Source organism: Ursus americanus, chromosome 34, assembly GCF_024610735.1.
Source record: "Ursus americanus isolate L20-20 chromosome 34, mUrsAme1.1.p, whole genome shotgun sequence".
In the NCBI taxonomy this organism is placed as follows: Eukaryota; Metazoa; Chordata; class Mammalia; order Carnivora; family Ursidae; genus Ursus; species Ursus americanus.
The window spans coordinates 15,879,941-16,024,119 of record NC_142160.1 but is presented as its reverse complement, the minus strand read 5'-3'; the positions used below and the strand labels follow the sequence as shown (position 1 = coordinate 16,024,119).

The 144,179-nt window shown below is 42.3% G+C and overlaps 2 protein-coding genes and 1 non-coding gene across 5 annotated transcripts; 2 read left to right on the top strand and 1 right to left on the bottom strand.

Annotated features, from left to right (window-relative positions):
* Positions 1–63,830: 63,830 nt before the first annotated feature.
* Positions 63,831–114,689, bottom strand: OSTF1 (osteoclast stimulating factor 1). 2 transcript variants are annotated; one of them, XM_087858929.1, is made up of 11 exons: positions 114,401–114,689; positions 92,254–92,300; positions 83,644–83,694; positions 80,958–81,021; positions 79,234–79,287; positions 77,053–77,160; positions 76,071–76,120; positions 73,257–73,335; positions 70,133–70,231; positions 64,852–64,882; positions 63,831–64,422 (listed from the first exon to the last, which is right to left on the bottom strand). In XM_087858929.1, exons 1-11 carry the CDS (start codon positions 114,432–114,434, stop codon positions 64,383–64,385), a joined length of 657 nt encoding a protein of 218 aa, XP_087715055.1. In that variant the 5' UTR covers positions 114,435–114,689; the 3' UTR covers positions 63,831–64,382. The 2 variants fall into 2 exon arrangements, with proteins under 2 accessions (XP_087715055.1, XP_045636952.1); XM_045780996.2 differs by lacking the exon at positions 64,852–64,882 and having other exon boundaries at positions 114,401–114,684.
* A 230-nt stretch (positions 114,690–114,919) lies between these two features.
* Positions 114,920–136,387, top strand: NMRK1 (nicotinamide riboside kinase 1). 2 transcript variants are annotated; one of them, XM_087858930.1, is made up of 10 exons: positions 114,920–115,150; positions 118,509–118,571; positions 123,169–123,259; positions 123,553–123,601; positions 123,926–124,024; positions 128,240–128,387; positions 128,465–128,536; positions 129,157–129,263; positions 131,209–131,292; positions 135,423–136,387. In XM_087858930.1, the coding sequence occupies exons 2-10, from the start codon at positions 118,543–118,545 to the stop codon at positions 135,440–135,442; spliced, it is 699 nt and encodes a 232-aa protein (XP_087715056.1). In that variant the 5' UTR covers positions 114,920–115,150; positions 118,509–118,542; the 3' UTR covers positions 135,443–136,387. The 2 variants fall into 2 exon arrangements, with proteins under 2 accessions (XP_087715056.1, XP_045637019.2); XM_045781063.2 differs by lacking the exon at positions 123,926–124,024 and having other exon boundaries at positions 114,923–115,150.
* LOC123781528 (small nucleolar RNA SNORA12) lies at positions 134,059–134,172 on the top strand. The gene has a single exon (XR_006776761.2). It is a non-coding gene; the product is annotated as a small nucleolar RNA SNORA12 (small nucleolar RNA).
* Positions 136,388–144,179: the final 7,792 nt, after the last annotated feature.

The window sequence follows — 144,179 nt, the reverse complement described above, 5'->3', positions numbered from 1 at the left end:
AGAAAACAGGGGCAGCATTGGTCAGGACAGACTGGCCCTCAGTGTGAGGACTCCCTGACAGCTTGAAGGAGTTTCAGACACTTGCCTAGCTTCATGCAGCCAGTTAGGGCTGGCGTGCGGCTGAAAGCCCATGTCCTTCTAAACCTCAGCTTCCTGGGATTTCTAAGATCTTGAGCATTTTTTTTTTCCACCTCTTTTCAGAGGTTGTTTTGCGTTGGTTTGGTCTGGAGAAGAAGTACAGTGTTCTCATTATAGCAGCATCTTTAAGCTACGATCCTCGGCCTTCAGGATGCACAAAAATCAGTTCAAGAGATTTATAAAAATGCAAGTATGATTCCCAAACTTTACTCCCTGTAGTTCACTGTATTGGAAGTGGAACCTAGAAATCTGCATTTTTTTCTCCCACTTTCAGGGGGCTTGGATGTAAATGGCTTGGAACTATAGCTGAATAAATTACCTTCTGGAATGTTCACTTGGGTTTCATTACAGGTAAGGAGAGTCATTCTGATAGAGAAATCTAATGAGAATGCTTTGGAGCACTTGCCCCAAAAAAGAGTTTAGGTATTAATCTTCAGAGAATGAAGGGACCCTTCAATGCATGAAGCCCTTAGAAGCACTAATGGAATCTGGGCTATGTTATTTATTGAATAGTATATGTATCTACTTTCCTCCCAGTATCTATTTATTCTTGATAGTATTGTTCTGCTTAGGGTGTTGCTTTTCTAAATCCAAACATTAAAATCCATATATTCCTTCCTTACAGTCATTTGGGTAGGAGATTTTATATAAAGGTTTAAATCTCACTGTGAGCTTCAAGAAGGGGTTCTCAAATAGGAGCATATATAGAAGTCAACCGAGGAAAAAGAGAGATGCTTCCAGGTGCCATGTCTCCTCTATTAAGGCTACAAAAATAACTGGCCTAAGGGAGCCAGGAGTGCACTCCATGCCCCGGGACAGGAAGAACAAACTTCATATGGGGTCATGCAGTCCCCAAGCCCTGCGTTCCACCCAACGAGCCATTAAATGACGCCTGGTAGCGGAGTGTCCTCTTGCATGATAAGCACCAGAAACTGTGGACAGAAATGCAGATTCCCGGGACACCCCGTAGATCTACTGAATCACAACCCCCAGAAAACAGGCCCCAAATATGTATTTTAACAAACATTGCTCACGACTTTTTTATTGCTACTAAAGATAGACTACAACCCCCGAGGGCAATTTTTGTAATTAGATTCATGCCATGCACAAAAATCTCTCGCCTGAGTGCCTGCCATTGTACCTGGTGTCTTTTTAAAAGAGAGTCTTGGTACAGCCAAGTGACATTCGAGCAGAAAGAAACAAGAGTACAAAGATGGGGTGTTGGGGAGAAATGCAAACATACTCCAGGAGGCTGAGTCAGGAAGATGTAAAGTAAACAAGTGATTAGTATCTACCCTAAGGGGCTGTGGAAAAAGCCCTGTTTTAAAAAAAGATAATTATGGTGTCAAAAGGTGCCAAATGGGTTTCATTTTATGTATTCTCATACCATATATGTTTAAAGATATAAATGATGCCATTAAAATATAGATTCATGACAAGCAGAAGGAGTCGACGTGCTGTCTGGCGTGCGGAACCTAACCACGGGCTATTTAACAGGAACACGATTGCTAATCACCACGTATAAAAAAGCAGAAGGATAAATAAATGGTTTGCTCTGCTGAGGGCCACGAACCAGAGCACGGAAATCCTCTTTTGAACCAGGCAAGATTTCCCACGAGGGAGGAGTTTGCAAAGCACAATTTAGGCTGCTATGACTGGAAAGAAAGTCTAGTGATCAGAGCGGAGAGGGCGGAAACAGGAATCGCAGGTTGGTCTCTCCGGTGGAGCGCCCCCGTGTGTATTGTAAGCAGTAGCACCATTGACAACTGCACAGATCATGGATGCTTGTAGAATGCTCCAGTTGAAAGGGAAATTTTTATTTTATTTTTTTATTTGAGAGACAGAGAGAACACAAGCAGCGGGAGCAGCAGAGGGAGAGGGAGAAGCAAGCTCCCCACTGGGTGGAGAGCCCCATGCAGGACTCGATCCCAGAACCCTGGGATCATGACCTGAGCCGAAGGCACTCAACTGACTGAGCCACCCAGGCACCCCTGAAATGGAACTTAGATCATCAGGTTGAACTACCTAATTTTATAGGTGAGACACCAAGGCAAATAATTTAGTCTCCCTGGGCTTTGATATCATAACAACTCATTTGTGCCAAGGCAAGACGGCAGCCCACGCGAGGCTTCTCATTCAGTGACCTTTCTTCTACACGAGTTCCCAAAATGTGACTGCTCTAAGTCGTGACAGAATAGAATTTTCTGTAACATCAGCCTCCAAATCTTAAAATCAGATTATAGAAGTCATTCTCAATTTAAACCTCAATTATTTATTGAATAACTCCTATGTGTAAAATATTTCTTAGATGTTGGAATTAATCCTTTCCTCTAAAAAAAAAAAAAACAAAAAACAAAACAAAACCAACCTAGCAAAGAGGTTTCATGGGAGCATGGTTATTGGGTGTCTTCTATTCTGTATGGGCTGAACGGTTATCGTGGGTTAGGGTAGTAATGGATTCTGATACCAGTACACTGACACTCGTGCTTGTTGTCCACCGAGATTTTCCCAAGAACTGGAAAATACATTTCTCAAGGATCTCCCTTAGCAACAATCCCAAAGAGTTAACAAACGGCACGTTTTAAGGTGGAGTGGCTCTGTCAGCCATTACCAGTAGTACTGAATAAAGACAGTTCAGAGACAGAGGAGGCACACATTTACCTAGATGTGCCTTCAGAGAGGAAAAGGGGTCCATTTTCGCTCCAGAGAATTCTTCTCCAAAGTCCACCCAACAGGATAATAGTTTTCAAGCTGTATAGAGCCCAAGAGTTCCCAGAAAAGTGCTTCTGAATGGATGGCGGGGGGGGGGGGGGGGGGGGGCGAGCAGGACCTACAGACATGGGGTGTGGGAAAGGCAAACCTTGGATCAACTGAAATAGTACCTCATAAACTGGGGTCCCCTATAAGCTCTCATTTCCCCCTCCCCCCACCACCACCACCACAAGTCTCTGCTGCTACTAAAAACATCTGAAAACCTCACACTAAGTCAGCACATACATCCAAAATCCTAATTTCATAGAATGGCATATAGAACACTCTGGAACAACCAAAAACCTTGGTTTACAACTATATTTATTTCAAAGAGATTGGCCTGCCTTCTCGGTATCGGAATCCGTCTTAGATCAGAAGCATTTCTAGAACTCTCTCAAGGAGATCAAAACAAAAGAAACATTTTAAATAATTGGTTTCCGTGGGGTATATACATAAACGTGAAAGCCCTTGATAGCTCTCAGACGTCTTTTATTTCTCTTCTTAAAAAACTCAATAACTTCCTGAATTCTGGTCTCTTGAAACCTGTCTTAATTATACCCTCACTAGTGAGTTGGCTACACAATGGTAATCACAGATGTCTGTAATCCTTGTCTAGTGAAAATGTCAAAGAAAACTCGGCATGATCTCTATTAGCACCACGTAGTTAAAGGTCCTGATAGACTCTGGGAGGGTCTCTAGGGGGATTTTAACCAGGGCCTCTTTGGACACGCAGCTAGCTGAATAGATTGGCTCTGGCTCAAACTGAACACAACTTCATCACCATCGAATGGATTAACGGAACAGTCATCAGGAATAAAATGCTATGGGGATCTGAGAAGTTAAATGCATGGTAATAGTCATTCCAGTAAAACTGTTCTGGCAACGACTAATGCATCACCTCGACTTAATAATGCCTCCGTCATGCTAGGAAAGCAACAGAAATGGGGCCAAGACACATATGAGAAGCTACTCGAAGCCTCTGTGAACCACAGCCTTCTTGGGTCGTATCTGACAAGTTCGTCCAGCAAGTATTTACTGCACATGTACCAAGTGCAGGGTGCGAGGGAGGTGAGGGCCCCTCTCTGGCTGTTCATGAAGCGGTAAGAGGCTTTATTTCTCTGCCTTGCTTCTATCCGCCCCCCACCCCCCACAGAGCCCGGATGTTTAGATCGCTCGGGGGTCACTGAGGTCAGGAAAGGGATGGAGCCCGGTGCCCCAGCTCTGCTGACCGCTTGGACTTCAACTTCAGAGAAAGCACCCTCTCCTGTCACAGCCCGTCACAAAGGTCTCACTTAAACTGTAAGAACCCAGGGAGCAAATGCTTTCAACAACCAAATCGGGAAGACAGGAGAGAAACAGAAGGTATTTTTCAATCACTACCTTAATAAAAACACAAACCAACCAACCCTCTGTGCGCAGCTGTGTAGACATGGTGTGTGAGGTACCGGGAAAAAAAAAAAAGTGACCAAGGTTCCTGCTGGAGAGAATTTAACCGTTTGAGCGGGGAGAAAAAAGTGCTATGACATTGCCTTGAAGAGGCAACAAAGCACTTCGGAAAGAGAAAAACAATGCTTAACCCAGCTGCAGGGAAGAGCAGGGATTCACGCTGAGGAAGCACGAGGTACAGAGGGGATGGCTGGCCCCTAACCCCCATTTGTATACTAAACAGACAGAAAGGCAGAGGAAGCTTCCATGGGATTCTTCCCCCTCTCTGTTTGGCTTCGTATTTTTTCCAAAATACCTTCTAATTGGGAATCCTAAGCACCACGAGATCACATTTCCGTTTTTTCTTTTTTCCAGATCCAGGGAGAGAAGGACGGACCTGGGCCTTTTCAGTCCCCTTTACAAAAGGTAGAAAAGCCACTTGGAGAAGGCTGAGCTCAGGAGACTGCAAGGACAAGGTCAGATTCCTACCACAGAGTCAAAATCAAAGCACAGAGCCTCTAATCTCCAAAGATCCTTCCTGTCCCACTATGACCTCTTATTCCCTCAACTAAAAGGGTTTTTGGTTTCTTCCATAACTGCAGCATGATGATTTTTGTGGAAACCCAAAGCGCCTGATGGTCAAAGGCCCAGGAGGCCCGTGTAGATGATGGCGAACTCCCATGTCATCCTCCAAGTCCTGCACAAACGCCAACCCCTCCGCCCAGGACTTGCTGTCTTACCTGACTGAATTCCTGATGTGGAAACAGGGACCACAGAGACCTTTATTTCCAGGCTTAACTGAAGGAGCCCAAGAGCAATGAGCAGAAGGACGACGTGGCCACCTGCTGATGAAACACTGCATAACTTCGCTCTGGTCGCAGGCTGGGGTGCAGCAAAGGCTTCTCTCCACGCTGGGCGAGTGCACGAGAGCAAAACCACTCAAGCCCTGCGCGTGCAAACGAGCTGCTTAGCACTTAGTAGTCCTCAATGCTCTTCCAACTCCTGACGGCACCCGGGACCTTTTAAAACAACCAATGCCCCAGCCACACCTCTGACCAATTAATCAGAGTATTTGAAGGATGGTGCCAAGGTGTCGTTGTTGTTCAAAAGCTTTCCAGGTTATTCTAATTGGACCGCCATGAGCAGTGATCCCACGGGATCTTCACACACGGAGCAAGACTTCTTGACTTCAGCTGCAAATGCTCTCTTCCTGGCTTTCATGTCAGTGATGTTATTACTTTGAGGGGCTGTTAGAAGCTAATAAGAGAGGTGGGTAGAGAATGCAAGCCTGAGAACCCTCTCAGATGCTGATGTTGGTTTCTGAAATCAACAAGTCTTGCTCCTTGTTAAGAGCCCACAGTATCCAACCTTGTCAGTGTTAATGCAACACAGCGCACACAAGTTTGGAAGCCGAGACTTCCCGACCAAAAGACACAGTGAAAGAAGACAGATCCCATCAAAAGATACTCCCTCCTTGATTCTGCTTTAATATTATTTCCAGAGACTCTGAGTTGATTGTGTTGGGGTAGGGCTTCGGGCATACGTCCTTTTTTGCAAACTCCCGTGGTGACTGTAATGTGTACCGGGGTGGGGAAGCAGCAGCCCAAGGTTCTCCAACGTTGCTGCATATGAGAATCACCTGGGCAGCTTTTAAAACTCCTGATGCCCCAGGCTGCACTTCACACAGACTAAATCTGAACCACTGGGTGGGGGACCCGCGCATGAGCATTGTTCAATGCCCGGCATGTCTCCACTGTGCAAGTCTAAGTTGAAACCAGTGCTTAAAAGTCCACTACAGAGGAAGGAGCACCAAAGAAGGGAAAATAACTAGATTCTGAGCTCCACTTGGCCACTAATTTGCATGTGACCTTGGACTTATCACTTTGCTGTGCTGCGTCTCAGTTTTCCCACGTGTGAAATGGTATCCAAGATTTACTCAGGCCTTAAGGCACAATCCTCTGTGCATCTGAAAAGGTTTTCCTGCAAACCCCCTCCTACCACCTGTGTTGCCCCAGGGCTCTGACTGTATCTACAGCTCTCCCTGCTGTTGAAGGACGGTCAGCTGCCTCAAGGATGAACAATCCTGAGCATTGGCCCCAAGGAAGGAGGGTAGGAGCCTTCTCAATTCTTCCCTACTCTCCACTTAGACCCAAGGTGGAATGTAACCGTGCTCTGAGTAGAATACCTGTCGCTAGCCAGTGTAACCAAGAGTCACGGTCAGCATGTGGACTGAGATGGTTCATGTGTCATACACACAGAAAGAGCTGTACTTTATTGAATTGTAGCTTCACTTGTTTCCCTGCGGCCCAGTGCATCAGGCACAAGTTCCCTGTTCATCTAGACATACATTACCAGCCATGAGTCGCTGGGAGCAAGGGTCCTCTGGACTTGAAACGCTCTGCCCACATTGCTTATTTCTTTCTAATTTCAGTACACAGGCAACAGCATTAAAACGAAAGCCAGAGAGAGAGAATCATCGCAACCCAAGAATCCAGCCCCTTCTTGATAACCCAGTGTCCTGGCACAGGCATTACTGAGGTTGTCAGAGACCAGGATTCAAGCCCAGCTCGCCTGTGTGCTGGCTGTGTGACTCTGGATAAACGAATCTCGGCTCACGAAGCTCCCTCTCTTCCCCTCTCTAAAGTAGGGATCAGACCTGCTAGTTCTCAGAAGGGCGAGCACCGAATGAAGCAATATAGGGAGAATGTATTTTGTAAAACGTTATTTCTCTCCCCTTTTCCCCTTGGACTCCCTCATCTCTACAACACATAAACATTCATTTTTAAAGAGTAAAATGACTCCCTGCTGTGATAGAATTTCCCCCACAGATGGGGCCCGGGAGATAACCCAGACACCACGTTGCTGTCATCTAACCCATACAAAGGAAGCAGGGCGCATGGAGGCGCTACCCATCAACACAGGACTTAGGAGAAGGCACTGGTGCAATTAACAAGGAAACAATCACCATTCTCATTGCCAATTCCTTACGAATGTTAGATTTTATCACCAGGGAATGTGAAATCACGCACCCAGGCAGAATCTAAATATAAGACAGAAACACAAGAGTCCTGGTTGTCAAAAAAAAAAAAAAAAAGGTGAGACTATTTTGTGAAGCGAAGGCAACAACAGGATGATAGCAAAGTATTGTCCAGTGAGAAACAGAATGGTCTTTATCTGCGTACAAGGAGAGGCACAGCCTGCTGCTGTCTCTTTGTTCCAGTCCTTCCAAGACCAGGGAGCACAAACACATTGAGCTGTTGAATGAATTCAGCTGCAGTCCTATAAGCCCCCAGATTGACAGGGAAGGAATCTTCTCCATATTACAAAAGAGACCCATTTCTACCTGATAGATGCAGGTTATTGGAACGTGATGCAGAGGATAAGAAGGAAGACAATGGTGGTCGGCAGGGAGCTTTCTCCCCAGTAATAGATGAAGAAACTGGGATTCGGACACTCATCCTACACAAGACAGGACTTCTCACCCCAGACTCAGCACTCCTCTCTGCACCAAAAAGACGCTATGGAAGATGTACTTTCAAGTGAATAAAAATACTTGCGCCACTCCTCTGAAATCAGACTACCGTCAACCTCCACAAGGTCCAAAAATAGAAGTCCTGATAGTAATCGTTAATCATGGCTGACTGCGTCCTATATCCCAGGCACTTCTTAAAATAACGGTCATAGATCAACTCATTGAACTTCCAACAGCCCTCTGAGTAGATGCTACGATTTCCCCATTTTACAGATGAGGGGAAAGATGCACTGAGATGCCCACTTAGCTGCCTGAGAACACACAGCAAAGCTCTGATCCCATCAGAGCCACGATTCAAGCCCAGACCATTGGCTCTGGCTCCCACATGCACGACCACTACTCAATAACCACTATTGGATCATGTACAGGAACCAAAGACTCTGAGCATTAGCAGTAACTGCCCCGAAACGCTGTTCGGCACGTAAGCCGTGATTTCTTCAGCTTCACCTGGAGCCTCACTGACCCTCACTGAACAGCTAATTCCTTACAGCTCTACGAAGCAGTCTTACACACGAGGACAGCAAAATCTGGCACCTGCCGACAGCTCCGCCTCTGTCTCCCCATGCTTCCCTAGTCTCACTAGCTTCCCTACTGCTCACCTCTGGGCCTTTGCACCTGCCATTCCCTTTACCTAGAATGCTCTTCCCACCATCCTCTGCCTGATGACTTCCTACTCACCTTTCAGACGTCAGTTCAAACATCAACTTCTCTGGGCGCCTGGGTGGCTCAGTCGGTTGAGCATCCGACTCCTGATTTTGGTTCAGGTCATGATCTCAGGGTCCTGGGATCAGGTCCCGAGTCCGGCTCTGTGCTCAGTGAGGAGTCTGAGGATTTCTCTGCCTCTACCCCTCCTCTCTCTTTCTCTCTCTCAAATAAATAGTTTTAAAAATAGAAGTAAATGTCACTTTCTCCAAAAGGCTTGCCACCATTCTACTTTTCCATAGAATTTTTCTACCAGAACACTTGGCACAATTAGTAATGATAGATTCGTTTGTGTGATTGTTGGCTTTACAAGGGCAAGAGAAGAGACAATTCGGCTCACCCCTGGGCCAGCTATGCTCAGCAGCTTCAGAACACAACAGATGTTGTTGGAAACATCGGTTAATTAATGGCACTCTTTCACATACAGGCATACTTTGTAGACGTCGCGCGTTCAGTTCCAGACCACCACAATAAAGCAAAAATCACAATAAAGTGAGTCAAGTGAATTTTTTTGGTTTCCCAGTACATTGTAAAATTTATGTTTACACTACACTGCAGTCTATGAAGTGTGCAATAGCATTAGGTCTAAAAAAACACAATGTACATTCCTTAATTTAAAAAGTACTTAGTTGCTAAAAAAAATGAAAAATAGAATACATAAAAAATAGTTGATTGCTAAAATATGCTAACCATCACCTGAGCTTTCAGCGAATTGTCATCTTTTTGCTGGTAGAGGGTCTCACCTCGAGGTTGATGGCTGCTGACTGATAGGGAGGTAGCTGTGGAAATTTCTTTCTCTCTCTTTTTTTTTTTAGATTGAGAGTGTGAGCAGAGGGAGGGGCTTAGGGAGAGGAAGACAGAGACTCTTAAGCAGGCTCCACGCTCAGCAGCGTGAGCCCGATGCAGGGCTGGACCCCATGACCCTGAGACCATGACCTGAGCTGAAATCAAGAGTCCCTTGCTCAACTGACTGAGCCACTCACGTGCCTGGAAAATGTATTAATACAAGGGAACAATGAGCAACAGTGTTGTATGGTGGCAGATGGTAGCTACACTTGCGGTGAGCACAGCATAACCTGTAAACTTGTAGGATCACTGTGTTGTACGCCTGAAACTAACGTAACGTTGTGTGTCAGCTGTACTCCAATTTTAAAAATTAAAAAAAGAAAAAGAAAAGAAAGAAGGGTGATTACCAGGGGATGGAGTGGGGGAGGGAGAAATGGGGAGATGTTTGTCAAAGAGAACAAACTTGCGGTTATAAGATGAGTAAGTTCTAGAGATCTAATGTACAGCATGGTGACTATAGTTAATAACGTATTAGAGGGGCGCCTCTGTGGCTCAGTCGGTTAAACGTCTGCCTTCAGCTCAGGTCATGATCTTGGGGTCCTGGAATCGAGCCCCACATCAGGCTCCCTGCTCAGTGGGGAGTCTGCTTCTCCCTCTCCCTCTGCTGCTCCCCCTGCTTGTGCATCTTCACCAGGAGTAGATTCCATCTCAAGAAACCACTTTCCGGGCACCTGGGTGGCTCAGTCAATTAAGCATCTGCCTTCGGCTCAGGTCATGATCTCGGGGTCCTAGGATCGATCGAGTCCCGCATCGGGCTGCTTCTCCCTCTGCCTGCTGCTCCCCCTGCTTGTGCGTGCTCTCTGCCCCCCCAATCTCTGTGTCAAATAAATACATGAACTCTTTAAAAAAAAAAAAGAAATTATAAACAAAAAGGGAAAAAATCTTTAAAAAAAAAGTAGGGGCGCCTGGGTGGCACAGCGGTTAAGCATCTGCCTTTGCCTCAGGGCATGATCCCGGCATTGTGGGATCGAGCCCCACATCAGGCTCCTCTGCTATGAGCCTGCTTCTTCCTCTCCCACTCCCCCTGCTTGTGTTCCCTCTCTCGCTGGCTGTCTCTATCTCTGTCAAATAAATAAATAAAATCTTTAAAAAAATATATAAAATAAAAAATAAAGAAACCACTTTCTTTGCTCATCCATAGGAAGCCACTCCTCATCCATTAAAGTTTTATCATGAGATTGTGGCCATCCAGTCACACCTTCAGGCCCCACTTCCAAGTCTGGTTTGCTTACTATTTCCACAAGCCTTCAACGTGTAACGCACGCAGTATCTGTGAAGTGCAATAAAGAGAAGCGTAATAAAACAAAGTATGCCTGTGATTTCCATAACTCTGGGAGGTGGGGATGCAAAGGTGTATTAAACTCAGGTAATAGATGAGACTTTTTAGGACCAGAGAAGTTTAGGGTGATTTCCATAATCACCCGATGCTGCCTTCCATCTGCCCCATGAGAAGAGTTAATAATGAAGCCGTCCTTTGTTTTCAACAGCAAATAAGCTGCGTGCTCATAGGGTCAGACAAGGATGCTGCCCAAACCAGCTCTGTGCGCATCCACCTTTCTCATTTCCCCAGCATTTGAAAAACGTGCTGCTGTCATTTGAGAGCCATTGAAAGTCCACCGTGTTCCATGCACCATACACAGCAAACCCTTGGTTCCAAACATGACCTAACAACACAAAAAGGCAAAACCAAGCAATTTTGAGTTGTCCCTAGAGTTTAGCCCAAAAGCCTGGAAGAGACTAATTCAGCATTTGTTTGGAGTCAGCGGAAACAGTAACCAAATGCATAGAAAGGGTTGTCCACGTGACCTTCATTGGGTCATCAGCGTCTTGGGCCCTTGGATTTGTCCCATAAAAAATAAAAAACCTGGATCCAGTGATCTCTAAGGTCTCTTCTTCTCTGGACGCATATATCTCCCAAACACACTTGTAGATTTGACTGCTCACAATTTGGCAGAATAAGGTCTTGACATACTAATGATTTTCTTATATTTTCCTCTTTCCCATTTAAGAAGGTAGAAGTCAATGCATCCACTCTTTAGAGGAAGCCTGGGGCAGGCTAGAAATCAAAAGTCACCCACGTGCAATTTCTTCCCTAGCTTTTATTTCCAAAAGAACCAAGACCATATTGGAGAAAAGAATTCGAAAGATGGAAGTTGAGGAGAAAGAGGTCCGCAAATACCGGAAGCAGACGACTTGTAGACTGTTCCCTGGAAATGCCCAGAAGGGGACAAATGCCAAGAAAGAACATCATGGGACATGATAAAGGCTAATCTCCTAGGCTGGGGGTTCCCAGACTCGCCAAAGCTCACCAGGAACCAAGCACAACCTGAAAGCACCAGGGAAGCTGCATCTGGAGAGACCATGTGGTCTGGGACAATGGCATTCGCACAGGTAACCACCATGTACAGAAGACAGGTGACCAAACAAGGCTTGCCAGGGTGTTGGCCCTTGCCTAAGATTGCAGAAATGGGGTAGGAGTGGAGGTTGTATTTTGTTCATGGTTTTTTTTTTTTTTTTTTTTTTTTAATTCTTTTAAAAAGAGAGTCATCCTTTAGGGAATTTCTGAACATTCTGGAAGACCTTTGAAGCTATGTTTGGAAGACCTACCGGAATGTATACTTTATTTACATCAATGTAAGGTAGTTATCCAGTCATTGCTTTTAGAGGAAAATGGGAGGCCACATTACATATGAATGCAAAAAAGTACTGAGTAAGATGTCAACTATTGAGTTGAATCATGTAAAGTAAGTGTTGGTTTAAGGACAAGATGTCCCAGGAGAGATGATGACTATTATATACAAGGTTCTCCATGTTCCTCCCCTCCCCTGTAGGAGACATATATACAATCATATTGGGTGATTTAAGGCAGGGTGACCCACACTTTGAAAACTGTGCTGTGGACTATTGTGATGCCAGACCAGAAAATCTACACTGGACCATGATTTGAAGCAGTTAAGAAAGATAGCTGTGTTTACATTTGGAGCAAACTGGGAGAAAAAGGACAATTCTGGACATAAAAAACAGATGCTAGGATGCTTTTTGATCTAGCATTCTGAAGAATGCTCATTCTGATTGAGCAGAGTTATGATAGATAGGTCCTCAACCACCATGATGATTTCTGCCAAGGACCAAGTCTTGTTCACACCCTGGATTATCTGATCCTGGAGGTAACACTACTTCCCAGCTGAAGCAAAACTAGCAGCAAAAATACTGGACTCTTCGGCGGCCTGAACTTTTACTGATGGTGTCCATCCCTGACCCCTTTGGACTTAATAAGTAAACCCAGGGGTCCCTGGAAATATCAGAGAAGAGAACCTCTGAATAAAAATGAACGTTTCTGGGGCACCTGGGTGGCACAGGAGGCTAAGCCTCTGACTCTTGATTTCAGCTCAGGTCATGATCTCAGGGTTATGAGATCGAGCCTCACATCAGGCTCTGCGCTCAGCGTGGAATCTACTGGAGATTCTCCCTCTGCCTCTGCCCCTCCCCTGCTCGCTCGCTAGCTCTCTCTCATAAATAAATAAGTCTTTTTTAAAAATGAACATTTCTATATTAGGATGGGACACAAAGCCATGATCTTTGGATATTAAATACGTTGTGATCTTATTATGTCCTGAGCTGATGAGATGGATGTATACGGCAGTATGTTTTGTATTCATATTGTTATGGGTTAGAAGAGAAGGGAGTATTTTTTTAAAGAACACCTTTAACCCAACCACTCAGAATCAAATACTGTTAGTATTTGGGGACATATACTTTCAGAAATATTTCCTGAGTAAATGTACAAATGCAGATATGAGACAGAGTTAGTCCCCTAAAAAATTAGATAATATTATACAAACTGTTTTATAGTCTGTTTCCTCACTGTAAAAACAATGTGAATAACTGGGGCATCTGGGTGGTTCAGTCAGCTGGGTATCTGACTCTTGATTTGGGCTTGGTCGTGGTTTCAGGGTTGAGCTCCCACACACTGGGCTCTGCACTCAGCACAGAGTCTGCTTGTCCCTCTCCCTCTCCTCTTCCTCCTGCTCATGCTCACTCTCTCTCGCTCAGATAAATAAATAATCTTTTAAAAAATGTGAATAACTTCCCATATCAAATACAGATCTCCATCACTTATAATTCAGTTATTCTCCATTGAATGAATATATCGTAACTTTTTAATCAGTTCATGTTAATGAATAATTTGGGCATCAATTTTAATATATAATAAATAGCATTATAGGGAAAATCCATTATGTCCATTCCTTGTACAACGACACTCATTATCTCTTCCAGAACTGTTGCAATACTTCATAAATAGTATCGTTTTGTCTGGTCTCGGCACTTTCAAAATGATTCTCTACTAATTGTCTCTCTACACCAGTTTTCTGAATTCTGAAAGAATACGGAATTCTTCATCAGCTACACTCTGCTGACATTACTTATAATTTGACTGGAGTGAGGTATTCTTTTTACAACCTGATACGAAGAGCGATCTCTGTTTGAAAAGGACTGCCCTCTTCATCATTAGAGAAACTGTAGTCTTGAGTTATAGAAAGCAACCATTTGTTATACAAGCCCACAGTACTGTTCAGTAGGGCATGCGGGGCCCTGGACGTTATTTGATTTTAAAATGTGTTGCAAAATTCATGGATCCATATGAAGCATAGTGATTACTAATCACAAAGAATGGATAGAGAGAGATACTTAGAATTAAATTATTGTTCAATCAGTAAAGATTCTTCAGAGCATCTGGGCACCATTTCTTCCTTTTCGGGTCCATCCTTTCTTCTTTTTTTTTAACTGTCAAATGTGTCATGAGTATAAAATGTCCGATGAGAAGAAGTAGCCACACACTTGTTCACAATACTTAAGATCTTCAGAAGCTCTTTGTATTGAAACAACATAGATCTTCTTGCCTTTGCAGTTCCCAAATACCATTTATTTTGTGCTGGTTACTTCATTACTCATAATGCTGCACCATCCATTGCACTGCCTGCGAAGCTGGCTTCAAATGATTCTCTCAAAGGTTGTTACTGTGCTTCATTGGTGAAGATGACAAACACAAGATTTACCCAGAGTAATAAAGGAAAATGTGGACAATAATTTGTTTTCTGGCTATGTTAAATTTATCATCCAAAATTTGATAGGATAAACAAAAAAATGTATCTTCCAACCATGTCTTCCCTGTAATCACTGCATTATTAAAATGTGAATTCTTTCCATGTTAACCATACACCAGCCCTCCACATCCTGCCACGTTTAAGGAGGATAGCAGGGCCCTGTGGTCACTGTAAGAGATGTAGACCCATTCACGCAAGGAAACTTCATCCCTTATGAACAACCTGAGAGACCACAGTATCCCCATATTGATTAGAGGCAAGAGAGGCCATGGATTGGAAAAGTCCACTGGTGTCACCAAACAAAAGTCTTGAAAGTTCATGGAGAACATCAGCACGTCACAACTGGAAGACTGACCAGTGATGTGGAGCCTGCCAAAAGGTGGAATGACCACCATGAGGGCTAGAAGGGGACACCCCAGGTAAAGGACACCTGGCCTCACCCCTGCCATGACCATGTAGTGTGGACTAGAGGTGGCAATGAAGTCAAGTCAGGCAGGTGAGAAGAGAAGACACATAAGCTCACACACGTGGCTCAAGACCAAGGTGGACTATCAGAAGCTCAGACCATCCTGAGTCTGACATGATGAGAATCATCCAAAGTCAGCTGGCCTCAGCATTACTCTGGTGGCCCAATCTCACATGACCTGCAGCAGGAACAATCGGCTGCCCTCCTGGAACCAGTCCAGCCACAGGGCCCCAGGACAACCCCACAGGCATGAGTTCACTGGCGCATCTGGTCAATCCCATGTGCACTGCGACCCTGGGCAAGCCCAGGTCCCAGAGAGTCTTACAAAGTTCTGATGATGGCGCTCCATAGCATGGGGCCCTCTGAGGCCCAGGACCCAGGCAGGTGCCCTAAGGTGAATACTGTTGTTCACATTCTGTTATACATCTCATTCATTTCACACACTTCAGTTGAGCAGCTTTTTTTTTTAAGTTTGCCTAGTGAGTCATCAGAGGACTCAAGCACACCTAGTGATCTAACTAGCATTACTGATATAAATATTTGCCCAAAATTTGAAATAAAAAATCCTGTTCCTCAAAAATTAAACATAGAATTACCATATAACCCAGAAATTCCATTCCAAGATATATACCTGAAAGAATCAAAGAGAGGGGGTGCCTGGGTGGCTCAGTCGGTTAAGTAGTCTGCCTTTGGCTCCAGTCATGATCTCAGGGTCCGGGGATCAAGTCCCACATCAGCTCCCTGCTCAGTGGGGAGTCTGCCTCTCCCTTTCCCTCTGCCTGCTGCTCCCCCTGCTTCTGCACACGCACTCTCTCTGACAAATAAATAAAATCTTAAAAAAAAAAAAAGAATCAAAGAGAGCTACTCAAAGAAGTACACACACGTGCACGTTCATAACAGCATTATTCATATTCACCATATGGTGGAAACAATCCAAATGCGCATCAAGGGATAGATGGGTAAACAAATGTGGTATATCCATACAACGGAATATTATTCAGCCATAAAAAGGAATGACGTACTGACACATGCAAATAAATCTCAAAAACATCATGTTCAATGAAGGAAGATGCAAAAAGATAAATATTATGATTCCATTGGCAGAAAATACCCAGAATAGGGAAATCCACAGAGACAGAAGGCAGAATGGTCAGTGACAGGGGCAGAGAGGAGAAGGCAGTGGAATGTAACGGCTTAACAGGTGGGGGTTTCCTTTTGGGGTGATTAAAATGTTCTGGAAGTAGACAGAGGTGGTGGTTGGACAACATTGTCAATGTACTAAATGCCACCAAATTGCTCGCTTTAAAATGGCTAATCTCACGTTATGTAAATTTCACCTCAATTTTCTTTTTAATCCCAGCTTTGAAGATATTTATTCAAAATATAGCTGACTGTGAGTAGTTACACTCAAACATAAAATCAAGTCAACCGTGATAATTTGGGGTCATGTTCATGATTATTATTTCCCACAGAACAAAATATCACTGAGAATGCACCTCAAAATACATCCAGCTGGGCTAGTTTTCGCAGAAAGGAAATAATGTTGAAGGGAAAGGATGCTGAAAGGAAAAAAAAAAAAATCTATAGGAACAAAAGACCTGAAAAGAAAGACATTGTATTTGTTTTTTACTTAAGAAAGTGATCTTTTAATCAAGAATTTTTATATACCAAGGAAAAGAAACATGCATCAGCGTTTGGCCTTGCAAACTATAATCAGAAATCCATTTTATAATGAGAACCTTAAAAATAGTACCTTCCATGGTGGTCCTCAATAAAGATAATTGTTGTCTGTTCAACCAACAGATACATTACAAGCAAAGATATAAAAGCAAGGAACAAATATATTACACATGAAGATATAAAAGCGAGCACAGCCTACAATTGTGCTGTGTTGTTTTGTATGTTGTTCAAGCGAATTTTGCTGGAAAGACTAAGCGGCAATATGATTAATTCACATAGGAGTTTAATCTCATTACAACCATTACCTTCTAAGTGGAGATATAATGCAAACAATGCTGTATTTCTTTTTAGACTGCTCTTATCAATTCCAGATATTAAAATAATTATTTTAAGCTGTTATAGCCCACAGGCAAAACGAAATAGCATAGAAACTATAAAGCTTTGCAAAACAGAACCTGTAAATCGACAAACTGGGCTTATCACCCCCCTGCCAGATAAAGAAGCTGATCATCAGTCAAGAAAGAAGCCCATTAATCCTGGAGGAAGGAACATTTGCATTTCTATAATGCGAAATTACTCCGGCACTAAAAGATCCGTGTTGTTGAAGGAACTTAATGTATTTCTCCCCAAAACAATTTTTAAAGTACTTCAATCCTGGGATTTCTTTTGCAGAAAAATGAAACAAAAATCATCTACTTTCACAGTATAATAAATTTTTAGGAGTAATTGTTCTTCCATAGAGATAAAAAGCTCCACTATTAATGTGCCTGATTTTTCTAGATAATATTAAAAGCAATGCAATTACAGTTATGGTAATTGATATGGTTCTTACCTGATAATGATCAGGGGTCAAGAGTTTAAAACTCAGAACATGCTTTGCACTTTTTAAAGTCAAGGTTGGCTTTGCTACTGCAGACCCTGGACTCTCGGCCCTAACAGAGAGGTAGGTAGGAATGGGAGAGAGTATGGCTCTGAAATTCCTCGTCCCTTCTCCTTTCATTAAGGCTGTTATCTCCCCCACACCAGAACTGCTCTTTCCTTAGGAAGAGAGTGTAATTCTCAGTTATCTGGCCAAATAAGAGTCGTGCGTAATAAGGCTAAATTAATTTCACGGTTAATCTCAAACCCCAGTTTCAAACCCCCTTTTATTAGTGTCCTAGGCTTCCTTCCTAGACGAAACAGAATCCAAATAAACAAATAATCTTTTAATTCATTCAGATTGAGGACACCTTATAAAATTGGGGAGCCCTCTCAAGGTCTAATGGTGCGGTTTTGAGCCCACCGTTTTGTCCCTCCTGCTAACGGCCCCCCTGACGTGGAGCCCCATGCTATGCTTTCTGACAGGGGAAGCTGAATGCATCACAATTTAATTGGACCGTTTGGATTTGCATTTACTTGGGCATTTAGGAACCAAATTCAATGGAACCAGAGAATTTACCCAGGTGTAAGAAATGAATAGAAAGATCATCACCTTTGATGTGACAGACCTTTGATGTGACAGATAACAGGAAACTTAGGGGAAAAAAAATCAACTCAAAGAAAAGTCCATTTTTCCATAACTCAGAGATCACAGTTTAATGCACTTACGACTGCACATCAGATTGCTTTTGAGCCTTTAATGATGTGATGTGGTTCTTGCCATGAGTCAGAAACAAAAATCTATGGCGTTATTGCCTTAACACCCCGGCATATTTAAAAATCAGTAAGTATACAGTGTCGCTAGTCAAGGTTATCTCTGGGGTGCTGAGATTATGCTATTTTCTATAGTGACCTACATTTCTTAACTTTTCCCCAAATAAACATACGTTGCTTTCATAATAAAAGAAAAATCAATGATAATTTGTTTCCTAATTTTAAAAATTAGTAGTGTGTGTTCCAACTGAGCCGGCATTTCTTTTTTTTTTTTTTAAAGATTTTATTTATTTATTGGACAGAGATAGAGACAGCCAGCGAGAGAGGGAACACAAGCAGGGGGAGTGGGAGAGGAAGAAGCAGGCTCATAGCGGAGGAGCCTGATGTGGGGCTCGATCCCATAACGCCAGGATCACGCCCTGAGCCGAAGGCAGACGCTTAACTGCTGTGCCACCCAGGCGCCCCTGAGCTGGCATTTCTAACTGGATTTCAAACAGTCTTCTCCAGGAGAGAGGCAGAGGGTACAGATATCCAGGATCCTTGTCCAAACTTCAGTTTTATTTTGTATAATAAAGTGTCCCTGAAGATTTTTTAAAAAATGATTCCACTGACTTTAAAAAAAAAAATAGTGGGTAGCCATTTATCTACTTCTGATAGTCGCTCTAAATTTACCATCTACAAAGTTCTGTGTTGAGAAAACCGAGTCACATAAAGCCTGTGATTTCCTGTTGTGCTCTCACTACCCCCTACACACCGCTATGCATCCACATTTTTTTAATTCACTCTTCATTTTTCTCCCAATTTTTTCTCCCTTTTTTGGGGCCATTTTTCTCTTTTTTCCTCCTAGAGCTAAGCCTCCCTCCACCCTGGTTTTTCCAGTTCTTACCTTGATTGGGCATCATAAAAGCCAAGAAACAGAATAAGGCAAAAACAGAACTTTCCCTAGAGGATGGGAGAGGTGGGAACACTATATATGTTTACATATTAATCAACTACTTGTCTCCCTTGTGTCCTTGGTGTTTGGACTAGAGGCAGAAAACAGTTAATGTCCACTGAAAGGTTTTTCAGGTGGTTAAAAGCAGGAAGAAAGGTTTTTAAAAAGTTTAACTTCAGGTTGTAAAGGGATTCCTTTCGATGTTTTCTTGAGAAACTCTAAGATTTGATTGTTACCATTACACCTGCTATTTCTTCCAATCCATACTTAATAATGACTAGGCCTCACGGTGCTCTGGTTATATACAGGTGCCAACTATGGGTGGTGGGAGCAAGACCCAGAGCACACTTAATACATATGGACTCCAAAAATAAAGAAAATACAGATGGACCTGGACATCAAGCTATCTTGGTCCTTGGCGTAGATCTGAATGGCAATGACAACTGGTGAGGTTTGCATCTAAGGAGAGTTAGTGTGCCTCTGAGTCTATTATGGTGACACCAATATATACTGTATTCTTGATTCTTCTGTTGTCAAATTTGAGTTGTACTACTTCTATTTGGGATAACCTCCATTGTTCCTCTGAGAACATGGACTCTCTCATACACACACACACTTGTTCTCCCATGTGGATCGGGAGATGTTTATGTCTAGCTAGTTTCAAGGAGACAGGTGACCTATTTATTCGTGAGACAAAGCATGGAAAGTTGGAAAGCCTGCATTTGGCATTGTCAGCAGGTTCAGGCCGAGGGGAAAGGTCTGGCCTCGTCCCAGGTGAATGAAAGAGTCATCCATGAGTCTGATAGAGGTCATGAGAAAGAGTCAGCGAGCATTACCTAAATCATATGGAGTGTGGTTCTTTGCGGCAAACTTTCTCAGAAGACAAAAGGGTATGGGGATAGCTTAACTGCTGGTGTTTCAGGGCTCAGATGAAATTCAGCGTCATCAGCCTCAATGAACTTCTGAGGGGAAAAAATAACTGGGTACCTGAGACTCTCATAGGAACAACACAACTTCGTGATGTCACTGGTTACTGAGGCTGGTGTGACTAGTTAATCTCTGTAAGTAAAACTCAGATGAGTCATACTTGACCATTTTACCACTCACTGAGGTTGAAAAAACTTTAGATGACTTTCTTTCCACTGCTTGGTGATAACAGCAAACGTGATGAAATCTGAAGGTATCTAACGGGCAAAAGGGCGTTTTGGTGACCAAACTGCATTATAATGTCACGTAGTCAAAAAGCAATAACAACAACAACAAAAAACAAAACAAAACCAACAACAACAAAAACTTTCTACCAAAGCACCATGGTGCCGAGGAAAGAGCACAGATGGATTTGGGGGTCAAATCCAAGGTCTACCTTGAATAAACACACTTTCCAGCAGTGTGACTCTGGGTAATTTAACCTCTTTAAGTCTGATCTGGAAAAGAGAAATGAATAATAAGACTTCCCTTACAAGTCCCATGATTGGAGATGATGTAGGTATATCCCCAGGTAGGGCCTGCCTGGCACCTGGTGGGTACTCAGAGGTGGAAGCCCACCCCCGGCCAAGGGCTCCCACGCTAAATCAATGAGTGCCTTCCCCCAATTTGGGGAGGGCTATGTGTCTATGTTCCGTAACTCCTTGAGTCCATGCACGTTAAGCCAAACTCTCTCCAGCAAGTGAAATTAAAGATGAAAATCTTGGAAACTCTCAATGGTCCTGTCTCCTGCCTCGTGGACAGTAGCTATGCTCAGAAAGAATGAGGCCGACACCTAGTGAGGAGTTGAATTTCAGGGTAAGACAATCTTGCCATTGTTCATGTCCCCGGTTCTACTTATGCCTCTTCCCAGCTTCCCCCTCCTACAAGCTTGGCTATGCTCTCACTTCCTAGAGTTTTGACTGATACAGGCAGCAACTGTTATTGGTCGAATAATAGGCAAGGGGTCATGAGGAAAAGAGGGAGAGCTGAAAACAAACCTTCTCCCCCCAGTTTCATCTCTTACTTAATAATTTATTCCATCACTAATCCTCTGCTTTCGATCACCCAATGGAAATCCAAGAATATTAAATACGATTGGTGTTTTTTTCAAAAGATGCTTTTTCCCACATATTTGGCTTTACCTTGTTGGGAGTCTTCTTCAAAGAGTAAGTTTCATCCTGACTCTAGTTCTTATCTTCCCAGTGGAGCTTTTAAAGAAGCTAATGGGTTTTGATATAGGCTCTTCCATCTGGGAAACACTTAGAGATAAAGGGAATAATCTGATTAGTGGCTTCATACAAATGGCTGCTCTGGAAATTAGGTTTTTAATGTAGAAAATAAGATCATATTTAATGCCTCTTTTCTGGCTTAGCCCTTTTTGATGCTCAAGGCACTCCAACGGAATATTGACATGTAACAAAACACTGAAGTATACGTAATAAAAAAAATAATTCATACTATGCAAACAAGAATACATTTATTTTACTATCCTGCATCCAGAGTTATTCTTAAGAGTCGTTTTCAGGGACTTAACCAAAAGAGTCAGAGATAAGAATGAGGTGCCTTAGTACTTTTGGGGAAATACTAAATTCATTCTATATTCATCGGAGAAGGGCCAGATATGCCTTCAACCGCAATATTCTCAGTGACAGAATGTACTATGAACTAAACCACCATAAAAAAATTGTAGCCTACATACAGAATCCCAAAAAGAACAAAAACAAAAACACAGATTTGTACCACTGTATACCCCAGTCATTCATAATAAAACACCCCTGAAATGAGAACCCTGCTGTCATTGGTGGTAGTGGGTTTTAAGAGCTTAACGTTGTCTGGGCTTATATTTTTGGCTACCTTCAGAAAATATTTAAGCAAAATGTTTCCCAACTTCAGAAAACTTATTAGAACGTCAATCTGTTCCAGAATTAAAATAAAATCCGTAACCCCAGTAGAACTTGGCCTTTCTTCAAAAAGTCGTTTCAAAAGTAGTTACTGCCGTGATCCCTAGCCAGGAGAAATCAAGCATATGCATCCACACGTCATCTCAAAGCCCTCCCCCCCACCCCCCCGGCACAGGGGTCACTTGCAGGCAGGTCCCATGTATCACTGTGGCTTCCTACAGCCTCTCCGTAGTTGAGGGCATCCTCGGACCACACAAGGGAGGAAAAGCACAGACTGGAGGTACCAGGAAGGGAATGCTCCAGAGCAACCCTTAACTAATGAGGGTGGAACCTGGTGGATAATCTCAAAGTCCTCATCACTCATGGTGACATTGGGAGGCTCGTCCATCCTGCGGGTGAAACTGATCTTTTCTCCCGGCTCTGGCTCATTTCCTCCACTCCCTCCCAGGACTTCCCGGGGTCCCCTCCCAAAGAAACTACTTGCACCCAGATCCTTGTCTCAGCACATGCTTTGGGGAAAACCTAGACGAAGATCGCCTCCGAGCAGGTTGTTTTTAACCCCACATGGCTTCCTTCCCTCGCTCCTACCTCCTTCCTACTTCCAGCCCCCATGGATGTAAAGGGTTTGTCTCTGTAATTCACACACACACAAAGAAAATGGTTGATCTCTATTACATGGGGAAGAGAGAACCCGGAACAATGGACCACCCCCTTTGCTATTCAAGGACTTTGCTTCTAGTGGTGCACCCACACGAACACAGCCGCAGACCCCTGGAAGTCATGTAATAAAATAGCAAGTAGGAGTAGATTTTTCCCATAAATATAAAGACTGCCCAGGGCACCTGGGTGGCCCAGTTGGTTAAGCGTCTGCCTTTGTTCAGGTCATGATTTCAGGGTCCTGGGATCGAGTTCCACATCGGGCTCCCTACTCAGCAGAAAGTCTGCTTCTCCCTCTCTCTCTGCCCCTCCCCCCTGCTTATGCTCGTGCTCTCTCTTGCTCTCTCACAAAAATAAATGAAATCTTAAAAAAAAGACTGCCCAGTTTTATCTGTGAAGCTGAATTAATGTTAAAGGCACTCCTAGACAGAGATGCTCAAACAAGACTTATTCATGGATGAAAACATACAAGGATGAATGGCTACCTTCCAGTTGCAGAACTGAGCACATGGGTCACGAAAGCAAGATAAATACCGGAAAGGCCATTGTACCGGATGTGAGGATCCAAGAAGAGCCGAGCTCCAGCTCTGTCCCTGACAATGCAACACACACAGCCTGTGTCACATTACCTCCATGCTTCAGCCTGAATCCAGACTGTCAGACGTGCCAGCGTTAAGCCTTTGGCCCGCAAGCCCGGACAGCTGGACTGGAAATCCAATTCACCGGCACCTGACACTTGACATTTGGCAAATCACAGTCTCTACCGGACTAATGCTGGGGTGATACTTGTGCTTTACAGATTATTATTAGAATGAAACGGAAACTTGGCCTTGAAAATGTAGTTAATTAGGTTCTTTGCTCTGTGTAATTACCTCGGGGCCTTCAGCTATATTTGTTTTCCCTAAAGAAAGAGAATAATCCAAACTCCTGGTCTGGGAACTTTTGAGGTTTTTTTTTTGACAGCAGAAACTTTTATTCAAAATGGACTTTTAGGTAGAAACCGCATTTGTATTTCTTCATTTACTCCATCCACAAATGTCTATCGTGCACCAGGCATTGTTTGAAGTACTAGAGATAGAGTAGGGAACACAATAGAGGTAAAACTTCAGACCTCATGGAACTTACAACTCAGAAGCTGCGCTCTGGTTCAAGGGCATGTAGGAGCTGGGAGGGGCAAGGGGAACAGTTCCCTGGGGTTCTTCACTGTGCTAAGAATCATCTGGAACATTAGTATAACCGCAGGTCCCCCGCCTCCAGTCCTCCAACAGCTGATTCTCTCAGTCTCAAGAAGGGAAAGCAGAATTTTCAACAAGTACGGCAAAGCACTTGATATGCATGTGATATGGACAACACTGTAAAAACACTGCCCCAGAATTTCCTAGAGCCCAGCCTACACACCACGTGCCTAGATGATTTCTCGAAGCCTTTCTGTCCGGATTCGCAGATGGTCATCAAAAAACACATTTGAGGGGTGACTGGGGGGCTTAGTCGGTTAAGCATTCAACTCTTGATTTCACCTCAGGTCATGATCTCAGGGTTGTGAGATGGAGCCCCACGTCAGGCTCTGAGCTTAGTGGGGAGTCTGCTTGAGATTCTCTCTCTCCCTCTTCTTCTGCCCTTCTCCCCCTCTAGCACTCTCTCTCTAAATTAATTAATTAACTAATTAAATCTTAAAAAAAAAAAAACATCTGGTGGATGCCCCCATTGGACTAGAACCTGGGAAATTTATGAAGCTTAATTAGAAATATGCTTTGTGCCAAAGACACAGCTACATAAAAACAAAGTACTAAACCTCATAACTTAGACCCTAAACACATTCATAACAGTAAACTGGACAAATGAATACTTGTTATTACTTCTCCACCAGGTTCCCAGAGCGCTTGGCACACATGTCCACACACCCACTTACCCAAAGTCTCCTAAATATCTATTTCTGCCAGTGTTTCCTTCTCTGGAAGCTTTCCTCGAAGATGAGAATGATGAGTTATGTCAGTCTTTGTGTCCCTGGTGACACCACAGTGCTTGTCATATGGTAGACAATAAATATTTGTAAACCCTTGAATAAATGGGACAATGAATTGATGAACAAATGAAGTTAAGAAGTAAATAAACCAGCTGCTCTTGCTTTAGTTTTCTCACCTGGCAGACAATTCCCTCCTACATGATGTTCAATTTCCCTTCCAAATCCCTAATTCCTAATATTGCAAGAAGAAAAAGCAGGAGCAAAGAAAACCTGCCAAATATTAACTGCTGCTTCCTAATATTTGCCCCGCAAAATACAGACTGCTCTTTACCACGTGGCTTCTAGGTCGTGATTCGGCCACCTTTCAAATCAAACCTGCAACAACATATCCATCAAAAAGAAAGCTTGATGTAATGCAGTTGGTAAGAGTCCGCTGGTCTTTCAACACCACAGTTAGACAAACTTTCCACAGCACATCTTTCCACCCCAAAAAAGTTTCACCTTTAAAGTAACTCCAAGAATTTGATAATAATGATGATGATGACGACAACGACGGAGGAGATGGCAAGTGCCGGTTTACTTAGGTATCACTGCCCTCTGCTGGACAGAATTAGAAGTTTCCATGTGAACAGACTTCATTTTCCAGATTCTCTGGGTAAGAAGAAACTTTTCAGGTTATTTTTATTTGTTCAAACCCAGGGCTAAGACCAAGGTGCAGTATTTGATTTTTCCTTTTGCTTAAGGCTCCACTATGGCTCAGAGCAGTATTATTACCGATCCCTGATCCTCTCTTTATTCAAAATTGTGATGTTTTGTTCACCAGTATTATGCATTAATTTTTTGTGCATTTTTAAAATATTGCATTAAAATATTGTTTTCCTTGATTATTGAGTCTTCTCTGTCCCCTTAAGTTTTGCACCTGAAATGAATGCCTCTCTCACCTCATCTCTACCCCAACCCTGATCAAACTACCCCCAACACCCTTCCCCCAGGTGCTTGGCTCTTGTGGGGACATCTTCCCTCACTAAACCAGGCTGCTTGAACCAGCTTCCCAAGGGGACACGCACCTGCCCTTTCATAACTGCTGGATGAATACCACTTCCCACCCTGGACTCTGAGCTCTATGAAGGCAAGAACCATACCCGGCATTTGTTCTAAGCATGGGATTTTCAGCCCCTAGCCCCGACCTGGCACATCATAAGCTTCTATAAATATAAGGTGAATGAAAGAATAAGTACCTAACCCCAGGGAAAAAAGGAAGAATTGTAGAGCAGATCTTTCCATCCTTGGACAGATCTTCATCTACTAGGGAGCTCTTACTATGGACCACGGTAATAAGAAGGGCATCGGTTTACTGATCACTTCCCACATAGACTAGACTTTGTGCCACGTCAGGTAGGATCTCAATCCACACAACAACCTTACGAGGCATGTATCATTACCGCCCCGTTTCAGTAGAGGAGGCATCTAAGACTTAGAGAAATAAACAAACCAGAAACATATCTTCAGTAGCTTTCACATTGGTTCTAAAATGTTTCCTCGATCACACTTTCACATACCACAGAAAAATAAGTCCAACCCCCATCAAATAAAAGGGTTATGTATCAGCTCTGTGGCAGGCACTATAGTAAGACCCTACATGGATAAAAAGGAAAAATAGAACACATTTCTAAGAGCTTTAGTCTAACAAAAATGAAGAGGATTGGGAAAAAAAAAGAGTAGGCAAATGATAATTTAAAATATAAGATTCAGTAGGGCCAAGGTCATATGAGGACTAAATGGAAGTTCAAATGAGAGAAAGATTATAAGCCGGTTGGCGGGATCAAGAATCCCTTCATAGGAGGTGACAGCACGTCAAATATGCCTTGAAGGAAGAATAAAATATTAATAAGCAGAATTAAGGGGGAGGAGAGAGGGAGAAAAATTCAGAAAGAGGCAACTGTCCAAATGCAGTCAGAGGCAAGAGCCTGGGTGGGTGGGCGTGTGTGTGTGTGTGAAAAGGAGTGCTTCAGTTTGTCTGCAATACAGGGCACATTTAGAAAACAAAATGACATAGAGCAGTGAGACAGACTGGAACGTTCTATAGTGGGCTCCCTAGGCCAGCGTGAGGGATCCATATTTACGTATTTCCTACCAGAAAGAAAGAAGGTTCTTTAGCAGAACATCCCTCTGCTACTGAAAGCTGGAATCCTCCTCCCGCACTAAAAGCCATCCATTCATACAGTCAGATAGCTGGGAGCTCGTCAGGCCAACAGACATACTTCATCCCCCCAAGGCATTCCCACGTCTATCTAGGCTTTTACCTGCTGGGGCCACAGAGGCAAGTAAAAGGGTCTGGTGGGGCGCCTGGGTGGCTCAGATGGTTAAAAGTCTGCCTTTGGCTCAGGTCATGATCTCAGTGTGCTGGGATCTGCACCCTGTCTCGGGCTCCCCGCTGAGCTGGGAGTCTGCTTCTCCCTCTTCCTCTGCAGCTCCCCGCACCCCACCCCACCGCTTGTGCTCACTCTCTTCTCTCTCAAATAAATAAATAAAAGCTTAAAAAAAAAAAAAAGAGTCTGGAAGCATTGATGGGGCAGGGAAGGGTGGCCACTCAGCTGCCCAACACAATGGTAAGGGCAGAAAGGTCCCTTTCTCCCCACAGCTCCACATGCACCTGGGTTGGGACACCGGCGGTGGTGGGCATGTACTTTGTGGGTGTGGCCGGTACAAGGGCTCTCCAGGTCCCACATGGTGGGACTAGGCACTGCCGGCTGCAATGAGGGGAATGAGAAAATCCTTGAAAGCCATGATGTATTTCCCCGTGTGATATCATAGCTCTAAGAGAAATAGGAGTTACTCAGGGACAGCCAAAAACTATTTTTTTTTCTAAAACCAACAAATACTTTAGAAATTATTAAAATAACTAGATAAACGATTTACACTAGAATGTATAGCTTTTCTTTTATGACATAAATTTTAGTTTAGGCAGAGAGAGAGAGAGAGAAATATAAGAAATACATTTCTTATATTTAGTCTAACAGAGACTAAGAAACTAAGAACAGAGACTCTCTAAAGAGAAAGAAATCTCTTTCTTATATTCATTTATTTATGTATATAAGCATTGTAATTATTAAATGTTTTGACTATCATTCAGGTTTGCAGCCAGGGCCTGGGAGTGGTGAGAGAGGAGGCGAGGGTGGCAAGCAAGGCCCAGTTCACAAAGGTCCTTGTGAGCAGGACTCAGGGATCAGGGCTTTTGCATGAGAGTAACGGAGGGGCATAGAAGCCATGTAAGAGAAGAGTGATATGACCAGATTTGCACCCTACCTGCAGCCCAGGGACTAGAGGACACAGGGGTAGACAGGAAGCTGGGAGAGGAGTCAGGATACGTGCTGTGGTAAATGGGGTGAGAGAAAATGGCGTTCAGAATTAAACTCATGACGGCAGGAGGTGGGAGAGGCAGGTGTTTCAAACACTATTTATCAGGAAGAATTGAAAGACCTTGGTGATTGAGGGTCACAGACCAAATGTTTGTGTCCCCCTCAAAATTCCTACACTGAAAGCCCTAGCCTCCAGTGCAGCTGGATTTGGAGATGGAGCCTCTCAGGAAGTAATTAAGGCCAGATGAGGTCCTGATCTGATGCGATTAATATCTTTATAAGAAGAGACCCCAAAGCACTCACACTCTCTGTCTCTCTCTCAGTCTCCACCCTGTGAGGACACAGTGAGAATGCGGCATCTGCAAGCCAGGAGGAAAGTCTTCACCAGAAACCAGGTTTGCCGACACCGTGATCTTGGACTTCCTGGCCTGAGAAATGTGAGGGAAAAAATTCCTATCGTTTAAACGGCCCCGATGATGGTATTTGGTTGTAGCCGTGCAAGCAAGCTACCACTGATGGGGATTCGGGGAGGGGAAGGAATACAATGGAACATTCAGGGCTCTAGCTGCTCACTGGGTCTCCTAGAGTACCAGTCCCTGGTAGAGAAGCAGAAGAGAAACAGGCTCGGGGGGAGGGAGAGTTCAGTTCTAGGCAGGTAGAGTTTGAGAGACGATGGGGATCCCTGTGAAGATGTCCAGGAAGCAGTCCAATATATAAGTCTGCAGCTCAGGAGAAAAAGCTATATTAGAGATGTATGTTTGCGAATAATCAGCATAGAAGTGATCACTAAAGCCTTGAAAATAAATGACATTTCTCAGGAAAAGTGTGAGGATACATGAAAAGAAAAAACACTGAAGACAGAAGTCGGAGGAGGGCCAATTTTTAAGGAATGGGAAAAGGAAAAAGAAGAGCTCTTAAGAAAGATAAAGAGCAATGGGGGGGGTCCAAGAAAGCATAGTAGACAAAGCAGAGGGGATGGAATATCAAGAAGGAGGGCATGATGGGGCATCTGGGTGGCTCAGTCAGTTGGGTGTCCAACTCTTGGTTTCAGCTCAGGTCATGATCTCATGCTTGTGGGATCGAGCCCTGAGTCGGGCTCTGTGCTCAGAGCAGAGTCGGCTTCAGATTCTCTCTCCCTCTCCCTGTCATTCACTCACTCTCTCTCTCTCTCAAATAAATAAATAAAATCGAGGAGGAAGAGGAAGAAGAAGAATAAGGGCATGAGCCATAAGGTCAGATGTCAATGGGAGATGAAGTTAAATAAGGACCAAGCGGGGATCCAAGGGCGGAGCAGCCAGAAGGATGCTGATGACCAGAAAGGAGGACTTCCCGCAGTAGAGTGGAGGGGGCGGCAGCCGGGGAGCAGAGAGTTAAGGGCTGCAGCAGCGGAATGAACTGGGAAAGAAATGAAGGCAGAACAAGACAAGAAATAAGGTCAATGCATATTTGCAAATTTTTTACCCTGGAGTTGTAATTTTTTTAAATAGATGTAAATAGTAAGACAGAATTCATTACTAAAAGGCATAAAGAGATACTTTATTTGCGCAACGCTATTTTTTAAATTAGGCTATTTGGCAGGTTAGAAATGAAGTCACATTTCAACCTCATGTGGAACTAGATTGGTATATTTTGTTCAGATTAGGTTTTAATAGAAACAAAGCCTCGTGAATCACTGAGCTTTCAAAACTGGTACTTTTGTTTATTTGTAAAGTGGCTTGAGAGCAACCACACCCACCTTCCAAAGCCAGGCCAATTCCAGGAAAGTTATCTTTGTGTACGGCAATGTTGGTTGCCATTATTTGCTATTTGAAGAGAATATTCTGTACATTACTATAATCAAATGATCTGTATTTTTTAGAACTTTACTAATCCATTGTCAAGATTGAAATCTCTGGATTGAGTCTAGGATGAAACTGGCCTGTCCCTTTCCGTCACCTTCTCCCTCATTCTGTCCCTCAATAATCATCCAAATGTGAAAAGCTATACACCAACAGCTCACAAGAGCATAGCTGGTATTATTTTAAGATATCTCCGTTTACCTGTGAGGTGGTTGTTGTTGTTGTTGTTGTTGTTTTAAGATTTCATTTATTTGACAGAGAGAGAGACAGCCAGCGAGGGAGGGAACACAAGCAGGGGGAGTGGGAGAGGAAGAAGCAGGCTCCCAGCAGAGGAGCCTGATGTGGGGCTCGATCCCAGAGCGCCAGGATCACGCCCTGAGCCAAAGGCAGACGCTTAACGACTGAGCCACCCAGGCGCCCCTACGTGAGTTTTAATTCCTCTGCACGAAGTTGTCTTCCTGCTCTCAAACCCCCAAATGTGTTGGAGGATTCTACCACTCTCCTCCCCCAGATTCTAGAACTTGGCCCATCTAGCACCCATTACCTTCATGCTTTCCCTGATTGTCTTCTGCCCCGCCCAAGTCAAGGCAGACATCCAATCTTTATGCAGCAGAAACTGGCTCTAACTGCTCATATAGTCTTCTAAACCATGTAGTTTTGCTGGTCTTAACTTCAAAAATACCAAAGTTAAAAATGGACGGCATGTCAGCCCACCCTGTGGCATGAAGGTAACTCCCTTAATGCACTGGAGGAATCAAATCTGTGGGCAGTGGTGGAGGGCAGCGTGGGTAGTTTAGATCTCAAAATATCATCTTGCCACTTAAGCAAATAAAAGAAGACAGAAACCAGTACAAAAAAATTAAAGCGCCCATAACCAACACCATAATCACTGGGAACAATTTGGGTATATATCTTGTCAACTCATTATCCACTTATATGTATATGCATATATTTCTACTATGTCTATCTTGTGCTACCGATAGGTTGCAACCTGCTTTAATCATTCACCTATCCCTTGTGTGTGTTATTTAGTTCTAGAAAACCTTGCTAAGCGAGAAAAACAGTAATTTCTAAATTTTCATTGATTTCAATGGGAAAAATTATGATACATTTCATCCCTACCTATGATACCCAAACAATGTTCACCTTGCTAACTGAAAAATGAAAATAAATTATAAAAGCTGTGCAACAATATTTGAAGGGATATGAATTTGGTTGTACATTGATTAAAATAAAATAAAGATTTATTATTCTCACAAAATGAGGAAGAAGGGTATTGATAGTGGGTGTCGGTGAGGGATAGCTGGGAAGGAATCATTCTTTTAGAAGATAAATTCTCCAGGTGCCATTTTCTTTACCAACTTTTTAAAATTTGGGGGGATTCGTGGGTATTGTTTTGCACTGAAATTGGACTTAGATAAGTTGTAACACCGAAAACCACTTTTAGTGCAAAATAAAGGCTAAAGCTACTAGTCCTTAGTGACGCATGGGAAGAGCATACAGAGACGCTGTCTCTTCATCGTACTTGACTAGCGAACATACACAAAGCAATCATTTTGGAATCAACAAATATGGTGCCTATTTCACTGTTTCATATGGTATTATTTGATTAGAAACTACTGTGCTGAGAAAAATTGGTGAGTGCTCATTAGCCTAAAACCATAATGTTTAGTATGGCATATTTATTTAGTGTTCTTTGGGTGAAAAATAATTATTTTTTTTAAAAAGCCTTTCCTGGAAAGTGGTAAAGCTGTTAAACAGCTATTTGGCCAAAAAAAAAAAAAAAAAAAAAAAAAAAAAAAAATCCTTCAATGAACAGTCATTATATGAAGTAATTCTACATATGAAAACATTATCTCATGGTAGTAAATATGGTTCTACAGCAATATTTTAAATGGCTGCATAAATTCCATTATGTAAATATACCAAACTTTATTGAAAGAATTCCCAGTTGTTGGAAATTTAATGATTTTTTTTTTTCAAATTTCATTACTATAAACAATACTGTGGCTGAACATTTCTGTGGGTAAGTCTCCTAGGAAGTTGTTCATGTGCAAGAATTAGCTTTGACCTGGAGCTAGATTCCTAATTCTCATTCCAAGTAATATATTTTCCTCTGCGGCAAATTGGGGAAACTCCGATCACTTTAGATCTGCTAGAGATAGATTCTGCACAAACACAGAAATGAACACATAAAGATTCACATAAACACACACGGAAAAGTTTACGTTGATTGCCCAATTCAAGCGAATAAAGTCTCACTCCAGAGTAATTGACTGACAGTTTATTAAATAATATGCCTTTCAAGACACAGAGTCAAGAAAAAAAATGTAGTTCTGGTTCAACTTACATTGTCCTAATGGCTTGGAATGGGAATCCCTTCCGAATGACCTAATTCTTGTGGACCAGAGCCTTTGTAAGAGTTTTCCAGCTTTCCTTACTTAGCCAATTTAGGGAAAAACTGTGTTGTACTGAAAAAAACAAAAAAAACATGAGGCTTGGCTCTAATTCTTCAGCCTTTATCTTTGTTTCTTTATTAATGTGTAAAGTAATTAATATGGAAAAACTCCAGGGAACCACATGGGCACAGCGCTCAGCACTATTCATGTTACATAGCGCGCGCGCGCGCACACGCACACACACACACACACACACACACACACGCTACCTGGGTAACAGAAGGAGAAATGAACCTGGTGACGAATGTCATTGAAGCAAGACTCCATGGCTTTTGAAAGGTATAATCAAGTATGGATAGAAAAGTAAAACTAATATGTTTTCATACACAGAGTAATAAATGGCCTCAAATCCCTATTTCCAATTCAGATGTGACATTTTCCTGCTGCAGCACGCGTCCTGGCCAGGCAAAATATTGTGTTATTAAACAAGGTTTCTGTAGATGTTACTGATCATTTCAAATCCAACAAGTTCCCTTAGCTTTTCTCTCCAGTAGTTCATGTAAAAAATACAGTATATAAATGTAATCTATCATCTTATTCAAGAATGATAAAGTTTAGATAAATTCTGTCAACACAGTCCAGAATTGGTGAGGTGAACTGATTTTCCCTCTACTCCCTCTGGAGCTGATTTCCTTGAAAAAGCGTTGTGCTTGGATGTAACCTTCCTAAACAGCCAATCAATGAGCCTTTCGCTTCCTTTATTCTCTTTACAAGATGGCAGCCTAGGGCCACAGAAGGCTCCCCAGACAACACAGAAGTGGAAATGCCAAAGAGGTGTTACTGCTGCTTACTGGACCATTGGTGTTCGATTGCCACAACCCCAAAACCCCCACAGTAATCACCAGCAACCCCCAGCAGTCACTACTGTGGAAGCCAGAGGCAGAAAAGTATACCTTTTCTGCCCACTTCTGAACTCTCACAAATGGCTCTTAACGACAGCACCTAAGAGGGAGCCAGTTGGCAAAGGAAGCTGGGAAATGTAGTTTGCGGACTCCTAGAAGCAGCAGCACCCAACCAAGTATGGAAGAGAAGTGTTCAGCTTGGAGGCAACAGGTAAATAACTGACACATGTCTAAAATGAAAAACAGAAGCAGAAAAAGAAAATGGAATTAACGAATTCAGAGGAAACTCTGATAATACAGGGAACATTAACCAAAACAACTTAAGTCATAATTAACAGCTTCAAAAAAATAAGAGGAAGTATAACATTCATACAACAGAACAAGATACTTTTAAAATAAGAAAACTTAAAAGAAAAAAAAAAAAGGAAGAGTTCTTGAAAATTAAAGTTGTCATAACCAAAACCAAAAATAAAAGTTCAAAAGAAGACAGGGAAGATTATATCAACAAACCTCCCACTAAGTTTTCCCTCAAAATGCTGATAGGAAGTAGAGAAAAGACCAATAAATTAGAGAATCTACTGAGAAATGTTGTCATCTAAGTAACAGAAATTCCGTGAAAAGAGAACAAACAAAAACTAGTGGAGAAGAAACTATTAAACATATAATGCAATATCTTAGAGCTGCAGAGAATAAAACTATAGTGTGGAAGGCCCCAAGGCATGGTAGGTCCTAAAAGGACCAAGGCATGTAGTTAAAAAATTTTAGTGTGCCAGGGAGGAAAAAAGAAGATCATAAGTGTTTTAAAGAGGAAAAAAAGGAAGAAGACCACAAAGATTCAAGAATGTCACCAGACATCTAAAAAGCAAAAATAAGGGTAGAGGGGGAGGGGAAGGGGATAGAAAATGTCATCAAAATTCTGAGGAAATAATTATTTCCAACTGAAACATTTTTCCCACCCACATTATCTAACAAGAGACAAAATAAAGACATTTTTAGAAAACAAGGTACTCCCCAAACAATGTATGTCCCAAGCATTGTTTCCCAGAAAGCTATTATAGTATAAATCCCAGCAAAAGGAGGAAGCAAGCCAAGAAGTCACAAGATCCAAGAAACAAGGAGTTAAACACTGGAGAATGGTGAGGGGAATCTGGAAGAGTGGTCCCTGGATGGTCCCTGGACGGTCCCTGGATGGCCACAGCCTAGAAATGAACCAGCCCAGATTGGAGCAGAATGAGCTCTACGAGAGCTCTATGTTTCCATGTGGGAAGAAAAGTTAATAGATTATCTGATAAGTGTGGCTATACAGAGAGGACATTAACCATTCTGTCAGGATGTTTGAGAAAGAACTAATGATAGGCACACAGAAAATGAAGAATATGAAAAAAAAAAACAGCAATGATAAACCCCTGGGGTGGACAAAAATTATAAAAGAAAGTGTAATTATATTACATTTTATATGATAATGCTGTGAACGATAGTTACAGAATCAAAATAGTGTAAATCATGAGTACTGATTTCAGAAAAATATGTGCTATTAGGAGGCTGGGAGCAGAAGCTTGGATGGGCGTGGTGGGGACATGGGTGTTGAGGGAGTCCAAGACAGATAAAACTTCACCTTCTCTAATAGAAAATCAATAGAACATGCTTAAAACTAAATCACTAAGGAATATCATTAAAGCATGAGGATCTACTTTACATATAATAAAACAAATAATTTAAATTGTAACTTGCTGCGGTTATACCCATAGTACTGGTCACGCTAGGATTCCAGTTCAGGTCGGCTATGCAGAAACTGTGATTTAACTCCTTCCGCCTTGCAGGCAATGTCTTTTTTTATGTCTCGGGTGCTTAAGCCATAAATCCTACTCCACAAAGTGTGCATTTCTAACACCACAGAGCCCCGCACAGCATCATGTTAGAGATACTACCCAGAACTTACTGCAGAGAAGAATTATACCAAACCATTTCTCTGTACCATATGGTAACAAATAGCAGCACATCCTCTGACCTGGATCCTCTGAGAATGAACTATGATGCCAAGATCTTTTTACACTTTTAGGAAATCATTTTTAAAATAGATTATTCTCATTCCTGATTTCTTAGAAATAAAGCAATACTCATCGCTAACTTTTTATTAATGACTCAATGCCATTGCTTTTATGGTCTCACAGAAATGCCCTTTTTTCTGTATCACAGGCTACTCTGGAGAATTTTTTAAGGTAAATGGCATGGTCTAAAAGTAGTTCTTTGTCAGTCATGAATTAGAATCACCGGGGGAGCTTTTAAACGTCCTGCTCCCTAGGTCCCACTACAGACCAATTAAAAATCAGAATATCTGGGTATTTTGAAAGCATCCCATGTGAGTTTGTAACGCAAAGCCAGGGCGGAAAACCGTAGGTTGAGAACAGCGCTTCTCAAAGTGTTGTTCCCAGGCCAGCAGCACCACGGCATCCCCTGAGAACTTGGTAGAAATGCAAAATCTTGGCCCCAGCTCAGACCTACTGAATCTGATACTCTGGGAGCTGGCGGCCAGCAAGCTCCAGGTGGGGGTGACGCACACTTCGATTCGTTTCTAGGGCTGTCCTAGCAGATTACCAGAACCCAGGCGGCTTAAAAAAAAAAAGAAAAGAAGAGAGAAAATTTATGTTCTCACTGTTTTGGAAGTGTGGGCACGACAGCACTCCCTTGGAAAGCTCCTTCTGTTCCTCACCTCTTCCAGCTTCTGGCAGCTGCCGGCTCTCCTCATGGCTGCCCCTCTCCAGCCTCCGCCTGGTCTTCACAACGTCTTCCCCTCCGTGCGTCCGCGTCCGCGCCTGTTTCTCATCGCTCATCACTGGCTATAGCGCCCACCTGGAGACGCTTACGTTATTACACCTGTGAAAACAGCCTTTCCCCCGAAGGGAGGGCACCATTCAACCCATTACAACACTCAAGTTTAGAAACACTGGTTAAGGACGAATGAATGAGGAAATTCCACGTCAAAAGATGCACTTTTGGGGGCGTCTGATTCTTGATTTCAGCTCAGGTCATGATCTCAGGGTCGTGAGATGGAGCCCTGCGTGGGGCTCCATATTGAGTAGAGACTGCTTTGGATTCTCTCTCTCTCTCAAATAAATAAACAAAATCTTTTTTTAAAAGATGCACTTTTTTCATTTTCTCCTCCTCATAGTTGTGCTCTTTTGATTGTTATGTTTTTGTACTCCTTTTCCACTATCTAAACTTTTTCTCTCTCTCCACATTCCCTGAGAGAGAATTTTCCATTATTCCCTGACTCTTCTTACAGTCTTATTCACACTAGGAACAGCAATTCTGTTAGCAGAAAATTCTGAGTAGTCCTCAAAAAAAGCTACCTTTCTGAGATGAAATATAAGAAGTCATATTGCACATAAAGTGTGATGAAATTGATTTTAGAATTAATACTACAGAGAACAGTTAAATGCTATAAATTTTTAGTTCTAATTTTTTATCATTGCAACTGGTGCCCTCTAGCGGCCAATAGAGGAACTGATAGTAAAAAAAAAAACCCGAATCCTTTTTCTTGCTCACTGATTAAATAAAAATATATCGAGAATCTAATGTGTGTCAGACACTGTAGATATCTAAATGAGATACCTAGACAAGTGAACTGAATACCCTGTCCTTCAGTTGTTCAACTTGTCCCCACATTATTTCAGAAATGCTAGAGGGGCGCCTGGGTGGCACAGCGGTTAAGCGTCTGCCTTCAGCTCAGGGCGTGATCCCGGCGTTCCGGGATCGAGTCCCACATCGGGCTCCTCCGCTATGAGCCTGCTTCTTCCTCTCCCACTCCCCCTGCTTGTGTTCCCTCTCTCGCTGGCTGTCTCTATCTCTGTCAAATAAATAAATAAAATCTTTAAAAAAAAAAAAAAAGAAATGCTAGAATAACATACGATTGAAATATTTATTTCACTAGTCTATAAAAACTATTTCAAGTTCATCAGGGTAACTATGCAGACTTTCTAGAGAAGGAAGATTTTTCTTTCTGAAAGGATAACTCCAGTAACTTCATAATGTATGAAAATGAATGAAATTTATAACTGTAACTTAAATCAGAAACCCTGTGTGGTGTAGTGAATCATACATATTGATAAGGAAATTTTAACTCTTTGAAATTCCTTTACTTATAATGGGATCATTATATATCTTTTTGCCTTTGAAAACTAGCAGTTAGTTCAAGATAACTAACCAGGAGTACACATTTCCCTCTTCTTCCTCCCCAAATCCCATTAAAATAATTAAAGAAATATAAACAGGAGAATAAATCCATACAGAGTTGATGAGTGGGAAAGGTGGCACCACCAGACCAAAAGAGAGTTCAATTTTGACAAAATGTAATGAGTATATGTGTAGAGAATTCATGTCAAGCATGCAAACTTGTGGTTAGTATTGGGCTTTCTAAATGTCATGTTGGTATTTATAAAAAGAAGAGGTCCTCAGGGAAGAAGAGGTCACAGCTGGAAAGGAACGAGGGGGAATTCAGAAGCAGCAGGAAATTAGAGTGGGCTGTGACCCGAAGAAATATAAGTTTCTAGAGATCTCTGGAGGTACTGCGGAGAACACTGGATTTCCAACAGCATATGGGACTAATGTTGGAGCAATTCTACTAGCTATTAAAGGATCAGGCAATCTCCAAAGTCTGCAGGATGTGAGGACAGGCAGACCAACAACTTGCTGGGGTTCAAATAGCTAAAGTTTGCAAATTAGTTGTTTTTTGTCTTAAATGAAGCACAATGGTCTCGGTAGCCCTATAATATCACCCCCATTTACTTGCCTTTAATACACTTCATTTGAGTGAGAAAAGGGCAGATGAGGTAGCCTGAGGGTGACAGGGACTGACTGCAGGGTGTGCTGGACTTGGGAACATTAGGCCTCATTTGAATCACATTGGGGGGGAAATATTTGGATGGTGAATTTCGCAGACTTGCTCAGGGAACCTGTCCAGGAGTCATAGGATGTGTTGTTTACAACCCTCAAGCTGAGGGAGGTTCAATCAAGGTCTAGCCCACACTCACCTGAATGATGAGAGCTTGTCATCAGGTGGTTTAAGGCGAAGAAAATGAGCAGGTCCGCACAGGGATGGGTCAGAATTTGTAAACTAGGTGAGTTCCTGGAACCACCAGTGGTTTTTATCTCTGGAAGATACAAGTCCTTACACAGTTACTATTAGATCAAGTTGATGACTTCACTTGAACACAGGGGTCTGAATGGGCTGACTTGAAGGGATCTCTTGCATGCCGTGGTTTGGTACAGTTTGTCTCTTTTGCAAGTTATGGTGTCGTTTTGCAAGTTGTGGTATCTGTCTCATTTCTCACTGGTCAGAACCTCTTTGTGTTTACCTCAGTGATCTCAGATATGATCCAGAGAACTGATAGGAATAAGTGAACACTTTATCAGTGAAAAGTGACTGCTTACTTTCTGGGTGATTCCAAAAGTCCTTATCTCTTTAAGAACAACCTTGATCCTAATATTACAAAGAGGCAACTTGGTGTCTGAAAAACTAAAATTCCCACACACTCAATTAACACCAATTTACTTTTTCATGATAACTGAGATCCAAACAGTGAAATTACATTAGCAGTTTGGTTCAAAAATTTGAAGTGGGTCTGTGGGGTCAGACAGTCCTTGATTCAATTCCCATCTTCCCAGCTTGTTAATTGTAGGATCTCCGGCAAATTATTTAACACCTCTGGGTCAATTTCATCACCAGTAAAATAGCAAAAATAATAGTACTTCGCTCAAAGGGTAAATGTGAGAATAAAGTAAGTTAATACCTGCAAGTCTAGTTATCTGGTGCTACATAAAAAAAAAAAAGCAACTCAAACTTAGCAGCTTAAAACAGCAATTTTATTTTGCAGATCAGGAATTTGGTCAGGGTTTGGCTAGGCATTCATCTCCACAGGCATCAGATGAGGGGATGCCATGGAAGCGGGAAGACACACTTCCAAGATGGCCGTCAGGTGGGAAGATCACCCAGGGCTGTTGGCCAAAAGTCGTGGCTCTTCTCCAGTGGGCCTCTCCACAGGGTTATTTGGGGTTTCTGACAGTCTGGCAACTAGGTTCCAAGAGTTCATGTTCCAAGAGGCCTGAACAGAAGCTGGAAACCTTTTTTTTAACATAGTCTCAAGTCCCAGAGTATCACTTCTATTTCCATCTACTGGTGAAGTATGTTGCAAAAGCCAGCATAGATTTGAGGGGACAAGAATTAACCCCTCCCTACCTATTGCTGAGTGAAATGGTAAAGAATTTATGGTCATCTTGAACCTACCACACACAAAGTGTTTTATACGTAACCACCACATTCTGTGAGCTATTGCAATCTTTAGAGTCATTACTGGACACAACATGGGATACAAGATAGCTTTAGGATCCTAAAATCAGCACCGAAACACAAAGTAAATATATATTTTGATTTTCTGATACAAATTTTGTCATTTTTATTAACCCCATATTGCCTCAGGGAATGTTTTCCCAGGTTTCTTCAATGATCATAGCCACTACAGGGTTGCTGGAGGGGAGATGGGTGGGGGATGGGGTAACTGGGTCATGGGCATTAAGGAGGTCATGTGATGCAATGAGCACTGGGTGTTATATGCAACTGATGAATCACTAAATTCTACCCCTGAAACTCATTATACAGTATATGTTAAATAAATTGAATTTAAATAAAATTTAAAAAAATAATCACAGCCACTCTAGATGCTAATGTTAGTTTTTCAGAGATGTTGAAACATTTTTCCAATAATCGTTTGTCTCCAGATTTCTCAAGAGGCATGTTATAAAGCATTCCCTACACTAGCTATCTCTTGTAATGGCATCAGGCAGAAGCAGGGAAGGGCTTCCCCAAAGATTAAGTTAAAGACTTTCCTCTCATCCCAGCCCCTACCTAGCATATTCTACTTCTATGGGATAAAGACAAATAGCTGATGATCTAAGGGCCTGAGAGAGGAGGGATAACCTACTAAATTACTTTCCAGTTCCATTTTTTGAAAGGGGAGAAGAGAAGATTCAGGGTGACAATAAAAACTGTCCTCAAATATCTCAAGGGCTGTCCTATAAGAAAAGCAAACTGAATCCCAAACTAAAAGCAATTTTTAAAAAATTTTTAAACTTGAGTCACATTACATGGAAGTCATAGGGCAGTAGACTTTGGTTTAATAAAAACAAACATTCCTTTCTGTTAGAATTCTCAATGAATGGAACAAGATGCCTCTGGAAGTAGCATCCTTTCACTCCCTTGAGGAATGGTAGCAGGGCCTGGATAACTGTTTCGTGGGGATGTTACAGAGAGGATTCCTGCAACCATGAGTTGTAAACAGCTTGTTCATATGGTATCAAGTACCCTCTCACTCTGGGATCACATAAAGTCTGAACAAAATTCAGTGCCTGTTTTTCGGACTACTTTTATACTCTACAATTCCACAATCTACATAGAAGAACCGTATTCATATATAATCTACTAACCATTCCTTCCCAGGTGGCCAACAGCTTGTCAGTTCGACAGACCCATCCAGCAGAATTTGGGAGAGAAGCAAGTCTTGCAGTGTATTTTAATGAGGAGTAATTGGTGAAAGAACCATCCCACAGAACCTCCATGTTTGTACCAAGGTGAAAAGTCTAAAGGTTCCATACAAAGAAATGCAGATGGAGATAAATAACAATTGGACACCAAAAAAAATGAGACATCTATTGGTTTGGGGGCATAGGAAAGTTAATGCACAAGCTATAATATTTTAAAGCAGAAAAAAGTTAGTGAGTGGTAGGAACCTTGAACATGGTAGCGTTTACGTCATACCTACAAAACTCTGCATTGGGTGAGGCAGGACGAGGTAAGAGCTGGTATTGGCATGTGGATGGGAGTACTTGGGCCATCAGGCTGGGAAAGAACTTTGGTAACTAAGGGAGAGGTTACCACAAGAAAGAAGGTCACCATCTCCACACAGATCATTCTTACAGGATGTGTCTTATCTTTACAGGAAAAATATTTAGAATCATAGCCACAAGGTCACCAATTACCTCTCTGTTTCCAAAGCCAGTCACCACCCTCTGTCCTAATTTTAGTGTATCTTTCTGCAGCTTTTCACACATTTAACCATTCTTCTCACTTTCTTTAAACACTTTTCTCATTTGGTTTCAGTAACTCCACACTCTTCCAGTTTCCTCCTCTCTCCTTCTCTCTCTCTACTCCTTCCAAGTTAGTTTCCTTTTCTGGCCCTTCTCCTTGACGTCACCTCTAAAGGTTGGAGGTCCCCAAGCTCCAGTAATGGCAACCACTTTCTTTCCATATCATTAAATATCATCTATACCACCGATATACTTACACCACCAAATGTATGTCTTGTGACAAGAACCTCTCCTCAGAGCACCATCATATATCTATCCAACTGTCTACTTGACATCTCTATTTGTGTTCTTCATACATCTTAACTTCAACATGTGCAGAACACAGTCTTTGATTCTGCCCCTACCAACACTGCTCCTTGTGTAGCCATTGCCCCACCCCCAAATCTGTGGCAAAGTCTTCCCTACCTTAGAAAATGATGAATCGCCATATAACCAGTTATTTTGTCAGACATACAAGAATCATCCTCAACTCCTACTACTCCCTCGTTCCATCATATCTGATCTTTATCGACAAGTTCTGTTGTTGAGTCCACATACAAAATATATCTAGAACCCACCCACTCTATCTTTTCACTGCCAGAACCCTAAGGCAAACTACACTAGACATTGCAATGGTCTTCCTAACCATTCTCCCCATGGTCACCTTGGTAATTCTCAACCCATTCTCCACACAGAAACAACTGTAACTCCTTAAGAAAACAATTTGCTTTTCTTTCACATGTATTTCTGTTTTTTCTCCCCCAAAGAAGAAAAAGGTTACAGAATCTTTATGCGACAATAACAACTGTTTGGGTTTCAATCGTTATTACTTCTAAGAGGCAATGTTTCCATTGTCATTAATCTTCTTTTCTATTGTTCTTTTCCCTTTCGCAAGTCAATGAAATGCCTAAGGAATATATCCCTCATCTGTCAAGGGAGTCCACTTTTTGACTTAATGTGCTAGACAAACTAGCTCCATTGTGGTCACAATTCATGTGACTCTTCTGCTTAAAATTTTTCAATGACTTCCCTCTGCAGTGAAAAGAAAACCTAACTCTTCATTGGAGTCTTTGTAAGGCCCCCCCACATACTTCTCAAACTATCCATGGTAAAGAGCCAGTTTTCTTTTCCTTTTTTTAATTTTCAATTCCTTGCTGGTGGATACTTTTATAAGATATAATAAAAATGAATTACTAGAAAAGATAAAACCAGAAAAAAACCCATCAAAATATAAGTTCAATTTTTTATTAGATTGAAAAGATATAAAACCACTCTGTCAATCGTTGGAAAGGTTTACAGGATTAGTTTCAATTTCTGTATTTATCCCATCCTGGACCAGTTGAAGGACTGGCACTGACCTAGATGATCTGGCTCCTGCCTCGCTCCCCCAGCCCTATTTACTATATCTTAAACAGAACAACCTCTTTCCAGCTTCAAGGTGCATCCCTTTCCCTGGGTCTGGAAACTTCGCCATCCGCCCTCCTCTGCCTAGAGTTCCTTCTCCTCCAGTCTCATTTTAAGTCCATCTTCTCAAATGACTCTTTCAATCTACGTAAGTTGTCCTGTTTTTCTCTGACAGGGCACCTTGTCCATTCTTGCATACCACCTACCATAATTCATATTCTTTACTTGTTTACTGTTTGTCTAAGTTAGGCAAGAACCATGTCACCTGGATTCACCACCAACATCTGGCATACACTAGGCACTCCATAAATATTTGTTGAGTGATTAAATGAATGAATAAATAAATGAGTGAATTTTTCTGAAGGAGCACACTAGCCATGCTATCCATCCTTGAATATTCAGCATTTGGGCCAGGCCAACTCAGTCAAAACACAATACAAAAGCATACCACTATTCTATGGCTGTGTTCAACTATCTATTTAAATTCTAAATTCCCTGAAGGATAGTACTAAATCCAAAATTATATAATGATGGAATTGTCCGCTATTAACTGACCTTAATGGTGCTTCGTGCAAAAGAAAAATCATTCTGAGTCTCTCTCATCCTTGTAAATAACTTCACAAATATTCTCTTACTCACTCAGTGTAAACGTGTGGCATTTACACTCCATTTAGATAATACCATCAAGCCGTAGGAGTCAACATTTTTTTTAAAAGATTTTATTTATTTGTCAGAGAGAGCAAAAACAGGGGGAGAGGGAGGCAGAGGGAGAAGCAGGCTCCCCGCTGAGCAAGGAGCCGATGCAGGACTCCATCCCAGGACCCTGGGACCATGACCTGAGCTGAAGGCAGATGCTTAACTGACTGAGCTGCCCAGGCATCCCAGGGGTCAACATTTTAAAGTAAAGATTTTTTTTATAATCATATTTTTAAATTATATTATGTTAGTCACCATACAGTACATCCTGGTTTTTGATGTAAAGTTTGATGATTCATTAGTTGCATATAACACCCAGTGCACCATGCAACACGTGCCCTCCTTACTACCCATCACCAGTCTATCCCATTCCCCCACCCCCCTCCCCTCTGAAGCCCTCAGTTTGTTTCTCAGAGTCCACAGTTTCTCATGCTTCATTCCCCCTTCTGATTACCCCCCCTTTCTTTATCCCTTTCTTCCCCTACCAATCTTCCTAGTTCTTATGTTCCATAGATGAGAGAAATCATATGACAATTGTCTTTCTCTGCTTGATTTATTTCACTTAGCATTATCTCCTCCAGTGCCGTCCATGTTGCAGCAAATGTTGAGAACTCATTCTTTCTGATAGCTGAGTAATATTCCATTGTATATATGGACCACATCTTCTTAATCCAGTCATCTGTTGAAGGGCATCTCGGTTCCTTCCACGATTTAGCTATTGTGGACGATGCTGCTATGAACGTTGGGGTGCATATGGCCCTCCTCTTCACTACGTCTGTATCTTTGGGGTAAATACCCAGTAGTGCAATTGCTGGATCATAGGGTAGCTCAATTTTTAACTTTTTAAGGGACCTCCACACTGTTTTCCAGAGTGGCTGTACCAACTAGCATTAGTTAAGATTTAAATTAGCACGACTAGGGGAGGAGGGGAGACCAGCACTGTACTTTTTATTGTTGTTTCATGGCAGTTTTATGATTTTTATTTTGTTTTTTATTTGTAGGTTGTTGTACAATAATCTGAATATGAGAGACAAGTCAATCAGAAACAAAAATCTCTAAGCATATACAATTTCTCGAAACCTTTGTTGAAAAAAAGTCTTGATGAGCAGGTGGTGCCCTACCCAATGACTCTGAAAAAAATGAAATGTAATTTAATTTCTCTACTGTTATCTTGAAGAAATTCAACTAATCATTACGCATGCAGGCAGTATTTTTTTAGGATATAGCAATCCACATTTGAAATATTAAATAAGAGATTAGGAGATCCTCAATTTAGAGCGTGGGGGTTAGAGAGGAAGTGTGGAGATAAATTACAGAAGCATCGAAGCCAAAGCTCAACATTGGGTGTGAGCCAAGAATTAGATTTCAGAATCTCCAGCCAAATAACAAAGGATCTGGAGAATGAAGAGAAGGTCCCTCTTCAGTACTTCCTTGAGTGTCTGAATATCCTTCTCCCCGGTCAATGACTCCAGGCAGGAATGAGAGAGAAGAAAGGAGTTACCTCCAGATTCTTCCCCAGAGCCTAGTCTCAGACTTCCATTATTTGAGAGGCCACCACCAACAGAAACTCCTCCCCAAACAAACACTCAGGATGTATTGTCTGTTTCCCTCCTTTTGGCTGTAATCGCCTTTAGAAAAGAGATTTTGTGTCTCGGATTGAGATTTATAACTCAGCTAGAACATTGCCTCAAATATAAGAGGAGGTCAATGAATATTGTTGCATGAATGAATAAGCCACTTAATGCTTGAGTGTTCAGCAAGTGATGTATACAGCTTTGTTCGTGTGGAATACGCACTGAATCCAATTTCATACCCAACAGTACACCCACTGCTGAAAAGGAGATAACTATAAAAATTCACCACAGATCTAAGCAACAAGAGCAACAAAAGTACCTGAGGTGGGGAGGTGGGGGTGGGGGAATTGGATGAAGTGGTCAAAAGGGTCAAACTTCCAGTTAGAAGATAAATAAGGAGTGGAAAAGTAATATCCAATATGATGACTAGCGTTAACCCTGCTATATGACCTATATACCATTTTACTCTTTTTTTTATATTTATGTGAGATGACAGATATTAACTAAACTGACTGTGGCAATCATTAAACAATATACGTGAGTCATCTCATTATGCTATACACTTTAAACTTATCCAGTGCTGTATGTCAATTATATCTCAATAAAAGTAGGGGCAGGAATGCCTGGGTGGCTTCAGTCAGTTAAGCATCTGCCCTCGGCTCAGGTCATGATCTCAGGGTCCTGGGATCAAGTCCCACGTCGGGCTCCCAGCTCAGCAGGGAGCCTGCTTCTCCTTCGCCTCCCCACTCATGCTCTCTGTCACTATCTCTGTCTCTTTCTCTCAAATAAATAAATAAAATCTTAAAAAAAAATAAAAATAAAAATAAATAAAACTGGAGGCAAAAAAGATGAACCACAGCTCCTGCCCTCTAGGAACATACACTCTGACTGAAGAGTCAAACACGTGCATTAAGTGGCATCAGCAAAAAAGTAGAGTTGGCAGCTCCAAGCTTTCATTTACCACAGAAACACTGAAAAGTAAGCAGAAACTATCAGAACTTTGTCAGAACTTTACCAACATATACTGAATCATGAAAAAAAGACACTTTGAAATGTTAAGTAAATTTTGTGGCAATTCTACTTGCCCTTGCTTCATCTCCTCCCTGACATGGCAGCCATTTTAGTCTTGAAGGAGTGGCTGCCTGTGCTCCCACCCTTTTCTCTAGATCAGGAGACAGCAGTGCAGACCTTATTCACGAATTGTGTATATCTGTTCTAAGCAGTCTGGGGACTACCTGAAGGACTGACGCAAGGCAATCATCTGTTTTGCTTAACTCAGGAATGAAGCCAGAAAAGTGGTATGCATTGCTCAAAAACACTGCAAGCCAAACTAACAATTTCCCAACACCTGGGACAAAAGATTACAGTCTAAATATACAACTGGCTGCCTAAAGCAAAAGTTTGGGAAAGTTTTGGGGGGTAATTAGGACATTCAAAAGCAGCCATGTACACTGGAATTTAGAAAGCCACATGCATGCCCAGGGCAGGACACAGGCAGAGCAAAAACCTGAGAAGATTGTAAACCTTCACCTTGGGCTGGTCCCTAGGTTAAGAGCCAGCCTGGACAAAGTGTTGAAAGGAGGGCCCCAGGACAGAGCACATTATCCCTCTTAATCTCTCTCTTTTTCTCTCTCTCCCTCTGCCCCTCCCCCCGTGCTCCCACTCTCTCTCCCTCTTTCTCAAATAAATAAAATCTTTTAAAAAAATGAAGAAAAAAGAAACAAGGAAGGACTTTATATTTTAATAAAAGCACTAATTCATCAAGAAGATATAACAACTATAGACATATATGTAACAGACAACAAAACGCCAAATATACGAAGCAAACACTGACACAGAACTGAAGGGGAAAGGACAGTTCTGCAGTAACAGTTGGAGACTTTAATATACTTTCAGTAATGGACAGAACGTGTAGACACAAGATCAGTAAGGAAATAGAGGACTTGAATAACTCTATCATCAACTGGATCTGACATATATACAACACTCTACCCAACAACAGTAGAGTACACATTTTTTTGAAGAGCTCATGGAACAGTCTCCAGGATAGAGCGTATGTAAAACCACAAAATGTCTCAATAGATTTTAAAAGACAGAAATCATACAAAATATCTTTTCTGATCATGATATGGGGATGAAACTACACCAACAAAGAAAAACAGAAAATTTCACAAACATGTGGGACTTAAACAGCACATTCTTGGGTTTTTTGTTTTTTGTTTTTTTTAAGATTAAAGATTAAGCAAGCAAGAGAGAGAGCATGAACGGGGTGGGGGGAGTGGAGGACTGGGCAGAGGGAGAGGAAGAAGCAGGCTCCCCGCTGAGCAGGAAAACTGCCCCTGGGATCATGACCTGAGCCAAAGGCAGACGCTTGACTGACTGAGTCACCAGGCACCCCTAAAGAGCACATTCTTAAACTATCAATGAACCAAAAAAGGAAATCACAAAGGAAATTATAAGAAAATGCTTATAAACAAATGAAAACACAACATACCAAATGTATAGATGCAATGAAGGCAGTGCTCAGAGGGAAATTTATAGTTGCAACCAATTACATTAGAACAGAAAAAATATCTCAAGTCATCACCTACTTTTATGCCTTGAGGAACTAGAAACAGAAGAACATACTAAACCCAAAGCTAGCAGGTGGAAGGACACAATAAAGATTTGAGTGGAGAAAAAATAAAATAGAGAACAGAAAAATAACAGAAAATAAACAAAACCAAAAGTTAGTTCTCTGAAATAATCAACCAAATTCACAAAATTTTAATTAGATTGACAAAGAAAAAAGATAAGGCACAAATAACTGAAATTGCAATGAAAGTGGGAAGGAACATTACTACTCAGAAACATTCAGAAAGAAAAACATTCAGAAAACTAGGAATAGAAGGAAACTTCCTTAACATCATGAAAAAGATTTATAGAAAACCCACAGCTAACATCACACTAAATGATGAAAGCCTGAAAGCTTTCATCCTAAGATAAGGAAAACAATAAAAGCATACTATCACTTCCATCACTGCTACTCAACATCATACTGCAATTTCTAGAAAGAACAATTAGAAAAGAAAAAGAAATAAAAGTAATCCAAATTAGAAAGAAAGAAAGAAAACTCTATTCACAGATGACATGATCCTAATTACAGAGAATTCCAATCCATAAGAAAGCTGCTAGAGCTAATAAATCAGCAAAACTGCAGGATACAAGATCAACACAAAAAAATCAGTTTTGTTTCTATACATTTGCAATGAACAGTCCAAAAAAGAAATTAAGCAAGCAATTTCATTTACAATAGCATCCAAAAGACTAAAATACTTATGGGTTGAAATAAATTTAATCAAGGAGGTAAAAGACTTGCACACCAAAAATTACAAAACATTGCTGAAAAAAATCAAAGACCTTAAATAAATGGGTAGATATCCCAGGTTTGTGAGTAGGAAGACTTAAAATTAAGATGTCAATACTATCCAAAGCCAACTGTAGATTAATGTAATCCCTATCAGAATTCCTATGGCCTCTTTTTGCAGAAGTGGAAAAGCGAATCCTTAAATTCATATGGAATTTCAAATAGCCAAAACCATCTTGAAAAAGAATAACAAGGTCAGAGAACTCACATGTCCCAATTTCAAAACTTACTACAGAAGTATAGTAATCAAAACAGGGTGATACTGACATAAAGGTAGAATATAGAACAACGGAGTAACATTGAAAATCCAGAAATAAGCCCAAGAATGTATGGCCAATTCATTTCTGATAAGGGTGTCAAGTTCATTCAATGGGGAAAGAACAGGCTCTTCACTAAATGGTACTGGGACAACTGGTTTCCCACATGCAAAAGAACATGGATCAATGATCTAAACAGAAGAGCGAAAACTATAAAATTCTTAAAAGAAAACGGGGGTAAGTCTTCATGACTTTGGATTTAGTGATAGAGCTTAAGACATGACACCAGCAACAAAAGAAAAATAGATAAATTTGATTTCATCAGTATTAAGAACTTTAGTGCATCAAAGGACATTATCCAGAAAGTGAAAAAGACAACCTACGGAATGGGAGAAAATATTTGTTAATCGTATATATGTAAGGTTTAAATAACCAGAATATATAAAGAATTCCCAGAACTCAATCTTAAAAAGACAAGCAACCCAATTTTTAAATGGGAAAATACTTAAATAAACATTTCTACAACAAAGATATACAAATGGCCAAATAGCACATGAAAATATGTTCAATAATATCCTTCATCACTAGGGAAATGCAAATTAAAACAACGTCCTAACACTTCAAACGTACTAGGATGTCTACAAAAAATGGAAAATGACAAGTCTTGGCAAGAATGTGGAGAAATTGAAACTCTTATACTCTACTGATGGGAATGTGAAATGGTACAGCCACTGTGGAAAACAGGTTGGTGGTTCCTTACAAAACAGAATTACCATATGATCCAGCAATTCTGCTCTTAGGTAAAATACCCAAAAGAATTTAAAAGAGGGACTCAGATCCATGTATGACAACGTTCATTGCAGCACTACTCACAACAGTCAAACGGTGGAAATGACTCAGGTGTCCATCCATCACCAGATGAATGGAAAAATAAAATATGGTACGTACATAATGGAATATTATTCATTCATAAAATGAAGTTCTCACACATGCTACAACATGGATGAACCTTGAAAACAGTATGCCAAGAGAAAAGCCAGACAGAGGATAACTATTCTATGATTTCACTTATGTGAAATATTAGATCAAATTCATAGAGATAGAAAGTAGGTTAGAGGTTACCAATGACTAGAAGAGGGAACTAGGGGGTTATTGTCTAATGGTTACAGAGTTTCTGTTTGAGCTAATGAAAATGCTCTGGAAACAGGGTGTGATGATGGTTGCACAACAGTGTAAATGTAATTAATACCACTGAGCTGAACATGAAAAAACAGTTAAAATAGTAAATTCGGTGTTCGACTATTTTAGCACAGTAAGAAACCCATATGTAAATAGATAAAAACACATGTACATCCACAGAGGAATGTGAGCAGACATATATCCTGGGACTATTTGCCTTTTAGTAGGGACTATATGTATTTAACTAACATTTCTTGGTACAGACTCTGTGCTAATAATCTGGTCGACAAACAGTAAGATGAGGTCCTTGATCTCAAGGAATTTACAATCCCCTGGAAGGGGCAGACAAGCCCAGTGCCCACCCTGATGAATTCAGTGATGCATGTACCCCTGGGGGGGCTGGACAGGGCACAGGAGGAGCTGCTAACCCAGATCAGGACAAGGAAAGAAGTCAGACTAAAGGGGTCAACGTATTCTGGGCAAGAACAGCAGCTTTTGCAAAGGCTGCTGGGGAAACAGACATGGGGCCTTAGGGAGGAACTACTGGTGGGTGAGCAAGCTGGGAGCGGAGTTGGGCATGGAGTAGTGGACACCGCAGGGTAGTATAGGACGACGTTAAGAGAAAAGTAAAAGCCAGACTTAGCCATGCTGAGACGCTTAGTAAGAATTAATTTTAAAAGTGGTGTCCAGACACCAACATTAGGTCCTTCACAAAGTTAACTCAAAATGGATCATAGACCTAAGTGTAAAATGTGAAACTATAAAATTCCCACAAGGTAACATAGGAGAAAATCTAGATGTCCTTGCGTATGATGATGTATTTTTAATTTTTTTTACTATTTTATTTTTTAATTTTTTTAAGATTTTATTTGAGAGAGAGTGAGAGAGAAAGCAAGCACAAGAGGTGGGGAGGGGCAGAGGCAGAGGGAGAGGGAGAAGCAGACTGCCGCTGAGCTCGGAGCCCGACTTGGAACTTGATCCCAGGACTCTGGGATCATGACCTGAGCTGAAGGCAGACGCTTAACCAACTAAGTCATCCAGGCGCCCCTGATGATGTCTTTTTAGATACAACACCAAAGACCCAACCCATGGAAGAAATAAATCCTAAACTGAACTTCATTAAAATTAAAAACTTCCGCTTTGTGGAAGACAATGTCAAGAGAATAAGACAACCACAGACTAGGAGAAAATATTTGCAAAAATCCTATGTGATAAATGAGGGATACCCAAAATACACAAAGAACTCCAAAAATTCAATAAGAAAACAAATAACTGGATTTTAAAATGGGCCAAAGATCATGACAGACACCTCACCAAAGAAGAGATACAGATGGTAAATCAGCGTGAGAAAAGATGCTCCACTGAGATGTCCTCAGGGAAATAAAAATTACAGCGAGATACCACTACACACCCATTTGGAATGGCCGAATCGGAGACACGGACAGCAAATGCAGTGAAAATACTCTGCATGATACTGTAATGAGGGGGTACCTGCCACTACACATTTGTCCAAACCCAGAGAAAGTACACACCACGAGTGAACCCTACTGGGAACTATGGACTTTGGGTGACTGTGATGTGTCAATACAGGTTCAGCTATAAAAAAACGTACCCCCTGGTGGGAGATGCTGATAATGAGGGAGGATGTGGGGTCAGGTCGTTTATAAGAAATCTCTGAACCTTCCCTTGAATTCTGCTGTGAATTTAAAACTGCTCTAAAAAAATTAAGTCTTTAAAAAAAAGTGGACTTCAGACTGAAAATTCTCTATGGCAGTTGGGAATCTCTGAGTTCAAGGTAAAACATTTAATGTCATTGGGGCGCCTGGGTAGTGCAGTCGTTAAAGCGTCTGCCTTCGGCTCAGGGCGTGATCCCGGCGTTCCGGGATCGAGTCCCACATCAGGCTCCTCCGCTATGAGCCTGCTTCTTCCTCTCTCACTCGCCTGCTGTGTTCCCTCTCTCGCTGGCTGTCTCTCTGTCACATAAATAAATAAAATCTTTAAAAAAAAAAACAAACAAAACATTTAATGTCATTATTCCTTATTTATCACAAAGTTATATCCCTTAATTTGGAAGCCTGGATCTCTGTGATTAGCCTTTCTCCCCATTCCCCCAAAGCAACTTCAGACAGAAGAAACTTCCTAATCATGAAAATATGGGGCTAAGACCAGATAATTTATAAAATTTTTCCAGCTCTAGACTTTTTTCCCCCCTATAATTGGGTGAATTATGAACAGGTAATCTTTTGGGCACACGAATTTCTAGATCAACAAGTAAAATATTATGTCCTACATCCTCTTTGATACTCCAGTTTGGCCCATACTAGATAGTTGAAAATCAAATTTTAAAGATAAAGACCTTGAAGTTCAGAGAAGAAGGCAGGAACTCAACATTTACTGAATGAATAATATGGAAAGCATTTTCTGCACCTTATCTCTTGAAATCTGCACAAGCACCCTGTGTGGTAATCAAAAGTACTCTTATTTCAGAGACGAGGAAACAGATGCTCAGAGAGGTTGGGTGACTCACCTGAAGTGATTCAGCAAGTTTGTAGTCAATCGGTGACTCAAATTCAGCTCTCTCTGAAAGTGAATGCACTCTTCCCTTTGCCATACTTTGTAAAACATACTGTCTTCTGTTAGTAAAAGGGGAAGTCAGAATATTTTGCACTGTTTTTACTTTTTCTGAGAACGTCTCGCTCTACTGAAATTTCCAAGAATGTCGATAGTGATAAGTTCTTAAGTAATTTATATGTCAAGTGTTTGGTATTTCTGAATCACTGGGAATGATTCTGTCAATGATATAAACTGACAGTCTAGACTTCTCGCAAGCATTTCAAAAATAATAAATTCTATATAAATCAGAAAATAAACAAATTCTTATGCAAGTTCATGTACTTCCTTGATTTGCAGTGCCAAGCATCTGTCTGGGAGGCGCTTACTTGATTTCAGAATCCAAACAGTATTGATTATACTTCAGTGACATCGCAATTAATCCTACCTTTTCCTGAAATCTGAAAGGACACATCTACTTTAGATTTACTCATCATGTATAAACATATATAATTTGCACATACGTTCTTCACGTACATAGAACATAAAGTACACAGTAAGAAATATACATACAATCTTCCCCTTTTCCTGGCACATTGCTCCTAAAGTCCTTGGAATCTCCTAAGTGGTAAGGGTCTTTTTGTACACTAACGCTGTGACTAACGGCTGGGGGCTCCTCGAGAGCTTCCGCATGAAGGCTGGTTGGCGGAAGAACCACCATGTGATTAGAGGGCTGGAACTTTCAGCCCCACCCCCTACCTACAGGGAGGGGACAGAGCCTGGAGGTTGAGTTAATCACCTGCCACCAGTGATCTAATCAATCGTGCTTGTGCAATGAAGTCTCTGTAAAAACCTCACCAACAGGGTTTGGAGAATTTCTGGGTTGGTCATACCAACCGAGAAGGTGCTGGGAGGGTGGTGCCCTCACAGCGTGATGGCATGAACTCCACACCCTTACCCCATACCTAGCCCAATGTGTCTCTTCCATGCAGCGGTAAAACTAGCAAACTTATTGAGCTCTGTGAGCCATTCTAACACCTTATCAAACTTGAGAGGGGTTCAAAGGCACATCCGATTTATAAGCAGGCAGTGAGATGCACAGGTGACAGGGGCCATCGGAGGGGAGACGACAGTCTTGAAGGACTGAGCTTAAACCTGTGGGGTCTGGCACTAACTCCAGGTACCTCGTGTCAGAATTGAATTGAAATACAGGACACCCGGTTGGTGTCCAGAGACTTGGAGAATTCTTTTTTGTGGAAATTCTAGACATCGGTGTCAGATATGTGGACAGTAGAGAAAGAAGTTTTGGGTTTTGGGTTTTTTTAGACTCTAATGAGGCCTATCACAAATTTTGCTTACCTATGCAGTCCATAAGACCCAGTGGTTAAACCTATAATGGTCACATATTCACCAGCTTATTCAAAAAGCACTTGGGAAGGTGGCTGGCGCTGCTGGGTCTGGAGGCCTGGAGGAAGGTAGGCATGAAGAACGAAGCCTGGAGACTGGCCACTGAAATGTTGCGGCAACAGGGGTGCTCGCTGCTACTGGGGCAGGCGGCACGGCAGTAGAGCCTGTGACACTGATTGTGGGGTGACAGTGCCTTCCCGGTGACGAAGAAACAGCTGCCTGGTGAAGGGGTCTTGCTGCATTTGGTCGAGCAAGACCTCTTGACCAGGTCTCTTTCGGCTCAGCGGGAGGAGGTCGAGGGCGGGTCCGCCCAGGTGGCTCCTGCCCCCAGCTGTCCCCCTCCCAGTGCCTGCCAAGCCGTGGCCCTCACTCGGCCCGCTGTCCAACTGCAGAAAACCTCAGATTTACAATGACAGCTGTTATCGTCCAGGCTGCAGCAGAGATCCCGTGCACCTGGGCCTTAGCTGTTGTGGAGGAAACGAAGGCTTCTACAGTAAATGCCCAGGGAAGAAAAACAAACACACAAACATCTGAAAGACAGACAGGGAAGGTCTGGGTGCAGAAAAAGGTCCACGTGGAGGTGGGAGGTTAGGATCCAGGCGCCTACACCTTTCCTGCCACCTCATCCCCACGGGAAAAACAGAAATAAAGGGAAATCTGATTTGCTCTCAATTAAAAAAAGAAGTAATTTAATTAAAAAAGGACTTACTAAACCCGCACATAAATGTTTGTCGCTTTTCATAATTGCCTAAAACTGGAAACCACCCAAATGTTCAGCAACAAACTGTGTTCCATTCATAGAACGCAAGAGTAGCAACGAACCTGGATAATCTCAAAGGCATTACGCTGAGTGAAAGAAGTATGTCCCAAAACACTACACGCTTGATGATTCCATTTATACGACATTCCAGAAACGACAAAATCAGAGGGATGAAGAACAGATCAGTAATTGGCAAGGGGTGGTTGGACGGGGAGGGCATGATCAGAAATGGAGAGCACACTGTTATTTGGGGTGCCAGAACTGCTCTGTATCCTGATTATGGTGGTGGTTACCAAACTCTACACGTGTGCTAACATTCATAGAACTTTACATAGAAAGGGGGGGTCCATTTTATGCAAAACTTTTTTTTTTAACTTAAGCACTATGCCAGGCATTATGCTATCTGAGGCAAAAGCAATGGTGGACCGTTATCATCCAAGAGCTCAGTGTGGTAAGGCATGGATGTAAGAACAAAGTACAGCACAAAAATATCTGCCATGTGATAACTGAAAAATCAAAATAGCAAATGTTATAAACAAGGAAAGGAGGGAGAAATCTCCAGCTTAACAGAACAGAAAATGCTTCGGGGAGGGGGTAGGGGGGTGGGGCAACTGGGGGATGGGCATTAAGGCGGGCAGGGGATGGAATGAGCACTGGGTGTTACATGCAACTGATGAATCACTGAACTCAGAGTGAAACTAATAACACACTATATGTTAATTGACTGAATCTAAATAAAATTAAATTAAAAAAGAAAATGCTTCAGAGCAGAGCTTGCATTGGATCTGTTTCAAGAGCAAGAGAAGGCAGCTGATCATTTAGAGATATTATCATGTCCACAGCATGCAGGCGGAATGGAACAGAAGTGCCTGAGGACAGAACGTGCGCCTTGTTAGAAGATACAGAATGTTGGGAGAGCCTTGGCTGGGGTGTGGGCCATCTAGCACAGCAAGCCTTTGCAGGCAGTGGGACCCACCCCTGCAGGGCGCCCTGGAGGCCACATGGAAGATAAGCCCAGTCCACTTCTTCATTTTATTCCCACCAATTAAGTTTTTTGGCCTCATTTACAAATATGGGGCATAGGTTCATCTTCCTTGCTACAACCGTGGCTCTTCCTCATTGTAATGATGCCGTTTATCCTGAAGTCTGTAGGAAGTCCCTCCTCTGCTTATGGTATTCTCCAGCAAGCTCGGCACAGATGGCGTCCCCCGGAAAAGGGGGCACAAACGCCCTCCTTGAGAATCCAGGCAGTCGTAGCGGGAATGGAAGGGAAAGCACAGACTGGAGAGACATGGTTTTGGAGTTAGGATTAAATAATAAGATGGGGTTGTAAATTGGATGGAAGGGATAAAGAAGCTGGGAAGAAAAAACACAGATTTGGAGGCAAAGTTCTAAAGGAAACGTAAGTTGGTTGATTGCTTTATTCTTGTCCAACAACTGCATGTATTTTTTTTTTTAAAGACTTCACTTATTTATTTGAGAGACACAGAGAGAGAGAAATCAGAGCAGGGGGAGGGGCAGAGGCAGAGGGGGAAGCAGGCTCCCCGCTGAGCAGGACCCTGGGATCCTGACCTGAGCCAAAGGCAGATGCTTAACCAACTGAGCCATCCAGGCGCCCCAAACAACTGCATTTAAATATTAGTTTACTTTAATCAATATTTATAAATGAATCCAATTTTTCTTTATTTAAGAAATACATGCAGTGCAATTACATAATATCTGAGAACAGGCCATTCTAACTTCAAATAAAAACTTAAAAGATATGTCAAGCAACAGCATGATGTAATCCAATTTTTGAGAGATCAAATAATAGACAATCTTTCAAATCACAATTAAAAACTCCTTACTGGGGGGGCACCTGCATGGTTCAGTCAGCTAAGCGTCTGCCTTCAGCTCAGGTCATGATCCCAGTGTTGTGGGATCGAGTCCCAGGTCAGGCTCCCTGCTCAGCGGGGAGTTTGCTTCTCCCTCTCCCTGCTTGTGTGCTCGCTCTTTCTCTCTCTCTCTCTCTGTCAAATAAACAAATAAAATCGTTAAAAACAAAAAAACTCCTCACTGGTATGGAGATGAGGAAAGGATTATCATGGATTTTACAAAATAAGAAAATGAGAAAATAATATATGATTGGAGAATTCTTTAAAAATGAGAATCGGTGGCTTTTCTCACCATAAAGACATTACGCTGAAAGAGAAATAAAAATGACATACAGAGAATAAAGTTTGCTATACAGCTAGCAGTAAAAAGGAAAATTCGATAGTACTAAATGTATACTACTATAGTTTTAGTATTAAACCACAACTGTATGCAACAGAAGCGACCCACGGACTGATCTGAACACAAGATTTTTCCTCTTGGTATGAATATATGTGAAATCATTAACACTGAAATAAAAAATATATGCAAAGCGTTCAAATAAGCAAGGCACATCAGTGAAAACCGAGGAAATGAAACCAGCCTTGTATTCTTATTCATCTGAAGTCATTACCAAGTTTACAGGGCTCTCTCCGTTCAAAGGAAAACACGACAGCCACAAGCCTTGACCCAAACACTGCCTACTGACCACGGTTTCATTTCTTAGGGTTCGTCCCTGGGTCAAAATGCTGAGGCTGTTAGACAAGTACTAAGTCAAACCATTCAGCATATTTAGTTATTACTCTTCAATTTCAAGAGAAAGCACCTTCACGATAAAAATGTTAACAGGTATTTGCTAAATATCCAGCCATAGTCCTTGCTGACGGAGGAGATGAAAGCACAGTGAACACGGACAGCCCGTGACTGCTCGTACTGCGCAGAATGGAGTCACCTTATTATTGTAGTGACTCAGACACCATAAAAATTAGGACACAGGAATTTCAACTCCTTTTCATCTAGGACAGCTAATAGAGGCCAGCCACAAAACAGGGATAATAAACACAATTATTTCAAATTTTATTTTGGCTAGCATTTCAATTTCTCCCCCTATTAACCTTTTAGCGGAAGATAAAACTGTAAAAAAAAAAAAATAGCTGATGCAATCAGACCCTTCCCATTTCCCCTGTGTGTGGCTAAAATGCAGTTGAAGGGGGAAAAAAGGAAGGGGGGGGAGGGGGGTAAATATACAGGACCTGGAAAATCCACGCACGTCTACAGTAGGAAAACAATCTCTCACAAAACAACACAATCTGGAAAGAAAAGACCCATGCCAACGATCTCAAATCCTGCATGTTTGATTTCTCATCAGTAATCAGTTCTGTCATGACCCTGTTGTGTTTCTAACAGAAAGTCAATGGGGAAAGGGACGCCTGGATGGCTCAGTCGGTTAATTGTTTGCCTTTGGCTCAGGTCATGATCCCAGGGTCCTGGGATCAAGCCCTGTGTAAGCCTCCCTGCTCAGCGGGGATCCTGCTTGTCCCTCTGCCCTCCCCCCACTTGTGCTCATGGGTGCTCTCTCAAATAAATAAAATCTTAAATAAAATTAAAAAATAAACAAAAATTTAAAAAAGCAAGTAAGCAAGCCACTTCTGGACCTCAGGCTCTATCTATTTAAAAGGGAGACGGGCCAGACATTGGACTGAATAAATCACATCTAAGGACTATTCAAGGACAAAATGTAAGAACAATTCTTATATTAGCAGTTCCAGGGTTCTTGCTGAAATTTCCTAGCGGGGAATAAATTCTCAATAGTTAGAGGTAGTCACAACAGGAGTAATTAATGCATTCACCTAACAGTTCAGAAAAAAACACTGCTAACTAATAAGGGAAAATGGAGCAAGAGAGAGCTAAGGCACAATTCCCAATTTTGAGAGAGAAAAGAACAGCATTTGCAAGTTTCGTACGGTTATCTGTGACGACCCAAAGGTTAAAATCAATGAAAAGCATCTGACTCACAGAATAGCAGTACCCACAGCTCTGACAAAGGCAGATCGAAAGATACAGTGAAAACTTCCCACTGTGCCACATCCCACTCAAACTCAGTGGGGGCAACGTAGAGGAACCCCAAGTAGTCTTTCCTAGGAGGTCTGCTATCTGAACCCTAGTTCTGAGATTAAAGGTGGGGGTTCTTCACGTGTCCTGCTGCAGATGAGGGGTACCACGTGCTCGAAAGCCGACATGGCAACCACAGTGGCTTATGCTGTAACCTGAGGTCCTCCTAAAAAATGGATGCAGCAACAACACTTTGAATTCACACAAGCCAAGGTCATCTGAGCCTCATGACTGGTGCATCAAGAGGACAGAGGCCTGACCGGTCACAGGGCTCAGAAAGGCAGGGCAACAGCCATGGGTTTCCCTGAGCCGTGGGGTCATGGTGATGTAAGCCCTCTACTAAGAGCTCTTCAGAGCTGTGCATTTCTCTGAAGCTATTTCTGTCAGTCAGTGAGTGACCTTTCCACCAACCTGTGTCCAAACAGGCCTCACTTCCACATCTCACACTTAGTCTTCATTGATAAGAAGGCATTTTCATGGGGCCCCAAGAGTTCCCCTTCTGGAATGGGAAATGAAATATCCAATTTAGTTCTTCTATGGCCTCTTGGCCAAACTGAGGAGGACTGTATGACACTTAATTTCTAATGTCTTAGAGTCTTGTCAGTGTCATTAACACCGGCAGACCCAAGTCTTGAAGCTCAGACCTTGTCGGGGAAATGCATGAAGTTACAAAGCTGAGCCATTCGAAAAAACGGATTGTTTCTATTTTGAAGACATGCAAGGGCAATTTGAAATCTTTCCAATCTGAAATCATCATGGACCAAATATTAGACCCATGGTCTTTAAAGCCCATCACATAAAACAGAAACAGTAGGACATTCTCCCCACTTGACCTGTGAATTATTTTAACAACAATAACAACAAGGTCTTTTTGAGTTATATACCTCTTCCCCGTAACTCTCAACAAGTAAATTTATTTAATTTTTTAAAAAAGATTTTGACAGAGCACAAGCAGGGGGAGCTGCAGGCAGAGGGAGAGAAGCAGGCTCCCTACTGAGCAGGAAGCCCGATGTGGGGCTCGATCCCAGAACCCTGGGATCATGACCTGAGCTGAAGGCAGACCCTTAACTGACTGGGCCACCCAGGCGCCCCAATAAGTAAATTTGTATTGAAAAACGCTCTACCACATGTAAACATACCTAAATGACTGGAAGGAAATATCATTGTCCTCTACTCATTTTTAAAGTATTTTAGGAAATCTCACAATGATGGCCATGTCCTTGAAAAAACATGTCTGACCCACCCTTCATACCCACATATTTATTTAATGAAAACTTCCTCCTCCTTGCTTACAGGTATAGCCACTATTTATGAAGCAATCACTCTGACAAGCACTGTCTTAAGTCATTTACGTAGATCACTTAATTAATCCTCTTAACTTCAGCCAACAGCTACTATTACTTACCCTGTGCTACAGCTTATGCATCTGAATGTTAAATCTGTCCAAGGTCACTCAGCAATGAGCAGCAGAGACAGATCTGAACCCAGTGAGTTCCACCCCAAAGCCCACACTCTCAGCCACTTTCTTGAAGCATTAGGATTTCATATCAGGACCATGTGTAACTTAGAGAGCGTCACCATTTCTCCTTTGCTGTACACCCTCTTTCCTCCTTGCCTCTTCTCCCACTTTCCTTCCTGCTCCCTTTTGGGCTGTCAAACCGATACTTTTGGATTTCTTCAGTTTTCTTTTTCAGCCACAGCCAGGAACCTGACTCACCCCAGCCCCCAGTTGGCAACAGTGAAGTGCAGGTGGAAGGCTGAGCCTGAGGGGAGCCCCACGCAGATGGCCGCTGCCAGGAGACAACAGTAGAATTCCCTGGGAAGTGGGAGATAACCGATATGTCCATGCAAGCTCCCAGACTTGGGTAAGACAATATTCTCTGACCCTTCCCAGGCACACAGTTCTTTTTATGGTTACATGGAACTATGTCAGGAGCTCTTGGACCATCTGGGAAATGTTGAAGTTAGCAGTACAAACTCCGAGCAAGGTGATCAGCTGCTAGTTGAGGCTTTCCTTCTTTTGCACTTATAGTTATTGCATAGACAGGAACATTTGGAAGCTTGTTCATTAAATCGTATTTCTTCAGGGTTACTGGGAACCAAAAAGTTTTGCCAACATTTTTCTGGGGGGGGGAGAGGGGGGGCGGAATCCTTTATTTTAAAAAAGGGGTAAAAAAACAGCTCTTAGAGTTGGTTTGCATAACATGTAAGTCAATTAGCAGGTATGCTAAATTTATTAGATGCTACATCCAGGGCTTGAGCTGGAAAGGAGCTGGTTTGTTTCTGTACATTTTTCTGGCCAAATGTGAACAGCATCATCTGCCAGATGCAGGAGGCTGCACATGCATTAGCTCAGGAGTTGGCCAGACCTGCACTTCCATCTTCAAGCAGTGTGACCTTGAGCTAGTTACCTAACTTCTTCAAACCTCAGCCTGTCTGTAAAAAGATAGGGGCATTAATGTTCACCGCCGGGGGTGGCTGTAAAGAACACATGACATCATGTCTACGAAACTCCCTGGCATAGGAACTGGCAGGGTAGGCATTTAATAAATGGTAGTTTTATTTAATTTGATGTCATTTTAAGGGACAGGCAGATGTAAAGCCTTGTTATTAAGAAATAAGGGGAAAGCAACCATAAATTTGTGGTCTGCAATTTTTCCTTCACTTGAGAAAACTTCACCAAAGCTGTATTTTCAGTTAAAATAGGGAGAATAGAATCTTTTGCAATACTTCTCCCCCCAAAACCTCAATTTTCAGTAGAGACTTCAAAGTCTGGCTATATAATGTATGGCTGTCTATGTATTACTGCTACAACCATATTTATGACCTAAAATTCGGGACAACAAGCACAAAATCAAAGCCAACAGGGAAAGGCTGATGTAAGCGTTAGGCTCCATATGGCCTATCAGAGACAAAATCATACTTTACAGAGATGAGAGGCACAGGGCTCACAATAAGAAGAAATACCAGTAAATCAGAAATTTGACACAATAAAGAACCTTTATGAAGGAAGCTCATAAGGAAAATTTTTATTTTCCTCTACCTAAAATTATCTGAGATTTTGTTTTCAGCATTATTTCCAATTTGGTTTTCATGATTAAGGAAAAACAGGGTCACTACCGCTTTGTTCAACATTTCCCTTTGGGTAATATAACACGGCCACAGTATTGAAAAAAGTTAAGACAATGGGGGGGGGGGCTCACCAGAGAAATAGAAATTGACAAATGTAATTAGCATGGCAACCCAACAACAAATAATTTGCCACAGACCAGTCCCAGAAAGGAAACTAACATGGGAAGCTGATAAAAACTGGTCTTTGCATGAGGCTACTGGGCCTGAAGCTGGTCTATCTCACTGCCCAACGGGCTGGGAGCCATTTTCTATCTAAAGCACACAATGGACTGGGAAGGAGTTCAGGCCACAGGGACTGTCAGAAAGCTCAGGTTACAGCAAAACCTCCGAGGTCATTTCCAGAACATAATCAAAACTCTCCTCTGCACAGAATCAGAGGGGTGACACGTTCTTAGAATGGATTTTTGTTGCTGAGTTCAGCATTAGACATCTCTGAAAAAGCTCAGATTGGCAAGGCTGAATAAACAAGAAGCAAAAGTAAATTTTCCCATGAAGTTTCGACCACAGCGAAATGCGTTGTCCTTTTTTGTTTCACCAAATTTTGTTTCACCAGCAACTCATGCATATACCTAAGTCTACCCTCCACCCCCAAAAAACTCTGGTTGGCCCACTTTCTAGAATCTTCCTAAGTTCAATCATGTTAAAAGCAATGACGGTGAAGCCACTCACTTTTCTTTTCCTCAAAGACATAAATAATATGCCCACTTCAAGCACAGGGCATTTTCATAAAAATTATCTGTATTCATGCAAACTGTATTATCTCTGCCCATGTGAAAAGATTAATAAGAGTGTTTAGTTGGCATCTATCCTAATCACCCCAGGCCCAAAGTATGCAAGAACAAAAAGTCAGAGATTTCTAAAAGCTTTTTGTTAAGGCACAAACCCCATATTTTATTATTTCATTTTAAAGTTTCTATTTTTAAGCAATCTCGACACCCAACACAGGGCTCAAACTCACAACCCCAAGATCAAGAGTCACACTCTTCCAACTGAGCCAGCCAGGAGCCCCACACAAACCCCATTTTAAAGAATGAATCCTTAGGGGCACCTGTGTGGCTCAGTCAGCTAGGCATCCAACTCTTGATTTCAACTCGGGTTATGATCTCAGGGTCGTGAGATCGAGTCCCGTGTGGGGCTCTGCGCTGAGCGTGGAGCTTGCTTAAGATTCTCTCTCTCCCTTTGCTCCTCCCTGCCCCACACTCGTGCTCTCTCCCTCTAAAAAAAATTTAAAAATTAAAGAATGAATCCTTACAGGTTCTGTGGTTTGAACAGATAAAATTTCAACAAGGATTTCATATCTTCAAGTTTATGCTTACGAAGAAATACAAATGTTTGAATCGTTTCGTAAGCATATTTATTTGGAGGATATCAATTTCAGATTTTGTGCTCATCCTCTGCTGTTGCTACTTACACAGATTTCTTTCTATTAAAATTCGGCTGGAGTATTAGAAAGACCTCGAACAGGCTTCTCAGCATAGCCTTCCTCAAGGCACCCACAGAGGGAAAAAAAAAACCCAACAGTCACAGACAGAAAACTCGTACAGCGGCAGTTATTCATTTCCTGAGCTAACCCACTTCCTTCTTCAAACATTTCCTTCTCTGCACCAATGTGTTTTTTGAAATTAGCATCGAAGTCTTCTTACAAAATATGGTTCTGGGCCGAGGGCCTGGAATCTAGGCAAACGCCAACAGCGACGACAAAATTAGAACTGGAATCTCAAATCGAGGGTCCTTTCAGTAGTACAGAAGGCTCCCTGCAATATTAATTGATGTTTTAGCAGCAGAATCTGAACTGTTAGGAGCGAGAACCACGCCCTGGGAAAACAAATGCTATCAAAGTGAAAAGCTGAACACAAAAAGATTTCACGGCTCCTGGCTACTCCATTATAGAAAACGATGGCATCTTCCGTGATAAGGAAATCAATTTTTTTAATCTTTCAGACCATAAGCAAACTGTAATGAGTTGCTGGATTTCTTCACACTACGTATAACCTTCAAGATAAGACTGAAAAGTCTAAAAATTACTGAAGTTATAGATTTAATTATAAATGTATCTTCTCAATGACTACTGTCTTGACTTTCAATCAAAGCAAATATATAAAGTTGAATAGAAATATGGCTACTACGATTTCTTTGTGCTAATAAATATGAAATAAGACTTAAAAAATAAAATCAGCCTTTACCTAAATAAATATAAAGAGCTTTATTTACCAGCAAATAGTGATACCACAAACACAGACAAAAGGAATACAGTCTCTTAAAATGTTTATTTTTGTCAGAATAGCTGACGATTTTCTGTTAAGTCTTTTGGTTCATTATTATAACAAGCATCTCCCCCTTGAAAAATCCACTTGAAATATTTCAATCCTTGAGGTAAGAACTAAAAAAAAACAAAAAACCAAAAACCATTCTGATTTTTTTTTAAAGAAAAAAAAGTTTTTAATTCCTTTAACTTGATAAATAGAAATAATCTCTTCTTGTTCTACTCTGGTGAACAAAAATGTACTTTATACAGCAAAGTATCCAGTCACTTATTGGCAAACTGAAGGTGAAAACCTACCCATTTACACGTTCGACTCAAACACAGTGCAATACTTCCATGTTCATAAAGACTTTAAAAAAAAAAGACAAAAACAGTTACCAACACTCTTCTGGCAAAGACAAAGGTTTTGGAATGGCAAAAGCAACAGAGGTTTTAAATCTCGAAGCTCCAGAAGGGAATTAATCGGAGTCTTCATCATCAAGATACTCCTCGGCATTGCTTAATGTTCGAACAGCATCTAAACGGAACGGGGGGAGAGCAAAACAGAGAAATTACAAATTGCTCAGATTATGTTTTCACTTTCAAAGCTCCTGATAGCTCAACAAATTGTAATCTTTCCTCAGACCCAGGGACTATACTTCCCCCAAGGATCTTTTTCAACTCTTGCTTTCCTGCCTAACTGCTCACTTTTTGGTGTCACAGAGGCTGACAAATACAGCTGTCTGCACGTTCTTTAGATGTGCAAAAAAAAAAAAAAAAAAAAAAAAGCACGTGGTGCTACGGTACCATTAATCTATCTCGCACAAAATGCAACCAGCCACATGCACCATGACCAGCATGGAACACACGGGAAGCCCCTCCACTCTGACCACTGTACTTCCAACCTCCTCTCCCAAGGACAAGCGCGCACACACGGCTTGGGTCAGCCGACAACCCTCGGCCTTACCTGAAGGCAAGGTCACTGGGTAGAAAGATAACTAATGAGGGGGAAAAAAAGGAAAAGAAAGAGAATGAAAAGACAGAAGCTTTAGTTTCATTTTTAAAAATACGGACAAAGTAGGCTCAGAAACAAAAGAATGAAAATAAATAAATAAATAAATAAATAAATAAATAAATAAATAAATAAAAGTTTGAAATGGAAAGAACCGAACCCCACCATAAGTTAAATTAGGCTTGAACAGGATTCAAAAAGAAGACATCTGATCTTTAACTGTTCACCTATTCAACGGTCTAGTTAAACACCTATAAGCAACAGATTAAGTGAGGTATAATTTTTTGGGGGGGACTGAAATGCAAGTATAAGTACACTAAAAGCTCAATAAATGTATGTTATCGTGGTCTCTAAATACTATATCCCCATGCTCACTGGAGATATGACTGATTTCAAGTCTGAGGCAGAAAAGTAAACGATGAACCTGGAACCCTTGTCAAACCATAAAACACAGATGCTATCAAAAAGAGCGTCATTTTAAACAGATTCACGATCCAACCTGAAGAAGCCTCCACTAGCCAAAGAGGGACCATTAAGAAGGATACTAGGGGTGCCTGAGTAGCTCAGTCAATTAAGTGTCTGCCTTCAGCTCAGGTGCTGATTCCAGGGTCCTGAGATCAAGCCCCGCATCAGGCTCCCTGCTCAGCGGGGAGCCTGCTTCTCCCTCTGCCTCTGCAGCTGCCCTTGCTTGTGCTCACGCTCTCTCTTTAAAAAATATTTTTTAAAATGATACTAAATATGATGGATTGAAACACAGCACATATTTCAACACAAACCAAAGAGAATTCACTAGTCCTTATTTTCACCAGTACCTTATTTTGGAAACTCATTAACAAAGGACAAGAATCAAGCCTTTATTCTGTCCCCACTACACAAACTATTACCTCTGAGCAAACAAACCGTGGATGAAGGGAATTTTTTTTTTTTTTTTTTAACAGAATGTTCCTGGCTAATAACTGAGAAAGTAGTGACAGAATTCAAATACCACCATTTTGCAACTGTTCGTGAAATAGTGGATCTAGACGATGATCATCAATGAATGCTAACGCCACAGGACAAGCGACAAACACATTACGTGCCTCTGACCAAACAACACAGCTTTCTTCATGAAGTATTCTTCCCTTTACCACTTAGACAGACCGACAGATGAAATGTAAAATCTAACCAAACCTCTAGATCTAACACTGACTGACAAAAGTACAGAGAGGAAAGAGTAACATGACAAAGAGCACCATGGGGCTGCACATAGGCAATGTCTAGACTGGGAAATTCAGGAAAACCGACTCAGCTTCTTTAATAAGTAAATGGCCAGGCTAGTGAAGGAGAGGAAGAGGAAAGGGAGAGGAAGCACTGATTTAACAGACATATCTACCAATCAGAGTCTAACCTTATTCAGACCCTGACTTAAACTATAAGCAAATAAGTAAACAGATAAATAGGTAAACAAAGCATAAACAAATATGTATGAGAAAAAGGGGCAAATTTGGATGACAGGATTTATTTGATGATCTGAAGGCATTATTAGTTTCATGTATGCTGATGATACGGTAGTTTTTCCAGTCATTATCTTTACAAATTTAGGAAAATAATTATTGAGAAAAGGGAACGGACAAGGGAGAGTCGGCACAAAGGAGGTAGAAATGGACTTATCTTCTACAAGAAGGAAAGATGAACAAACAAGTGGATATAAACAGAACAGAGGCCAACTTCGACGATTTCACAGCAGCTTCCAAACTCCTAGAAGTCTCCAGGTTGTCTGTATTCGTGTCCATCCTTATGAGAAGTTCTGGAAACCTGCGCGGAATATACTTTGTCCTATCCCACACACACCCATGAACTTCAGGACTGGCTATAAACTTGGGAAAAGCAGCTTTTTAAGCTAAAGACAAAAAGACAATAGCAAAGCTCTTTCCAACGCTACTTTGTTACTCTGATCCTATGTTTTGCCTATTTGAGATATTCTTTGTGCTTCCATGGCTACTCCTGCCCTTTATTTCAACCTCGTTTCTCCTGTTAGCAGGAGAAGATGGTTCGCCATGGTGCAACGTTTGCTGACAGGAAATCAAGAAACAGGAATGAGCCAGGCAAATAAATTCCTTCTCCTTTCTTCCTTTCATGGATTGCTCTCAGGCAGTTTCCCTGGAAACTTCTCATATGGGCAAGTGCTGAGGAGCTATTCTCTTTACAGTTCAACTTGGGGCGTGGCCATCATGGTAATGTATCTCCTAGCGGTACATCCCCTTCTCCCCTACCTCACTTCCATTTCTCCTCAGTGTCACTGACCTGGATTTGCACATTCCAAATCAAGCACCAGCACTTAAGACAGACAAATGATGAATGAATGAATGAATGAATGAATGAATGAATGAATGAGTGAATGAATGAATGAACGAACGAATGGTGGAAAGAAAGATATAGTAACCTGGATACATCTCATAGACACAGTATTAAGTGAAAAGCTGTTAGACACAAAAAAGTACATACTGTTTGATTCCATTTATATCAAGTTCAAGCATAGGCAAAACCAGTCTATGGTGAGAGAAGGGGAGGATATGAAGGGGGCTTCTGGGGTATGGAAAATGTTCTCTATCTTGCGGCAAATAGGTGTAAACACAGTTAAAACACACACACGCACACAAGATGTAAACTTAGGATTTATATATTTACTTAATATAAATTATACACCAATTTGTAAAAACTAGAGAAAGAATTTAAAGCTGAACCCTGGCCCCACACTCATATCCCAAAGTTACCCTTCAAGGTAACTACAAAATGTGACTTGTTTTTTCTCTATAAAAAAATCCAAGATGTGCTTTTGTAAGTGGGCAACAATGTCAGAATATACTTTTTCCAGTGCAGAGTCTGTGCTGGCAATTAGCTATATGGTCTAATATTTAACTCTGATTCCAACTACGATCATAATATAAATGGAAACATTTTACTGGATGATTGCGGGAATGAAGCAAGAAAAAAGAGAGGAAAAAGGTAATATGAAAACTGAAATATGAAAATTCATTTCTTGCCTCTGTGTGCCAGGCCCCCAGATTACCTCATTAGTGAGTCCATTATCTAATCAATACAAATTTAGGAAAGTAGACTAAAGACACTTGGCATGAACAGAGAAAAAGAGACCTACCTCCCAACCCTATTCTACAAAGACTGTAGAACGGTGAGGGGAAAAAGAACAGTTTGCCACCTGCCTCTCCCAGCTCCCACTGTTTATGGGGAGGCTTTTGGGTACTGCTCTCGGGAGTCTGAGGCAAGAGTGGTATTTTCCTTGTCCACCATGATCAAGCTTAAGTAAGTATCCATGAGTCTCCGATAACCTTCAGCTCATAAGAAGTCTTACCCCACAGTCAGGACATTCTGAAGGGACCCATATAGCAACAGGAAGTCAGTGGCAGAAAAAGGAAGTTAGGCCATAGTCCAACTTCCGGAACCAACCAAGGCAGCAGAAAGGTGAGATACACGCCAAGTAAAAGTACCTCTCCCTCAGAGCTGCATATATGGCTTCTCGATCAAAATGTAGGACTGCTAGGGAGCACCACTCAGCTGGTAAATATTTTCTCACTCACTTAGCAGACTCTCAATCCATCTATGCATGAGTAATTACCGTGCAGAAACACCAGCTCTGCCAGTGAGCAATCATGGCTTAAATAATTAAGGAACCCAAGCTGCTTAAAGGTTTAATGGTTTACACTCTATCTGATGTTGAAAGAAATAAAAAACTGGAACAAAGACCTATCTGGAGTAAAGAACAAAAGGAACAGCAGATTCGTGAGGAGGGGTATGATGGGAATTTGGTGATGGACAAGGAGGATAATTCTGGGAAGCTCCCTTTGGTGAATCATGGAGAGGGGGACTGTTTGCTATTTTTGACTGACTAAAGCAGGAAACCAAAGGACTGACTTTATTTTGTTGCTTCTGCTGGAACTGGGCTATGGAATAAGATAATGTTGTCTCTTCTCATAAGACAAAGGGTACCTAGCTAAGGAAGAGAAAAGCTTTCCAAGAGTTCAAAAATTAATGGGAATGTGATTCAAATGATGAAACCAGTACCTCATTACACAAGCTCAGAACTCTGAGAGTGATATTACCCTCAGCTTACAATGGAAACAAATGCACTTAGCCTCTACACCGGAAATGTCTCAAAAGTTGTTTTGGCGATTCTCCACCAGTATGGATCAGTCTAAACTTTAGACTCTAAAACAATACTAGAAAAGGTTGGAATGATGAATAGCAATGTTAAATAAAGACCTGTGAAACGTGAGTTCTCCATTAAAATACTTCTATTCTAGAAAATGGTGGAAAAGATGTATCAATCATTGGCTTATCCTTCAAAGTGGCATGAAAGTGCCAAACGTAAGAGTAAAGTAAGGCTTGAGAAAAGAGGGGAGGGAATAAAAAGACTGAATGTGCCCTCCAACCAAATCATCTTCTACTTTTCTTTTTTCTACCTCTGGGTTCCTTGTGGGCCCGGAGGCTGATGGCGAAGGAAAGGTAGAGACAAGAGAGGGGAACAGGAAGAAGGGTTAAAGCATTTCTTTCAGGGGGAATCATTCATTCAGTAGGTTATGTACTGAGAGGTCCAATAAATGGCCAGTCTCTGAATAGTAATCATGAAGGATGTAAATGGGTTTAACACCTTTTCTTTAACACCTTTTCAAAACAACCACATGAACCTTTCATTTTTTTCTTTCAAACCTATTCTCCCACACCAGGAGATATTTTTATCTTCAAGGATGTATACCTAAACTTTACCTTTAAAAACCACCTCAGAATCTATAAATAAACACCAAATTGTTTACCAAGTCTAGAATAATTCTGATTATAGTTTACCGATACTCTCATTTAAAATAGAAACCAAATTTCACTGTGGAGCTCTTCAGTGCTTAACTGAAAATTATTATTTAGAGACAGCCACTTACAAAAACCTATCAAGGATACAGAGACCATGGCTCTCTGATAAGGGCTCTAATGGAAAGCAAGGTGATTACAACTTGACTATAAGGAACAAAGGAAACATACAAAAAATACTAGAAGGTCAATGTCTCTTCAACTTGTTCGTATGAAGGTATTTCTTCTATGGCCAACGTTCCAAATTAGACCAAGGAGATAAAACCTAATTTCAGAACCACAAGAAGAGTTTCCCAAGAAAAAACTTCTTCCCAGTTCTAGGATGATAAACCTTGGTCGTGATGGTGCCCAAGGAGAAAGAAGAATTAAAGCCAAATACCTGTGCCCTGTTTCTTTTTCAGGAGAGATGCGCAGGCGGCATTCGTAGCCATATCCAGGGCCAGCTTCTTCTCATTGTTTCTTAAGTCTGTTCTTGCACCTTTCCCCCAACACAAGAAAAGCACATCAGGTGTTTCTGAAGAATCTAGAGTAGCAGACAATCTTCCTTCCACCCAAACTAATCACTTTGGGCCAAACTAACTGAAGAACCACTCTGGCCCTGAAGTAATAAGCTTTTTCAGAACAGTAAAAGCCCATTTGGCATCTTTAATCAGGGAGCTTGCTCCTGGACCCCGGGTAAGTTGGCACCATTAAAATACAGCCTTTCCTTTCAAGTCCTTAGAATACTGCATGTGACTTTTCGGCAGGGAGTTGACTCTCCCCGAGGTGAATCCTGAGTCAGTTAGACTCCTGTGTGTCCTGGCACCAGTTTTTGGAGAGTCAATGTAAGACACCCGTTGCTTCTTGAGAAAATACCACATGGCTTGTGCCTGAGGGGATTAATATTTTATATCTGTAAGTATACTCCTTTGCAAATTAGCAGAAGAGTAACACAATAAAACCCAGAGGCAATGCATTGTTCCCGCAGCCCATCTTTGACTTGCTTTTCTCGTCGTCTTCGCTATGGTAAAAATTAGATCAGAATTCGTGAGTCCATCTTCACTGTTAAAGATTCAAAAATATAGACGTATGCTGAACAGAAGCACACGTGCCATTTCATCCCCCAACTGACCCCTTCCTTCCCCTTCTCGCTTGTCCACAGGACACCATTCCCAGCAACCCTCATCTCCCTTACGTGCATGAATGCACTCACAGACATATATGTATACATACACAAAATCGTATCACATATACTGGTCTGTAAATTGATTTTTTTAACCTAACAATACATACGGTATTCCTTAATACCATTCCTTATTAACACACATCATTATGGCCTGATCTATTTAAATATATGTAAGTGTTCAATTTTGTGGACACTGCAAAATTTACTTAATCACCCCCCTAGTGAGGGGCACTTAGGCTGTTCCTTTATCACAAACAATATTGCCGTAAACCTCCTTGAACAACATCTTTCTGAGGTATGGTTTTCTAGAAGTGACGCGGGAATGTAAGGATATGTACATTTTTAATTCTGCTAGCTACAGTCAGATTGCTTTCCAAGAAGGCTTTACGAATTTACACTTTCTGCCACAGTGTAGGAGAGTGCCATTGTCTTTGTAACCACATCCTCTTCCATAAACAAGAAAATAAATGTAATGAAACTCAAAGGCACAAAAACAACTGAGTTAAGAAAGTATGGCATTAATTAGGAATACGGTGGTTGTGTGTCAAAATCGCCCTCGTGAGCAGATTTAGATCTACCCATAGCAAAGGGTCTATAGAAACCTCATTCTCTCATTGCTCTATAGGTAAAAAAAAACCTGGAGGGTTAAGAGTTCTGGGGCGCCTGGGTGGCACAGCGGTTAAGCGTCTGCCTTCAGCTCAGGGCGTGATCCCGGCGTTCTGGGATCAAGTCCCACATCAGGCTCCTCTGCTATGAGCCTGCTTCTTCCTCTCCCACTCCCCCTGCTTGTGTTCCCTCTCTCGCTGGCTGTCTCTATCTCTGTCAAATAAATAAATAAAATCTTTGAAAAAAAAAAAAAAGAGTCCTGTGACTAATCGTATCTTACATTAAATTACCCTTTAGAACTCATGTACATGATTTCTGTCAGGACAGGAAATGCTCAGAGCCAGCAATGCAACAGAAGAAACAACCATTTCCTGTGTCCCTCTCCCCCGGCGCCACTCAAGAGAAATACAATGTGAGCCACATATGTCATTTCAAATTTTCTGGAGGCCACATTTTCAAAAAGAGGAATTCGTTTTCATCATACATTTTCTTGAACCCAGTATATCCAGAATGTGACCAGTTTATCATAGAACCAACGTAAAAATTACTGTGACGCTTTACATCTTTTTTCACTAAGTCTTTGACAGTTGATGTGCATTTTACACTTACAGCACATCTCAGCTCAGACTAGGCTCATTACACCGGCTCAGTGGCCCAAGTGGTTAGTGGCGGCTGGCACAGATGGTGCAATTCTCAGCATTACCTTTAGGGGGCACTAGAGTGGTCCTGGCGCAGTCTGATCTTTTTTTATACCTGCGGTTTCCATCATCAACATATTTTAAATCAGTAACATTTCCTCTCATGTATCTCTCAACACTGCCCCGAGGATCCCTAATGACAGTGCATCCATATGACACCTTGGGATTCAAGCAACTTATATTATAGCCTTCTGGACCAGGGTAAAGTATGCAGGGATATGCCTGGCCCTTTGTACGGGTTAATTACTATTTGCAGGACAAATGGATGGATGGGTGGTCGGTCCATAATTTCGCTGTCCCCTCTGACCTGTACAGAAATAGGGAATCGAGGCATCTTCTCATTCTTTGTACACCTAGCACCTGCTCAGCTCGAAACAGGACATTATAGCTACAGCTTGCTTTCTTTTTTTTTTTTTTTTTTTAAAGATTTTATTTATTTGACAGAGATAGAGACAGCCAGCGAGAGAGGGAACACAAGCAGGGGGAGTGGGAGAGGAAGAAGCAGGCTCATAGCGGAGGAGCCTGATGTGGGGCTCGATCCCATAACGCCGGGATCACGCCCTGAGCCAAAGGCAGACGCTTAACCGCTGTGCCACCCAGGCGCCCCTACAGCTTGCTTTCTTATCTACCAAGACTTTCCCGTGTGAACAGGGGCCTCAGCAAATCTACCCATACAGCTGAGATAGGATCTTCTCTGCACACGCACGCACACGCATGCACACGTGCACGCACGCACATCTTTCTTCTAAGGCCCTTTAATCCTGCAGAAATATACAATAAACAAGCCCTAAAAGTAATACATGTAATCTTAAAGCTTACCAAGCTTTCAATTTAAAACTAAAAACTTCATACAAATCACCTCAACACTGTAATTTCATCTTATTGTAACAACCCGGTGATACAGAGTGAAAGTTAAAATCCCAGTTTCAAAACACCGAGGCTATTATTCTTCCTACTATTTCAAATGATATAGCCGGATGTAGCCTATTTTTCCAGGGTACGCGAAGGCCAGAGAAACTGGGCACACGCTTTACCTTTTTCCAGAAGCAACTGGACGATATCCGCATAACCCTTCCAGGCAGCAGCATGTAAAGCTGTGTCTCCCAACTTGTTCTACGGTGATTTAAAAAGAGAAAGCAGCATTTTAAAAAATAGAGTGAGTACTGACAATAGGCACGAATTCAGGCATGAATTCAAGTACACCTACAATGAGAACGAGTCATGAAATCGTATAATATTCCAAAGAGAGAAAGGAGACTCATGAGAGGACAGAAGAGTCATGTGGGGGGGAGGGGAGGGGACAGAGGAGCAGAAACCGACCTGGCAGGGCACCAGTGGAACCGCAGATGCCCACAGAGGGCGACACGGGGAGGAAGCAAGCAGATCTGTCCCTGCAGAAACCTCGCATGAATTAGCAACTGGAGACGCCCGGAGACGCTGGAGGGGGCATGAGGCGTGGGACTGAAAACAAGAGGACCGGGTGAAACTGTTTATGGAAGTAATTAGATCACCTTCCTTTCTCCTTGCTGCCAGGTGACCCCATACAGATGGCAGAATTACCCTGTTGAGAAATTAACCAGATCGTTTCCAAGCCCGTGGAACTCAGAGGTACAAGGGAAAGTGGCGACGAGGCCAGGAGCTAAAAGCAGTGGGTGAGCTTGAAGACCTACAAGCTGAGCTGCAAGCTGCCTTTACCTACCCCACTGCCCCAGGATGCACTGTGTAGCATCTACCCCCGGGGCGGGAGGCTGGAGGATAGTTCTCTGGTGGAGTGGAACAGCCCCACACGTGGAGGAGGGAGAGGGTACTCACACTGACATCTGGGTATCACCCAGCGAAACAGCCAGGACCTTACTTGACCCTATGGAGAAACCCCATAAGCATGCAGAATGCCCATCACACTTCAACATGAATGGACAGACAAGGATACTAGGTATTTGAGGAGAGCCTCCATTATATGAGAAAAGATCAAAACAAAATTAATGGAACTCAGGGGAAAAAGATAACAGCACAGTATGACAGAAAATGTTTTAAAAAGCTGTAACTAATAGATCTGAGCTATAACATGAAAGAGCATAATGGAACCAGAAAAGATGCTACTTAAAAGTAACCATCAGAGCAGAAGGAAGAGCTTATAGTAGACAGAATTCTAAGATGGTACCCAAGATCCCTGCCCACTGGGACCCACCCCCTGAAGAATTCCTCCACCTTGAGTATGGGTGAGACTAATGAATATAATGGGATATCACTCCCATAATTAGGTTTCTAATCAGTTGATGCTGAGTCCATCAAAAGGGAGATTATATGCCAGGTGGGCCCTTTCCCAAAGGTACAGCCTCAGAGACCCAATCTCCTACTGGCCTTAAAAAAGAAAGCAAACAGCCATGTTGCGAAACGTCCACGGAGAGGGGTGATCTCTGAAAGCTGCGGGCCAGAGCACTACAGGTGCAAGAAACTCAATCCTCCTGGCAAACCTGAGTGAGCCTGGAACAGGATCTGAGCTCCAGAGGAGAACCAAGTCCAGCCAATCCCTTGATTCCGGCCTGTGAGACCCCGAGCAGAGAACCCAGCTGTGCCAGGCCCAGAATTCCAGGCTACAGAAAGTATAAGACAAATGGGTGTCGTTTTAAGTGGCTGAGTTTGTGGTTTTTTATTACACTGCAATAGAAAACTTACACAGGACACTAAGAAATTGAAAAGGTAACCAAGATAAAGGTAAGAAAATCTCTGAGAGAAACTAAAATAACTGGGCCTCAATGTTAAGAGGTCCTACCTCACTACAAAGGGGCATTCCAGAACCAAGAACAAAGACAATGGTCAGTAAAAACTGGAATAGAAACAACAGACAGTATTTTTCCAGGCTGAGAGAGTCCACCATCGTTACTGGGAGGAGACCCACTCTAAAGCACATCGTGGTGAAATTTCAGAACACCACGGACAGAGTGACAATTCTGAGCGAGAGAAAAAGCAGATCACACGCAAAAGAATGGGAATCGAAATGGCACCAAACCTCTCAAAAGCAATCCTAAAAATTAAATACCCTAGAGCCCTGCCTGCAAAATTCTAAGGGAAATCATTTTCAACCTCGAATTCTGTCAGGCAAATCATCAATCCCATGGTCCCCTTTCTTAGGAATCTACTTGAAGATGTTCTTCAACAACAGAACGGACGCAGAACTGAAGACACATCACAGGCGGGAGGTGAAGGTAAGGCTTCCCAGGAAGACAGCAAAGGGCAGCAGGGCCCAAGCTGCTCAGATCAGAGAATAAGGATGAGAGCTTCGGGAAGCACCACTACCATCGGGGGGCGGGGGGAGCAGTTATCTTACACATTTTGGAAAAGCATGTCAAGAGAACGTGAAACAGTGTGGAAGTCTCTAGTGAGATACAAAAACCAAAAACCAGCTAAATAAAAGTCAGTAAGTCTAGAACAAAAGTGACACCAGCAATGAGCAAAATTTAAATAGCCATAATACTTGTAAGTATTGCAGAGTAACATAACCGAGAACTCTGATAGGATATGTGGGGGAGGACCAGAGGAGCAAAGGTTGGGAGCCCGCAGATCAGAGTGGGGGCAGTGACAAGCTGAAACCTTCAGACAGGACACCGGAAGATGATGAAGATGATGACTTAGGGAACAGCTCCGTAGGCATCTTGGGTTTATGCAATCTGGACTTCAGTACCATAGTGATTTTTTAACTAATGTTTTGATTAAAAATGGTATCAAAGATACTAAATGGGAAAAGGTCAATTCAAGGCACAAAGAAAGGCCTTTGCATGCCCATAAGCTGCACCACGAGAACAAGGCAGGTGTATTATGATGACTGACTTCTGCGTAAGCGATCTTACCTGTTGGTTCAGTTCAATGTTTGGTTGAGTAAACAGCACTTCCACTATGTCTGAAATTCAAAGAGGAAAGACATTTTTTAAGAATGAAAAGGAAAAGGCTGACAAGAGTATGCATAATAGTTTTAAAAGAGAGGATTCCTTAGAAGAATCTTCAAGAACATTCGTGTAACAAAATTTTTTAAATTTATGTAAGTACAAGACTTAAGAACCTAAAAAATAGAATTATCTAGGGAAAAGCTGTTTTCAAATAATCTGGCTTTTGCATTTTGACATGGCAACCACTGTAAAAATAACTCTACATTCGCTATGCTACCTGATATTCACTTAACTAATCTGTGTTTATTAGCTAAAATAAGATCGGCTTCCTTTTGGGAAACAGCCAGAAACTTTCCTTTGGCTCTGCTATTTAATCTGCTGGGTGCTTTGTTTCTGGTTGTTGTGTTTGTTTTGTGTGTGTGTTATAGGGAGAAGTAAATGGGTGTGGCAGTGTTTGGTCAGGCTGAAACAGACCTAGAAATTCCACTTGTCATATTATTGATTATAACTGAGAAGGTTACCAACTCGATCACTAACTTAAGCAGATGCGGTCTCTCCCCTCCATTGAACAGCGTGCACTCAACTTAAAACGTAAATCACGAAAGCGTATCTTGGGAAAAACTAAGCTGGAGGAGTCACGTCTGCCCCGTTCTTCTGTAAGATTAGATCCTGGGGTTTGCTTTTACATGACTATTGTTTTCCTGTAACCTTTCCAAGCCTGGGAAAGGAAAGGAAGTTTCCAGTCTTTCAAGGGAGAGAGGTCCATGAAGTGAGCATTCTACCTACTGTTTTGCAGACCTTCCAGGAACAAGGCTTTTGGCCGAGGTTCTAAAGGACTTGAAAATAATAATTTGTGTTTTCATTTCTGTAAATCCATCTCCTCTCTGTGAAATGCCGTTTCAGCAGCGTGTGGACTACGAGGACAGCAAACAGAAGAAGCCAGTACCTTTATGCCCCCCGTGGCAGGCCCAGTACAGGGCGGTGCTTCCGGCTTTGTCTAAGCCATTAACGCCAACTCGGTTGTCCAAACACTCTCGCAACCAGCTCAAGTTGCCTGAAAAAATTTCACATTTATAAAAACACGAGCAAAAGGGTTTGGCTTTTTTGGTTTGGTTTGGTTGTGCTTTGAAATCAATTTCATCCTCCATAAATTCCCATCTAGAATGGATTCATCAGCAAGTCTGAAATTAAGACCCGCCTGGTAATACGTTCATTATGGTACATTTTCGCTTCCAGTTTATTAATGAAAAGCACTGACAACAACTTGGGGGTGGGGGAGGGGAGAGGGTAAGAAAGGCTAAAACAGCACGCATTATTTGTCACTGTTCTGGGAAGTCCAGAGTCAAGGTGCCGGCAGATTCAGGGTCCGGGAAGAGCCTGCTTCCTGGTTCATGGACACTGGCTTTCCACCCCTTGGACAGAAAGAGCAGGGGAGCTCCCTGGGGTCTCCATACCGGTTCCATTCATGAGGGCAGAGCCTGCATAAGCAAATCACCCACGGAAGGCCCTACCTCCAAACACCATTGCACTGGGGTGAGATTTCAACATCTAAATCTCGAGGGGATGCAAACATTCAGGTCTAGGGTACACACGGGCTGGCCACACATACACGCCCATCAGTGTGGATGTAAGTGACGTAACACGAGCAAGCTCTGTGCGTTGTACATCAATTTTTAACGGCCGGTTAATGGGAAGAGTGGCCTCAATGAGTCTACTTATGGTTGTCTGACTCTGTAAAAAAGTACCTACATGTAATTTTTTCCTCTGTGAAATCCTAGAACTTGGGGGGAAAACAGTCAAACCTAAGTAGATACCACTCATTTTCATATTAAAATGTACTTTCAGTTCTTATAAGAAAATAAGGAAATAAACAACTAAATAACCTTCTCAAAGCTGCTGCTCTCATATGTTAAACAGAACTATTACTTTAAAATCCTCTGGCGAATGCCCTAAATATCTAAATTTACAAATCACTTCATTATTTAGTTTCAAGTTTCTGTCCGAATTCCAGTTATTTAGCATACAGTATAATATTAGTTTCGGGTACTAACGATTTTTTTAAATGTCAGCCTAGAAGTTCTACCTATGCACCATTCTAAACCAATAATTTCCTTTTGTACATTTGCATTTCAGAAAGATCTGAACAGAATGGAAGAGCACTCCTAGAAGCCTTATAAAAATTCCCCATGTCCATAGCAGGGTTTCTCAACAGCAGCCCTATCGACGGCAGGGCTGGAGAATTCTTTGTTGTGGGGCTGACCTGTGCGCTGTAGCAAGTTCGGCCATGTCTCCAACATCTCCTACCCAAAAGGTGCCAGTAGCATCCCCAAGTCAACCGTCAAAATGTCCCCAGGCATCGCCAAGTACCCCAGGGTTTGGAGGGGGAACTGTCCCCCGCGGAAAACCACTGATGGACGAAGGGATGAAGTCCCAGGTACTCCCAGGCACGAGGCCCATCCCTGTTGCTCCCTCCCTCCCCAACTTCACCCTCATCCCCCACACCTGCACTACAACAACACTCTCCTAAATGCTATGCCCACAAGAAGCCTCCAACCCCCTGCCCTCCAGTTACTCATTGTGGCCTCTATAACCTGCTTCACTTAAACGTGCTTCAACTGCTGGTTTTCTGCCACCATCGTGTAATGATCTGTCACACACATCTCTCCCCTGCCAGGCTTTGAGCTCTGGGAGTCACAGACAATGCCTCTCCACCTGCCACTGAGCACAGGGTAAGTAAAGTACTCAAAAGTGTTTGGTGGCTGACATTTTAAAAATTAAAACCACAGGGACGTCTGGCCGGCTCCATTGGTAGAGCTTGTGATGCTTGATCTCGGGGTTGCAAGTTCGAGCCCCACACTGGGATGTAGAGCTTACTTAAGGAAATACAGAAGAAATTTAATTACATTTTCTCTCTCCAGGGTGACAGAAGGCAGAACAGAGATTGCCTCTGGGGGAGGCGGGGGTTTAACTGGAATGGGAACTTTCTGGGATGACAGAAGTGTTCTAGATCTTGATCTGGGTCGTGCTGACATGGGTGTCTACACTGGTCAAAAGTCATCAAACTATATAATTAAAACCTGCGTGTTTTACTCTGCTGTGTATCTGAATCAAAAAAAATCACACCTACCTCTTTTTGCTGCTTCATGCAACGGATTGTCAATGGATTCTGCCTGCTCAGCCACTAGATTGAAAATAAAAAGAGCAAAGCCAAGGTTGAGAGTGCCATCCCAATGACTCACTGAAACCACTTCGCAGTCCCCCAAGTCCCCGAGTGCTAGGGCCTTCCACCACAGGGCAGCCTTTTTAGTGTGGATTAAAAAAAAAAAAACCCAGCAGAAAATCAAACGGATGCTTCCTGCTTTAAAAGAAGCTGAATTATTTGCTAAATGAAACCAAGCTAAGCAATAAGGCAACACCACAGCAATTAACTTGAGTATAAACAAAAGCCACACACAGTAATTAACTGGAAGTATAAGCAAAAACAAACAGACCCGTGGCCTGCATACCAGTATACTCAAGTATGTCATAAACCGAGTCACAAAAATGCAAAGGAAAACAGTCGATGTTCGTTTTTACATTCTGTAAAAACACCCTACTTTGAAGATGGCCAAAAATAATCCTGTTTACCTTGTATACGTGCATGTGGGGGGCACGCACGAGGGGTAAACAGTTTGCTTCCTGTACTTACAAACGGCAAACAGCATCCCTACCTGGCTCTGAGCAAGGTGTTCTCCGCTGTCCCAGAATCAGCAGGAGGGACCACATGAAGACTGTGGTTCAAAAGGATGTCAGACCCACCCCCTCCCGCCATAAAGAGCTGTAACTGCACAGCCCCTTGGCCACTGGAGATCCAAAGCAATGGGGGAACATTTTATATGCGCACTGTCTGGGACTGGCTGGAAACGGAGTGTGCAAAGGTCAGAGGAATGTAGAAATGCTTTGAGTCTTTTTTAACCCATGATGGCATCACCTTTAGACCAGGGCAAGTGGGGCCACCGTGGGTGCCCCAGACCTCAGCTCTCACTTCCCCTTCCTTTCCCTCCCCCTCTTCGCTCCCCTAGGAACTTTGCAGCAGTACCTTTCTCGAAACTTTCTAAGTCCTGTGCCAGTACTTGGAACTGGTGCCTGACGCCAGCCCCACTGGTCTGGGAATACATCTAATGGTGAAGTCAAAAGGAACCTTGGAAGTGACTGAAATCAAACCTCTTATTACACCAATGGGGAAACAGTCCCAGGCACAGCGGTTAAGTGCCTTCACTGAAGTCCCTTGTTATTAAGAAGTACAAGAAAAAGGATTAAAACCCTGTTTACCAATCCTGTGCCCTTTTTACTCTACTCTGCTGCTTTCTATAGAAGTACTCTGTCTATCTGTCCCTCTTCCAACTAGAAGTGGCTTCATGGCAGAGGCTGCCTCTCACGACTCAAGCTCCTCAAACTGCCCGGACGCCCATTTAATAACTGCCCCAGACATGAATTAACAAGGCAAGGTCACTTCATCACAAAAGAACGGGCTAGGCTAAGAAACCATTTCATATTTGGTTTAACAGCAAAAGAAAAGAAAAAAACATTCTAAGAGCTGGATAAAGGAAAGCCATAAACATTTCCTTGGAAACCCTGGGTTCTATCGAGAGTGCTACAATGCATTTTCTTAAGCCAAAGAATTAAGCTCATGTACCTCCAGTGCCCATTCCCCTTTTATTAATGGCCGATTCGTGGAGTACAAGATGTCCTACCCTGGCAATGACTCCACTGACTTCTCAGCAAGGACAGCAAGCAGAGAGGCTTCAGGAACCAGACAATTGAAAGTACACAAAGTAGACACAAAGTAATCACCACCACAGCCGTGCTTACCATAGTTGCTTGGGATGAGTCCAGTCCTGCCTTTGGAGGTGCCTTTCCACCAGTTGGTATCACTCTAGTGAAAGAAGAGTTAGATTAAGTGGTACCAAGCTCAGTTTACATTCAATGACTTTTAAAACTATCTGGCTCACGGACTGTACCTGCTTACAGAATGTCCATCGGCCCCGGTCAAAACCATCAAGCTTCCCCACCCCTAGTTACGGATGCCCATTCCCCTTACCATTAAAGTACAAATATACCCACATCGGCCTGCAACACACACAACACACTTCATTGCAGAGCCTGAACAACCACACATCAGAGATCATATGAAAGGGAAGAAAACAATTACATTTAAACTATCCATAGAATTTTTCTGTCCAGAGTCTACTTTCTCTTAGCCTGAAGATTGCTTTTTTTAAAGATCTCTTTATTTTAGCTTCATCTGGGGGGAAACCTTATTTTAGAAAAATTCAAACCTATAAAAAGTAGAACGAACAGGACAATGAACCTACATAAACTCATCTCCCACCTGCATAAAGTACTTACTCACGGCCAACTGTTTCATATATCTAACCCACGACTTCCCTCCCTCTCAGATCATCTTGAATGGACTGTAGACATTAGCTCACCTGTACATACTTCATCATGTACTTCTGAAAGATGAGGATTTTTTCCAAAGACATAAAGCCATTATCACAGCGTAAAATTTACTTCAATAATTCCTTTATATCATCAAATATCTGCATCAATATTCAAATTTTCCAGTTGCCCCACAATTTAGAATCCAAATAAGGGCCATTCAATATGACTGACTGATTTGCCTCTTTGGTCTCTTTTTAGTATATAGGTTTCTCTCCATTTTTTTTTTTCATTCCTTCATAGTATACTTGTTGAAGAAACCAGTCCATTTGTTCTGCTGAGTTTCAAACAGTCAGGATTTTGCCTACTGCATCTCCGTGTTACCAAAAATGTGTTCTGTTCCCCGTTACTGCCTATAAACTGGTCGTTAGTTCTAGAGGCTTTATGAGATTCAGATTCAGTTTTTTGGGTAAGACTATCTTATAGGTAGTATTGATTTCTTCCATCAGGAGACTCACAATGTCTGGTGGCCTCTTTTTATAATGTGAGTTAGCCACTGAAGAGCATGAGCTGGAACCATTATTTCCTGGGGGCTGCAAAATGGTGACGTTCTATCACTCCTTTTTCACTTAAACAATCAGAATATCTCTTTAAAGAAAAATGTTCCCTCATCAACTCTCAGGTTACCCGGAGATGAAGTTCATAGAGAAAAGTCGGAATCAATGCTCATTATTTTCCTTAACTGAAGTTGTCAGAATAAAAAGTTGGTTCCCTAGCATCCTCTCAGGGTGAAGAATGATGTTTGGGTTTTGTGAAGAATTACTGGCAGCTCATGGATTTAAACACAGTAAATGTGCTTCAATCCTGGGGAGTGCTGACCTAACTGTTCAAATTGTCCTATCTTTGACTAGCGGTAGCCTCTTCGACTTCGTTCCCGTCTTTCTACTGTGACCCCCGTTGTCTCGGGAGGCTTCCTTGCTTTCTAATAACACAGTGTTCTCAGATTATCTTGTACCTCTTCTGCCCCCAACCTGGTAACAGCTATACCCTTCTCGACAGAGCCTTGTTCCTTTGAATGCAAAATAACATATCATTATTGGGTTGGTCATTTTTTTTTCTAGGCCTTTTCAAAGGACAGAGTAGGACACGTTTTTATTTTATTGTAGATAAAACACAACATGTTGGCCATACAGATGCCAAGCTACAGAGCTTAACCTCACTGATCTTACATCTGTGTATCTTTTCTTGCAGGCTGAAAATCCCAGTTGTCAGTATCACTGACCTAATGACTCATTTGCTCTCAACTACAATACACATGCGAAAATCTCAGAATAGCAATGCCAATGCTTCTGCTACAAGATCATGATTAAAACCAGTTTACAGTTATTTTTCTTGCCAGTCCTTTGTCCTTCCTGTATATTCTACTGGAGATGTTCTGTCAAACTGCTGAGTTTTAAGTTCACTAGAACAGTTCCTCCTTTCTGTGTGGTTATGCCAATTACCTGGGGTACAATTAACTTCATTTGATTCACTCTACTTTTAAATTTCAGGGATTGCTTTTTTACCATTTAATTTTATAACTATGCAGAAGTTGACATGACTCCAAAGTCAGATCTCCAAAACAAGGTTAAGTTTTTAAAAGTCCATGTTCCCTCTACCCTATTTCCCTTCCCTCACATAGAAGAAACTATTTTTTAAATTTTATTCGATGATTCCTCCTTTGACTTTTTGTTTTAAACCGAAGAAAACAGTTATACATATAACCTCTCTTAGGTAAATAAGGCACACTGTTTGCATTTTTTTTTTTTACCTTGCCTTTTTTCACTTAAATTACTCCATAATAGCATTTAGAGATATTCCTCATTCCTTTTTATTAATGCATAATACCCTATTTGTGGATATACCAAAGCTTATTCAACTATCTTCCTATAGGTCATCATAAGGGCTACTTCTAATTTTGTGCTATTATTACAAACGGTGCTAAAATGAACAAACCTGGGCATACATATTTCTATACAGATAAACATTTAAATAGTGTGCAATATTATAGCTACACAAAATAGTCTTACGCATCTTTAGTTCATACGTAGTATTACAAAATATTAGCTGGGCTTACCATGTCAGTAATGTAGATAATATCACCTTCCTCAAAGTACAATTCATCTGGCTGAAAGAAAAAATACATACAGTGTGACTTCATGTGATTTTTCATGAATTACAATATAATGATGATGCTAATGATTCTGTGAATTTCAAGTCCCAAAGTACCTTATAGACAATGTGGTTTTTAGATACTTCCATCTGCACACAGGCCACATAATGAAACATTACTGACAAACTAACACGGAGGTAGAAAGCTGAATTGTTCCCATGATGAACTTCAAAGAATTGCATACATAACATGTAAGAAATCCCCCCTACACACACATCTTATATTCTTCCACAATGAAGGCAAGGCATTTTTCTACCAAAAGAGAATATTAATAGAACTTCTTTCTCATAAAAATTATAAAAGGTGATAGACATTTTTTCGTAAAAGGATAAATGTCTAGAATTTAAAATCATGAAAAACAACCAGGAACTTGGCTCTTGTCCAAGTGATTAGGCTTCAATCCTTAAATACGTTCATATCAACATCTACTACCTGCTTATTGTGAGAAAACAACTATTCTATCATTTCATGGTCAGAGAGAATGAACATTTCATATATACATACAATATATACATACAATACATATATACATACATACAATAGTTTATACATAATTACCTGCTTATTTTGAGAAAACAACTCTATTCATATTCAGAGAGAAAGAACGTTTTTATATATAAGAATAGTTAATACACAAGTACATTAATAAGGCTAAAGAGCTGGAAAATAGGAAGCAGCAACTCAGTCCAGACCATAAGCAGCTCTCAGGGGTTAGCTGATTATAGAGACAATATGTATTCCGGCTTGTCCCAGCCAAATGTCCTACAAACTCTCTGAATACAGCCAGGTGCTTTAATTAAGCATCTTTTTTCTATCACTATGTTAACGCTTACCAGCATGACCTTGTTTTAGGTATACAGGACCATGCCTATTAGGATCAAGTTTCAGATACTAGGGAATATTCACGTTGTCATGTCGAGTGAAGAATGTAAAGCACGTAGGATAAGATCACAACTATGCATGAAATATGCAGAAAAATGTTTCCAAATTTTCTATCATGAGCATGTATTACTTTCACAATAAAATATTTTTTAAAAAGGCTTTGATATTTCTGATTATAGTTACTGTTCCATACAAATAAAACTCAAGCTAGTGAAACAAATTATCTCATCCACTCATTTTTCCACTTGTTTATCTCCTCTCTCAGTTACAGACCAGGGCAGTAAATGTGATTCTGCGCTACTCACTTATTTAGTTTCAAAGCTGATCTGTATTATTATTATAACTATTTCCTCCCGAATATAAACGAAGACAATATCAGCTATACCATGCTTTAAGCAACCACGTACATAAATACTTGGGGGCATCATGCATTCAAATATAAAAATTGCCAAAGGATAATGAACGATACTAAAAATGGCTGAGTTCCTTTATATTTTTAAAGATTTTATTTATTTATTTATTTGAGACAGACAGAGAGAGCAAGTGGGGAGAGGAACAGAGAGAGGGAGAAGCAGGCTCCCCGCTGAGCAGGGAGACAAACATGGGACTCAATCCCAGGACCCTCAGATCATGGCCTGAGCCAAAGGCAGATACTTAACCGACAAAGCCACCCAGGAGCCCGGGCTGAGTTCCTTTAAAAGGTACTTCCTGAAGCATTTGTTGCATTTACGATTGACTTACCGAGTCTAGACTTACACACAGCACAAGCTATGCAAAATTATTTGAGCCTCTGTAGACTCGATAACATAGATTTTAAGATTATTAGAAACAGGCATTTAGGGCAAAAGAAGTAAAGCCCTCTAAGTTCTTCCCTAATCTTTCTCTATCATGTTCTGATGATCTGTGATCAACAGATTACCAATATGTGATGGATATAGAAAGTGATTAGGGAAACAAACTATTTCTTTTAGTATTTCCCTGCTGCAAACTGGATCGCTCCCAGAGAGGCCAGAAAGGGGACACACTGCCCATCACGCACCCCAGCTAGACACAGTGGCCATCCCTATAATAGGAAGGTTGGTCTTCGCTGGCAATTTCAACACCATTTGACTGTCTCTCCTTGAGATAGCAATAAGGGTTAGGAGGAGAGACTGAAGTAGAATGTAAGGAGGTAAGGCAAACAGAATATATGTGAAAGGTTAGCATTTTTCCGGAGGGACTCTGAGTTTCCTGGAGTTTTGAAAGAGTGTGATGTCTGGAAGAGATCTCTCTAGTCTTGGAGCCATCCAAAGTGCATTCTTACCTCGTACCTCTCCAAAAACTAACCTTGCCCACATGTCTAACAAGGGGCTTTCATGGAAGTTAGAGATCATCTCTACCTATGGTGTTGGCCTCCTTCTAAAATCACAAGTTAAGTCTGCCTAAATTTCCACATGTAATAAGTTCAGTCACCCCTGAACCAAAACGGCATGTTTTGAAAAAGTACCAAACAAACCGCTTCAAAAAAGCACACATACAAAAATCCCTGTGATGAGTCCTTCTCGTTGAAAAAAAAAAAGAACAGAGCCCAGAACAATGAAAAGTAAGTGCCTAATGGGTATAGGGTTTTCATTTAGGAGGATGAAAATGTTTTGGAACTGGACGGGGTGGGGGGTGTTAACATTGTGAATATACTAAATGCCACTGAACTGTTTCCTTCAAAATGGTTCCTTACATTAAGTCAATTTTTACCTCAATTTTTTAAAAGGCAATAAAAACATAAAAATAAAATAAATTTAAAGGCAATAAGAAGCCTAGAACAGTTAAAACTCTCATTGTCTTTTAAGTAATTCTTGCCCTTTGTGGTTTGGTAAAACGCATCATTTGGAAATCACTCAGTATAGTCATTTCGATACTTCTCAGTGCTGCTTTGGTTTTTTAAAATAATGGCTGTTGTTCAAACACAGGGTCTGCCACAAGCCACCTATTAGGTGAGACTTGTTTTTCAGCTGAGGGAAGAACAACAGGCAGTCGATTTCAGTCAGGGGAGAAAAAGGTCTCGTGATTCTTCCACCCTGAGAAAGGAGAGTGGACAGTTTATTCCCTTTTTAATCAAGAGCTCCCAGACAGGCAGTGCTACTACTGCCCATAAAATATCTTCTTCCAAAGGAACCGGGGGCAGTGTCCCTAACCTAGCTAAGGTGGTGGTCTTACCAAATCCTTTACGCTGTTGGTGGCAGTACAGACAATAAGGTCATTTTCGTGATTTTAAAACCGAAGTCGATTTTACCTACAATATTCACACTTTCCATTAAGAAACAGCTTGTGCGGCACTTAACGTAAATGACTTGATGAGGGTCTACTTTTAAATTCCTGGCATCATATTCACAGAACAGAAACGGCAAAACAGTGACACAATCAAGGAAGAGCTTTGTTTCTAGTTTGTTCTTTGGTTTTCAACCACATTCCTCTTTGCCCCTCTCCTTGAAGAACCACAAGGTATCAGGACACGCAAATTGTTGGCCACTGGTATGTTAGAGCGATGAGTACAAACTTGCTAATATATATTCCCATTCCTGTTTCCTATATTCCTGGTAACATATAATTCCCAAGGCATTCATTTTTCTTGGTTTATGAAAATACATATTTAATGAAAAATTTCAGAGAGACCGTAACACCCTTATGAAACTTTTCCGATGTGTCAACCTGGAACCCCAAGAACTAATAAAAAGATTTTTAAAAATCAAATTTTCCGTGGATGTTTTTATTTGCCACTTTATAGGACTATTAAGTGCCAGCCACTAGTGTGGACACTGAGATATATTAACAAATGTAATCCTCACCAGCAACCCCATGAGGTGGGTGCTACTCTTGTCATCACACTGTAGATGAGAAGCTTGTCGAAGGCCATACAGCAGGTATGTGGTAGACACTAGACTTGAACCACGAGTTACACTCTGCAGTCTGCTCTTCACCAGCACCTGTGTCTTCTCTCTCACGGAAAGGTCATGCATAGCCATTACTTGTCAACAGGGTATCATGACCAGGTTAAAAGGTGGTATCCATGGAAAGTATCTGTTGTTCGCCCCTACTCCCATCCCTACATGAGGCAGTACCACAAAACCAACAGCAGCACCTTACACTTGCAAAGCATGCTTAACCTCGTTCAATCCTCCCGACGACCCACTAGGGCAGGGCTGAAACATGGGTATCATCTCCATTTCATACCCGGGCGCAGAAGGGTGTTCAAGAACTTGCCACAGATCACACAGTGAGTGAGTGGCAGGGCTGGGCTCCCACTTTAGCTTTTGGGATCCCATTCTAGGGTTCCTGCCTCTCCGCGGAGTGCAATAAACCTAGTGAAGCCCAGAAAACGTGACATGACAGAGAGGGGTCCTGTGCTTTCCCTTTAGAAATCGATACACCACCAGCACACAGAAAATGCTGTTCCCTCTCCCCTGGTGCATCTTGGCACTGGTCTATCCAGTCCAACCAGATCTCTGTATGTCACTTTATCGGACTGGCGGTTGGGCAAGAATTAAGAACCAAATAGGTATAGGTGGAGCCAGGACTCCCCTGCCTTCAGGCAAGACAGAAGAGAAATGGGTTGGCGGGAAGAACCAGGAGTGACAAAATGCCCAGTGTTCTAGCTGTTCCGTGGATCACCGAGACTGAGGCTGGGCATTGCTGTCCCTACCGCCTGAGGACAGAAGAGTAGCTAAAAGCTGGACCCAGGCCTCCCTGGGGTGCTGCACTTGTCGGCAAGTGTCCCACAGGGGCCAGCCCACCCCTTCCATCTTGCCTGGTCCCAATGACTTTGCGGAGGCCAGGTCAGTTTAGGATGTACCAGAGTGCAGCCATCCCATTAGGGGTGCCTACCGGGGGAGATGGGGAGAGACAAACTGAGCTTCCCGCGTGGTCCAACAGAAATCCTTACTCAGAAAATGAATGTCAAACTAAACTAGCTAGGGATGAGATTCAAAATACTGAATAACTGGTCTAGTACAGGCACTTAAGCAGTAAGGAAGGTCAGGAGCTAGAGGCTACTTGCCCAGCCAGCCACACCCCCTTGGATTGAAGGGAGGTGGAAAGGGGCAGAGTGTGGAGGCAGCAGGTGTGGGATACTCATTACCGACCACCCAGTACATCCTAGATGAATTAGCAGCACTGCTCCACGGCCGAGGATCCTTGGGCCCAGGGATATTAAAAAACAACATTTTAAATATGGACTCTTCAAAAACCCTAATGAAGTAAATATCTATTTTCTTCTGTACATTCAAAAACAACAAATTATTTTTTTTTAAGATTTTATTTATTCGACAGAGATAGAGACAGCCAGCGAGAGAGGGAACACAAGCAGGAGGAGTGGGAGAGGAAGAAGCAGGCTCATAGCGGAAGAGCCTGATGTGGGGCTTGATCCCAGAACGCTGGGATCACGCCCTGAGCTGAAGGCAGACGCTTAACCGCTGTGCCACCCAGGCACCCCAACAAATATTTTTTTTAAAGATTTTATTTATTTGAGAGACAGAAACAGAGACTGCAAGCATGAGCAGGGTTCGGGAAGGGCAGAGGGAGAGGCAGAAGCAGACTCCCCACTGATCAGGGAGCCTGATGGGGGACTCAATCCCAGGACGCTGAGATCATGACCTGAGCCGATCAGACGCTTAACCAACTGAGCCATTCAGGTGCAATAATAAAGATTAAAAAAAAAAGAAGAAGAAGTAGAGATTGCATCCTGGGGCAGAACTAGAGGTAAATTAAAATAATCAATATGTCAACAACCCATCAAAACTATTTGCTAAATGTCCATGAATACAGCAATCACTACCTCTCCTAACAGTAACAGCAGCTTCACACAATCTCACCTAAGTCGCACTAAAACCCTATGTGATTATTACTATTCTCACTTTACAGAGAAGCACGCTGAGGCGCAGAGCTTAGGGAACTCCTGAATTTCCCAGGTCACACAGATGTTAAAGAGGCAGAGTGGGTCCTAAAAACGATGGCCAGCTCTGAACAGCCCTGTGTTCTGCTGTCTCCCCCGGACACTGTTATCCAGAGCAGGACCGAAACGCCAAGTGTAAAAGGCACCCCACTTTTAGCTGGATTAATCAGAGAGTCTTTGTGGAAAAGGAAGTGTGTTATTAGAGCTTAGAGAGGGGCAATACCACGAGTCTAGAAAGGTTCAGAGATGAGTTCTACTGTGCATCAAACACAGACTGGAATGGTCTAAGAAGGGAAGGGAGCAGAGGACTGCGGGGCTGGAAACCAGCTGGACCACGGGGGACTCTATCCTAAGTCAAATAAAGAGGTGAAGCAGAAGAAGGGAGCAAAGCTACCTTTTGGAAAAATCAATCAGGCAGAAGAATGCAGATGGAATGGAGAAGCTGGAGTCCATGGACCAGAAGCAAGAAAAAGCACAAGAGAAGCAAAGGAGGAGGAGGTCAGGGAGGAAGGCCAAAGGTGATGGCCAACAGGATACTGAGGGGGAGAGTCAGGAGTCATGTCCGGTCTCAAGCTGAGTACATGCAGGTCCGTCCCTTCCTAGAGTGAGGGAGGCTGCAGAGAATGATCTAGCCCAGGAGGGCAGCTGATGAGCACCCCCATCCCCCACTTCTATCAACCTCAAGCTGCTTGCAACCTAGGAAAGCACTGATTAGGACAATCAGATGCATGAAATGACAGCCTTCCTGTAAGCAGGGGACAAACACAAAGACAACAACTTCTGGGCCTCATACTTTACCTTTTTGTGTCCTCCCTCCCCGCACCCAATGCGTACGTTGTGAGGCACCCTTAGTGCCTCAGAATGTGAGTGTATTTGGAGACAGATTCTTTAGAGAGGTAAATTAAATTAAAGTTAGGTCATTCAAATGAGCTCTAATGACTGGTGTCCTTTCATGAAGAGCAGACTGGGAAACTGACAAGCAGAGAGGAAAGACGACGCACATGGGGACACAGGGAGAACACAATCATCTACAAGCCACGGAGAGAGGCTTTGGAAGAAACCAACCCTGTCCACACCTCTACGTGACTCCTTGCCTCCAAAACCCTAAGAAAAATTTTTGTCAGTTAAGCCACGTAGTCTGAAAGTCTGGCAAGCTAACACACTTCCCGTTCGTTCCCCGCTCCTCCGATGCGGGTGAGATGCTGCTGGAATGATCCGGTAAGAAGAATAAAAACCTGAGATCTACCTTTACCCACCCAACCCCTTTCTTGTTCCAGGAGCACTTTGTTTACAAAGTCTTGGGGGAACTCACTGGGACACAAGCACACCCCGTATTAGCTGTATTTCCTGCTGCCGTTTACTGGCACCCACTGCATGCAAGGCTTCAAATATCAATCTCATTCTCTGCTCACAGCCAAATTCTGCGGGATGGCTGATGAGAACACAGATGGCCACAGGTTAAGTAAATTCGCAGCGAGTACATGACAGATTTGGAATGTGAGGGCCACCCGCAGCCTGATGGCAGTGAGTCAAGGCTTGGCGCCATCCGGTTCTGGGCTACCTTCCGAGATGCTCGGCTCTGGGGACGACAAGGTCTACAGCAAACCCAAAGCCAGTGGCAAGCTGGCTGCAACCAGCACGAAGGCGCCCATCCCTCGTGAGTAAGACGGGAGAGTCAAGACAGCAGGCTTCCTTGCTCGGTCTCTCTCCTCTGCCTCCTGTCTGGACGTTCTGCTCCCACTCTTGCTCTGAATAGTTGCCCTTGGGGAGAGTGGCTCTTCTAAAATGTATCTAATCAACCCTGGAATCAAAACCCTCCATCCTACCCCACGAGGCCCTACATGATTTGCCCTCCCTCTCTGCCCAGGCTCTCTGAACCCATCTCCTACCTCCCTCTCCTTTATTCACGACTTTCTAAGCCGCTGTCCTCCCTGATGCTTCTAGAACCCACCAAAGATGCTCCTTGCTGTTCCCTTGGCTCTCTCTCACTTCCCTTAGGTCTCTACGCGAACATCACCTTTACAGAAAGGTCATCCCTGAACACCCTGCTGAAAATAACTCTTTTCTCCATGAACCCTTGGGCCCCATACCCTCCTTATTTTTCTTCATAGCACCGATCAGGTCCCGGCAGTCCTGTTCATTTGTCTGCTTACTGTCCGTCTCCCCGCCACTCGGATGGGAGCTCCATGAGGCCACCCTTTCTGTTGACATGGCACTGTCCACAAGGCCTGGGCCAGGGTCTGGCACATAGTAAGTGCTCACTAAACCAAGGATGGATGGGTGGATTGATGGATGGACACCAAAAACAGCAGAAACATTAAAAAACTGCTCTACATAGTTGGTAAAAGGTGCCATTATGAGGTGGCCCGAGGTAGAGGGTCAACAGGAAGAACAAGGAAGGTCAGCGTGAGAGTCATAGGAAGGATGACTACGACAAAGTCACGTGCTCTACATGTGGGTCACTTGGTGATTTTTAAAGTGGGTGATGTCACCCTGGACTACATGACCTCAAGGTGGGGAACACATTCAGATCCACGGAGGGACTTAGCTTTCACACCTCTGACTACACAGAAGTGACTGACCATCCATTCCTGTGACTCATTTACAGCTATCAGAGAAAAGGCAGGCCATTCGGGCCAGAGGAAATATCTAAATGAAATCACTGTAGGTTTGTATGCCAATTTTAAAGTGAAAAACTGAATACTTACCGTTCTGGGTTCAAACGTATAAAGAGCTCTGAACACTTTAACTTGCCCTAAAAGAGAGGGAATAAACAACACATGATCAGTTCTTTCATTTTAAGTTTACTCTAAATAGTATTAACCATTATATTCTTCAGAATTCCCTAATCAAAAGCCCATGTGAGAAATTTATTTTGGAATTGTTTTCCGCATAGAAGGTATTTTGTAAATATTTATTAAATGAAGGCATGAAATCAACACACATCTCTGGGGATGACTTTGTTTCCTCTCCTCCAACAAGAGCAGCTGCAAAATTATTTGGACTTCGTTTCTGTCCTATACAGAGCCCTTCCAACCCTAAGATCTAAGTTTAAAAATCAAAAGGTAAGCATTTAACATAAAGAGATATTTAATGTGATAGTCAACAGCGACTTAATACCCTTAAATCGATGGCTTAGATTTTTCTATTTTTCAAAAGAAAATATCATGGAGAAACATAATATCTGTTGGAGAAATATGTGATTCCACTGAATCCCAAAACAGAGTGCAGTAACTCAGCAAAGAGCAGGTCATGAAAGCTGTCATCCATTCTCCCAATCTCTCTCTTCATATGCCCCTTTCTTGCATTTCCATAATACCCTGTATTAGAGTAAATAATTTGCTGGCCTGTGTCATTCGAGAGCAGGAACCCTGGCTTGTTCAATTTCCCGGCATCCTCCTCGGTAGCATATGGTTAAGAACTTCATAAACGCTTACTAAATGAATATGTAAGTAAAAGAACAAATTCAAACTGTAGGAAAAAGCCTACAGATTAAAAAAAAAAAAGGTCTTTTTATGAAATAAATATTTAGAAGGAATATCAAAATAGAAGGACCACCTGTTTAAAATGAGGTAACAGCATTGCAAGAATCTTTAGAGACAGACGCCTCGTATGAGAGCATCATTCAGAACAGTGGTCTCCCAGGTGCAACACAGGAAGACTACTTTGGAAATTATTTACATTTTTTATCTTATTCTTTTTTATTGCTACTTTAATTTGTTCCATATATTATGTTTTATAATATAACCACATAATAGGATACATATGCAACTTGTAGTACACATGCATTTATTGGGAGTGAATACTCAAAACCTTTTGCTGGTAGAAAGTTAAGCATTATGCGGACAGGTATCTATGTTTTGTGAGTGAGCTATCCAAGTACCTAGCACAATGCCTGGAACACAGGAGGCACTCAATAAGCATTTGTTGAATGGATGAATAAAGGAATGGAAACACGTACTTGAAAAAAAAAAATCTGAAAACTCTCAGTTTACAACAGCACTGTCCAATATGACTTCAGGCAATGCTGGGAAAGTTCCTTCTCTGTCCTAGTCACATACAGCTGCCGGGTACTTGAATGTGGCGAGCGGGACTGCGAACTGATTTTTAAACATTATTTGATTTTAATTCAGTTAAATTGCCACACGTGGCTGGTGGCTAGTATATGGAACAAAGTAGGTTTAGAATATTAGAAAATGGGAAATGACCACAATGTCCACTGAGAGGGATTATGCAAATGAACTCTGATTCATCCTAAGAACGCTGCAGACAGATCTGCAGACACTGACGTAGCAAAGACCCTGCAAAATATTCAGGGAAAAAAAGCAGCTTACAGACCAGTATGCCAAGTACCATTCCATTCATGCTGACAATATACGCACAGAATAACAGCACCGACTAAGGGGAACCTTCACCTTCTACTTCACAAATCCTGTTTATATGTGTTATGTTCAGCATGTATTATGTGTGTAATCAATAAAAACAGTGAAGATACTTTCATGGCAGGCGGTGTGGGTTTGGGGAGGTGGGGCTGGCAATCATTTCTCCTAAATGCCCTATACAGTGGGATCCCCTGCTCAGATCCCTTGTTACTCACTTAGCATGTTTGCAAAAAAACATTATTTTTGCAATCTGAGTTCTAGTGCCACTCCTTCCCTGCTCTTCCAGCGGGGGGGGGGGGGGCGGCGGGGGTAATAGGCAGAAGCAAATGTGAAACCTTTTTTCTTCTGGAGTATGTTTTTTACACATACCCGCAGCCCTGAGAAAGGAAACACCAAACGGAAGAAGAGCTGCCAGGAGAAATATCTGCTGACCTGAGTGTCTCTCTGAGAGGGGAGATTAGTTATCTCAATTACTTCAAACTTTCCAAAGAGAAGTTACACAAGGAAGCAGTCCACTGGTGACCAAAATCAATAATGACGGAACTTTCTTGCCCCTTTGAGGGAACGGCAGCAATGAGGCGGGCTATGGCTAACTGTGGAAACTAGATCCAATATGAACTTAATGAGCTTAGATAAAATTCAAAATAAATTAAAGAACATGAACAAACATACCTGGGCACCTGGGTGGCTCAGTTGGTTAAGGGTCTGGCTTTGGCTCAGGTCATGATCCCAGGGTGCTGGGATCAAGCCCTGCATCAGGCTCCCTGCTTAGTGCTTCTCTCTCTCTCTCTCACTCCCCCTGCTCCTCCTCTCTCTCTCACTCAAATAAATAATCTTGAAAAAAATAAATACTTGGGAGCGTGACTAAACCAATGATTTTTGTAATTGTATCTTTTGTGACTGTCCAACTTAAAATGCTCAAAACTAAAAGGAAGTAGATTTATTTGCATTTGGATTTATACTACACATTGAACATCAGGCCACTCTTTTAGGCTATTACTCAAGGGAATATTCTGTGTGCGAAGCTGTAAAAAACACTTTCACCTTCATGATCCTATTTATTGACTAATGTTGGGACGTTAGCGAAGTGAGGCTCCCTTTTAATCCATAGATTAGAAAAGTTCTGGGCCTTAGTTTATTCACCCCTCAAACCTGAGTCAACAGAAATGAAAAGAATGCCAAAGAAACAGCGAGAGGATCGGGAAGAACTGCCAAGATGATGAAAAACACATGACTTTCATGATGACAGTCTACCAAACCTGGAGAGTCTCTCAAGAGAATTATAGTAAGAGTATGTCACTCACTGAGCATTCTGACATCATATTTAATCCAACGGCGCTATAGGGGCACGGGTTCACGCAGAGCAGGAAAGGGCAGGAATCAGGGTACTCTGGGTAGAGACTGGGAAGAGGCCCAATCTCTTGTCTGATGCTCTCAGGGACTCTCCCCTGAATGCGCATGTGAACGGTATTCAGGATTTTAGGAGGGCTGGCATTCCACATAAGCAAGGTAAGCAGATTCCCATTTCACCCCCCACGCCAGCAGCAGCTGAGCCCTGCTGGCTCCTCACCTTGCCAGGCACACCCTTCCCTTTTCTCTGCAACCCCACCCTGCTCCTACAGAGAAGGGCTGAGAGCACTAGGCATCAGCCAAACACCGTTTTCCTCCAGAGTGAAGGCCGAGTCCAGACGACAGTAAAGGAATCCTAGCCCACAGCAGTGGAGGCGGATAGAGGGAAGGGGATCTGGGACCCTGTTCCCGGCAAAGGGTAAGAGACTTTTCTGGGTCTGAGGTCTGCCAACAGAGTACATACAGATGCAGCTCTATGGCCCTGATCTCACAATCAGAAGGACTTGAGGTGCACGTACTCAAACATACGGTGTCTAGTCCAGCGTTTTCTCCGTTGGTGAAGGAGTACAGAAGCTTGTGGAGTGAGCCATGAGGACCGCTCACTATAACGGGTGGACATACTATGAACAGGAAAAAGAACGACTATTCAAAATATCGAAACTTAGTTATCTGTGACAGATTGACCATTTCCTTTACATTCTCCTTAAATACACTGGAAGGCCCAAGACATTTTAGAGGAACTTCATTTAAAATGGCCATGACAGAGGCACCTGGGTGGCTCAGTTGGTTAAGCATCTGCCTTTGGCTCAGGTCATGATCTTGGGGTCCTGGGATCGAGCCCCACGGTTGGCTCCCTGCTCAGCGGAGAGTCTCCTTCTCCCTCTCCCTATGCCTCTGCCCCTCACTCGTGCTCTCTCAAATAAATAATCTTTAAAAAATTAAAAATTAAAAAAAATAAAATGGCCGTGACAACTACTGCGTACCCACTGTGATAGTTAAAACAAAAAAATAACTGGCAACGCTAAGTGTTCAGCAGGATATAGAACAAGTGGGATTCTCAGACGGAACCAGTGGGTATGTAAACTGGTACGACTGCTAGAGATAATTCTTTGGCAGTGACATTCATACATTTTTTTTTGTAAGTCTTACCATGCCTTTGACACCTTAAATTACATTTCTGGGAAAGGAACTTAATTAGGAAACCCTAGTCTCATCTTTTGTGGGACTAAAATGCGCATACAAAAATGACCCCTCCCAGACGGTGTCACCTTCCCCAGAGGACAGGGAGTCTCAACAATTTTTGAACTACACATCATGAAACTAATTTAGTGGCTTTCAAAACTATTCAATAGAACAGAAATGACCAGGGTACAGTGCACATGACAGAAATTATTATGGTTTTGTGAAATTTTTATTTCGTGGGGACTGGACAGATGGATGGAGACACTGATGTTTATTCTAGCAATTTTACCAAAATGCTACTTTACAGAAGGGACTGTTGGGAAACAAGAATAAATCTCAAACATTATTCAAAAAATTCATGATGATTACAATTTTATTATTAAAAATTCTGGCAGACCCATGTTAAACGTTTGACATAAAAGGGCAGGAACCGTAATTCCTCAGCATGACCAACTGCAGCCTGGTGAGATTTCTGCAAAACTAAATAAATGCTCTAAAAATGAGGTCTGTGTAAAAGCAAGATCTTCCAGTGCCAGCATAGTTGTTACCGGTGAGGATTCCACCCTCGAGTTAGGAAGCCTTCCTTCCTCCCTGATAGAAAAAGAGTGAGATCAAGACTTCCCTCCTCTTCACCTCCTGGGCCTGAAGCCTTGCTTCACGCTGATGGTGCAATTTCACTGAAGCCGGTCCCACAAAGGAGACAACAGTTTCCCCCAAATTATGAGCAACTGTCCTCTCTCAACATTAATTCTCAATCTACACCTACAATTTTTAATTTATATCATTTCCAGACACACAGAATTCACTGCCTCCCCATCATCAATTTTTGCAATATTTTATTCTCCAATAAAAAATACACATTGATACTTTCAATTGACGGAATTTCCATATACAAAGCATAAAAGGGGACACGGCAACAGTTACATTGAGAGTATTTATACCTGTTTTTCAAAGTGAATATTATGGTAACAAATCCAAATGGTATGCCCTGTTTGCATTACTGTTGCATTACTGTTGACCACTCTGGTTAGACAAGAGGGTTACCTGGTTACCTACGCAATCTGCAGTCCTTGTTCAAGTACAAGTCTAGCTGTGTCAGAATTGATGAGGAAATAAGGCATTTCACCACTGGACCAGTCAGACAAAGTTGACTGGCAGATTTAGGAAGAAATTTGAGGCTAAGGTGAACTTCTTGGTCTAGTGTGTGTGTATGTGTGTGTGTATATATATATACATTTGTATGTATCAGGCCATTAAGAAAAATACATCTTCCTGAAGATCAAAGTAAAAAAAAAAAAGTTGGGAAGTGACCCCTCTACACTATCTGATCAAATTAGGGATTTATACAGGACTCTCTAGAGAGTGAGTGATATTCCCTCTACTTCGTGGGTTTCAAAATTCAGCTAGCATATAAAAACTAATATTCTCCCATCTGCCCCAGAGAGTTCAAACCAATATAGTTTTTGAAAAGAAAAGAGAGGAAGAGAATTATCTGAATAAGGGAGCATCATGGAAAAATAAGAATTTTCCATATACACCGAGTTCTCATATTTGTCCAAGAGAATACAGGGAATATCACTTCTTGATTTATACCCCGTGGGTAGGAAAAACCTGTCACCACCTTCGAATCAGGGCAAATAAAAATATTAATGTTATTTCAACTAGACATATTTAAATTATTCTATTAAACATGCATGATGAAACAGGATGTTTTCTGCTCAAAAACAGAACAGAGGGAGTCTATGTGGTAGCATCCAAGAGTCAAGGCCATCATTTTGACCGTGCGGTAAGAGGAAACAGCTGTGCTCTGTTGGGCCAACACGGGCTCCCCTGGGCTTTGTGGATTCCAACGCCCGTGAATGAGGTTGTTAGCTCAGAACAGGCTTCTGGGTGAAGATCTCTCTCTATTCATGTCATTCCACAAAAGCACACTGCTCTTGAAGATAAAACACAGAGGCTATCAACCTCGCAGAGAAAACCATCTTGTGAGCACAGCAAAGTCTAAGAGTTTCCAGTGTAAAGAATAAATCTCTTCCCTCATACTTATATTCTTGGATTAATGAAATCAAATCCAATGAATCCTACTTGCATATATACCTTTAAAGGATATAACTAATAAAAAAGAATATGAACATAATATTTTCATCCCTTCTTACACCAATACCACCTCTTCTTTGCCGCCTCCCCCCATCCAATCCAAAAAAAAAAAAAAAAACCTGAAGAATTTGAAACGTGTCTTGATTTCAGCTACAGGAATGGCAGACTTGTTAAAAACAGTAGCCAGTGTGTTTTGTGACAAGAGGGTTCTGTTTATTAACAGTGTGCCTTTCTTATCCATTTTTTCCTCTGCTTATACTTTTCAGTGCCTTTCAGCAAACTTGGTTACTTTTACGTCTTCAGGAGCTGTAACTGCTGGTTATTTTTATTTCTTCTCCATGGTCTAACATAAAAGTCCCAAAGAGCAAAATTTCAAATGACACGCTCACTGTCAACTACGTCTTGACTGGCTAGACATCAGAGAGGGAGCAACGAGGCCCTGAAGGCCCTTTACTCCCAGACAAACTGCTTCCAAAGTCACTCCGAGGAGACCCGCGGGAAAGAAGGTTAGCAAAATCTTTACTTCAGTCCTTGGAATTTAACTAAAAAAGGCGACACTAGTCAAGCCACTTCCTGCAAAAGGCAAGATGAACCCGAGGGCCGACCCATGACAGCAATGACTAGTTACTGTATGACCCAGGAACTAAGACGGTTTTGCATTTTTAACGGTGGGGGCGAGGGGGAGGATCAAAGAACATTAATATTTCAAGATGTGTGAAAATCTCCTGAAAATTTAAATTGCAGTGTCCACGAATACAGTTTTATCGGAACAGAGCCCATATTTGTGTACCATCTATGGCTGCTTTGACTGTACGATGGCAGAGGTGAATGGTTGCCCCAGAAACCATCTGTGACCCACAAAGCCTAAAATATTTCCTAACTGGACCTTTATCAAAGAAAGTCTGCCTTCCCCTATCCTCTGGTCCCTTTTCCTGTTAGTAACAGGTCAGAAGACGGGAGCATCGTAGCACGAAGGGTCCAAATCTGCCTCTCACAGACTCCACAAGCAGCGTGGTCCTCAGCCCCATCCTACGTGACATGACTGGTTATCTACACACCTAAGGTTGAAACAGAAGATCCTCAGACACTAAAATCTTTCATCCAAAATGGTACTACCCATCCAAACTCATGTCTATGAGACACTTACCACGTGCCAGGCACCATACAAAGTTCAGATTTGCCGCAACTCATTTAATACTCAAAGTAATCCAGGGCCATAAATACTTTATGTATTTAGCCCATTTTACGGCTGAGAAAACTGAGGTTAGAGAAGGCAAGTAGCTACTCCAGGGCTACACAGCTAGAAAGGGGGCAGAGCTGGGGTTTAAACTCAGGCCGTCTGACTCCAGAGCTCATGCTCTGAACTCTGGAAGTGGCTCCGAGAGATGTGAGCTTTCCATGCCCGCACGCTGGGATTAAACGAGACAAACACATCATGTACATAACGCACTCAGTGCTGCTCCTGAGGCATTTTCTGTGCCCACAAATGTTAGAAATTATTAATTACTACAAATCTGTAGCTAATCTGGGGGGTTATTCCTTGAGTCTTTATCCTCACTAGCAAGGCAGCCATTTACCCAAATCCCATTCCTGTATATGAGAATTTAACATTTACGACACCCCAGCAGAGAAATCTTCATGCTTTTGTTAAGCAAACAAAGCATAATATGTAATATTATACCTCTCAGGGACTATTCAAGAATTCAATGTGTGTTTTAAATAGTCATTTTTGAACCCTATAACTATTGTCTTTAATCTGCTCAAGCCACCGAAACAAAATGCAACAGACTGGGTGGTCTAAACAACAAGACATTAATTTCTCACAGTTCTAGGGGCTGAGAAGTCCGACATTAAGATATCACCCAGTTTGGTTTCTGGTGAGAACCCTCTTCCCGGCACACAGACGGCTGCCTGTCCCCTGTGCGCTCACATGGCCTGTCCTGTGTGCGAGGACACACAGAGAGATTCTCTCTTATGAAACCACCAGCCCCACCATGTGGGCCCCAACTTCATGACCTACTCTAACCTAAATGCTTCCCCAAGGCCCATCTCCAAATACCATCACACTGGGGGTTAGGGCTTCGACATATGAACTTCGGGGGCACATAAACATTGACCCCCAACAGCTATTCATATAGAATTATAGAAAAAACAGAACATGTAAATATGTACACATGTTGGAACAGAGGTCCAACAATAATAATAAAAAAAGGTTTATTGTGACCTTTAAAAATCAGCTTTTTGGGGGACTCCTGGGGAGTCTGCTTGAGATTCTCTCTCCCTCTCCTTCTGCCCCTCCCCCATCCCAGCACACGCGCCCGCGCGCACAAACACCCTTCTCTCTCAAAAAAAAAAAAAATCAGCTTTTTGGGGATATGCTTATGCTTTAGTGTTACATATAAAAGGCTGGTGGTAATACTATATTCATGATCATCTGTGCAAAACAAAGATATACACAAAAGAAACAGCAGAAGAAAATAATATCAAAATGCTAAGTTACTTTGGGTGATACAACTATGAGCCATGTTTATTTTCTTCCTTTATTTCTCAATTGTCCACAAAGAATAAAAATCCCATATATTATCAGGAAAACCTGTTTTCTTTTAGTGCCCTATTGAAACATAAGTTACATGTTATTTGTACTCTATCAGGAGGGTATTTTTTTAATTTTTTTATATTTTAAAGATTTTACTTATTTGAGAGAGCATGTGTGCATTGCGGGGGGGGGGGAGAGAATCTCAAGCAGATTCCATGCTGAATACCCAGCCGGAGGCAGGGCTTGATCTCACAACCCTGGGATCATGACCTGAGCCAAAACCAAGAGTTGGACGCTTAACCGACTGAGCCAACCAGGCACCCCAGCAGGGTATTTTTTTTATTATTATTATTAGCCCTCTTTTGTCCTCTTTGTCTCCTCGATCTCACCATATACACATACAATCACTGGAGAGACAAGCAAACATAATGCCAACTGTGGTTAGAGGAGAACACAGGTGGCGGGAAACGTACGTCACTCCAACAGTGGAGAGACTTGTAGGTCAATGCAGGCTGTACCAGAGGTGGCATCCACTTTGTTTTTGGAAGGATAAGAGGAGTTGCCCACGAAAGAGGGGCAGGGCAGACCCAGAATACGGACCCAGAGGGCTGGAGGCCAGGATGAGTGGTGGAGGAAACGTCAAGGAGATCCACGGGCCTGAGGCCTGGCGGGAGAAACACTGACTGGGGACAGGAGCACAGACAGGGCAGAGGTGTCTCAAATGCTTCTGAGACTCACATTAAGAAATACATTGCATGTCAGGGCTCAGGAAACACACACACAACTAAGAAATAATGTTTCATAAAAGCATACTTATCCTTACTTTGAGTGATTCTCTCTGAAATGTTCTATCCTTGCTCTATTCTCTTTCCTTGTTTCTTATGAAGATGCTAGTCATGACAGGAGCCACCTGGGTGGTTCACTTGATTAAGCATCTGACTCTTGCATTTGGCCCAGGTCACGATCTCAGGCTTGTGAGACCGAGTGCCCATGAAGGGCTCTGTGTTCAGTGGAGAGTCTGCTTGAGATTCTCTCCCTCTCCCTCTGTCCCAACCCCTGTGCTCATTCACGCATGTACTCTCTCTCTCCAAAATAAATAAATCTTAAAAAAAAAAAAAAAGATGCTAGCTGTGACAAACTATACGACTTTATGACCTACCACTGGGTCACCACTCATAGTCTGAAAAAACACCAGGCCAGAGCATTTAATATATGTGCATAACCACTGTCCAGAGACCAAATGGAAATTAATTCAGATTTAGATATCTGGTACTCTTGGCAATAATGAAACACTCTCAGAATATAAAATATTAAAAGTAGCCTTGGAAATTAGTTTAAATTCAAAAGAATTTTTTTTTAATTTGAGCAAATAATAAATGGATAAACTTAAACTTCAGACTTCATGAACACCCAATTCATTGGCAAATTACAGTTGTACTTAGGAGATAAAAAGTTGTCCCCCCCTCCCCCCAAAAATGGCCTTGGCCTTAGCCCTCTAATAAAGACTCATGCTAGCAAGACAGCAGGATGATAAAAAGGTCTCCTTTATTTAAAACAGAACCCCTTTAAAATCTGCCTTAAGGACAAAGATATACACTGTATCTAAGAACAAAAAGAAGAAGAATCTCTAGAGACACAGACCCAAGCTTAAGCAGGGTGCTTACCTGAAGCGTACCTGACAGACACACAGGGGCCAGATGTGTAGCTGAGGGCATTTTTCTATTCTAGTCAACACGAGAACTCTCCTATAACAATACAAACTCTGGATGAATGAGAAATATTATCAAACGCAGCAGGAAAAAACTAAGTAGAGCAATGAACAAGCAATAACCTTGAAACTGAGCTCCTCTTCGTTCTGGAAACAAAAGGAGTCCAATTTTCTTCTGCAGCACATACAAGAAACTCTGCCAAAACCCATATCCAAACTTAACAACAGAACCAAAACCAGGGAGTGGGTTCAGAGAGGCCAGAGGAAACCAACAAGAGGTCTACGATAGTCACTTCTACCAACATCACCTACTCACTAAGACAACAGCCTTTAAACTGGAAATTATTTCCCTAATTTCATCCTCTTTCAAGACACACAGCGGCGCCCCTTCACGAGGTTCACTGAGTGTTCCTGAGGGTCGCATTCCGATCCATTGATCGCGACAGTGGTGGGCCTCACCTGGTGGCCCTGGAAACGTTGGCCAGGACACCCTGATGGGAGCTCCGCCCACCTGACATCCCAAGGCCACAGGTGGCACCTTGCTGAAGGCTCAGCCCAGGCAGGGAGATGCCCCAGGTGAACCGTTCCTCCTCCCAACTTGCCTGGTCCCCAAAGTCCAGACTGTTTATGGAAAGGAGGGGCTAGCTAGAGATCTGGAGGTCTGGGAAGACCCAAAGAGTCCAAGTGACTCCCAGAAAAGGGCAGGGGAGAATGTTAAACCCAAAGAAATGTTCAAGTATTTTCCCAAACCAGAATCAGAACTTGGGGAGGAGGAAGGAGGATGTGAGAGAATGGAGTTGGATTTCCCCTAGAGTGGCAAGGCAGGACAAAGGAAAAGCTGTGGTTTTCTAGGGTTGTAATTAAAACAGGGTAATTACACGACCATTCTTATCAAAATCTCCCTTCCTCTCAAGGCCTGGGCAGGTCCGCTGATAGCACTCGCCAGGGTCTTATACTCAGTAACTAACCTCAGCAGCTGTAAGACCCACAGCCCCTTTCACACCCACTCCTGAGGCTGCAATGTGCTCCCGGATTGTGTGTGTGTGTGTTAACTCTTTCTCATTAATGGGTGCGCAGAAGATCATTTATCATCTTATGAACGTGGGGTCAGCAGTTGGGGGAAGGCAGGGGACTGAGACACTGGAATTTGCCCTAAAATGTCTAGGAATACCCCCGTCCTCTCCCGAACTCTTGAGCCTGAAGAAACATCTGCTGGTTACAATGTGATTACAGTGAAAATCACCTCTGTCCATGGGGACAGAAGAGGGAAAACTCAGTGCTCTCCACGACAGTGGCTTCCCAGCAATACGCAGTGGTTGTGTAGATTGCAGGCTTTCATAATGATTACTAGGAATGTGCTCTCCTTCAGTACCCACTGTCTGGCTGCAGAAGTAACCCGCCTTCGCTCATCCTCTGTTTCAACAAATTGCAGTTCTTTACCTATGGTTTTAAGACATTTGGTAGAAAATTAACACTCCATTTTTAATTAGGAAAAGAATTTTTTTGAGATCTAAAATTACAGCAATAACATTTATTCTCATCAGTACAATGCTACAGTCTTAAATTTATCATTACATCCCTATGAGTATATAAACATTATTTTCTTAAAAAAAAAAGGGGTACCTGGGTGGCGCAATTGGTTAAGCATCCAATTATTGGTTTCAGATCAGGGTCGTGAGATCAAACCCCACTTGGGGCTCTGCCCTGAGCACAGAGGCTGCCTGAGATTGTCTCTCCCTCTCCCTCTGCCCTTCTCACTCGTGCATGTGCACTCGCGCGCGCGCTCTCTCTCTCTCTCTCTCTCTCTCTCTCTCTCTGTCAAATTAATTAATTAATTAACTAAAAAAAAAACTTCTGGTTTCTGTGTGAGCCCCACATAACTTACAAAGTGATGCGTGGGCTGAGAACCCTCTCTTAGAGGAAGAACTGTCCCTCTTTCAGAGAGAAGTTCTGAAACCCTCCCTCCTGGAATGAAATACGAGAATTTCTACAAAGCAAGCTCTGAACTAGAATCCATGGCTTAAAACGGTTACCTCCAAAACTGACAGGAAGAAGTAAGATGGGAGAATACTATTTTGCAGAGACGTAATTTCAAAAACCAGCAGAATATATATTCTTAGAGCTCAAACCTACAGACTTGATGTTACTGAGTTATAGTCCACTTTATGTGTTTTCCAAACATTAAAAGTCCTCATCGCCTCAATAGCGGTTCATGAATGAGCACATTTTTCTGTTTTGTTTTGCAAGGGTCCCAACTGGAATCTCATGGGACATATTTCTGCAGGGCCACCCGAAGTTATCTTCCTCTAGGCAACTGCGAAAAAGAACAAAAACAACACACAAACAAAAACAAACTCCACTGTCCTATGTAGCTAGAGTCTAAGTGAAATCAGATCAGGTGGGGCGCCTGGATGGCTCAGTCGGTTAAGCCTCTGACTTTTGATTTCGGCTCAGGTCATAATCTCGGGGGTCATGATCTTGGGGTCCTGAGACGGAGCCCCACAATGGGCTCGGCACTCAGTGGGAAGTCTGCTTGAGATTCTCTTCCTCTGCCTCTGCCCCTCCCACTGCTCATGCTCTCTCTCTCTCTCTCTCTCTCTCTCTCTCAAATATATAAAATTTAAAAAAAAAATAGCCACAGACCCACATTAATCTTTGGGTCACAGTATGTCAGAAAGGCACAGGTGTGTTAGCCAAAGGTCCACGTGACATGGAGCATGTATCCAAGAAGGGAAAAAGCAGGCCAATGACAAGGAGTCAGGACAGACTAAGGAGCAGATTTCCCAGTGCCAATAAACAGAAGAGTGCTAGACTAGATGTCAAGACACAGGAGAGACCTAGTACCGAGCAAAAATCAGAAAATGGGCAGGAGCCCACTGTGGGGAAGAGAGCTCCTACCAAGCCAGGGTTGAGTGCTAGGCACCCGTCAGAGTCCCAATACTTAGGTGGAGAATTGGTCCTGGAGAGTAGGGAGGCATTCGGCAAGGACTAGAGGCAGCCCTGTCAAGGGGATGGGCTCCGTGAAAGAGGAAGTGAGCAGTCACCCGAAGCAGCGACTCCCACTTCACAGTTCGGCTTCACGGAGGCCCAGGTCCCAGTGGGCACCTGCTTGGGTGACTCCGATTTAGAACCTGAGTGCAGAGGAATCAGAGAATGATTTATTCCCCAACAGAAAAAAAAGGTTGAGAACAATGTCGAGTTTGATACACCATTCAAAGAATGGATTCTGGAGGGACAGGTTTCTGTTGCGAAGTTCCACTGTCAGCTTTCTTACCTAAAAAAACAGCAAGCATACCTTCTGCTCCCAGGGTTACTATCGACAACCATGCACTGACTCATCAAAACAACAGGCCCAAATGCAGCCGCAGAATCCTGTAAATCTGCGTAGGCAACATTGTAGAGACCGTCATAAGATTCTGGTTTTTTCAAGCAAGGAAATCTAAGACTTTCTGGAACCTTCCAAATCTGGAGTCTGAGATACCTACCAAGTGTGGCAAAAGGCCAAAGGGGCTTCTCTCAGCCTGGCCGCCCCTACCCATGCTTGGGAGAGCTGGGACTTGGGAGACGGGCCCTCCCCCACCCGCCCCCCAGTAATGGATTGGGTCAGGAGGTTTCTGGAAGACAGAGCCACTCCAGAATAGTTTCCAGGCGGAAGTCATTTGTCCCGTGCAAGTGAGTTGGACTTAAGTCTCTCCTCGATGAGGGAATCCCTTAATAGAATCCACAAGTTTTCTAGAACCAAGCAAAACCCTGGAGTAGAGGGATGCCAGAAAGGCCTCAAGGCTGCCTTCAGATCCTTGTAAGGAGCCTGAGACAGACCCTCCAGCAGGAGAATAAACCAGCTGGTCTCTAAGGCCTTTCTTAATTTAAATTCCTAGCACCTCAGGCTCTCTGGAAATCAGGAGCAGGAGACTAGGAAAGGACTCCTGTTCAGTGCCTTCTTTGGTCCCAAGACTATTAAATCAAAGTAGTTTATCAAATTCTAAGAGATGCTAATGAGTTTTAAAATCCCACGGTAATTTAAATGCACAAATACAAAACTCCCTCCCCAACTCCTACCCCAAGAGCAAGTTGAGGAATTCGCCTTTGTGACTTTCTAAATATCCTACAGATGCCCAAATGTGAAGTGGGAAATGACGAGCGAGTCCGTTAAGAGGAAGTGGCCACAGCAGTCGCCCCAGTGACTGAGGTGACTTTAAGCTGTGACCCTCTTTCACACACGGCTGCCCCCGAAACACCACAGCTATTGTGACCGTCCTGACAAACGAACACGCAGAGGTGAACACGGAGGACCGACACCCAGCACTCAAAGTCTCACTTTCTGTGCGGAAAGTACAGCTTTCCACGAACCTTTAACACGAGGCAAATGGCTTTCTCTCTAATTTGGAACAAATTCCTCCAGGTCACAGCTTCCATGTATGCCCACCACGTCTCTGGCAAATGAAGATAAGAGGACATCAAGTGATCTCATGCGGCCCGAGTTAAATGACGGTCCCCCCTCTTTTGCCTACCAAACTCTGACACAGCGTTCCAGATTCTGCTTAAATTTCCCCTCTTCGGTGACACCCTCCCAGCTTCCTCAAACCCTCTGCTTTGGACTGCCTAGCCTTTTGATTCCTATCTCCTTTCACATGCATCATGAAGTTTCTGTTTAAAGAAGGCATGCTCACACATTTTTGGTAGGAAGGTCAACTGGTAAAACCCTTTTTGGAGAGCGTTTTGGAAATGTCGATGAAAATGACAATGCTGATACAACGATCCCACCGCCAGGACTTTCTCTTGCAGAATTACTCCCACCCAAATAAGCAGCAAGGCAGCTGTAACTATCTCAATGTGGAAACAATCTAAATGTGCATTAATGTGGGTCTGATTAAACAGATACAATGGACTATCACGCCTTGTTCAAAAGAACGGGGGGTGGGGGGGGGGGCGCGGCCGCGCCTGGATGGCTCTGTCATTAAGTGTCTGCCTTCAGCTCAGGGCGTGATCCCGGCGTTCTGGGATCGAGCTCCACATCAGGCTCCTCCGCTGGGAGCCTGCTTCTTCCTCTCCCACTCCCCCTGCTTGTGTTCCCTCTCTCTCGCTGGCTGTCCCTGTCTCTGTCTCTGTCAAATAAATAAAAACTCTTAAAAAAAAAAAAAAGAACAGGGGGCGCTCTCTCTGTCCTATTATTCCAAATTTTTTTCCCCAAACTCCTTTAATATATTTGATTATCTTTTTCTTTGGCGGCTTTTTTGATTTTTTTTTTTTAACTTTATTTTTGCCAGAGAGAGAGAGAGAGAGCATACAAGCAGGACAGAGAGGCAGAGGGAGAAGCAGACTCCCTGCTGAACAGGAAGCCCGACGCAGGACTTGATCCCAGGATCCTGACATCATGACTTGAGCCGAAGGCAGACGCTTAACCGACTGAGCCACCCAGGTGCCCAGCTTTTTTGAAGTACTGACAAACTGACAGAAAATCTTGTTGTGATGACTCACATCAGCCCACTGAAAATTATTTCTCTGTCCATCTCCTTCCCTCCGTCTCTCTCTCTCGTGTATTTTGTCTCCCCTGAGCATTAAGCAATTGAGTAGAACTTTTGGCAATGGTTTTCACTGGACATGAGGTATGAGGTAAAGGGGATCAGAATACGCTACCTCACCGTTTGCCACTTGGAATTATTTTGAACTCAGGGCAACTGAGAAAAGGCAGACACAGAAGAACTCTCTGCCCTCACCTCATCTGCCTAAAAGCAGGACATAAATTACCCTTGTGAAGGAGTTCTGCCTCCATACAAGAAAGAGAACTTTTATTATCAGATGCAGATAGCACCTAAATGTGTCTGCATAAAGAAACCTTATTAAAATAACCCTTATCTTCAACCAGTTTTCCCATATATTTACCTTCCCACAATTTACTGCCCCTAGAAAACAATACCCTTCTTTCCTTTGTCTAATCACTTCTCCACAATATATCACCCTTTGTTAAAATGGCCCACAAGCTTCCAAATCTACCCCTTCTTTGGATTTTCACCTCTTTTCTGCATAGCCCCTGTGCAGGTAAAACTGAAAACATCAATTAAACTTGTATGCCTTTTCTTTCTGTTAATCTGATTTTTGTGTCAGCTTAATTTGCAGGACCCAGATACAGAACATAAGAGGGTAGAGGAAAGGTTTTCTCCTTCCCTTACACAAGTGTGTCAGCAAAGCTCACAGCACTAGTGACACTAGAGTCAAGCTGTGTGAATGGTGAAACACAAGAGGGAGGGGACCCCACTATTTCCAGAACTAGTACTGATGAATACTGCCTCCACCCTTTGGGGCTTTACAGTGAAGCTATAAGATGTACCCAACCATGGCCTACCCCACCTTCTTCCAGACAAAGACTTATTATGTATCAAGACTTTTTATTTATATGCCAGGAATATAAAGTTTAGCTGCTGCAAAGGTACAAGACAATAAAAGGTTATTCTACTCTCAAAAAGTGTCTAATAGTCTAATACAGATGCACTGAAAGAGGGGAGTTTTATAACACAATTGCAAATAATACAACTGCGTAAGTTAATAAAGGTGACAGCCCAACAAAAGCCGGTCCAATCTAATGGAATCTTTATAGATTTCTCCACCCAAAAAGCATTGCTTCCACTTGAAGCTTGTGTTCCATTCCCAGGTCAAACCAACCACTTCCTAGCTCTGGGACCTTAAGTGGTTTACTTAACCTCACTAAACCCTACTTCACCCATAAAATGGGGATATTAGGACCCACCTCACAGGGAAGTTGGAATAATTAAATGAGATGGAGCATATGAAGTGCTTCACACCGCACCCAACACTTAGGGCCAAATAAATGTTAACTATGACTATTATAATCATCATTATCATCATTCTGGAATTTTCAAAATGCTTCCCAAACCTTATTCTGCCACCAGGCATAAATGGAACATGAACTTTATGAAGGACACTATCCATGGGCACATTTCCAGCCAACCCCATACTCTCACATTTGACTAATTCATCTATTCGGAGGGGAAAAAAAATACACAAAAGCTCAGATCATTTTAGATGAAGCCTTTTATCCTCTCAACAATGTTATATAAGCAGCATATGGGTGACATCTTTGAAGTTTATAATGTTTTTACTGTAAATATAAAAGAACCCAAAATACTGACATTTGCTTCTTCAAAGTCCCACGAATTTATTTTCCTAAGACACATAAAATATTTATGCTGCTTTACTTCCACCACCAAAATCAATAAGCCATTTGAAAGAACTGGTCAAGGTCAGACAGACATCAGGCTTCCAACTACAGTGGAGGGTTATCAAACCGGCTTAGAATGAGATGATTCTAGTCCAAATCTCACTCAATATCCTTTGGCCCATCTTTACAGAATAAAGTCTCTTAAGAAAAAGTTTTTGTGAGAGCACAAGTTGTCGTTTACACTACAAGCTCGAAGACCATGAAACTGTAACACTTTTTTTAGCAGACTGAGCACCTTGGTGGCACACCTAACAATGAGAGGGGAAGAGTTTCAATGACAGACCTTGAGTGGCCGAAAGTGACCCTATAAAAAGACATCAGTAAGCAAGGAAAGGTCAAAATGTGACAACTGATTGCTCAAGCTGACTGTAGGCAACAGTACACCCACAGCAGGAAACAAGCCAATCAACAGCAAAACACTTAAAACTGAAACTGAGATGCCATTCTGAGGATAATTATTTGTATTTTCTTTTTTTAATGAAATGGATTTGAAGAAAAATAACCACCTGAGAAAAAACAGTGGTTATCGCTAGACAAGTAGTATATTTTTACATACTTTTTCTTTTTTTTTTTTAAGATTTTATTTATTTATTTGAAAGAGAGTGAGCAAGAGAGAGAGCAGGAGCAGGGGCAGAGGGAGAGGGAGAAGCAGACTCCCCACTGAGCAGGGAGCCCCATGTGGGGCTCGATCCCAGGACCCTGGGATCATGACCTGAGCTGAAGGCAGATGCTTAACCGACTGAGCCACCCAGGTGCCCCATGTGTTTTTTTCTTTATGTATTTTCTAAGTTTTCTATAATAAAAATATATATTGTGAGGTTTGGAGAAAAAAAGAAGTGGGAAAAATATGTTACTTTTATTTTTAATTTCAAGACTTTTCCTAACAAAATGGGTAGGATCAGCCATCCGATTACAGATATGGGTCAATTTAAGATATTATCTACAGATACCTAAATCTGCCCCATCAGACTCATGGACTTTCATAAGCCAAGACTTTGTCAATACTTTCATGGACAAGACTTTATTTTATTGCTCCTGGGAACCCCTACGTCTAGCACAAGGCCTAAAATATTAGCTGCATATATTAAGAATATTTAGCAAATGAATTTTGGATGTGGCTACAAACCCAAAGTCTGGTATAACCTCAGGAAGGTGCAAAAAAAAACAGTCTCTTTATGGGATAGATGCCAACCATCCCACCAGATACATTACTCACATTATAGTTTAATGTCCCTTGCTACTCAAATCTTCCATTAAGTCCTCGTCCTCCCTCACTTAGCTCCCCTCCCTTCAGCACTGCCTGTGGTATTGAACCATGCTATTTTGTAGGGGTCTTGCTCTTCAAGAAGCTAGAGGGACCACCACTATGATGTCCCCCTTGTGTTTCTTATAGAGATGTGCAGTCCACTCCAACACTTTGAGGGAACCCATGGGAAGTTTATTTCAGATCTCAGTGCCATTAAAATAACTCTTCTCTGAGAAAGTAACACATTTTATTCTTATGAAGAGTAGGAATCTTATAACTGATCCTTTATCTTTATTTTTTTCTAAAGATTTTATTTATTTACTTGACAGAGAGCGAGACAACCAGCGAGAGAGGGAACACAAGCAGGGGGAGTGGGAGAGAAAGAAGCAGGCTCCCACCAGAGCAGGGAGCCTGATGTGGGGCTCGATCCCAAGACTCTGGTATCACGCCCTGAGCCGAAGGCAGACGCTTAATGACTGAGCCACCCAGGCACCCCTGATCCTTTATCTTTACGCTGGAAACCAAGAGCCAAAACTATAGCCACCCTTTAGAAACTTGGCAGACCTTAGGACATGCGTGTCTGTAAGCTAACCTTTCCTCTGGTTGCCTCTTACTCTTCCCTCCCTCTATATGGCTCTTTTCCTTTCCTTTTCCTTCCTTCCTTCCTCCTTCCTTTTCTTTCTTTCTTTCTTTCTTTCTTTCTTTCTTTCTTTCTTTCTTCTTTCTTTCTTTCTTTCTTTCTTTCTTTCTTTCTTTCTTTCTTCTCTCTCTCTCTCTCTCTCACATCTGGGATGAGGCCCGGTATAAACAAACTAAAAAACCAAAAATTAAATACACCCCCTACCCCCAAGTCCAAGCTGCTTCAGATATTTTTCACCCATGTATCTTGCCTGCAGGGCAAGAAAGTAAAGCTCACTCTCCTCACTGCTACCAACCAGGGGGTGACCTTTATGTGCATCTGTGACCGAAGATCTGACCGAGGACTAGAGGCACTTTCCTTTCCACTGCCACCCACCAGCTCTAAAATACACAGGACCACGCATGTGAATGCTGCACGGTGACAGAAGGCAGAACAGCATTACGACAAGGAACGCAGATTCTTAAATCACACTGCTTGGGTGCTAATCCTGCCTGCTCCGCCCTACCTGGCTGCTAACCTTGGGCAAGTGACTTAACCTTTCTGTGCCTTGCCTTAATTTCCCAGCCTGTGCAATGGGAACAATAATGGTACTGACCTCACAGGGTTGTGGTGAGGAGTAAATGAGTTAATACATGTAAAGGGATTACATCAGTGCCGGGCACACAGTAAATGTGGACCAGTACTATAATAAGACAGTTTTGTTTTCAATTAAGCCAGGCCACCCAGTGTTTCAAGTCACACTGAAAGTAATATTTCTCATTGTAAATTCGTCGACTAACAAACCAATTTCTATGGTGACCTTGAGTTTGGATCTCATTCACAGATCTGTGTGGAGTCAAAGCTGTCTCTAAAATGGCAGACATTTTCAACCCTTTGCTTTCTGATTTGCTGAAGAGGAGAAAACAGCGCTGTCCAACCACAAAAATGGTTTCTGGGAGTGTATCCCCAACTGGTAACAGTATGATCCTTCAACCAAACCGGTGTACGCACGAGTACTCATGTACACACTTCCACATCACAGTCAATACCCCTCCAGCTGCAGCACAGAATTCACTTAAAGTCTCCAGAGACGAAAAACCTCTCGAACAACTAACTTCTCAGGACATTCTTTAAAATAAAGTACTTTGTTTAGCCATCAAAGAACAACTCTGCTTTGTTGGATGCTTGAGGTCCTGATTTACATCTGAATTCAGGAAGCAGCTACCTCCTACACGTGCACTTAAAATGCAAACTCCTCCTGAGATTTCACTTATAAAGAAGCACAGAGCCCACTACTAGCCACACCCCATCTTTGCTCACAGCAAAGCCAAAGTCCCAGCAACTTCCCTCACACCCAGCCCACCAAAAAAATGTTAAGTCCTCAGTGAATGACTGTCATATATAAGAGGATGTACATAATTTTCATATAAAATGACTTGAAACCGCCACTGTATGATGGCGAAGAAAGAAAACTAGATAATCATGAAAGGTGTAGTGCCTGCAACCAAGGTTACTTCTAAATTTGATGTAAATGGATACAGTTCAGGTCGTGCTATACTGAAGTTACAGGAGATTGGAAGAAAACGCCCCGGAGTGTATCAGAGCCATTTATCTTCCACTTCCTACGTTTCCCGTAATTACTCACTAAATGAACGCACGAGTTTGTTACAGTATTGAATGGAAATACGTCAGTCCCTTTTACATTCTCGTGTCTCCCTATGGCAGAAAATATGCTAAGAATAGAATTAAAAATGAACACACTGTCGGCCAAGAACAGCGCTTTGAGGGATTCAGAAATCTCACCCTCTCCAGTTTAGCTCGGCAAATTCACTGGGGGAAGCGGAGGCAAAGGACTTGTGCTGCATAATAAAGTGACACTCCCGAAGAGCAACAGCCGAGATAACTCTGCCGCAGCCTAGATTTTTCTCCCCGCGAGCTCGCTTACAGTTTTATAAATGTTTTCCCCAAGATCCCGAGGGCAATTTCAAACGCGGCTCCTCTCAAAAGTCCCAAAGGAGACTCGCTCACCCACCCCACCCTGCAAACAGCGCACTTCCCGTTCGCTCTGGCCGGTCAAGAACTCTAACTTGACACTGACACACACCGAAAAAAAAAAAAAGAGGAAGTGGCCAAAAGACCATTTCAAGGCATATAGATATATATATTTCTCCCCTAAAGGGGTCAATATCCCTTGTCTTCCAGTCAAGCTTCAATGGGACGTAGCCATCACAGCCACTAGAAAGTTGCAGCGAATGACTATATTGCAAAATCGAGGGCGACTCCCCTTTAAAGATAAAATTTTTAAAAAATCCTCGAAATCCTCTTGCTATCCAAAAAGATCCCTCCCTGCAGCGAACGCAACAAAGCGACCCATCCTGGCGGGTCGGCTCCCGAAAGCGAAGCTCCAGGCCGGGTACGTGCGTGGTCTGCCCTGCCAAGTGGCAGAGGAAGCGCAGGGCACCAAGGCGGCCAGGGGACTCGGCGAGCACCTCCCTTACCTGGTTTGACCGGTTTGGGTGGCGGCTTCGACATCGCGCTTCCTGGAGCGGCTGAGCCTCAAGACCACGCAGGAAAACCCAACCGAACGCCCCGCCAGCCGACACTCGGAGGGGGGGGCCCAAAGTTTCTTTTTGCCGGGTTCACAGCCGCGCGTCTTCAAGGACCTGCGCCCACCCTTGACTGTCGGACGAGCGGACGCAGGCAGAGCCGCTCGGCGCAATACCCCGCCCCGCCCCGCGGCCGCCAGAGCCTCCCGAGCGCGCAGCCGGGCGACGAGGAAGTGGCCGCAGTCTCGCCGAGCGCTAATTGGCTCCTGGGCTGGCAGCTTCGGCGCGGCGGGAGCGCGGGCGGCGCGCACGGCGGCGCGCGCGGCGGCGGCGGCGGAACCGGCCGGAGCCGAGGGAGGGCGCCGCAAGCTCGCGCCGGGGCAGGCCCGGCCGCGCGCGCCCCTGACGAGAGATGGCCGGACCCCGCGGGGGCGCGCGCGCGCGGGGCCACGGTCGCCGGAGCCCCGCCCCGCCTCGCCCCGCCCCACCGGGGCTGGAGCTTGCACGGCGTCCGGCCCGGGCGGGACCGATCCCTGGGTTGGCGTCCTCTACCTGGGCCGCCTCCGCCGGGATAGGGGCGCGGAGGGAGGGGCTGTGAGCCTCTAGGCTAGCGAGCTTCGGGGGTTGCGGCGGGTCAGCGATAGGCGCACGTTCGGCCAGCGCTTCTGCCGCTTTGCTCGGGAGGGCTCGAACTGGCGCCCGGTGAGTACCTGCGCGACCCGGCCGCGCTGCGCAGCCCCCCGAGGCCTGGAGGTGCTCCCGAGGTGTGGCTGCGCTGGAGCCTGAACCTGGTTGCGTCTTGCAAGCCTTGTGCGGACTCTTGCCGCCCTAAGCGGGCTGATAGCTGGCCTGCCAAGGAGTGTGTGTACGTGGCGGCGTGTTGCTTCAACGCCCCGTAATGATCCTTAAAATGGGAGACTACCTGCAAGAGATGGGTTGTGGAGAGAAGTCACCAGGGTTGGGGTCAGGTCTTGATCCCTGCGGGAGGAGGCAGGCTTTTATTCCACCAGTATTAGGGTGGTCTAACTACGACCCGCCTGCCACCTGTTAATTGTACGGCCTGCTAACTCAGGATGGCTTTGTACCATTTTAAATGGTTGAAAAGATATCAAAAGATTTTTGTGGCACGTGGAAATGATAAGAAATTCAAATTTCGGTGTCCATCAGGTTTTGTTAGAGCACAGCCACGCTCATTGGCTTTTGTGCTGCCTGTAGCCCCTTTCTCTTCCGAACAGCAGAGCTGAGCTGCTGCCCTCAAAGCCTAAAACACTGACTATCTGGCATTTCGCGGAGTTATGTCGACCCCTGACCTAGCAGATCGAATCTCCAGGGGGAGGCGAGGGCCGGAGCAGACAAGAAATGCAGCGTGCATTCAGTTCGAAATAGCACAGTGTTATAGATCAGCTGTGTGTTTGAGGGAAGAAAAATTGAAGAAACTTTACCTGAGAGTCTATCTAAAATGAAGCTGGAAAGTTTTTGTTCGGGGGTCAGTGAAAGATAAAAGTGATTCCATAGGAAAGGGGCACGGGTTGAGGTATTCAGAAATTCTAACCGTGGGAGATTTCTGTTTACTAAAAGGGGGCAAAGTTTAAACAATAGTAGGAAAAGGCTTCCCTGTTGTGTGGAAGAAGATAATCAAAATATTTGTTGAATAAAGCAAATGAGTGAGAAGTCCTGAAACATTTCACTGGTTTAAAAATATCAGACTGCTCTTTAGATGCATTGAAAAGCCCAAAAATTGGTTAGCATGTTGTCATCCGTTTGTATGAGAGCTGCTGTCTTCCTTATAATCTGCTGATTTCTGCACAGCTGATTTCTGCACATACCACCTCTGACCGTTTTGCAGTTTAGAGTCCAAAATGTACCATGCTTAGCAGTGGAATCCACATAATAACCACATACAAGTAATGAAAAAAGGACTCAACAACCTATCTTACTTAGGGTAAAAAAAAAGAAATTAAAATGTTCATTTGGGATTTGCCCTTGGCGATCTTAGTGTGTTCTCCTTCCCCTATGCAAAGAACTTTGCTGTTGAGGAAAGCTTTGCACTTATTGGGAGAATAAAGTACATAAATATCCCACGAGATTGGCGGGGGTATATATTCCAAGTTATCAGATGCCCCAGATTGATGAGACTGCAAAGTCCAAATGGTCGTCTCTCCGGAGACATCCAGTGATTGAAGTTTGTAGTTGATCAAGCTTGTCTTTGCCTCAATGAAGTCTGCTTGTGTATATTTGGAGTCGGGCAACTCTTGGTAGCGAATTTTTAAGTGTGATTTTTAAATAGTTCTTCAAGGGGCCAAGAAGAGATGTAATAACACAAAGCGGTCTGCAGGTAGACAATTCCAGCCCCGAATTTGGAGTTCACCTGGTGCTGCCCTGTGCATCCAAGGAGGTTTTTGGAATAAATGACTTCTGGGATTGCTAGGCCCACCCTCACCCCAGCACCCGTCTTGCTTGGGCTTTTCCCAGTTCCCCACCCCTCCCACCACGTTGTCACCCATTCAGGGCTAATAGACTGCCCAACATTTACCCAAACATTGTCTTGGGTAATAGCTCTCTATTAGCTAACTAATAGAGAACCGAGGGTTCCTGTTTTGGTAAAAACTTGCATTTGACTGTGGGAATTCCCTCCTGAACCCAAGCAATTTTATAACTAGGTTCTTGACTCTCCCTCGCTCTTTGTTTCGGAATTGCTAGTTTCCACCCAAATAACGCCTCAAGCATCTTTCCAGTGCCACAGCCACACTCTTTGTTAGTTGCGTGCTATGTAATTGATACAATATCCTCCCGTGTCTGCACAGATGTGGCATGAAGCAGGAGGACCCTTAGTCCTTGCCATTCAGTGTGCTCAGCCATCAATAATCCATCAATAAAAATGGCACCCATTATACATGAGAGCCTTGCAGTTCAGCCAGCACACGTGCAGCATCCTTTCTTTGCCCTTGGTAATAAAGTGCTTTTTAACAGTTGGAAAGAAGAAAAAAATTAACTTGCTAGGACACAGGTCTGGAATAGGAACTGGGAGGGCCTCCGGCTCAGGGGCTACTCATCCCAGCGGCCCACCCCAGCTTAGGTCCCCGATCACCCAACCACAGCAGCGTTGGGTCAGGCAACCCTCAGGAACCACTATTCTGAGGTTCCCTCCAGCTGAGCTTCACCTTTTCACATAAAGAGGTGAAAATGGTTCATTTGAATATCCATAGGACTGCTTTACTGAACCTCAGGGGGCCCTGTGTGAAACTGCCCTCCACCCCCAGATCCGGGGTGAACAAACAATGGCCTGTAACCTGGCCCTCAGCCTGAACGTTTGCCGTCCGTTTTCTGATTGAGAACACGAACTCTGAAATCCAGTAAGAGAAATATTAACCCAATAAGAAAGGAATTCCATTCTTCGCTTTAGTAGACGTCTATTACAACAACAACAAAATTGTACCCAATTATTAGGTTTTGACTTTCGTCAAAAACATTGTGGAAATTTGTTTTCTCTCTTGTTACATAAGTACCTACGTAATAACTTTCAGTTTGCCTCTGGGCTCACAAAACCTCGAGTATTTACTACCTGGCCCTTTTCTGAAAAAGTTTGTCTGTCCTGGACTTAAGTTTTTGAGTGAGCCCCTTAAAGGGATTTAACTTCGTTTTGCCTCTGGCCCGCAGTGATGTTTTCCCCATTTCAGAAAGGGAAAGAGGCGAGCTCTGTGGGGTTCCCTGGCGTTGGGGAAATAAATGGGTCATCTCCAGGTGATTGAATCTTGAAACTCTGAGTTTCAGAGCTATGAGACTCTGCAGTGTGTGTTCTCTGAGACTTTGGCCTATTGAGCGCACACCCATTGGCCATTGGATTTAGCCATAGAGTCGAGCAGAGAAAAGCTGGTACCTTGTAAAGGTCTCCTACCAAGTGTGGCTAATCCAGGAGTAGGGGTTACCCAGAGATCATGGTCATCTTTCCCCCTCAGCGGGCCCTCCTAATTTAGGACTCTTTCTTTTAGCCTTTTAGTCTTTCTTTAGACATCTCCGTGATAAGCATTCGCTTTGTTTTGTTTTGTGTTTTTAATTTTAGGAAATTTAGGAAGACGTGATTTTCAGAGCTAATTATGAAAACATTTGTCATTGGAATCAGTGGGTGAGTAATTTTGCTGCAAACAGCTGGTGGAGATACTGAGGATGTCCAGAGGGTGGTTTCCTGTAGATGTGGTGGGGGATGGTGGAGTCAGGATCCCTGAGTCCTGAAGAAGAGAGCAGGCCACTGGCAAATATATATAGCGCTGTCCGTATAAATGGCAACAGGAGGTGGGAGAGTCTCCTCTAAACAGAGAAACGGGACCATCAGTAAGCAAAATCTGCCTGCTTTACCATTTCTTTTCTGGAGTTGACACCAGGCACCTTTTCTCCATATTATCCTGATGTGCTGATTGCCCTGGCATAATTATTAGTTGCATGCCCCCCTCTCTCTCAAAAGTGCCCTAAATTATAGGGTCACCCTCCCTGTGGTACCCGAGGTATGCATGCAAATAAGACACCAACAACAGCTCCAGGGGACGGTGTTTGTTTTGGTACTATGTTGTGTTCATCTTTCTTCTGAATACATTCACACTAGGTGTGGTCCAGTGAATGAAATATCTGAGTCTGTTAAGATTAAACGTTTGTGATTTGGGGGAGATCACTGTATTGTTGTATTATGTTACTATAGTAAGTAATCAGAGGTACAAGGGAATGAATCCAGTGTCAGAACTCTGCCTCGTCTTGCTCCCGTCTAACCAGAACCAAAGTTCCATTTTTCTCTGCATTGTTTCTCTTGGTCATGCCTTGCCTTCTGCATTCACTGCCACCATCCTAAATCGGGCCCTCATTCCCTAATCCCAGCCTCCCCCTCTTAACCTTTCCTAGATACATCTTCACCAGTTGTATCTTCTCGCAGAAATGTTTAATTATTCTCTCACCTCGTGAACAATAGGCAGTGGTTTCCAGTTATCTAGAGCAAAATCTGAATATCCGGGTGTATGAAGACCATCCATAAATAGTAAAAGAAATGTACTAGCTTCAGGGCATGTAGGCTGTAGGGAAGGTTTGATACAGGAGCTCAGCGATATCACCGAAGACTCCGTTTCTTTCCATCTCTTCCTGGTGTCTTCCTCCATTTCGATTCATCCTAGAGTTGGCTGCACTTTGGGGGGCACAAGGGGATACCAGCAGGTCCTGTGCCCTGCTCTGGAGTTGACAGTGGGGTTAGTCCAAACCAGACCTCAGAAATGGGTAGAACCTGGGGAGGCAGTTACCAGGTCAGCTCTAGTATCCAAACCAACTTTCATTCTGCGTATGTAGGAATAACATTCCCTTCTCCTCCATGTTCCAGGTGTAGACACCTGCCTCACGCTTTCTTGCCCCGTGTGTGAGGGGCCACCCACACCTCCCTAAGAAAGCCTCCCCTTCACTGTCTCTTCCTGGAAGAGGGCCAGGATTTCATTTTAGTGCTGCTTCTGGGAAGCACCTGCCACACTCAGCCGCAGTAACCTCTGTTCCTCCCTTTTTGTCTTCCTCCAGACTCAGTGTTGTATCTTCCTTGTATACTTACCACTTGCTATGCTGTGATGTGATCATTCAGTTAAGACGTTAAGGAATAGCAGGGATTCCAAAGGATTCCAGGGTCGTTCAAGATCCTCCTAAAAATGGAATGCATGTGTGAAGATGTTTATTTTTCTGGGGAAAGGGCATATAATCTTTATCAGATTCTCACAGAATTCTGTGATGTTAAAAAATAAAAGTTTCATGGGCCTTGGGGGGAAAAAAAGCTCCATGGGCTTTGGAGTTAGACTTTGTATCCCATCCTCAGTACTTGCTAGTTGTTACCTTGGGCAAGTAGTATAAGGATATAGTCTTTCAGTCCTTAGTTTGCTCAACTGTAAAATGGTAATATTAATATCTACCTCCTACAGAATGGATTTGCCTCTTAAGTACCTGCAGTTATCCTTTTTAACTTCTCCTTGGCCCACTGTCATGTTCCAAATACACTCTTTCCTCCTGTCTCTTGGTGTGTAAAAAACAAATCGACCAGGACTTTTGCCTTTATTAGGGTGTTGTGAACGAAGAAGGAAGTGGCCCCAAGTAGTTACTCGTTTTCTTTCCTAAGATAAAGCGTGCACGTGTCTGGGCACTCTTGCCCTGAGGCTGGAGGGCCCATGAGGGTGGTCCTGAGCTTGGTGGTGCATGGTGGTTATGAGCTGCTGAAAGAGAAGAGTTAGCCTTAAGGTGTCACCTGACCGGGATTCCAAGTATAGATGCTAGGCTTGAACTTGTGCCGTTCTGACTTGTAAAATTCTTGTTAAACTCCTCTCCCATGACTCTGAACTGTACTGCCTTCTGTCTGGTCTGTCTCTTCCAAGTCTACGGCACTGGAGTGCTTGCTTCTCATTGTCTCCAGCTAAGTCAGTGAGAAGGGATCTAAATACGGGTGGTTTGACTGTATCATCTGAAAGAGATAAGTCCAGAAAATGACATATTTGTTGCTCATACTAGAATAAAGTTAGCTCATACTGGGGCGCCTGGGTGGTTCAGTCGTTAAGCGTCTGCCTTCGGCTCAGGGCGTCATCCCAGGGCTCCAGGATCGAGCCCCACATCGGGCTCCCTGCTCCGCTGGAAGCCTGCTTCTTCCTCTCCTGCACCCACTGCTTGTGTTCCCTCTCTCGCTGGCCGTCTCTATGTCAACTAAATAAAATCTTTAAAAATAAATAAATAAATAAATAAAGTTAGCTCATACTATAATAAAGTTAGCCCTGTTTACTCTCTCTTTTTAAACCAAAGTTCAGTATCTGAGCTATGGAAACTCAGTATGGATTACAGACATTTTTGTTAAAAGGGAGAAATTTTATTTTCTCAAGGCAAAGGGTAATACCCACCCACTTCCCTGTCTTTTCTTTAAAAAAAAAAAAAAAAAAAAAGGATAGATTTATTTATTTGTGGGGGGGGGGGAGCGGAGAGCTTGAGCAGGGGAAGGAGCAAAGGGAGAAGGAGAAGGAGGAAGCAGATTCCCAGCTGAGCCGACCTTCCTGTGGGATCCCACGACCCTGAGATCAGGACTTGAGCCAGAATCAAGGGTTAGACACTAAACCAACTGAGTCACTCAGGCACTTCTGTCTTTTCAAGGAGATCGCCCGTATCCTACTCAATTGTGTATTCTAAGTTTAAATGCAAAAAACTTTACAGGGCGCCCCGGTAGCTCAGTCAGTTAAGCGGCCACCTTCATCTCAGGTCATGATCTCAGGGTCCTGGGATTGAACCTGCATGGGGCTCCCTGCTCAGCGGGGAGTCTGCTTCTCCCTCTCCCTCTTCCCTTCCCCACCTCAATCCACGTGTGCTCACTCTCTCTTTCTCTCAGATAAATAAATAAAATCTTTAAAAAATTAATGAAAAAAGTTTTGAATCAAGTTCCTTGTACTTCGTAGGTATAAGGTATTTAGGTAATAATTGAATTACAGCCAGTAAACAATTTTGATGAATGAATATTAGTTTCTTTTCTAGATTATAAATACATTGCAGTCTATCATCTGGGACTGAACACAGGTTCTTGCAGATAAACATGCAGTTATGAGTTTGTGCCGTGAACATTTGGTGGTATGATGAAGTCTTGATTTAGAGTAATGGTTTCAAATGCACAAAATAAAATACAGGAATACAAAGGAAACCAGTTATGTTGAAATAAAGTTATAAAAATATTTTAGACAAATTGTTGCTTTGTGATAGATACACTTCTTCGTTAACTTATTGAATAACAGTGTCCAGGGGTGGGTTTAAAAACTGCCATCAATTTGAAATAAGAATGAATATCAATCATGCGTCAAGATATCTGCCCCACCTGCACCATGGTATGAAAGTATCTATGATTTCTAGTGGTGACAAAGCCACAGGTACTATTAATACTACTGATGTTTGTTACTTATATTTGTAATTAAAGGAAAAGCTCTGACTGAATGACTCCGCGTAGAAGCACCTGTCATGTGCTGTGCGTGATGCTAGACGCGGGAAAACTAGATACACAGAGCAATTAGTCAAGATCCCCGTTCTTCCCAACATCACAGTCCAGCCAGGTGGGACAAGTAACTGACTCTCTGTGACAGGCTTCAGGGGGCCTCCAATTTGGCCCAAAGTGGAGAGAGATGAAGGAGAAAGGGGGCATCACAGCGGAGATGTGAATGCGTAATCCATGGCTTGTCATAAGCCAGTCCTCCATTTTTCTCCACGGGGCACTGAAACAAAGTCACAGCGGCCACGTGCAAATGGACGTACTTGCACGAAAATGTGCTACTCGTATTTTCAGTGTTGCATATGATCCTTGAGAATGTTTCAGTGTAGACAAAACATTCTTTGCTTCCCACACAGTAGCTGTAATTTTAAACCTTAGTATTACCCAGTTTACTTGCCCAGTGCTTAGTGACCTTCCTCCTCCATCCTTTCCGGTTTATTTCTCCTCATTGATTACAGTAGATCTACTTAGGCCTATGGTATTACCAACATATCTATGAAAGAAATAATTCCGTCTTAGGTATTAACATATTGTTTTTAAATATCCTTTTTCTAAGATCACTTTAAAATGTTTTATATTTTTAAAAAATTTTAAAAATAAATGTTTTACATTTACATTTTACATTTACAGTGTAAATTGACATTTACAGTGCATCTTCCTTCTTGGTATGCTCAATTTTTTTTCTTTTCCTTTTTCTGTTCAGGGTGACAAATGGCGGGAAGACAACGCTAGCTAAGAATTTGCAGAAACACCTTCCAAACTGCAGTGTCATATCTCAGGATGATTTCTTTAAGGTATCTATAAAAACACCTTGGATAATTCATTTAACACAACAAAGTTCTAGTAGCAAAGTTGATGAAATTACATCCAAAAAGCCTCTGCTGAGGGATAAGAGTTTTTGTAGTCAAGATAGGCTCCATGCAGTAATGTCCCTTATCCACTAGATGGCATTACTTATTGGCGTGGCTCTGATTTTATTTCTCCTCGTCATCCGAAGCATTTAGTAAATTTATCGCCTTTCTTCATTCTATAATTGTATCATTTCTGCACTGGACAGTTTTGATGGGTGCTTTGTTCTTTTTTGCAGCCAAAGTCGGAGATAGAAATAGATACAAATGGATTTCTGCAGTATGACGGTAAGTAGATGAGTTTGTGACACATTTGCTAATGTTCATTTTCTTTTTCAAACCCGAATACCTTTTCTGTCTATGAAGACAGTCTCAAAAATGTGCTTAAATATATTGCTGTACTTTACACATACTTTTGTAAAGGTTTCTGATTTATGTCCAACTATTTAAATAAATGAAACCTTTTCCCCAACTTTATATTTAAGACTGAAAACATTGGAACAATATAGATTTTTCTTCTAAGGCAAGAGCGAGGTAGGTTTGCTGGTACTCTTCTCATCCCTGTCTGGGGTGCACATAACTAAGGATACTTCCCTCACCCCCTCCCTGCCATCTCGCCTGAAGCAAACTCTAAGCTCATCCTCGGAGCTTCCCTTCCCAGTGACCAAGGTGCACTGAGCAGCTGGTTTCTTCTTTCCACTGCTCATAAAGGTTAGTGAATATTTTTGAGATGGATTCATCTCGCTCCCTTGCCCAATCTAACACTGAAGCCAAAGGATTATAAAAGTCCATCAGAAAATATTTATTTTCCTATAGAGAATATCATGCTAATAAACTATTTTTAATGGTCTTATCAACTTTTATGATGAACAAGATGACCACTGAGTATTTATGCAAACTGGCAACAGAAACAGCTCTCTTAAAAAGACATAAACTACATTCTTTATTTTTAACTTTGACGACCTTAGAGGAAAAATGTTGTGTAATCAGTTCTTACAGACACTTGATAGTTTTAAGAGAAGCAAAATCCTTGACTCACTGCCTGTTCTTGTGTCTTGAGCTCCAGCCAGGATTTTTTTTCCTTTTGTCCCCTCCTCTAATGGTTAGTGAGGAAGATTATTACGGAGTAAGCATTAAACAAGGAAAAACCGTTTTCAACAATTGACAAAGAATTATTCCTAATTCAAATGAGTTCTTATAAACTAATAAGAAAAACACTAATATTCCAATTGAAAAATGTCCAAGAATATAAATAAGCTATTCATAGAAGCAAAAGGTTATTTGATTAATAACTATACAATAAAAAGTCAATCTCAGAAGTAGTCAGAGTTGTAAATTACTTTTTTTTCCCACTTACCTAGTAAACAGATTTTTAAAGCAATAATTACCTAATGATGGCACAGTTATCTAATTATCTAATGATGGCTCAGTAAAACAAAAACTCTCTTAGATGGGAATATTAATTGATCTCACCCTTCTGGAAGGGAGATTGATATGTCCCAAAGACTTTAAAATATTCATGCTACGTGTCAAGTGTCCCACTTCCAGGAATCTATCTTAGGGAAAAGTCTGAAATTTTTAGGTAAGTGTACAAATTTAAAATAAATCACGGTAATGCTGAAATCTTTATGATAACCACCAAAAGAATAATTTAAAGATATATAGCTATCAAGTTTATAAATAGATGGAATCATTAAAATGTAGTTGATAAATACAAAATAAGTCAAATAAAAAACAGAGAACTTAAGTCAAAAGATGATAGAAAAATAGAAAATGAGAATAAAATGATAGATTTAAGCCAAATATATCAGTAGCTATGTTAAGTTAAATGAACTAAAATACCCCAAAGATTGTCAAGCTTGTTTGAAAAAAAAAGAAGAAAGAAAGGAAAGCCCAACTATAAGCACCTTACAAGAGCTATATTTAAATATTAGGACAAAGAAAAGTAGACAAGGCTAGAAAAAGATCTGCCATGTGAACATCTACGAAAAGAAATCTGGTGTAACTACTAATATCAGACAAAGGAAACACAAAGAGTATCACTAGAGATACTGTTACTAGAGATGAATAGAAATAAATGGGTCAATTCAACAGGAAGATAAACAATCTAATAATTATATGCACCTAATAACATAACCTCAAAATACATTAAGCAAAAACTGACAAAACTAAGTGGGGAAATACACAAATCTATAATTATTATGGGAGATTTTTTAATACAACTTCTTCAGTAATTAATGGAAAAAGCAGACAAAAGTTATAAGGGTATAACAGATTCAAACAACACAATTAACAAACTTAACCAAACTGACATATATAGAAGGTGTAGCCAATCACAGCAGAATACACATTTTTGTTTTCTTAATACAGGGAACATTAACTAAAATGGAGGGTATATGCAAGGGCATGGAGCAAGTCCGAGTATGTTTCAGTAGATTGAAGTAATATAGAGATATCCTCTAATCACAGAGAACTGAATTAGAAATCAGTAACAAAAGAGTAAGTGGAAAACTCCTAAGTGTTTGTAAATTTTTTTCTGGAAAAATTTAAGCATATACAAAAGTAGGCAGAAAAGTGTAATGAGCTCTCATGAATTCATCATCCAGCTTTTAAAATGATGCAGTCTTGACCATATAGTTCATCTATGCCCTTACCCACTTTCTCTTTCTATATTTTTAGAAGTAAATTCCATATGTCATCATGTTTCATCTGAAGCAGAGCACTTCTATATATCCTGTGGGTTAAAGAATAAATCACAGTGAAAATTAGAAGACACTTTTAACTGAACGATAATGAAAATATCTTAAAACTAATGGTATTTCTGGTTCCAGCTAAAATGGATTGGCCCCATTCCTTGCTCTTTCTCCCTCTTAAAATTGAAAATCTTAGATCGAACACAACAAACAAAGGAAGACTCAAAGATAAAAAGAAGAGAACAGACTGGCTAGGGCCTTTGGGACTTGAGGAATTACGTCACTGTGATTCTCTGGGTTTTCTTCTTACCTGTCATATATTCAGGAAGGGGTGCTTGAGGGGTGTGCAACGTGGTATCATTAATAGGTACAGACAGAAAAGTCCCAAGAAACCTGTTCCCTGTAGTTAAAATGTAAAAATGTTACCTATTTGATATGATCTCACTGATACATGGAATTTAAGAAATAAGGCAGAGGATCATAGGGGAAAAGAGGAAGAAATGAACCAAGATGAGACCAGAGAGGGAGACAAACCATAAGAGATTCTTAATCATAGGAAACAAACTGAGGGTTGCTGGAGGGGAGGGGTGGAAAGATGGGGTAACTGACGGATAGACACTGGGGAGGGTATGTGTTGTAATGAGCACAGGGTATTATGTAAGACTGATGAAGCACAGACCTGTACCTCTGAAACAAATAATACATTGTAGGTTAATTAATTGAATTTAAATTTTAACAAACTCACTAGAGGGGCTCAAAAGCAGAATAAATATGACAGAGGAAAGAATCTGTGAATTTGAGGACAGAACAATAGAAATTACTCTTTCTAAACAACAGAGAGGAAATAGACTGAAAAGAAATTAACAGAAATATGGGGCAATAACAAAAGCTCCAGAATTCACATCATTGGAGTCTCAGAAGGACAGGAGAAAAAGTGTGGTGTTAAAAAAGTAGTAAATATGTAAAACATTGCAAACTTGGCATAAGATATAAACCTACAAATTCAAGAATCTGACTGATCCCCAAACAGATTAAACAAGAAAAAAGAGAAGGTACAGATTACAAATATCAAATACAAAAACGTAATACCACTACAGATCCTACAGAAATTAAAAAAATAAGAGCATATTATGAACAATCTGCGAGTAAATTAGAAAACTTAAATGAAATTGACAATTTCCCTGAAAATTGCAACTTACAAAACTAACACCAGAACAAAGAGAAAATCCTAATAATCCTATGTCTAGTGAATAAATTAATCCATAATTTATAAAGCTTCCACTAAAAAGCCTCTAAGTCCAGATGGCGCAATTCAGTGGTTCTGGAGTCGGGCTCAGAAATTGTAATTCTTCCTGGTAAATTCACAGGTCATACTAAGGCTGCAGGCCTAGGTCCTACACTTTGAGAATCAGTGTTCTGGAATAATTTTCTAGAATTATAATTGTAAGCTCCAAAAGTATGCACATTTTAGAGTTTAAAAAGGACATATTTGTGTCCTTTAAAAAATTTTTAATGATTTTTCCCTTATTTACTTGTAAGAGCCCTTTATATATTAAACATATTAGCTCTTGGGGCGCCTGGGTGGCTTAGCTGGGTAAGCGGCTGACTCTTGGTTTCGGCTCAGTTCGTGATCTCACAGTCTTGGGATCGAGCCCCACGTCGGGCTACGTGCTCAGTGCTGAGTCGGCTTCAGATTCTTTCTCCCTTCCCCTCTGCCCCTCCTGCTTGCGCTCTCTCGTTCTCTCTCTCAAGTAAATAAATAAAATCTTAAGAAAAAAAAAGAAGGTACGTATTTTAGCTCTTGGCGAAACACATTGCACATATTTTCCCCAGTATGTCATTTATCTTTCTAACTAGTTTATAGATATTTTGTCATCCAAAAATGTTAAACTTTTGTACAGTAAGGAGGGAATAGACCTTATAAATAAAGCAATATTAGCCATGAGTTTATGATTGCCAAAGCTGGTAATGGGGACATGGGAATTCATTGTATTCTACTGTCTACATTTATATATATTTGAAATTTTCCGTATTAGAAATGTTTCAGACATACCAATTTGTCAATAATAGAGATTATATTTGTCTAAAATATTTATTCGGTATTTTGAAGGGTAAATAAAATAGCGTTATTCTATATCTCTTTAATACAGAGCCCTGGATATACACATCATAAAAAGCCGCATCATAAACCTTTTGTTTTATTGATTTCATGTTTTTGTATGTTTGCTTGAAGTGCTTGAAGCGCTTAACATGGAAAAAATGATGTCTGCCATTTCCTGCTGGATGGAAAGCCCAAGACACTCACTGGTATCAACACACTCTGGAAGCAGCGAGGAAATTCCCATATTAATCATTGAAGGCTTCCTTCTCTTTAATTATAAGTAAGCATCCTCAACCTCATATTGACTCTGAATGAATGGGGGGAAAGCTTTGTGAACTAAAGACGCTGTTATTTTAGGCCCCTGGACACTCTGTGGAACAGAAGATACTTTCTGACGATTCCTTATGAAGAATGTAAGAGGAGGAGGAGGTGAGTTTCGAAATTGTGTTTGTGGATTGTAATTCAAGAGACACAGTTTACATGGAGATGGAAACACAGCATAGGGAGTAGGGTCAGTGGTGTTTGTAGTGACAGTGTGTGGTGACAGATGGAGTTACGTGGTGAGCATAACGGAACGTATGGAGAAGTGGAATCCCTATGTTCTACGATCGAAACTAATAATGTTGTGTGTCAACCATACTTCAATTAAAAATAAAATTTTTTAAGTAAAAAAATGTTGATTATGATTTTAAATTCATGAGCCATTATTCGGTGACAGCCACAAAGAACACGAATTAACTGAAAGCTTAACCCAGCATATCAGGTTCTCTGTCATTATTTACATTGCTATTTGTCTCTTGATTCTCTTACAAAGCACTAAAGTAGGGGGAGATAATCATGAATGATAGTGAGTTACAAAAGTAATTTGTCTGGGTCAGAAAACTAAATCTGTTTTGTTACCTTTGAAACTAGTGTTGAATCTAAAATGTGTACTCTTGATTCTGTTTGGATTAAGTCTCAGTGATTTTCCCATTATCCTGACCATTATTATTTTACTTTTATCAACTGTGTGTTTCTGTCCGCATAAAGTTTCCCATGTGTTTTGATAGTACGAGGGTCTATGAGCCTCCAGATGTCCCAGGGTACTTTGATGGCCACGTGTGGCCCATGTATCTAAAGCACAGACAAGAAGTGGAGGACATCCCGTGGGAGATTGGTAAGTACCTTTTCTCCTCCACAGAAGGCCTTCACTTGTCGTTGCTCAAAGTCCACAAGAGAAAGGATTTTTAGGAGGCATTTTTCTCATGTATTACATTATAAAGGAACCGTTTAAGCCCGAACACTCTGGGCCCTTCCACAATTGACTGTCCTGGTTCCTGCTTCTCTCCCGAAGGCTCTTCTCAAAGTCTGTCAACTTCTAGGTGGTCATTCATGAAACGGGTATTGATCGAATGCCTTCTGTGTATAAGACCCTGCCCTGTTGATACTAAGAAAAATAAGACAAACCCAGCCTCTACCCTTACAACCTAACAATCTGTCAGGGAAACAGGCGTGAAAGACGCTAGCTGCATGAGCACATGCTTTCTAGCTATGCTAAGTGCTGTGACACCAAGTTCCAGGGGGAGCCAACAATCAGGGAAGGCTTCCTTGAGGAAGCCACTTAAATCACACTGTGAGGGGTTTAACTGGACAAAGGGAGGTAGGCTGGGGGAACAGATGACCACCCCAGACAGTATATGAAAAGGCTAGGGACAGGAAGGAATGAAGAGCACCTGAAAGGAGGTTGGTGTATTTTTGGTAGAGAAAACCAAGAGAGAGAGGTAATGCTGGAGACATAAGGACGATCTAGACTCTACAAGGCCATAGGCCAGTGAAGGGCTTGGGTCATTATCCTCAGAGAAGTGGAAATGCCCTCTACAGAGAGGTTTGAAACAAGGACATGGTAAATACCAAATTCTTGTTCTAGCGAGATCCCCTTGGCTATGTGAGCGTGGATGTAGAACAGAATGACAGAAGAGATGTGGAGGGTCCTCCGCTCTCCCTCTCCATCTAAATTGCCAATCTAGGGGTGCCTGGCTGGCTCAGTCAGTGGAGCATGCAACTCTTGATCTTGGGGTTAGGAGTTCAAGACCCATGCTAGGTGGAGAGATTGCTTAAAAATGAAACCTTTAAAAAAAGGCCAATCTAACCATGTCCCCACTTTGCTTAAATACCTGCAAAGAGTCTCCAACTTTTTGGATTAAATTCCAAGAAGTCAGACTTCAAAGCCCCTGAAGACTAAGGCATAGACAGCCTTGCTCTAAAATCTCATCTCTCCAGTGTTCCTGCCTCCCACATTCTAGCCCTTCCAAACTGTATATCCTTTTCTTAACAAGCAGACTTCTCTCTTGTCTCCAGTTTTCCCATTAAAGGGTTCTTTTCTTCCTTTAACCTATACAACTTCCACTTTTTCTCCAAAATTACCTATGCCAGTTTGGGTAAGAATACATTTCTCCTGGGCCTAGAGAATTCTGAGTCAGAATGCGTGGAATAGCCCAGACCCCTGCATGGTTCAAGAAGCTTCATGGGGGCAGCTCTTTCTGCCCACAGGTCCTGTCCCCATGCTTTAATAAAAATCACCTTTTTACACACACACACACACACATACACACACACACACACACACACACAGCTTCCTGAGTGATCCCAATGCACAAGTAAGTTGGAGAACCACCCCCTTAAATGATTCTCAGTGCTGCTAAAGGGCCACATACAGAGTGCCATTTAACTCTTTCTTTTTCAAAAAATAATTTCCATATCTGCTAGTATGCATTTCTCCCCATTGAACCAATTTTTCTTTACCTGTTATTCCTGACTATAATGTATTTCTGTTTTTAATGGCTATTAATTTCTTTTTAAGTGTTTAAGGTCTTGTGTTCTTTATTTAAACCTATTAGTATTCTTTTTGGGCGGGGGGTGGCAGAGCAAGAGGACAAGGGGCTTGATCTCGTGACCCTGAGATCATGACCTGAGCCGAAATCTAGAGTCGGCCACTTAACTGACTGAACCACCCAGGCGCCCCTGAACCTATTAGTATTCTTAAGAGATGTCAGGTGCCAGAGTAAGGATCCTGTACTAATAGGCCCATTGGCATTTGAACCATTCTCCTTTCTCCTTCTCAGTTTACCTAGATGGAACAAAATCGGAAGAGGACCTCTTTTCCCAAGTGTATGAAGATCTAATACAAGAACTAGCAAAGCAAAAGTGTAAGTATTGTGGGTGGTGAAGGAACAGCCAGGAAAAGAGTTCATTACATACCCAATAATAGCTTACCAGAATGCTCATGTAGGAGTGATTGTATCCATTCATTCATTGCATTGAAGATAATTCAGAATCTGAGACTCCGAATGGGTTTGGGGCCTTGATTATTTTCTTAATGAGGTTTTTTTTTTTTTTTAAAGATTGTATTTATTTATTCAACAGAGATAGAGACAGCCAGCGAGAGAGGGAACACAAGCAGGGGGAGCGGGAGAAGCAGGCTCATAGCGGAGGAGCCTGATGTGGGACTCGATCCCAGAACACCAGGATCACGCCCTGAGCCGGAGGCAGACGCTTAACCGCTGTGCCACCCAGGCGCCCCTTAATGAGATTTTTTTATTTAAGGGTGAAAATACCCACCCATTGTTACATCCCTTAATGATGTTTATGTTACATAGTTTAAATGTTTTAGTAGATGGCTATTATTTCAGTGGGACTGACATTATCCTTCGGGCAAAGTGGAGTTAAAAGGCTGGTGATCTCGTTTTAATATATCCAGAGCGCCCCTTCTCCTTTAGTCCTCTTAAAGCTTTCCCATGAATTTTTTTCCCCAGATGTCTCAAAGATAAACACAAGATGTGAAAAAATATCTATTGAGTCTTTCTTTCAGGATTTCATCTTAGATGACACGTTTTGCAAGTACCAGAATCCCTGCTCGATCTGGCTTAAGCAGAAAGTACAGGGTAGCTGTGGCTTCAGGCTCAGCTAGATTAAGGAGCTCAAATGTAGCCTTCAAGGTTCTGCCACAATTCCACATTGCTGTTTGGGTTTCTTTCGGAGTCAGACTCCCTCCACTGACAGATAGGATGGCGGTTGGAAGCACCATCCTCCCAGGTGCAACATCCCCAGTAGAAAAAGACAGTTTATCCTTTCTCTAGATTTCCCATGAGTTGATAAATGTCGAAAGCTGAGTATTGGGTTCCAAGGAGCTTATGTATGATTTTCCCTACTTTAGCATATGTTTAGTATTCTTTATTTTAAACAGTTTTGTAAAAAAGTTTTGCATTTTAGCCCCGCTGAAGAGTCCCAGGGAAGATTTGGATTGGTCCTGCTTGGGTCCCATGGCTTGTGCTAACCTGATCGCTTTGACCCCAGAGTTGGCATACTCGGATTGGCTAGGACTGGATCATGGACTCATCCTGTCATTGAATGCCTCTGCTAAGGCCTCCTGTTTAACAGGAGAAATTCCCCCAAAAGGAGAGCAAAGCAGGAGGTAGAAACCAGAAGCAGGATGAAAAAGCACGCTCGGAGAACAGAACTATAGATCCAGCTGCTGTTATATTCGAACTATTGGAACTAAAAGGGTTTTCACGGTTAACACGTGCAAAATGCAATCATTCACTGGAAGAGAAGACAGTGTGAGTCACTCCTGCAGGGGAGAATAGTCCCCGCTTCTGAGAAGCAACTACCCTAGGCCAGATGTCATCATCTCTTAATAAGAACTAGATTTCCTTTGTTCTCAGTAAACTCCTATCTTACGAGGGGACTGAGCCCAGCCAGCCCATTGATCTACACACTCCTGATTTCAGCATCGGCCCTTCGTGTAGGCATGATCCCATTTGAAGAAATTTCAGGACCATTTTTAAGTTTCTTATAAGTGGAACTTAGAGTCCTTGGCAGATATCCCCGCCCCCACCCGCCCCGCCATCTGTTACTTTGATGAAAGGCAGGGAAGCTCAGGGCGCCAACGTGAAGGGCTTATGAAGAATGTAGAGTGAAGGAGGGAGTCGAGCACCTGAACCAGAGATGCTTTGCTGAGAGTGACTGGCTCCCTTTCTGGCCCTAAGGAGAGACTTCGGGGTGTTTTAGGGGCTGGACATCTCTACCTTTCCATCCCTTTGGTAATGGTCAGTGCTTAAGTCCATTTTTTTCGTGACTAAGTCATACTCTGGAGTTCGGCTTTGTGATCCAGCTCCTGATAAAGATAAAAGGCGCCTTCACCAAGTAGCTCAAACTGCTGCTCGCTCCATATCAAATGCCAACCTTTACCATCAGTTCCAAGCCCCAAGAGCAACAGGTATGTTTTGATGGACACTGAAAGCCCATGAGGGAGTACGTGTCCGTGTGTATAGCAGCCCTCTTTCCTTGCTTCTGTCGTAGAGGCTGGAAGGGAGTACTCACCTATGCCTTTTAAGGCTGTCTTGCTCGTGTTCTAGATGTCAGATGAAGTTAAGTAGAAAAGAAAATGGCAAATGTTAGAAGAGACATAAAATTCAAAGCAGATCAGCTTTTCTTACCTCTTAAAATCTATATCAGTTTTTTTTTTCCAGTTATGGTGTTATTTATAGTAACCTACCACCTTGCCCAGTTCTTACGACCACAGTGCCTTGGGAGAGCTGCCTGGAGGGCTCCTCGGCATGGCCTGGTTTAACCCACAGTCAGGGGCTGAGCTAGCAAGGAGGCCTTTCCCAGGTTTCAAGGGACTACTCTGCGGGCTCCTCACAACCTCTCATAAACCTGCTGAACTGCCCTTCCATCTAAGCCCATAAAATCATGACTGTGATAAAGTAATAATGATGAGAGGGGAACAGAGATTGAATTTAATGATTAATGAAACGAATGACCCAAGACAGTAAGAACACAAAGTTATGTGTTTAATTTAATCCTTATTTAAATTCGGTGTTTGAGGCAAAATGTAATCATTCCCTATCCTCACAATGACAAGGCCGTCTAGCCACCAGAACTTTGGAACTCCTTTTGACAATGTTTATTTTCACGGTGATGGTTTACTTTCTGGCCTGCTGATTATGTTTTCAAGGGAGCCTGACTCCGCCACACATACTGGGTAGAAGCTGGCAAGGCTTGACTGGAGATTGGCTCCTACATGTGGAAGGGACAAGGGGGGAAAATGTCTATTTCCATCTCATTAGAAAAGCATATTCATTATTAAAAAAGTTTTCATTTAAAAAAGAGAGAAAATAATCACTTGAATTCCCACCAATCAGCAATGTGAACATCCTAACGAGGACACGTCCAACATTTTTGCCGCTCACATCAGCCTGTTAGCTGGTTACATGGTTAATCGCCATACTCATTTCTTTTTTTTAATGGTTTTACATTCGTATTTAATATTTAAAGGAGCTTTATAGAGTTTATTATATAATGAAACTGAGTAAAACTACACAGCTTTTCCAGTTAAAGGAATCAAGGCTGAGTTCTATTTTGCTCATTAAGAGTGAGTTGTAAGACTTGGCATTGACCTCTCAGTGCAGAAGAAAGATGTCACACGTCTTGTTTCAAATCAAAGGAATAAGAAATTGCAAACTAACGTTTAATAAAAGGTGTGTATTTTTCTTTTGGCATTTTTCTATATCAAATATAAAATATGTCCAATTAAAGTAATAGTATAATTATCTAATATAATAGCCCAAATTATCATGGGATTAATGGCCCATTTCGCAATTGCTGAGTATTTAGTACCTTTACAGGTTTTTCACATTGGCAAATAACATGCTATAAAAAATATCTACACATATCACTTGTTTTCTTCTTCTGGAATCATATTAAAGTTTCCCAGAAGTAGTGCTTGCTTGGTCAAAGAGTATAATCGTACCTGTATGTATATCCTTCAGCAATTAAATACTACACTAAAAAAATATGTTTCTCCAACATAAACTCTGTAATATGAATGCAATAGGTTTATCATTGAGTTTCAAGGCAAAGTCACTGAGTATTCAGCTAGGCTTCCTTGGTTTAAGAAAAAAAGAGTAAACGTACCCATGCTCTTTCCCCAAATCAAGGATAACGCTGCAAACCGATAATTCTAACACAACCAGCCACCCTTTGTGATACTCTTCTAATTTTCCAACTATTTCATTCCTTGAAGCCAACGATTATTATACCAATTGCAAATGATATTAGATATCTGATATGTTAAGATAGGCTTAAATTTAGTCTAAGGATTCAAAGAATGAGACTTGGCCTCTATTTAGTTCTTGACGGAAAACCAGCATTTCTGGCTCCAGAATCCCTGTAATCTTAATAATAGATTAAGATTTACTGTTGATAGTGTGAAGATTTAACACAATGAGAATTGGAATTCTCTATTAATTTCTTTCTACTTGTATTTGTTTCCAAGGTTTGCAAGTAACAACATAAAGATGGAGTGCCCTGAATCCTTCCTGGGATGAATTAGGAAGCTCAAAGGAGTGTATTTAAGAACCTTAACCGAGATACAATAAGTACTTTGGTATGACAACAGCTGTTGGTTCATTTGTTTGTGTTACCACACATGGTTTTCCCAACATGTGGAACAAGTAAATGGTTATTCACACCACCAGACAGGAATTTACCTTAGTGAGTTGTTCTTGCTCCAGGGAATACAGAGAGAGAGCGTAGCTCACAATGAGTCAGTTCCTCCGGACCAGTGGTTGTCAAACTTTTCTGTACGGGACCCAGGGTACAAAATAAGATTTACATCACAATCTAGTATATATGTAATCTATTGTGCTTGTATGTGTCTTTGTGTATGTATGTGTGTGTCTGTGTGTATGTAGGTATATATGTGTGTGTAAATACACACGCCTGTCAAGTATCACAAAGCATTTACCTTAGATTCAATGCACGCTGATATTTTTCTATTTTTAAATTTTCTATAATATTCATTACCATATAATACCAATGCCTATTTCCTGCCCATAAAGGCTTTAGGGGGAATAGCAGTCATATTGAATAAATCAACAATTTACTAGAGTGTCTTTTTCCTGTGTGTTTTGTTACTGTTTCTTACATATGTGTAAAACCACTGGCTCATTGTGTCACTTGTGTCGATACTTTGTTATAATAGAGTATTTTCTGTGTTCTATTTTGTTTTTGTCAAATGAATCTAAAGTCACAGAAATCAGTTATGGTTACTTAAATGATAAGTAGTACCTTTCGTTGAAAGGAACAGACAGGAGATCTGAATTGTATGATTTTTTGAGGCCTCTTTCAATGCTGGAATTTAAATGATCTACTGTACTGATCAACCTCTTTTTTAACAAACGATTGCTTCCAAGCCCCTCAATCTTTACAAATATAAATATATTGTTACATTAACTTTAACTGGTCTTTACAGACTCATTTGATCAGCTCTCATTATTTCTGTATTTCTAACTAGCTTGCACTTGGTGGTAATTAGGGAGGGTTTTTTGATCACACACTACACAACAAGCAAAAAACAACACAAAACAAACCCTGAGCCCAAATGGCAGTTCTTCCACCTAACAGCTATATGACTCTGATCAAATTATGGGAAGTCTTTATTTCAAACTATTGAAAGTCTCTATTTTCTCTTTGTAAGGGGGGGTGTCAACGGTACTTAGTGTGGGTGCAGTGTAGAGTAAGGATCAAGTTCAAAATCCTTAATATTGCCTCCAAGGCACTCCCTGAACTACCTCTGTGTGCCTCTCTATTCTCATTGCCCATCACTCAACCCCATTGCTGTTCAGTGCCGTGACCTCCTCGCCTCAAACTTACCAGGACCGTTCCTGCCTTGAGGGGAACACATGCTGTTCCTGGTGCTCAGAGCAAACTTCCAGAACCCTTCCCTCCAATCAGCCTGCCCCTCCTGTGCCCTGACATCCTTCTTCAGGAGAACTTCCCTCTGTAGTCCCCTACTTGTCCTTCCAAGCACGATTCACAATTGGAATTATACTTCCCCTTTCAGAATCGCTCATTTAGCGACCGTCTCTCCAGCTACGTAGAAACTCCATGAAGACAGGTCTTGCCTCTGTGACTTAGTTACACACACATCCGTGCAAACGAGCACAGTGTCTTGCACATGATGGACACCCCAAAAAGTATTGGGTACAAAAGTAAATTCCGATGACATCAAGAATGAATTCACATGCAACCAGTATGTTATTTGAGTAGTAGCTTAAACTCATTGGGGTTTACTTTTTTACATAAGAAGGAAGTTCAAGGCAGGCAGTCCAGAGTTTGCACATAGAGATGCCAGATTTAGGGGGGAAAAACACAATTAGAGGACACACAATTAAATTTGAATTTCAGATAAACTATAGTTATTTACAAATAACTTTAGTATTAATAAGTCCCAAATACTATATATGTAAGACTGTTGTTTTTCAGAAACGCAAATTTATTTGGGTGTCCTGTATTTTATCTGGCACCTCTGCTTCTGTAGCAACTAAAAAATGTCAGAAAAAAGCCAGGGTTGTCCATCCTTGGCTTGTGGCCCTATGACCAGGAGATCACAGGAAGGCATTCAAAGTTCCTGATATAGTGTCCGCTATCAAGGGAGGAAGATGGGGTGGGGGGTACAGATAGCCTCATGCCTTCCAGAATCCCCCAACAGTGTCCCCAGCAAACTCCTTCAGATGTCTCTGGAGCCAGAACTGGCTCACATGGCCACTTCTCACTGCAAGGGAGGTGAGACAGAGGATGTCATGACAGATTTGAACCAATTATGATTCACTGTCTGGGGATGTTGCCATGGGAGCAAAATCAAGCCTCTAGCAAGGAAGGAGGGAACAGGTGAGCAACCTAAAGTGCCTAGCACAACCTTTTCTCTGCCTGGCCATGATTTTATCAAGCTTGGATTGCTCTAATTCCAAATCACTGTTCTCAAAAACAGTAGGAATTTTTTTTTTAGAATAAAAGTCTAGGGACACCTGGGTGGCTCAGTCCCTTGAGCATCTGCGTTCCGCTCAGGTCGTGATCCTAGGGTCCTGGGATCAAGTCCCACATCAGGCTCCTTGCTCAGCAGGGAGCCTGCTTCTCCCTCTGCCTGCAGCTCCCCCTGCTTGAGCTCTCTGTCTCTCTGACAAATAAGATTTTAAAAATCTTAAAGACAAAACAAAACAAGGAAAGTCTAGACATAATTTTTTAAACATCATTTCCAAGAATTTCTGAAATACCCTCTTCTCTCCACCCCCTGCCCCCCAAAGGGATGTCGCTGCTGATTGAGGATCATTAGACTTGACTTTTCTCCCCATTTCAGCATGCAGAACTAGATCAGAGAAAGACTCTTCACCTTGAAGGGGAGATGAAAAAGCTTAGCAGACATTAAAAATAGAAATAGTCAAATCATTTTGAGAGGAAATAAGTATCTCTCTGCTTACTACTATCAGTGAGAAATAAATCAGGAATTCAAGATGAAGACTAGCTCATTTCTCATTTCTGGCTGTGCTTTTCCACACTGCAGCTCTTACCCACACAGTTGATGAGACATTATTTCAAAAGGCACATGCTCTCTATATGTTGAAGGGAGCAAACTGTTGCTATCTCCACTCTCGGCGCATAAGTAGCCTCAATCCTTTTAGGTGAATTTGTTGTAGGAAGGCTTCATCGTACTTAATATCAAACAGAGGAGGGAATGAAAAAGGGACCTTATACAAACTGTCACAGTAAAGGGTGAGATTCAAACCCAAGTTAACCTTTTAAGGCTATGCTCGTGGTAGTACACAGAATCATAGAATGTTGGAGCAGTATCAGCTGGTCCAACCTTCTGTATTCCAGGATGGAAATTAAAACCAGAGCTGGTGACCCGCCCAACCCCATGCAGCTAGTTAGTGGTGGGACCGGGGCCAGGCCGCCATCCCCACACCACTCAAATATGCATACACACACACATTTTTTAATTTCAAAGCAAAGAAGGGCAGAAAAGTCATCTGCCAGACTACATCATCTGTCCTCTCTCCTTTGAAGACTGCAAAACTGAGGAGCCTGGGAAGACAAGGGCTGAGTCAGGGAAACGTGAAACTTTCTGCTCCGGGCTGTTGGAGCCTAGTCAAGGAGGCAAGCCTGCTCACGAGCAGTGGGAAGCTAATGTGTGCTCCACGCCGCTGTCTGGCTGGGCTGACCTTAGGCTTGGGGCTCTAGCTGTTCTTCCAATACTCCCATCTGTGGTGGAGAGTTAGGGAAGAGCAAGGATGTGGAAAAAGAATGGGCATTGCGCTCCTTTTCTTGCAAACACACAGAAATAGAAATGGCAGTAGCAGGTGCAGGGCTCTAATCACGGGAGTGTGACCTGCAGATAAGAGGACATCAAAAACAGACTTTCCCACCAAAGTGAGCATATCTGATATGTGCATGTCTACAAGTCCAGAAACACGTCATCAGTGCAAAAGTGGGGATATAATAATATGCTCCCTACATGCTTCCAGATCCCAAAGAAGTTAGGTCATGTTCTTCAAGATTAAAAATTGAGACTAAAGCTCGGATAAAGAAATCTATATTGACTCTTCCCTCCAAGCCTGCACAAGATCCCAGAGGTTACTGTTATACCAGTGGTTTTCAAACCTTAGCATGTACCAGAATCACTCAGACAGCTTGTTAAAACACAGACGGCTGGTCCCCAACCCCAGAGTTTCTGACTCAGTAAGCCTGGAACAAGGCCCTAGAATTTGCATTTCCAACAAGTTCCCATGTGATGCCAACAGTGCTGACCCAGGGGCCACACTTTCAGAATGACTGCTCTGCCGAGGACAACCAGCAGCTTGAAGACCCAGGATGGGCCCCACTGGCTGTCAACAGGACACTACCAACCTGAAAGAATCAGTATTAACAGCCCCTAAAGATATTACAGAATCACGCTCGTGCTACATATGGGTTTTATCACTCCAGGTTCTTCCTTTTTGCCTCATCCGTAAAAATTAATCTGGGCCCTTTACATATTTTTCCTTTCCCAGGTGGAACGATGTTGGGCTTTGTCAGTAGAGGGTGCTGGAGAGACGTGGCAGAGGAAAAGGAGTTTGCTTTTGGTTCTTGTGGGTTGGCAACTATAGCCGAGTACCTCTGGGGAGGCACCTCCCCACTGAGCTGCTCTTCCACGGCACCCTAAAGGGGGGGGGGGCGGTTCCCAAAGTTCTAGAGGGTGGATTTCTAGCAAGTTTTGCCAGCATGGCACCAAAGCTACTTTCCAGCCATTCATGAGCCATGGCAGTGGGGTCTTCAACAAGGTTTGGCTCTCAGTGACCTCATAAATATGAGGTTTTGAGAGGTAAAGTACCCAAAGTTACATGGTTCACACTTGCTGGAACCAAGATTGGAGCCCAAGCAGGGATCTCTTAACCGCCATACTACACTGCCCTTATAAAGCTAGTCCGAGAACTCTGTGACATGGTTTACTGTCACCGTTGCGCTTGGCCTGCAATCACACCTCCATGGCTCTTGGCCACCCACTTTATATACTGTGAAAGGGCTTCGTGGTTCAAAACCCAAAACCAATCAGAGTAGCCTTCTAGCTTTGAAACCTTTTATGTTCACTGTATTGTATCACAGAATCAACGCAGGAGTCACCTGGCTGGGGAGTGCCTGGGGTCTTCAGCTACACAATTCAAAACACCATGTTCAACACACTCCTTGAACTTCTCTCCATGAGTGAGTCGCTGCTATCTCTCCCGGGGCAAAAGACACACCCCGCAGGAACTCTGGTGGGATTTGCTCACCCTAGTTTTCACTCTTGTCCCTCTTCCTGTTTTACAAATGGGGAATGTGGTAAAAGGCACGAAGGCATCAGGGATCGATGGCATCAGCACTTGAAGCTATTTTGTTTAGGTCTATGCTGATCTTAATGACTTCTCTATCTGGTCTAATCTTACTAATAGGCAGTATACGGATGCTTATTGGACTCCCCGATTAAACAGTAATTTGCCCGACTCTTAAAGTTCTTACAAGGTAACCTACCTTTAGGAAAAATACATCCAATAATAAAAATAACTATCATCTTGGATCTCCTGGGTGGCTCAGTTGGTTGAGCAGTGACTCTTGGTTTCAGCTCAGGTCATGATCTCAGGGTCATGGGAGCTCAGGCTCTGAGCTCAGTGCAGAGTCTGCTTGTCCCTCTTCTTCTGTTCCTCCCCTGCTCGCGTGCTTGCTCTCACTCTATCTCTAAAATGAATAAATAAAATCTTAAAATAGCAGTCTCCTGTAGAGTGCTTACCATATACTGGGTTGAGGACCTATTGCCCAGTTAGTCTACAGAAATAGAAGATTTATTTGATGGGAGAGTTGACATCTATATTAGATAAACAAAAGTATTATTATTGCATTTATTTATTTATTTACTTATTGAGGGAGGAGGGGGAGGAGAAGCAGAGGGAGAGAGAGAGAATCTTAAGCAGGCTCCACCCTCCAGGGCAGAGTCCACCATGGGGCTCAATCTCACGACACTGAGATCATGACCTGAGCCAAAATCAAGAGAGATGATTAACCGCCTCTGTCACCCGGGGGCTCCTATTATTGCTTTTAATAAACCACAAACAGCATGGAGAAGTAATGTTTACTTGCAGCTGGAAGCCTTGACTCAAATCACATTTAGGCATATTTGTAAATTATAACAGCATTTAGAAAGTTTGAAGTCATTAGTAATAGGGATGATGTGTACAGCCTGAAAGCCATTTATGTCTCCCAAACACATCTAGGAACCCAAAATGCTTCCCATCTTTCATGCCACCTGTCCTTCCACATCCATGAATTTTAGGCCAAGCTTAGGAAGTATTACCCCACTTGACAACCAAGGAAAATGAGGTGCCAAGTTGTTACTTGAGGCCACGAAAGTAGTCTGCAACGGAGCCAGATTTTTAATACCGATCAAACAAAGGTAGACATTTCCAGAGAACTGGATTTATTTCAGTGTAAATCGTGAACTTGATTTCTTTTCCAATCCAATATACTTTCTTTTGTCCTCTCTTCTTTTTTACTTTCCAATAGGCTCATAAGGAAGTGCTCACCAAAGCAAAAAGCAACTCATGCTGAGGACACAGTAAGTGTGGACCTGCAGTGACAGGGCCCCCTGGCTTTGGGGGAGTTCCATGCCGCCAGAAATGAAGATGAGTGAAGGATGCATCCCACGGCGAAAGTGGCAGCCGTGGTTGATGGTGCTGAACCGTGAAGCGGCCAGATGGAAAGCGTGTGGGACTGTGAGTAGGAAAACCCATGTTTCCATTCCAGCTCTGATGTTTGGCCGTGGGCATGCCATTTAACTTCTCTGAGCCCAAGGAAGTGAAGCCTCCCTCGAAGTTGAAATTCTTTATATCGACCTCATGGTATTTGGTGAAAAGGGTTAATGAATATAAAGCATCCAGTCAAATGCCTGGCAGTTGGTGGGTGTTTGCTATTATTAGCTCTATCGTTCAGTCCCAACCCTCATGATTCCATCCTACAAACCTAAGATTGTTCTTAAGATCAAATAAGGTATCAGAAAATCATGTGATAGAATCTAAAGGGCTCTGCAAATGTTAAAATGTTATTATGACAGATGAAAACCAAGGCTAGAGGCAAGTCCCACCTAACCCTTGTGGTTTTTTAATTATTATTCTTTCCCCTTCAAGACCTCATTCGATACACATCTTAATCCTTTCGCCCTATAAAAAAAATGAATGGAACATACGGTATGTTTGCTCTAGGCTTGAAACTCTATATAAGGGTCTTCAGCCTTTGTAAAAACAGATGATCTGACCTATGAATACCATCGCCCTTCTCCTCCTCAAAGAAACCTTAATCCCAGCCATAATATTGGGTCAAGCTGTTTCCGCCTTGCTCTCTTAGATTACTTGATCTAGGGAAACCCAGCCAACATATGGTGAGAATATTCAAGCAGCCCTGTGCAAAAGCCCATGTGGCAAATACTAGGACCACCTGCTAATAGCACCAGCTTGCCAACCGTGTAACTGAGCCACCTTGGCAATGGGTCTTCCAACACCGGTCAAGCCTTTAGGTGGCTGAAGCCTGACCGACACCTTGATTTCAACTTGGGGAGAAACTCTGAGTCAGAACCACCAGCTAAGCCACTCCTAGAATCCCGATCCACTCTAACTGTACAAGGTCACTGTGTTTTAAGCTGCTGTATTTGGGGTAATTGGGTGATTTGTTATGGAGCATTAGATCATAATACACAGCCCACTCCAGATCGTCGGCTGAGGCTGATTTGTGTTGCATTTCTGCCATTTCCAACCAAAGACATTTTGAATACTAGATCTGAATCACTTGGGGTCAGTCCTGGGCATCTGTATTTTTTTTAAAGCTCTGTAGATGAATTTGATGTGCAGTTAAAAACCTCTGTTTTATAGGGAAGTATACATGTTTAATATGTAATTATAACCTACTAGCTTTGAATCAGCTAACTTGCATTCTTTCCTCTACGATGCACTGTAAGAGTTAGGATTAGCTTTTAGGCCACTGGAAGCTCAGGTGGGCATCCCCATCTTTAGGAAAATCTGATTTTCTTCTCCCCTCTATCTCGAACATGGAAATGAGCAAGCAAGAGTCATCTTCACTGCTTTCCTCTTGAATTACCCTCTTGGCTTTACTGTTGGACTTAACAGCAAAGCCGGTGTATTTGAAGCACTCCTTGGCCATGGAACAATTTGCAACGGCTCCCATCACATTCTGTTGCAAACCTTCCTTTGCCCCTGGCTCAGACACACTGAATCTTTCATGCAGTGTTCCACAAATATTTGTCAAGTACATATGAAAATTCTGTTTTACCCGGAGAAAATGAGAGTCATGACGAGTTGCTGACACTTCTGTCCCACTCAAGCATACACACCCAAGATGCTGAATTTCTAAACCTGAAACTTGAAAACAAGAGTAAATGCATGGCTGAACATTCCTCCTTCTTTTTGTATTTTTTTTTCACAAACATTCAAACAGCCTCTTATAGCAGCACACACCAGCAAATTATTATTTTTTAAATCTTAAGGAATCAGAATTACGAAGACTTTGGCCACCAGCTGCGAGTGGCGTCAACCATCTACCTGTTATCCTAATAACCTAGTAATTATCCTCAGTTCCTCTTCTCACTTCACTTATGGAAACAGCTCCCAAATCCTATTAGCTTCACTTTAGGAATCCCATCTTCAGACGTTCATCTCCACCCCTACAGCCACAGCCT

Coding starts and splice junctions, on each gene's coding strand:
- OSTF1 (XM_087858929.1), bottom strand. CDS start 114,434: ATGTCGAAGCCGCCACCCAAACCGGTCAAACCAG. Junction 92,301..114,400: donor ACCCAAACCGGTCAAACCAG/GTAAGGGAGGTG, acceptor CCTCTCTTTTAG/GGCAAGTTAAAGTGTTCAGA. Junction 79,288..80,957: donor ACTCATCCCAAGCAACTATG/GTAAGCACGGCT, acceptor TTTTCAATCTAG/TGGCTGAGCAGGCAGAATCC.
- NMRK1 (XM_087858930.1), top strand. CDS start 118,543: ATGAAAACATTTGTCATTGGAATCAGTGG. Junction 118,572..123,168: donor TTTGTCATTGGAATCAGTGG/GTGAGTAATTTT, acceptor TTTTCTGTTCAG/GGTGACAAATGGCGGGAAGA. Junction 128,388..128,464: donor TTCCTTCTCTTTAATTATAA/GTAAGCATCCTC, acceptor CTGTTATTTTAG/GCCCCTGGACACTCTGTGGA.